Source organism: Bactrocera tryoni, chromosome 5 (genome assembly GCF_016617805.1).
Source record: "Bactrocera tryoni isolate S06 chromosome 5, CSIRO_BtryS06_freeze2, whole genome shotgun sequence".
Lineage (NCBI taxonomy): Eukaryota > Metazoa > Arthropoda > Insecta > Diptera > Tephritidae > Bactrocera > Bactrocera tryoni.
The window spans coordinates 38,408,231-38,552,409 of NC_052503.1; the positions used below are offsets into that span (position 1 = coordinate 38,408,231).

The window sequence follows — 144,179 nt, forward strand, 5'->3', positions numbered from 1 at the left end:
ATTTTTTAAAAAACACCATTTCGAGATATTCGCACGTGACGCGGGCCGCTCGGGTTTGGTGCCGCGACGAGGCGCGCGGTTAGAAGTGCTGTAACTTCTACTGCTTGAATTTCTATGAAAATTTGAGAACATGTTCTCCAGGAGTTGTTCTTTAAGATAAAGCAATAAAAAATTTTCGATTTTTTGAAATTAAAAAAGGTATATAACCCCTTAACTGCGGCTATGGAAAATGTAGGATACAACAAAATAGCCCAGGAAACTCTTAAAAACTTTTTATACTCCATGCCGTTAAGAGTAATGGCCGTCATAAAAGCTAGAGGAGGTATTACATCGTGGTTATATGGGTATATCCAATATTATTCGTTCAGTTAATTTTGACGAAAGTGCGAAAATATTATATTAGCTAAATAGATGATAGAATTGGCATGATTTTACCTATTTTTTCCGATACTTTACGGAGTTAAGAGGCCAAAGTCTAATATATTGTTCCCAATAACCAATCACATGAAGTAACGTCAGCCGTATATTATACTCTGTTTGTCATATGGAGGCTACGTCAAGTTTTCGCCCAATTTCCATTATAAACATGAAGTTATATTGCTATGAGTAAAATACGCCCTCTAATTTTTATTCAGTTAACTCAAATATTGGCCGATATATGTATTATAAAGTCCTAGCCTAGAATTTCGAAAATCGTTGAATTATGTACATATATGGGAGATAAGGGAAGTACTGACCCGATTCAACCCATTTTTGACACACAGACATACTTCTATCATTGCGGCTTCAGTTCTTGCACAAACTGTCTTTTCAGCGCTTTCAATTTTAAATCTCACCGTAAAATAAAAAGTGTATGTTTGTAAGAATAAAAAATTCTAACAAAATATTTAATTTTCTATACGACAAAAAAATTGCTTCTTTTACCCGAGGAAAACCCTATAACTCCTTAATCGCATTTCATACTTCCATAATTTCATTTCATGTCACTCAGTATATTTTATGCGCGTATTTGTTGCAATAATTTGCCGACCAAAAACATTTTATTTTTATCCATCTAATTTTCTGCAAGCGGTCTTCCTGTTTGCCTTTTTCCGTTTGGTCACAATTTAATTACATACACACTCACTTCGTAGAGTGTGCTGCCGGTTGGCAGATTTATGTCTGTATATGTATATAGTACATTTATTTTTAATATACCGCTTACATAAATATCCAACTTCTAACAAACATTCAGATACATATATATAATTCATATGTACACACAGCCTTATAAATGTGTGCCATAAGTGTGTGTGGATTGAAGAATGGAAGTTGCTGTATGTTTCATCACTGTTGCTGGTGTTGGCGTGGGTCATAAATTTTGTAGTATCATTTCATAACTGCGAATATTCGTCGATAATTAAATATTTATGAGAGATTGGACAGGAAATTGATAAATCGCCCGAATATTCCAAAAATTGCTCATCTTCGCTGAAGAAGACCCACAGGGGTTGGAATACATAAAAATAAAAACAAATTTATAACGCGTTTAACAGAAAATTAATCACAGGTTGAATGAGACGATGAGTTCGCTCAAGAAGGCAGATGGGAAGTTTGCTTTTTGGGTATTCATAACATAATGTTGCAAATAAGTACGAGTAAATATTTTATATGAAATTTATGAACAGAGAAGAGTGTGAGTATTTGAAAATTTTTATGACTCAGAGAATGTGTCAAATATAACATATAAGCAATTTTATATGATTGTCTGACTTTAAATAAAAAGCGAACAAAAGTCATTAACTTCGGTTGCACCGAAGCTATAAAAACTTGTTTTTGTTCGTTCAGTTTGTATGCCATCTATATGCTATAGTGGTCCAATATGAACAAATTTTTCAAAGATCGCATCATTGTCTTAGGAAAATGCCAAATTTCTTAAAGATAACAAGCATTAAAAGATATCCCGTGAAATGAAAAAGCTTTCTACACAAGCACTTTATCCTGTGAAGCAGACTTCTTCTGTAAGTGTCTCTGTCTGTCAAAAGTTCCTCAAAGCAACTTATTCTTAAGTCTTCCACTACAGAAAAAAATATGATAAATCCTTTACACAGCTGATTCTGATGAAATATCTTCCAGCGTGACCAATCTTCCACTTCAAAAAGGATATTGTAAGGCTGGTTGGTCTGGAGAGATTACTAAAAGCAGCCGTTTGTGGTTGGTTGTATTTCCAGTAGCCAAACAATGCATTTTATGAATCATATGCATGAAATATGATACTGCCTCTCCATCATGATTCCCAAAGAAAAACAACTCTCAGTATCAAAACAAATCAAACTAATAGAAATAGTACAAAAGTATGGAAAAGTTTTTATATTTGTAGTTTTGTTAGATACATTTTCAGCAGCATTTCTTGCATGCACACCATCGACAAGTCGTGGACTAACAGCGAAGCTTCTTTTTCATTTATAACAAGGACTAAATGAGTCACGTTTCCTGTTTACGGAGCACCATTGAATTATTCGCCAACTAAGTAGCCAAGCAATGCTTCATTGTGGCAGAATAATGGCTAATTTATGAGGAACGTGGTGCAACGAATATTCCGATTTCAAGCTTACTTGCATGATTCTTAGTCTACACACATAAGCACTTAAATATACGAAAGGAAATATGTTATAAATACATACATATTTATACTCGTATATGTATATATTTAACACAAATTTCCGTACCTTAGAGCATTTGTTTGCTCAAGAAGCTGCATTGTTAACAATTATCATTGCCAGAGGTATACAAATTTAAGCATTCAAAAAAGCGCATAGAAATCTGATAGTACATATTGTTATTGTATTGCTTACGTTCATGAATTCAAATGCTTACGTAAGAGAAATTTAATGAGGCAGAAATGTAAATGTTTGTCTACATGCAGTCCTCCATGTCCATAATTTAAAATCAGTACACTTCAAACATACCTGGCTGTCTTTAGATCGAAAAGCCACCAACAAGATCTAAAATGTTGCGATAGACGGAAAGATGCAGCCAAGATATGCACCCGCCTCTGTGCAGTAAAAACCACACTCAATAAACACAGGGAAGGTTTGACGTCGAGAAGCTGCAATCACAATAGACAGCCGAATGATTTTCTACTCGACTAGAACTCTTGCTATCTTAGAGCACTCATAAGCAACTCGGTATAAAGGAGTAGCTTTAAGCTCCTTACGTACAGCTGCAAACGAAACCATTGGTTTTCGAAAAATGCAAAAGAACAGCTAGTATGATGAGGAGTGCCTACCTCGCAACGCGGAATGTGATAGCTACCGAGAGTTAAAGAGTGAAGCGAGGCGTATTTGCAGACAAAAAGAGAGAGGCCGGAATGCGTGCGTATGAAGGGCTTGACAAGCTGTCCGACATTTTCGCTGCTCGAAAATTCTACGATAAGATGCGGCGACTAATAGAAGGTTTCAAGACCGGGCCATACTCTTGTAGAAACACCAAAGGTGATCTAGTGACTGATGCCCAGAACATTAACAAATTATGTAGAGAACACTTTTCCAGCCTGTTGAATGGCAGTGAAGGCATAACCAAGGATGGTAAACCTGATTCGCTAATCGATGAAGATGAAACAGACGTTCCATTGACCGAACATGAAGAAGTTCGAATAGCAATTACCGGTCTGAAGAACAAAAAAGCGACGGGGCCCGATGGATTGTCGGCCGAGTTATTCAAATACGGCGGCGCAGAACTGATTTAGAGAATGCATCAGCTTCGCTGTAGAATATGGTCGAGCAAAAGCATGCCCGACGATTGAAATTAAATTTGTTCTGTCCAATCCACGCTACAATCTACGCCAACTACCATGGGATTAGCACCGTATATTAGGTCATATCGAGCTTGTTATGTGAAAGATTGAGACTGAATTCAATCGTTAACAAACTGATTGGACACCAAAAGCTGCGTAGGGATCGGGAAGGAGCTCTCTAAGACGTTCGATACCAAATGATATTTCACACAAGGCGACTCCTTAGGGTGCGACTTTTTCAATCTACTGCTGGAAAATATACTACGAGCTGCAGCGCTTAATCGAGAAAGTACATTCTTCTACCAAATTCTACAAATCACTCATCATTGCGGCCTTGATCTATGGTGCAGAGACTTGGACGATTACAACATCTGATGAATCGACGATACGAGTTTTCGAGAGAAATTTTTTGCAGAAGGTTTATGGTCCTTTGCGCATTGGTAACGGCGAATATCGCAGTCGATGGAACGATGAGCTGTACAACATATAAGGCGACATTGACATAGTTCAGCGAATTAGGAGACAGCAGCTACGCTGAAAACACTTCATCTATAAGAGTACCTGCCTGAGGTTAAAAACCTCCACAGCGTTGGAAAGACTAGGTGGAGAAGAACTTGGCTACACTTGGAAGTTCCAAGTGGCACTTAATAACGAAAACATGGAACGACTAGCGCGCTGCTGTAAACTCGACTAAAGCCATTTAAATAGTGTCTACGCCCATAAAGAAGAAAAAGATGAAATTTGGCTTCTCCATTTCTTGACCATTTACAAATTCGTAATATTCTGCCTCTTGACTAAGGTCACCCTAACGGGTGTTTGTTTTTATTTTGAGCTTGTGGTATCCAATGTAGTTAATATTTTTGCCTGCTGTTACTTTAATTATACTCATTTTTCTTACTCGTCACTTAATGAGCCGACTTACTCAAAAACAACAGAGTCTGAAATGCGAGCATTTATGTACTCTATTGAATAATTGCATCCATATTGCACACCGAAGACGCTATTACTGCTATGGAGCATTATAGCGCAGAAGAACCGAACCAATTCGTCCACCATCGTGCGTAACAATTGCTGCAGTTAGAGAGCATCATTGGTCATAATGCAATAGGCAATGTGGAAGGCTATACAGCTATGTTTGATGACTTTTAGGAATGGCGTTGATTCTATGCAGCTATGATTTTTCTCTGAATGTAAATATTTTTTTGTTCACATTTAAAATGAATTAATCACATCAAAAGCTTTACATTCTTATGTCATTTGCAGTCAAGTATTATTGACAAATTCTTCTTCAAATTAATAACTAAAATTCTAATGAAAGAAATTTTGGTTTCTCGTTAAAAGTGTTCATAACCGCAAATATGTTTCAGTAACCACAAGTGTGATACAGAACTATTTAATTATAATTTAATTTCTTCAGTTTATACACAAATAAATATATGCTTGGTATATGCATATAACAACTGTTAGTCTTCACAACTACATTTCTCACTGATTAACGTTAATATCTTCTTTTGAATTTCACTGAGAGGGATATTGTGAGAGGGGATATTGTGATTTGCATTTAATTATGGTTTATCGGTCAATGAATTAACTTTTGCCAGAATTCAAAAGTTGAATAAGAACTAACAGAAGCTCAAATTTATTTGACTTTCCAGAAATTAAAAGTTTTTTTATTCTCGGATGATTTGATGGACAATTTGGCATACATATTTATGCCGTGTGATAAAGGCCGAAGATTTAATCACAAGAACTATTGCAACTACTAGATACGGTGGTAGGTAAAACTAAAATTTTAGATGTAAGTACCAGTGATATACAAAAAAGTAGCATGAAGTTTTAAATAAAACGCAAAATATTGATTTATTTATTTATCAATATTTATTTTAGTGCCTTCAAAGTAATTTCCACCAGATTTGATGCACTTATGACAACGATATTTTCAGTCCTCGAAACATTTTTCATAAGCACTTTTTGGGATTGCCTTTAGCTACTTCAGCGAATTTTGTTTTATCTTTTCGATCGAATGAAAACGGATTCCACTGAGAAGCAACTTCAGTTTGTGTAACAAGAAAAAATCACACGGAGCCAAGTCTGGTGATTACGGTGGTTGATCGATGGTATTTAGTGCGTTTTTATACTCTCGCAACAAAGTTGCTAAGGAGAGTATTATAGTTTTGTTCACATAACGGTTGTTTGTAAGTCCTAAAACTAAAAGAGTCAGACATAGGGTTATATATATCAAAGTGATCAGGGTGATGAGTAGAGTTAAAATCCGGATGTCTGTCTGTCCGCCCGTCCGTTTGTTCGTCCGTCCGTCCGTGCAAGCTGTAACTTGAGTAAAAATTGAGATATCATGATGAAACTTGGTACACGTATTTCTTGGCTCAATAAAAAGGTTAAGTTCGAAGATGGGCAAAATCGTCCTACTGCCACGCCCCCAAAATGACGAAAACGGAAAACATATAAAGTGTCATAACTAAGCCATAAATAAAGATATTAAAGTAAAATTTGGCACAAAGGATCGCACTAGAGAAGGGCATATTTGGACGTATTTTTTTTGGAAAAGTGGGCGTGGCCCCGCCGCCTACTAAGTTTTTTGTACATATCTCGGAAACTGCTATAGCTATGTCAATTAAACTCTATAGAGTCGTTTCCTTCAGGCATTTCCATATACAGTTCAAAAATGGAAGAAATCGGATAATAACCACGCCCACCTCCCATACATAGGTTATGTTGAAAATCACTAAAAGTGCGTTAACCGACTAACAAAAAACATCAGAAACACTAAATTTTACGGAAGAAATGGCAGAAGCAAGCTGCACCCAGGCTTTTTTTAAAAATTGAAAATGGGCGTGGCGTCGCCCACTTATGGACCAAAAACCATATCTCAGGAACTACTCAACCGATTTCAATGAAATTCGGTATATAATATTTTCTTAACACCCTGATGACATGTACGAAATATGGGTGAAATCGGTTCACAACCACGCCTTCTTCCAATATTACGCTATTTTGAATTCCATCTGAGCCTCTGTATAATATATACATTAGGAACCAATGATGATAGCGGAATAAAACTTTACAAAAATACGGTATTTGAAAAAGATGTAAATGACGGATAATGAAATCTCGATTATTAATTTGTCGTGCGAGAGTATAAAATGTTCGGTGACACACGAACTTAGCCCTTCCTTACTTGTTGGCTTTAAATTCGGTCAAAATCGAGACTCGATTCGATGGTGTAATATCATCGTGTAAAGTGCATAAATTGTTCTTCCATAATTCCGGCCGTTTTCGACGGATGTTCTCCGGCAAACGACTCAATACGGCCAAATAGGATTCCTTGTTGACCGTCTGTCTCTCGGGAACAAACTTATAATGGACCAAAACACGATTGTTGAGTAGCTTTGGCGTTTTTTTTTGCTTCGGTTTTTTTTTTCCATCCTTTCCGACGATTGTTGACTTGTGTGCATGTCAAAGACATAAACACCCATGCTTCATGGGCAGTTACTTATAATGCTTTCCATGTCTAGGTTAATATAATTTATAAATGCTGAGTATGAAGAGACGAGTAGACATTAGCTTCAAGAGCCGTTTATCGCTACTTTTAGAAGATTTGAACTGGTTAACTTGGTTCAAAGAGGTAAATGAAGATGTAGGTTAAAGCCATAACTTCGAAATCAGTAAGATGAGCTTTATTTTATAGACGAGGTTCGGAAAGATGGTATGGGACAGTTGAAACGGGTTTCATTTCGCTCAAGAAGAAAAGTGATAACGAGAAAGAGATCATGGTGATTTTAATTGTGGTACAGGATGTGGTTTCGATACCATTCAGCATTCTGAGGGCCTAAAACCGGGCGGCGAGAGTATTTCAGGTGAACTTCTACAAAGGTAAGATTGCCTCCAGCGAGGCAATACGCAGTTATAGATAAAAATACAACTGACTTATTGATATGTTGCTCATACCACATGTTGTACTATATGAATATAGTACATTTGATGCATAAATTTAACTTCCTATAACTTTTAAATCTTAAGGGACATTTGCCTTGGGAAATAAGGAAGATGCATTAGAGGCCAGCTCCGCGGCTTTCGCAATAGCAACAGCTTGTGTGGTCCAGGCAACTTAAAAGGCTGTCTTATGCCTAACTCTGTACAGTATATCCCATCACCATCATTAATTTTCGAGCCATTCGTATAAATGCAGCTGCGCACCAAATCTTCGAACCCTTTCCATTGGCTTCCGGTAGGTGAATTTCTGTACGGCTGTCGATCATACTAGTACTACTGCACCGTAGAGCAGAATTGGTTTTACAATAGCTGTGTAGCACCAGTGCATGAGAGAGCCCCCAGGTTGTGTCGAGCATCTGTCTACATAAGGCATTGCTGGCTTTCCTCACTCTTTCTTCCACATTGTGTTTTCACAACAGTTTGACAGTTTGCTGTTCATGACTACCCCAAGTTACTTGGAGCGGTCCTTCAGAGAGAGTTGTGTCGGAATTATGGAAGGGAATCTCCTTAGAGAAATTTTGTGCTTTCTTGTGAACACAAGCAGATACGTTTTTTCCGGGTTTGACCCCAGACTTGCTGCGCTGAACAATTCTGGATTGTATTGAGAGTGATGGTCATAATACTGGTAATGGGCTGTAGAAAACTTTCGTATTTGCAAGCTGCGCTTTGTATAAGCTTCTAGAAGGCGCTGGGGCCTTAATGTGCACGTCCAAAATTGTCTCTAGCGTTATCAGCAGGATTATAGATCTAAACTCTTACGAGTTGGTTGGGTTGCTTATACCTTCCTTCGGTAAAACAACTACCCTTGGTTTGCTCCATGAGTGTGGCTCATATCTGCATCTCCTATCTTAATATTAATAAAACTTTTAACGTGCAAATTTCTCAATAAAGATTAGTTTGCAGTTTTCTGACGACCTTCGACCTCGTCAACTGGTTAAAATATTAAAAAAGTGAAGGGTATGGTGGTTAAAAATCGTCAGACAAATGTCCGTTCGAATGACTTTTGTGGATATTTTTTGTATGAAATGCTCGAGAGCTTTCGATAAAGCTGAATTTTTTCAAAAAGAGTACCACAGTATTCACTAGATTTGGCTCTGTGTGATTTTTTCTTCACCACCGAATTGAAGTTGTCGCTCCTTGAAACTTATTTTCAGTAGATAGAAGAGATAAAACAAAAATCTCTGAAGAAGCTGAAGGTTCCTCATGAAAAGTGTTTCGTGGACTGGAAGAATCGTTGCCTCTCAGAGTGTATAACATCTGGTAGGGATTACTTTGAAGGCGACAAAATTAATATTAATGAATAATTAAATATTTTGCGCTTTACTTACAATTTCTGGGTACTTTTTTCACAATGTATGCCAACAAGGCTTTCACCTATCACTTCTTCGAATTTTACTTTAAATGAAACTAGTACAGTAAATTTCAATGTTTTATATAGTTCGATTTTATTTAAAGTTTCAAGTACTTAAAAATAGTAATACTTCTCGTTTACAACTTAAGCTGTTGAATTCAATGGATTTATACATGTACACAATTTTATTTATTATTTAACTTGCTGCCAATAACTGTTTGAAGTTATCAAAATTTCTACTAGTGATTTAATAAACGCTTATGCAAGTTTGCTGATGTAATTCAACAACATTATTTAATCACATGCAATCACAATAGCATACAGTTCGCTTAAGCTGTAGTCAAATGTTTGTTGCAACAAATAAATGCAGACTATGAAAATGCTTTAAACCTATTAAAAATTTATAATACTATTATTATAATTAATATCAAATATACATATATATTACAATATAATAGTAGTAACAACAAAGTTTTATATAATATAAATAAAATATATCCTTAACGCTATTAATATTTTCTTAATCGCTGTTATAATTCAAAGAGATCGTGCTTACATTATTTTCGAAAAATAGCAAAATTTTGTATATTTAACAAATACAACGCCTACAAGGAGTTGCAAGCTACTTGAATTAAAAAAAAATAAGTTTTTTTCTAAATAATTTTGTTTATAAATAATGGAAATAAGTCTTGTTAAATAACCCTTGTGTTTACACGGCGTATACGTAACATGCACTCACTGCGCACGATTGCTGGGCTGACAGTTGGCCAAGCAACGCTAAACTCAAAGTAGCCCGTGTGTATATTTTTTTAGTTTTCAAATTGACAATTATAATATTTATATTCTAATCAACAACTGCTCCAATTAAAATTTTTGAGAAAAACGAGTCTTGTACGCGGCGTATACGCAACATTCCGCATTCAATCCTAACAAATTCATCTCATAACATTTTTGCCATGCGTTCACGTTAAATCTACAATTTTCTATATACTTATTTACAGTTATATGTTGCTTAAAATGTAGGAGTACACTATAACAAATAGTTGCCTTGCCAAGGCTTGCCAAGCGCTTTTGCACGAAGTGTGTTGACAACAAGTTTCCTATTTACATTTTTTTTATCAGAAAATTTTTAAAATATATTAGCAAGCGTACTGTATTCCGCAAATTTTATCTTCTTGTCGTTTATATACAAAATATTGACAATAGTTCTCGAGAATTTTTGCAATATCCTCCTTACATAAATACGCTTACAATGAAACCGGTTCGATGCGTTTAGCTTGTGCTCATTAGTGTGTATATATGCATTTATTTATACCTACACACATATATTACATATAACTACGCACAGAGACGTGTAAATTCGTTTAAGGTTAAGTTAATTTAAAGCTGCTGGTTAAAAATCGATCTATGTACATAGTATATACATACGTATGTATTATACATATATGCTCTTGAGTAAAAGTATAAATAAACGGTGCCAAACCTTTTTTGCTATTAACTCGAGTATACGATACAGAGTATATTTTACATGGTTCCATAATAATACAAGATCTTCATGACTTTATAATATATAACTATAAACATATACACACGCATATATGCATTTATAGCTCACAGAAAGATGGTTTTATAACTATATTTAGAAGAAAGTGCAACAAATATTTATGCGTTTAGTCCATAACAGTAAATAATACGTCAGCCAAAAATGCGCTAATATTCAATAAGCTTATTTAACATACAATTTTGAAGATTATTTACAGCGCTTAAAGAATCTTGATCAAGATGTTCCAAGTGCGAACTTTATAAAATAAGACTAAAGGTGGCAAACGGGCTTAATGGCACAACAGATATTCGTGCAAATTGCAAGAACGTAAAAAGAGGGTTATATGTAGAGATTTCGTAGAAGCAATTAAGATAAATTTCAACTTATTGTGTTTCTATAGCTATACGTATTCGTACGGTTTGGCAAGAGATGGCGTAACATGATTATTGTACCATTGTTTCAATATTCCGAACATGCGTTGACAAGCCACCGACCCTTCGTGTTTACATGGACTTCAGCTTCTCCGGTTCGTCCACCAATTGCCCGGGTGAATGCAGTCGATATCAGGTATGTTGTGCAAGTCAAATATCTGGTGCTGGTCAGGTGTGAAAGGATTTTTTTTACTAAAGGAGCGCATGCCGCCGGTCTTGGGTATAGTACGACGCATTTTGCGGAGTTATTAGGCCTCGGACGTTGTGCTAATCGCACAATATATTGTGGCTTGTATGTGGCTTTACCACTTATAGAACTGCGATAAGATTGAAAACAGCGATGACGGTCTCGGGCCGCCAAAAACTTCCTCGATGCAACGTTGTATCATGCTTGCATGTTCGCCTGTATGTTGCACTGCTTCGACGGGTCTATGCAGGATGCGAGAATAGTCCTAACGATTCTGTTACAGTCTGTCTTTTTTGTGCAAGGACCTCTAAATGCATTTTTGCCTCAGGGGCACCTACCTGATAGTTCGGGGTGTTTGTGTGGGGTACAGCCTGAAGATCCCGATTTACGCAGACATTAGGTATCTTGGGGGTACGGGGATCAGCTGAACTGACGGACACTTAGATATTAGCGGTGTTATCCCCACTAGTGGGAATGCCGAACTGTTAGGGTCGTATGAGCGTGAATTGTTTAGGCGGCGAAATACTTTAACTGGGAATTAAGGTAAGTTTTTGTGTGAATGGTGTGTGTATGTGATGTGTGTATAGGATCCAATCCCTGGTCATTAGCCCAGAGCAGTATGTAGACTCAACTGGTAGTAGTTCCGGCTACGAAAGCTGACCGCAGACTTAATTCTGATACCATGGGAAGCAGGAGAACACAAAATTCGCTACAACCTACTCATGCGGACTGGCCCCTCGAGGAGTATCATTGTGGTTTTGATTAAAACTCAAATATGGGTAGAACTGACACTTTGTCAGTTGAATGTGGAGTTGTATTGCAACCGGGTGTTGGGCCCAAAACACGGCAGGGGTTTTAGAATGGCCTCGAACCCTTCCAAGGTGGTTAGTGTGCACATTCCACACGAAAAATTGGCACTGAAAATTGCTGGGCATTTTCAGGGCGCTGATCAGCGCATTGATTTCATCCGTTGTGCTTTTAAGCACCGTGGGGTAAGGCTGTCAACAGGAGGTACCTACGTAAACTACACAAAATGTTGTTGTCCGTCAATGCTCCTTTTTAGTATACGAATATGTCAGTCACTTGAAGCTTAAGTAACAATAATTTCCGAAAGTCATTGTTTTCGGGTGGAAGTTCTAGGTGAATCTACGCTAATAGACCGAACCTGCTAAAATTCGTTTGCACGATTTAAATTCGGAGGAGTTTTTGGTTTGGTAGGCGAAGATCATTCTGAACGACAAAAAAAGGTTGAAGATAAGGAACGCAGCATAATCATACTATGCAAACTGTTGTCAAACACGAGCTGCAAGCCCGTATCTTTGGGGTTACTTAAGCAGCCATTTTAAAATCTTTAAAAGCAACCGGATACATAGAAAAGCAAGAAAATCGGCATCATATGTATGTATTGATGCCAAAAATTTTGAAAGACAATTTTGCTCATCAGCATTGCTGCTTGAATGAAAGTTATTATGAGCATCTAAAACCGGGTGATACCGCGGAATAAGGAAGGTTACTGACAGCAAATCATCAAATTGAATCGAGCGGTTGCCGAAAAGCACCTGGAATTTGTGACTAGACTCGAGGTAATATTTTTTCAACGTGAGAATGATCGACCTCGTGTTTAAGTTTGGTTGAAAACTGTTTGGAAAACAGCAGCTAAGAAGATGCGTCTCACTTCTCTGATAGCCCAGAACTTCTGACTCCAATTTGGTTTGATCGATACAGAGCACCCTCACTGACTACGCCGACAAGTTCAGCCGATTTAACCATGTTCCTCTGTCTGTCAGTGTATTCGCGAACTAGACCCTGAGTTTTTGAGTTCTTTTATGGATTTTTGTTGTTGCTGTTGTTGTTGTTGTTATAGCAAGTACCTAGTCCCCGTTACGATGGTAAGGATTAGCTAAATTGTCGAGGAGTGGGCGAGGTCGGACCAAATGGAGAGGGGTGTCAGATGAGTGCGGGGGTGGGGCATGCAATGAGGTGGACAATATCATGCGAAGACTCCTTGCACGCAGGACATACATATATTGGATATGTTGGGTTCTATTCTTGATATGTATTAGTTTAACCTGCTACAGTATCCAGAACGAAGCTGCGCAAAGATCACCTTCGTTTCTTTTTGGCTGTATTGGGTGGTGGTTTGACTCTGAGTACGCCATTCACTGGAAGGAAGTCGGTGAAGGTGTTGATGGCTTCAATGCGAATGGTGGACACTGCTCGTCGGAAGTTTCTTGCGTAGTTGAGGAAAAACCTCTTGATGCTCTTAGGAGGTGGTTCTGCTCCAAGCAGGTGACTGCAAGGGTGATTTCTGCAAAAGCCTGAACAGGCGGTTATTATGCTCCTCAACTGGGAGCATACGGGCCTCACTAGCGACTTGAGGATTTTATTGCGGTTCTGTACTTCCGCAATAATCGCGGTCGTATGGGGAGTGAAGGAACACAGACTGTCAAAAGTCACACCCAAAACTTTAGAATTATTGACAGTCGGAATCTTGACGTCATCGACTGCAATGTTATGGTCGAATTTGTGTACTCTTTTGTTCAGTTTGTAAATATGATTGCTGTGGATTTATTAGGGGGAGTGTTCAGTTCCGTGCAGAGAGCAAGCGAGAAAGGTCGGAGAGATATCCGTTTACATTTGAACTTATATAATGCCACGGAATATCAGCGCATTTATGACGCTAAGTGTTGTGGTGGTACTGTGTACTTTTCGGAAGCCATGCTGCTGGTGGAGTTTTTCGTATCTGTTAAGGGTATTACAGCTTCGGTTGAACCGAAATTAAAAGTTCATCATGTTTAAAGCTTGAATAAACACGCACGAATATAGTCATAGACAGAATAATTTGCAAAAAAATTACCTTAAATAAAATTTGAGGTTATGATAAATTTTATAGTTACGTATATTACTATTCAGGGGATAGGATACTACAATGTATTAATACTACTTGTATTATAAAAACAACACTGTTGTAAAAGCAAAAATAAGAGTTTCTTGGTGAGTTCTCAAACATGAGATTTTGGGTTGGAGTTGGTGTCAGTAAACAAATCAGAATTATCTATAAACGTTCGCGTTTACTTCTCTTTATCAAGAGTACACATTTCGTCATAAACTTTCGCATGACTTGGGAATATTCTTTTGTAGCAACCTTAGCACTTAAATATTGCACAATATTTCATTGCACTTAATGGCGGAAAGCTCAAATATTTGTGCTCAACAAGAGTGCAAAGAAAATTATTTCATAACTCAAAAAAAAATAAATAAATTATTTCACATTGATTACAAATACAAATTTATATATTTTCTTTTATTAATTACATCGCACTCTGACTTCCACACGCGGGGTGTGGGTTTGTTGGCACCGCAAAAATTGCATCAACTATTTACTAACTTATGAACGAATAAACTAATTGCATGCTTTGCGGCTGAGGCGAATATAAATAAATTTCTTAAATTCGTTGCCAATATACACTGACAGTAGCTATTATCAAATTTCTTACATATAGACAAATATCTTCACAGTGTTTGTTTACACTCAGTACTCGTTGCATAAACTAACTAATTGTAACTCATAAATAGTGGAAAAACTGTTATTCCTTTTAGTATAATAACAAATGTGATATATACAAAATATATATACATACATACACACACATATTGACTTAGTTTGTAATGCCCATTCACAGCGCCAAAGCATTGGTTTGTGAGTGTGCATTTGGTTTTGGCTTAAACTCGCTGTCCTGCAAACGCACTTCACACTACCACATACGTATCTACATGCAACTCAAACCACTCGATCGCTTATTTTATGTTAGCTGCCTCCTTGTTGCATCCACCAGCTGTCTTTATATACATGTCTCGTTATTCTTGCTCATCAATGTTGCCTCGGCTTCGTTTTCTGTGAAAACTTTGGGTCGCCCATTGATGCCGCCATTGTCCACAACAACTACAACGTTCGTGCTATACTTTAGCTTGCTGTCCAGCGTATCCTACAATAGTAAGAAAAAAATAGAGAAAAGTTATTGAAAACCAGCAAGAAAAAAGGCAAAGAAAACGCTTCGAACACTAGTAAGTGCAAACAAATTGCTTCTGTTGTTGTTGTTGAGTCGAAATGAAATCCTTCTGTTGGCTATGCAGACACATTATGTGAATAAGTATTATACAAATGGATAATGCAAAAAAGCGACAGCTCATTGAACATTTGCGTGAGAAATAACTTATTTCCTTCGTTTAGGCTCATTCTTGCCTTCTCTTGCCTTCCTACACTGCATTCCAGCAGGCAAAGTTATGAAGCGAAAAGTTTGTTTTGCAAATTTTATTAAATGAACATGACACAAGAAGAATTTCGCTTTCTCTCCGCGCTGGTATGTATATAAATGTTTACAAAGTTAGCGACCCAAATTTAAAGTAAATAAACTGTTCGTTGCTGGCCTAAGTTATAAGCGAAAGAAGAGTAAATTAATTAATCAAATTACACGCCGGAAGCTAGAGGGCGCGAGTTGAGTTGCAGCTAATTTGCAGTTTGAAATATTATATAGTGCTATTATGAGTATAAATTAATAATGAGAATGGGGTTATTGAGATCCTTGGTTCAGCGCATATATCACGTTTTCAATTGCCTTTAAGTAAACAATAGTGCTAAAACGAGAAACCTGACTACCTATTGAGCTGTTGCCCACCAAAATGAAACGCTTATAAATAGAGCAGCTACAAAATATATGCGATGTTGGAGAGTCTAAAGTTTAACCCATGAATGTCGATAACTGCCGATATATTAACCTTAATTTAAATATTAATGTGGCTTTGATATTAATTTGTGCATGCCCTGATGATCAAAAGCGACCAGTTAAAATATTGCCGTTATCTCAAAGCTTTTTTCATCTCAAATTTTGAAGGTTTACGTATGCTTTCCGAAAGGTCGAATTTAAGAAAGTTATTTCTTTGGATTATTGTTTTGGTTGGTTGGTTGAAAAGGGAGGTGTATGAGCACCAGACTACAAGGTTGGTTGGTTGAAAAGGGAGGTGTATGAGCACCAGACTACAAGCAGCCGTACTAACACCATCATTATGCCCATTGTGCACCCGGCTGGTACCCAAATCGCTTAGCAACTCGGCAGATTTGGTAAAAGCCAGATTTTCTCTTAAGTTGAAGCATTGGAAACCGTGGAAAATACCCCGTTTTATCCGGCTGAAAGCTTGCCATTTGTATAGATAATACTCCATTCTCTGTCTACCGTGGAATATACTTTTCCAATTTTCTGAAGGTAAAATCTTAAGGGTATGTACCCTGTGATGATCTCTACAATATTACTAAATTCCCTTTTGCCGATAAATATAAGCTTCTTGGTCAGTGCAATATCAAAACATTTCTAAAGTGAGTTTGTGGTATATTCTGTTTTGCTTGTGTTCCAAGACCTGATGTGTTTTTCTAGGGTCCTTTGCTTCAAACAACTGAAGAAGCTGAATGGTCTGGGGCTGCTTAAGTGAATTGTGTTTTAGCTGCCTGGAGCGGGCAAACTCGTCTGTCTTTTCGATTCCTTCTGTTGCTATATGACTGGGTATCCAAATTATATTATTCGAGTTACCTACTGAGAGTGTAGTGATTGCTTGCTTGCAAAATCATCTAACACTATGAAACTTACAATTGGCCCATCGATGGTCTGCTATGGTCACGATTCCGTCACAAACAAACTGAATTGTGGTCATTTGTTTTGAACCAACCTGACTTTTGTAGGTTCTCTCTTGAAATACATTCTTCCCATGCTTATTCGATTAACAGAATTGAGTAAATTCAAAACGGTGTTTTAGAGATTTGCATATCGTTCTATTTGCTTACCATAAATAAGCCCAAAATTAAGGTATGGAACTAATTTGACACATAGAATCGCACTAGCAAGAAGCACCTGTGGTCTACAAATTTTAAAAAGTGGGCGTGGCCAGTCGTTTCTCCAAACCAAACCAAACCAAACTATAAGAACCCCAGCTTAAACTAAATTCGCCAGAAACATTAAATTTTACCCCCCGAGATTGTATGGGAAGGCTTTATTTCGGGATCAAAATTAGACGATGAGCGTTGCACCGCCCTCTTTTAGCTGAAATGACATTCAGAGTTTGTCCGGAAAGTAGTAGTACTGAGTCAATTTAAAAAATTTATTGAACCAATCATTATAATTCTTTAAACACTTTCAAAATAAGCTCCTTCCGCGCCGATCTAGCGCTGCCAACACGATTTCCAAGCACTGAAGGGGTCACGGAAGGCATTCTCCGGAATAGGCATGAGAGCCGAGGTGCATGCTGCTTCGATCCCCTCTATCATCCAAAAATGCTTGCCTTTCATCGACCTTTTAAGGCAAGGATACAAAAAAAAAATATTCCGTGATGGTGGCCATAAAATTGGAGTTCACTTTCATACATGTTCAAATTTTGTTGGCACACTTCCACTCGCCGCAATTTCTGGTCGTCAGTGACCACTTTTGGGACCATCTTCGCGCGCACCTTGCCGTCGTGCCTCCGTCATAAAGTCATGAAGCGCAGATTATGATAAATTTAACATGTGGGCAATTAAGCGAATACTTAGTCGACGATCTGAGTTCAATACTTTGCGCACACGAGTTACATTGTCGGTGTTTGTCGAAGTCGCAGGTCTCCCAGCATGGTCTCCATCAGCGACCTCTTCCCGGCCCTCCAAACAGGCCTGGTGCCACCGAAACACATTACTTCTAGCTAAAGCAACATCTGGGAGAGCCTGCTTGATCATATAAAACGTCTCTGTTGCAGATTTCCCGAGTTTCACACAGAATTTAATTGCGTACCTCTGCCCTAACGAACGCTGCTTTTTAGGCTTGCACCACTCACAGAAACAGATCGTGTGAAAATGTTTTCATACTGAATTACATATAAAGCTATAACGGCAGTGCATTTGGAAGAATTCCACCTTCTTATGTTTAGGTATAAAGTCGATATTCTTGAATATACACATTTAGCAATCGATATTGAGTTTCTTGTTTTTTTGCCAACAAAAGACAACCGAAATTAGGTAAAACTTAAGTAGCTACTTTCCAAGAAACTACTTCAGTTAAGATTTCTAATGCGCTATTATGAATGTTTGTTCATATAAATATGAGTGTAATTCACAGAAAGTGCTAAGGGAGTTGGATTTCTAAACCGTTTTAGGTTATGCCAACAAAGCGTTGGTTTTGATCTTGACTGATAATGTGTTAAGTTATTGAGTTTGGATCTTACTGGCCTATATACTTTATGGTTTCGCGAAAGCAAAGGTTTTAAAGTCTGCTGAAAAAAGCTTTGTTGAGCTTGTTATAGCGAGTGAGTTAAGGGGCGCCAGTTGCTAGTAGAACAGCAGACGTTGGAGCAGAGTTTTCACGAAGTGAATCATAGCCTCCTTGCTACCTTGGATCTCGACGAAGAGTAAAAGGTGATTTAGGTTTAAAAATAAAAATATTTTAAAACAAGTAAGGAAGGACTAAGTTCAAATGCAACAAAACAATTTTTACTCTTGCAACTTGCAAGAATCCTAAGAAAATACCTTACGTGCGAAACGTCAACCAGACTACCACAATCTCTTATGTCTTTAAGAACATTGCCGCTTACTGATATCACTATTACATAGCATTGTAATTAAAACTCCTCTCATAGCAACACTCGTCTCTTTTGGCAATAACTGGAACAATCAATTTTCATACGCTTCTCCTGAGACGCATTTTTTCCAAGCAGATATATTTGCCATGGTCAAAAGCAGTTAGAAATTCCTTGAAGCAGAGTCAAAATTATAAAGTGGATACAGAAAATTATACCAATGAAGCTCCCAAAGCTTCTGGTGAGCCCCTATTGGTGTGTGTGAACTGTTCACTTCTGGACGATTGTTTACTTCAAATGGTCCAGTTGTTCACAGTACAATTAAGAGTTTAAAGGTGCTGAATTAAGAGCTTGGCTGTAGGGCTGCAGTTCACACTAGATTATTTCCTGACAACCCCTCCAAATACAAAGCAAAACTATTGTTTCAGCTTGAAATTATAGTAAGTGACATATTTTTCATTACGGGTAACCGGCCATTTCAGAAATAAATCGATTTTGTTGCGCTTTGCCAGCGATTCGCAGCTAGAAAGTCGAACCATGAGGTTTTTTGCGTTAACTCGTGCGGCGCACATACATCGAGCTTCTCTTACATGCAGCCTAACATATATGCTTTTAAACGGTATTTTTGGCAATGGGCTAGATGATTCCTTGCTTTCATTCTTATTTTCGTCAAAAGCTATTCTAAGCTTCTCTGCGAAAATAATCGACATAGTCAAAATTGCGCATGATTGACTACGATAGTATAAGAGCCCTAAAGGCTATTCACATTTTCCGGCACAGGGTTTGTGTTTTCTGCTTATCTGACCGAAGAAAAACTGCATAATATGCCGCATTTTCTCTTTGCTGGTCTCCATTTTTGACGGGTGGCCCAGCAATAGTGAGCCAAGCAATCACAAATTTTTCTGAAAAAATTTGTTTAGTATGACATCTTATCTTTCTAACACCGTATAAACAATACGATCGCACTTATATAACGAAAGATGTAGACTCCTAAAACTAGCTATTGGAAAAATAATGGAGTTCTTTTTACTTTACATAATACTTTATTGAAAACAGTTTACATGGATTTCTACTGGTGTAAGACCGAATTGCTGGAATATGGGGTCTCGTGTAGCTAAATTATATAAATGCTAGGTACATGGGCAGATAGTAAAACAAGAGATCGTATGGGTATATGAAAACCCTTGAGAGTATAAAACGAAATTTTTGCAGTACAATGTACATCGTCACCTAAAATGGAAAAAAGGTAACATCACTTTTCATAAGTTGGCCAGGCGAAGGAACACTATATAACAGAAACCACTAATATTGATATAAAATTTTTGGTTTTGGTTATAAAATTAATATATATTGGTTATGTATGATAGTGGACGCTTTTCAAAATGTATAAAATAAGATTTAGTAAATCGTAAGCAATAAAAAGGTCAATTTTGAATTTTTTGATGATAAGTAGTGTTGCATTTTAGGTGACGATATGTATAGTATATATCGGTCACGTCTTTGTTTATTGTACATAATAACTGCAAGGCTGTGTTCATACTGGAAATATGGACCTACTTGCATTAACTATATAGAGTACATTAAGGCGTATATTGATTATCATATTTAACCAGGTATAATCCAGCAGCTAATCCGAGTAGGCTCCATCTATTATGTGAAGAGGAGAGACCTTGCTATATATAGTATGACCGGCTGATCAGCTCGAGTGGTTGAATCAAATAAGAGCCCACTCACAGTAGAAATTATCACATTTGCATAAATGAGCTATATTCAACATATCTTTTAGTGAACTGTTTCTAAGAAAAAGGAATAAGAATATAAAAACAAAAATGTTGACTAGGTGGTGTAAAAGCAGAAGACTCTCCCTTTCAAACACAAACTTAGAATATTTGCAACAAATTATAATGCGTGTAAACAGTATTTTTTTCTTCAGAATCAGATATTTCAGTCGGCAGTCTGCAACTATACATATATTTATAAATATACAACGAAGCACTGGAACTAGAGCTACATATTGTAAGGCGAGAAAGCGAAGAATACAAGGCCAAGGCAAATAAATTCAAATTACATGTTGGAATTCTTTAAAGCGGCAAGGCAACAACAACACGGGCAAATAATTTCCCATTTCCTTCAACCCTTACAGGAAACAGTGAGACACTGCAAAAATGTATAATGGCATGGAAAATTTTGCCTTTGTGAAAGTTTGCAATAAACAAGAAAAAATGGAAATGTCATCAACACGTGGGATGCCACAATAGATGCTGCAAGCCATTGCTGGGGAGAAGCAACTCGAGCAATTCGAATAAGAATCAGAAGTAGTATTCACCCGTCTGCTGCGAATCACATTATTGTAAATACCGATAGCTCACACATATTCTTTAGGGTGAGCCAAAACAGAAAACAAAACTATACAGAGAAATAGATATGACTGCAAGGCAGTATTTCTAGAACAATTTCAATAACAGGTAAAAAAAATTGTTTACCCTAAACAGGGTGTAAGTTTGCCATGAGGTTTGTAACGCCCAGAAGGAAACTTCGGAGACCCTATAAAAGGTATATAAATATTAATGATCCGTGTGAGGAGCTGAGGCAATTTAGTCATGTCCGCCCATCTGTCTGTATATATGTATGTGTACTGGCTCCTCAGTTTTGAAGATATCTATATGAAATTTTGCAATTCCCTCCAAGAATATGCCGATTTGTCGAGCTGCCGATATCGCAGAACTATAGCATATAGCTTTCATACAAACTCAACGATCAAACATATGCCTTTGTATGGAAAACATTTTCATTTAGCGAGATATCTTCATGAAGTTAGGAGTGGGTTATTGTTTAAAGCACTTATTCGGAACGGATTACTTCTTTTGCCGAATATCTTCACATGTTCGGCGAACATTCGAATATCCAAAAAAAAAATTCTCAGATCGAAATCAAGAACTTATAACGTCCTCTTGTTTTTGTGGTGAACCGAAGCTATACGGTGCAATCGAAGTTAATGGTTCTTATTGTTTTTACTCTTTTCGAAGCTTTTAGATATACGATATATTTTATGAAGAGCTCACCCTATTCATGTATTGGATTTTCATACCTTTTATTACTGTGATCTCACTTGTGGGAAGCTGTGGAATTTTAATGACGTAGTACAAGTTAATACACTCGTGTTGCTGCGTGTTTGGTATGCCGTAGAAAACGTATGTGCAGACATGTGGCAATGTCATGAGAAATGTACGTAATCACAGTTGTGATTATAATATATGCAACGTTCAGGTATTTCGTGACAAACAGGCCTACAGGAGTAATGTTTGGAAATTCTACGAAAAGATGGGGTGACCCACAGAAAGCTTCAATACCGGAGAATGCTCTTCTAACACTTCTCAAGATTGCTGAATAGCAGTGAAAGCATAACGCCAGGAGAAGGCAAACCCGATTCCCCCAATCGATGACGATGGAGCAAACGTTCCATTGCCCGACCATGAAGAAGTTCGAATAGCAATTACCCGTCTGAAGAACAACAAAGCTGCGGGGGCCGATGGACTGTCGACGGAGCTATTCAAATACCGCGGCAAAGAACTGTAAAGGACCATGCCTCAGCTTCTTTATAGTACATGGTCGGACGAAAGTATGCGTGACGATTGGAATTTAAGTGTGCTCTGCCCAATTTACAAATAAAAGCGAGATCCTACAATCTGCCTCAACCACTGTGGGGTAAGCCTCCTCGACATCGCTTATTAGGTTCTATCGAGCGTATTGTGTAAAAGATTAAAGCCCACCGTCAACAAACTGATAAGACCTTATCAGTGTGGCTTTAGGCCTGGAGAATAAACCACTTACCAGATATGCACCACGCACCGAACCTTAGAAAATATACGTGAAAAGAGGGTCGACACACACCACCTCTTCGTCGATTTTGAAGCTGCTTTTGAAAGCACGAAAAGGAGCTGCCTTTATCCCGCGATGTTTGAATTTGGTATTCCCGCAAAACGGCTATTTAAACTGACGTTGAGCAATACCAAAAGCCCCATCAGTATCGGAAAGAACCTCTCTGAACCGTTCGATACCAAATGCGGTTTCAGAAAAGGCGACTTCTTATCGAGCGACTTCTTCAATCTTCTGCTGGAGAAGATTAATCGAACTGAATAGAGGAGATACCATCTTCTAAAAGAGTGTACACCTGCTGGGTTATTGATATGTAAAGTCCTCTCTCGACGAACAAAGACGAATTCTATCATCTCCTGTTATACTGTATGGTCCTGTATAGCGCAGAGACATGACCGATTACAACATCTGATGAATCGGCCTTACGAGTTTTCGGGCGGAAGGTTCTGCGGAAGATTTATGATTATTTGCGCATTGGCAACGGCGAATCTTATCGCTTAACTAAATAAGATGTTTTCCGATGAGTGGGAACCTTTGGCCAGTGACGGTCCAGATTAAGTTATGCGTATAGTTGCGGCATCGTTGCAGGCCATTATAGCTTCGATGCAACCGAAGTTTATGTGTTTTCTTTGTTTTTAAATTGTTTTTGTAGTCTTACCTTTTTAAGCGGCACGGTGTAGTCTATATCCTTTGTCCATAGCACATTTTTTGTCTTGATAGAGTTGCGGTCTCTATAGTTACTGGCGTGCCGCATTGAACGCACTCTTACCTGAAATTCAGAAGAATTGCAGAAAATTGAGATTATTAAAATAAGATAAGAATTTAGAGGAATAGTTAAAGCAAAGATAAGATAGAGGCGATCATTTGCTATGTGGATGTTAAAAAATTACTTGTATGATATGAAATGTTTTGAAAAAATGACAGTTATGTGTAGGCTAAATATGGCTTTGAAATTAGTCAGGGATAAGTTGGATTAGGTTAAGTTGACTTTTTGACTCGTCCTCACGACAACGGTCGCGAGAGTCTACTTCGCCTAGTTCACTACAACATTCGATATTTTCAAAAATATTTTGCGAATTCTCTTTTTTAACTTCACAAACTTTAATACAAACAATAACAATAGCAAGAATTAAAATAGTAAATATAAATTCGAACATGGAAGCATATTTTTTATATTATTATTATTTTTTAATTTTTGTAAAAAGATCTTTACTATATATTTTACTTTCTCTGCTCCTGCAAAATTATTTATTGAATCAGAGCTTTCCTGTAAACGATATTTGATGTTCATTTATTTATTTATAATTTATATTGATTCTCAGGACCGCCGGCCTGCGACAAACATACAGTTGGAAATGAGTAAAATATTCTTTTCGTTGGTCAATCCCTACTAATTCGAAAGTCTTGTACTTGTTTATAATTAGAGCGAAAGATGTTATCACAGGAAATTGAAGCCGTTTAAATGGGATTGGCAGATCACTTGGGATCATCGGATTCCTCGGTATATGAGCTAGTTAACTAGCTACTTGGTCGGTGATAATGGTTGCTACAATTAAATTGTCCTTCAATTCCTTAATAAGCAGCCTCGTCTGGTTGCACGTGCTTGAAGGACTTAAATTTCTCAAAAGTATAATTGGAATTTCAATTTTTAAAACCAATTCATGTGGTGGCCGTTCAGAAGAGTTTATTGAATTTAAAAACTCCTGGGGATAATAGACTGCGTCTTCGACATTAGTCACTGCGTCTATTGATTTGTATTTTTTTATTTTTTCGGCAAATTTTTGAATAATTAGATCGTTTATTTCGTTGACACTATCACTCCTGGCTGACACTATTGCTCTAGAATACAAACAATGAAAATCCTTTTAGTGCAAATTATCGATGTCAGGTTATACTACATCTATTAAAATTTCTAAACAATGGACTATTTGGCCCGGAGAATTGGAAAAATTTCTTTCCCATTAAGCAGTTGCTGTGGAAAATCACTATCAGGGATTCCATGAAGATGAGCTCTTCTATACGTCCGTAATTTCATATTTTCAATTGAAATTCCTCCGTTAATCACAGGAAGAGGCTGTCGGCAATCTCCAGCAAATACGAAAGTTATCCCGCTCATGAGAGCAAAGGAGTTTCTAAGGTCTTTAAATGTTCTGTCCATGGCCTCTATATGTGCTTTATGACTCACGGTGCATTCATTCCACATAATCAATGAGGCGTCTTGCAATAGTTAACCAAGAGGTCCATTATTGCGGATAGAAATTGACTGTTGTTCAAGATTTATTGATAACGGAAGTTTAAAGATGAATGAGCAGTTTTTTCCATCCTCTAAAAGAGCTGCAGCAATTCCTGACGAGGTAACTGCCATCGCTATCTTCCCTGATTGTCCTATTTAAGCAAGTATTCAATTTGCAAGAAACGTCCTGCCAGTGCCCTTGCGCATCCAAAAAATGTTGTTTTTGTTATTATTCATGCTATAACACCCGCGCTTATCGGTGTGTTGTAGCTTAGCTAAATGTTAAATAACATTCTTTGTCACATCTTCATTGGATTACCTTCAAAGTGGTTCAAGCCATTTTTCATTTCATGCAACGATTTAGTCAGCTATAGCGAACAGACTAAAACCTAACTTATTTATATATATAAAATTTGGGTTCGCCATTATGTTGTAAAAGGGACCTTGTGCAAGGAACTGATGCGGTTGCCTCGAATAAGCTCCAGACGTAAGACCTACTTTTCGATCACTTTTTACAAGAGTTGTGGCCATATATCGCCGATTATTCTCTCCCAAGGCGTCAAGTGTCTTGGGATTATTAGACAAGCGTGGGTTTGAGGATTATAATCACTCAAAATGTGAAAATTTTGTTTATTAAATTTCGCTTCATCGGTGAATAAAATTTCTTGCGAATATCGCGAACGGTGACCATCTCGTTTTGGTTCTTTTGCATCAGTATTAAACAGACCTCAATTTGTGTTAAAATTAAAAAAATTACAAAAACATCTCGCTGTCAGAAGCGTCTATGAAAAAAAATCACCACAAGTTATAATTCCTTTTTATTCTTTTCAAACGCTCAATACAACGCTTCATTTCACTTCGCGCATTGCAGAAAAAGTTCGTGTTTAGTTGGAAAGGCATTATGGGTGCGCCGTTTTAAAAACTTTTAGAAACAAAAATAAAATTGATAAGGGTTGAGAATTCAAAGAGCTCGTGTTGTGGTTAGATACAAACAAAAAACAACAAACATTACTTCAATCGGTGTATGAATGTAGGTATTCACATTTTGTACAGTTCTACAAACTTTTTAGACTCATTGCAACGAGTTCCAAGGGAGAGGTGTAGGGAGAAATGTTTCGCATATATAACATGTATTTATATATACATAGAAACATAAAGTAGGTACATATGTATGTTTCAGAAACTCGTAGAAAAAATCAAAACGTATTCAAGCGAAGCTAAAGAAAACTTTACGCGTTTTAATAAATTTAAGTTAAGTGAACAAAAGCGAAACTTTTTTTATACTCCAGCAACCTGTTTCCACAGAGTATAATAGTTTTGTTCACCTAATGTCTGTACATATCGCCTAAAACTAATCGGTTTAAATATAGGGTTATATATACATGTATAAATGATTATAGGAGAGTTTAAATCTGAGTGACTATAATTCTGTCTGTCCGTCCGTGCAAGCTGTAACTTGAATAAAAATTAAGACATTTTGATGAAGCTCGGTACATATGTTCCTTGGCATAAAGCTAAGGCGGAGTTCATAGATGGGCACAATCGGACCTCTTCCACGCCAAAAACACTATTACTTATAAAGTACCATAGCTAAACAGGAATATAAGATGTTAAACTACAAGGGGCACTTGTGGGCTAAAATCTTTGAAAAAGTGGGGGTGGACGCGACCTCGAATAGGGTTAATGTGAGAATGGGTGAAATTGGACTGCAACCACGCCCACTTCTCAATTAATACAATTTTAAATTCCTCATAACTCTTTCCTTTCCCGTGTACAAATCAAGAAGTAATTAATATAACAGAATTAAACTCTGCACAAATAATGCTTTTAGCGTATGCCATGTTATGATCAAAAATTGCCCAAGTCCAGCTAAAACCCTTCCAGCACCTAATGAGTCCAGATGTGGACCGCAGTATCTGTAGTTGACTTTTGACTTAAAATATCGGGCAATGTGTGAGATATGTAATGGAGGATGGAGTCATGTGTAGAAGTTTATGCAAGTGAGGAAAGTTCTCTGATCGCCATTCACTTGGGAGTGGCCAGAAACGATTCTTTTACATATGGCTCAATCAGCTCACGACTTCCGGTCTTCCTGTCACGTAAAAAAACGCACCCAATGAAAAAAATAACAACCAGCCTCGGATGATAGACCCCCTTTTTGCTGACGACCATGGCAAACGAATTAAGGATTACCATTTGAGGACATGCACCTGGAATGTCCGGTCCCTTAATTGGGAAAGTGCCGTTGCCAAGCTGGTTGATGTCCTCGTTAGAGTGAAGGCTGACATCACCGTTGTCCAAGAAATGCGATGGACGGGACAAAGACTGCGGCAAGTAGGTCCTTTTGGCATTTACTATAGTGGCCATTTTAAGGAGCACAAATATGGTGTGGGATTCGTAGTGGGAGAGAGACTCCGTCGCCGAGTACTGTCATTCACATCGGTGTATGAACCTCTAGGTCGACTTTAACGCCATGGTGGGCAAAGAAGGTATTTTGGGCACAACGGTCGGTAAATTCAGCCTCCACGATGAAACATGCTCAAATGGTTTGAGGCTGATCGACATCGCCGGAGACCGAAATATTGTTATCTGTAGTACTAGATTCCAGCACAAGAAAATACATCAAGCTACCTGGCAGTCTCCCGATCGAAAACCCACCAACCAGATCGATCATGTTGTGATAGACGGAAGACACGTCTCCAAGATTCGCACCCGCCTCTGTGCAGCAAAAAACGCACTTCAATAAACACATGGGAGGTTCGACATCGAGAAGCTGCAATCACAACAGACAGCCGAACGATTTTCTACTTGACTTGCACTCCTGCTCTCTGAGAGCACTCGTCAACAACTCGGTATAAGAGAACTGTGGGACGGCATTTCAAACTCCTTACGTACAGCTGTGCCGTGTCGTAGCGGAGAGAAAACAGACTGCCTACCTCGCAACGTTACGATCGACCACAACACGTACGGGACGGAATAGATACCGAAAGTTGAGGAGGGAAACGAGACGCATTTGCAGACAGTAAAGAAGTGCGAAATATATAATTGAAATTTAGAAAGAATTAATATAAAGTTTTTCGAACATCCTGTGATCAATTTTTAATTTATACTTCGCATGTTTTTCGAATCGGTGAATTTTATTTCTGTAAGTTGGTAGTACTATTAGTGACATCTGTGCTAAATTTCACGTCAAATTATTTATTAGTATTTGAGATACTCGTCGTTTTGTGAAGCTATAAAAGTGAATTCTTCGATTTTTACTATGTCTGAATTTATTTAACAAAGAAGTGCGATAATGCACCATACTGCATTGGTTATTCGTGATCACTTTACCATATTTTCAATTTATATCGTGCCGCAAGCACCGCATTTGCCTGATTTACCTTCGTGCCAGAAGATAGTCAGCAAATTCACATGACCACTCCGAGGACACCGTTTTGGCTCAATTGAGGATATGAAAGCTGAATCGAAGAAAGCTCTGATGGCCATCACGACGGAGGATATTTCCGAGTGCTATGATGACTGGAAAATTCGTTGGCATAAGTGTATTGCAGCGGGAGAGGATTACTTTGAAGGAGATGAAATGGACAAAATTCACCTTTCAATTTGATCACAGTAGTATATACAATTGTTTAGATTTTGATCCTCTGGTTGACGTCTTATATCTTAAGGTATTTACCTGGCTTAGATTCTTGCAAGTTGCAAAAGTATAAAATATTCGGTTGCAACCGAAATCAGCCCATCCTTACGTGTTGTGATACGATTTTTCGTTTGATTTGGATGCGGCAGCAATTCGAAGTTCACATCACGGATTTTTTCCATCGTTTTCCTTGATATGTGATGCGGTACATTATTTCCATTAAAAATTATTTTTTGGACTTTTTTGATGTTCGGCGCCCAATGCGTTTCACCTCGTCTAAACTTAACCAATCTTCGTTGGCTGATTTTCCTCGGACAGTTTTCACAAACTCGTCATTAATCCAAGCTTTTGCTTCAACAACATTTTTTTCATTCAAAATTCAATGATTTTTTAACCCGCGAAATTCCGTTTATCGATTTTTTTCACAATAACATAAGTTGCTTCACTCAAAGTGATATAATTCACAAACTAAGGATCCGACAGCAATTAAATGTATACTAGCGCCTTTTAAAGGTCAGGGCTGACTAAAAATTATATTAATTTATTTTTAGTGGGCGCCATCTATGTATAAGGCCTTTGAATTGACCTTTTAAGTATTATGACTTCTCCTGAAGTTCTGCAATAGGTGTACAACAACAATAAGTTGATATGAACATTGCGTTTGACCACAAAATATAAAACATGAGGCAACCTGTTTCAATCTCTTTGTTGTCTAAAACCAGTGTGATATCTTTATTAGATTATTATTTATTTGCTATTTTTCAAATAGTAGGTAGGAACCTTCTATCTATTTCAAGCTGTCGGACTGTTTTCGGTACTCTCTATAAACTTTCTTAAAATTCATAGTTTTAGTAGCCGCATCTAAAGTGATTTCATATTAAGAATAACAATCGTTACATAGCACAATAAAACACTCTCATTTCGAAACACCTTAACAGAGATAATTACTTTAAGTTGAACTTACTACAGGGTTTTAGTTTTAGCAAGGTAAATGAAATAATTGTGCATATTAAAATCACCGCTGTTGCCATAGTCGTACACCTCATTAACATAACCTGCAAAATATGATTACCAACGCTTGCGAACCATATGAACACGAGCTACTTGATACAATTAAATTTTCGTCTAGTTGGCTTAGATGCTCTCACTTTTACTCACATTTACATATAACCATTTAACCACATAATAACTAATTTTCTGCTGCGTCAGTGGCTTTGTTATTAAAATATTACTAAGCTGCTAAGAAGAGTAAGAGTTAAGCCGCTTGGGAAATTATTAGCTAATTAAGCGCTTGCAGTTTGCACTAGTTTGTGTTGCTGTTCTACGAATATGTGTGCTAACGTCGACTTTCAAAATCATTTGCATTTAATTGCACAGACTTAGTTGCAGACAGAAAGTGTTAGAGTGTGGCACACATGTATGACTTCAGATATATCAAGTTACTGGGAAGGATGTTATTATTATAATACTTATTTTAATGGACTTCACTTACCGAATGTACGCGATCGTATGTGCTGTTGCCACCCAAGCTGGAAGCGATCGTCTCTCGAAAGCTGGACTGGTCTCTAGCAAAGCCATTGTTATAGTACACGCTCCGCCGCTTGCCCCACAGTATATCCTTGAAGGCAACCCGGTACCGGTGCGACATCACATTATACAAAATCGGGTTGATCGTGCTGTAGTCGTAGTCGTTTTTGTGTTTAATAAGAGTAGAAGAGGGGAAGAAAAGAAAAGAAGGAAAGAGAAGAGAAGCGTTCATTAATTTCCTTGAAAATGGTTATATTTGGTTGTCAAATATCACCCTTCCGCTTTTTTGCTCTTTATTCAATGCTTTATAAAAAGTTTTACAGTGATTGGATTTAGTTCAAATATGCGCCGTTTCGTTCGATATTCTGTTTCCATCTTGACGGCAACTTCATAATACCCCCTTCGTAGAAGCCCCGTTCTTTATTTGTGAAGAACTCGGACAGCCACTTTTCACAAGACTCTTTTGAGTTCAACTTTACAGCAACAAGAGTGTTCGCCATGGACAGAAACATTTGGTAATCACTTGGCGCTATGTCGGGCTATATGGTGGATGCGATAAAACCTCCCATCCGAGCTGCCGTAGCTTCTGACGAGTCATGAACGAAGTGTGTGGTCTGGCGTTGTTCTGATGGAACACTACACCCTTACTGTTGGCCAATTCTGGACGCTTCTGGTCCATTGCCTGCTTCAATCGTTCCAGTTGTTTGCAGTAGATGGTTGAGTTAAGCGTCTGGCCATATGGTAGTATGGGAGCAGCTCATAGTGGATAATTCCCTTCCAATCCCTCCAAACACACAGCAAAACCTTCCTGGCCGTCAATCCCGGCTTAGCCACAGTTTGGGACGATTCACCAACCTTCGACCACGACCGTTTTCGCTTAATATTGTCGTATGTGATCCATTTTTCGTCGCCAGTCACCATCCGCTTCAAAAATGGATCGAGTTCGTTCCGTTTCAGCAGCATATCGCAGACGTTGATTCGGTCGAGAAGGTTTTTTTGCGTAAAATCATGCGGCACTCAAACATCAAGCTTTTTTGTGTATCCAGCCTTATGCAGATGGTTTGAAATGGTTTGGTGACTAATTCCCATCTTCTGGGCGATGTCACGAGATGCCACATGCCGGTCTAACTCGTTGTTTTCCATGATTTCATCGGTATTCGTCGTTACAGGTCTTCCGCCGGCTGGCTTATCCTGGTGTCGTTTTCCCCCTCTCTGAATCGTCGAAACCATTCCTCTGCAGTTCGAAGTGATAGAGTACCCCAAATCTCACGGAACGTTTCTCTAGCGGATTTGCTTTAAAGGAAGGAAAACTTTAAAATAGCGCGAATTTCGGCGTTAATAAAGAACGCAATATCCAAACTAATCATGCATAGCGTCGTTCTGTAGGACGTCAAGACCTTTCAAAGATGTGCAAATATAGTATTGCCAGATAAGAGCTCTGAAGCGCTTTATACATAGCCGTGAAATTCAATAGACAAAAAGGCGGAAGGGATATATTTGACAACCTAATATAAGATATTACAATACATATTGAAAATGAGAAAAAACTGCAACTTCGAATGCACGGAAGCTATATTAAACAATAATATACATAAAATGTACAACAAAATGATTTTGATCGCTTAGTTTGTATGACCGTTTTATGCTATGGTGATGCGATCTCTACAAAATCTTCGGACGTTGCACCATTACATTGGAAAATAATCCATGTAAAATTTTTTGTAAAAGTTTTCCCTACATGCACTTGATTCCGATCGTACAACTATATACTAAGTTGGTCCGATATCGACGGTTCCGGCAAATGAGCAGCTTCCTGGAGTAAAAATGACGTGTTCACATAAAAATGCGGGAGCCTGGTTTATATATACGGTATACTTGAAGAGGTATATTAAAATTGCCGCGAAGAAATACCCTCATTTTTTAGATGTTTATCTGAACTTTTAAACGCGTAGTTTTTCCACAATAAGCTCTTCATTTGATTTGGTGATACCGTACTACAATAGCATACTAACTGAACGATGAAACTTCAATCCCTATTTGGAAACCTTTGCTTCGGCAAGGTATCTTCTCGAAATTTGGCGTGGATCAATGTTTCCGAAACATATTGTTCAGATCGGACCACAAAGCATTTGGCTGTCATACTAACTGAACGATCAACTTCAAGGTTTTGTTAAGAAATATTGACCGTACGAAGAGTATTATAGATTCGGTGAAGCCTTCGCTTTATGTTACGTATTTTTCATTATTATTTTATTTTTACAGGGTTTCAATTGAATATAGAGATCAGAAATCTTGGTTACGTTGATGTTAGGATAAAACAGATACCATAACGTATAAATGAAATATCATAAATTTATTTTAGCCTTCTGGTTAAGTAAAATTCGATCGGAACAAAACTATTTACTGAATGCAAATATTGGGTAGTCAAAAAAGTCTTTTCGTATTTTGTTAATAGATGTAGTTGCAGTGGTATATCTCCAGTACTAGCTTGCCATGTACCATAGTGTTAGAAAGGTGAGATTTTAAGCTTTATTTAACCAATAAAAAATAAATTTGGGAGTGTTGAAAAAAAGGTACAGATGTTAAAAAATGAGTGAAAATAATGAAGAAATTCGATATATTTTGAAATTTTTGTATAAAAAAGAGTAGAATGTCATGCTGCATCAGTTCGTGTAGCTCAACAATGGTTCACTCGCTTTCATTCTGGAAATTTCGATGCTAAAGATGCGACTCGCTCTGATCGACCTATCGTTGAAAATGTCGATGAAATTATGAAAAAGACTGACCAAGACCGTCACATAAGCAGCCATTACACCGCTAATGCACTTAGCATTCATCTTCAAATTGTTGTGAACCATTTAAAAAAGGCTGGCTACAAAAAGAAGCTCGATGTTTGGGTACCACATGAATTGTCTGTGAAAAATTTAATGGACCAAATTAACATCTGCGATTCTTTGCTGAAACGAAATAAAATCGAACCATTTCTGAAGCGAATGGTAACAGGAGACGAAAAGTGGATCAAATACGACAATAATGTGCGAAAAAGATCATGGTCCAAGCGTGGTGAAGCTCAACAAATGACGCCCCGAAAGGTTATGCTGAATGTTTGGTGGAATTGGAAAGGAATCATCTACTATGAGCTGCTCCAGCCTGGTCAAACGATTGATTTTACATTTTACTGTCAACAATTGATAAGATTGAAGCAAGCAATCGGAAAAAACGGCCATAACTAATCAACAGAAAGGGTTTCGTCTTCCATCAGGACAACGCTAGACCACACACATTTTTGATGACTGGGCAAAAACTGAGACAGCTTGGCTGGGAAGTTTTGATGCATCTACCATATAGCCCTGACCTTGCACCATCGGACTACCATTTCTTTCGGTCAATTCAGAACTCTCTTAATGGAGTAAAGTTGGCTTCAAGAGAAGCCTTTGAAAATTACTTGTCGCAGTTTCTTGCCATGAAACCAGAAAAGTTTTACACTGATGGAATAATGTCTCTAGTGGAAAAATGGAAACAAGTGGTCGACCAAAATAATAAATATTTGGTTTATTAAAGTTCATTATAAATATAAAAGAGAAATAAGGTGAAGTTTGATTAGAGATACGAAAAGAATTTTCCGACTATTCTATATATATATTCTTGAAGCAATGCCTCGGTGTAATGATAGCCGAGCTCCTAATATCTAATCGCAGAGCTGTTCGATTTTGCTAGCATTTTTTTAGCTTCGCATTTTAGTGGATGAACGCATTTTTGGGCACATTTTTCTTAACTTAAAAGCAGAGTTTTTTTTTTTTTTTCATTTTCTTCATCGGAAGTTTGGCCCACACCCACATACTGCTGATGACGTAAACACTGCTTTTAGGTCTAGCTTTCTCGGTCGGGGCATGATGCACAGGGCAGAGTAGATCCAACCATTAGTATACTACGCTCACAAGTCAGCGATATTCCGACTTATTTATGTACTAAACTAAGGGTTGGTGGAAAGCGTCATAGATCATGTCTTTTGTCGTATTTGAATCTTAAAAATATAAGGGTCGTATAAGTATGTACATATATTAGACAAACAGAGAAACAGACGCTCAGATGTCCCTACATGGTTTTTTAACCGCATTCTTATCGTCGTGATATACATATTCGGCCCCTATAAACTTTTATGACTTCGACAAATATTACAAGCAGTTTTTCAGTTAAAATTAAATTCTGCCATTCCATTTGCATTTCTTAACAGTTTTTAATACCACGTTTTACTCCAAAGCTCTTCTGCCCTCCTCCTAAAATCATGTGTTCTCTTATACTCTATTCTCCTTTACTCCTAACATAGTGGCTCCCTTTGTACTACAGTTACTAGGTCATCCAACAGAGCACGAAAATATTTTTTTTCGCAAGTCCAATGTTTTTTGCAGTAGATTTCTTTATTTCCCTGCCAACTATATTATTTTGTGCATACTTAATCGCTTTTTATACTATTATATGAAAATTAAAAGCATTTTACTACTTTTGCCAATTCCTAAATTGATATTAAGTACATACAGGTGTCTTCCGATTTACGACAACCAAACAGCTGCGTCTGTCGTGGGCATTTATCACTCTTTGCCGGTATTATCAGTAACTCTTTAATCTTCTTACAAACTTAACCATTAGCATCTGTTTGAATATGCGTCCGTGATAAATAGCTGTCTGGGTCCCAACTGATGAAGAAATGAATTTGCACAACTAAGCTTCTCTAATATTTACCACAAATTATTTACACAGTTTTGTTTTCATCTGCTCCCTAATTGCTACTGCAGTACATTGTTTCTCTTTGCAGATAAAGAGACTTAAACGGTTTTATCAGAGCAAACATGACAAAAACTATTTACAAACACAGCCACTCTTTCTGCTGCTCCCCGCTCACTAGAGATGCATTACTTAATATGAAGTGTAAACGTCCATTCGGAACCAAAACGTACCATATAGAGATATAAATTATATATGTATATACAGATACATTATTATATATGTAAATATATGTGCATGTGCACATAAATAAAAGAATAAGTCAGTCATAAAATAAAATGTTTGAAAATTTGGAAATTTATCGGAGTACTTACCACGACACATAGTACGTGAAACCGGCGATGGAGAACATCCACTCGTTTATCTCTTGGAAATTGTTTTGTTCTTTGGCATAGAGGAACCATAAGCGCTGCATGTGGAATGGCAGCCAGCAAATGAAAAAGGTCACTACAACGGCGGCTGCAAGAGACAGGAGGAGAACAAAGGACAATATTGTTAAAGGACTTTACATGCATATATTTATATATATGTATGTACTTATATGTATGTGCATATTGTTAGTACTTCGAATTTATTGCGTTAACATGCATACAATAACAAAATATGGCTTTATTTCGTCCCAGAAAATTTAAGGACATGTAAGGAAAGTATCGACATTTTAATTTAGTGGCGCAAGTTTATGTTGGCAACAAAACCCCTAAAACCGTTTCGGATTAGCTCGCTGAAGCAAAACATGAAATTTGGAAAGTAGCCCAAAAATTAAAAATGTTCTGTAGTCACATAAAAGATAAACGAAATTTACGCTTCGAAGTCAGGGCTAGAAATGCAAATGAAATCTATTGTTAGGTGAAGGATGGAATACAAGGTGCGTTCCAAAGTCAACAGGACATAAAAAAAAAGATATAACACATATATAATGGTTTTTTCGGCAAAATCAATTTATTTTATTCAAAATAGTCTCCTTCTGCTTCAATACAGCTTTTTGCACGGTCCAAAAGCGTGTCGAACGAGTTTTAGTTTTAGCTCGTTGGCCGATATGGCCGCCAGTATGCCGGTGCTTTTCTTTTATAGGCAAATGCATTTTTCCGAAAAGGAAGAAGTCGCACGGTGCCACATCAGGTGAATGCGAGGAGTGGCTAATGATTAAAATGTGTTTCTTGGTCAAATAATCGGTCACAAATGTGGATCGAATGTTGGATTCTGAGCAATTTTTGGTCGTCAGTCAATTTGTGCAGAACAAACTGTGCACACACCTTTCGTAAACCCAAATGTTGGGTCAAGTATCGATAAGTTGATGTCTTGGAGATGTTCAATTCCATTTCCATGAATTTCAATGACAATTCGGCTGATTTTTGATGAATTCAAGCACAGTTTCGATGGAATTTCCGGTGATCACGGATTTTGATTGGCCCAAATGTTGATCGTTATTTATGTCCTCACGACCACTTTGAAAACGTTGAAACCACTCGTGCCCTCTGCTATGGGATAGCCAATCATCGCCATAAACTTGTTTCATCTATTGAAACGTTTCGGTAAAAGTTTTATTAATTTTGAGAACAAACTTCAATGTTGGCTCTTTTTTCGAAGCTCATTTTCGCACCGAAAACACAAACATACCTACACTTAAAACGCAATAACTTCACTTCCAAACTATAAAATTCTAACGCACTAATCGACATATTGATGTTGCCACCAGGGGGCGTTAGATTCAAAAAGTCTTGTTTACTTTGGAACGCACCTTGTATGTGTCTTCAGTGGGTACATAGTGCCGGAAACTAAATCAACTTCAGATGGGTTGAGTACTAATTCGTAATGAAATACTTTTAACTGATTAGTCGCATCACAAGATCATCGTAGGGGGAAAATTATTTCTTACTTTAGAAAACCAGCTGGTAAATCCTACGGCTGCAAGCCAAAGAATTTCAGGTGGTTGTATACCATGATCATCCGACCAATTATCACATATGGAGCGGTGCCTTGAGCTTCAAAAGTAACGTAAGCTTCGGCAGAACTTCAACTAACGAAGCTGTAAAGACTCGCCTGCACACTGCGTACATGTCCGACGGCGACACTTGAAGTGATGCTGAAACTCATACCGCTTCACCTAGTAATCGATCATGTAGCCAAACACAAAGGTAAGGCAATCTCTTCCCAGCACATGAAAAATCAAGTGGCGAAATACCTCTGGCTTCTCTCCCAAAGGATAGTATTACTGAAAGTGTAAACTTCATTAAGAAGTTTAAGTTTAGCCCTACCAGTAAGACTAAATGATTCTGATTCGCTCCCGAGCTACTGCTAAGGTACACCGAGAGTTCAAAAATATCGGAGGAGATTGGCGCAGGACCTGCAGGACCACACGCCAAACTTCCTATATCTATGGGTAGTTTCCGAGCATATTCCAAATAGAGTTCTTTGATATAAAGCTTTGCGTAGAGATAAATATCCAACGCAACTATCGCAACGAACGTATAGTAACACTCAGCGACAGTTAAGCGGAACTTAAAGCGATCTCTGCGTCCGAAATCAAATCGATATTGGTGCAGGAGTGAATTAAACGGCTAAACAGTTTATCAGCTCGCAAGCAACCAAAACCTTCTCTGGGTGCCCGGTACAGCTGGAAATGAACTGGCTGATGAGCTCGTCCACTCCACAGTATGCACCAAAATAGTTGGATCCGAACCTTTCAATGCTGTTGGTCCTCATACCATAAAGAAGCTACTTCGCAAGGATGAAAGAGTGTGTATGGTGGTGTATCGGAAACTACTCCAAGTCATGCGCCATGGCAAGTTGCTAATGGGTGGTTACAACCGTAAAAGGTTTAAATATGTAACCAACCACCTAAAGAAAAAATCAGGCTACTTGTCGCCTTCTAAATATACTGGCCATTGTATGCTCAATAAGCATTTATATTATTATTATATCATAAGTTCGAATACATATATTATATGCATTTAAATGAAACGCCTTTTATGAGATTTTCGTTTATTACTTCTTATGTGGCTCTTTTTAAGGATCAGCAATAATTTGGCATAATGGAACGACCCTATCAACCTTCTTAACTCTCCTCCATCTTAGACCGCTCTCATTGTTCTTAACTACATCCCTCAGTTTTTAAGATATCGTTTTGAAATTTTGCAAACGTCATTTTCTCTACAAGAAGCTGCTCATTTGTCGGAACTGCCGATATCGGACCACTATAACATATAGCTGCCATCCAAACTGAACGATCGGAATCTAGTTCTTGTATGGAAAACTTTTGCATTTGACAAGATACATATATTCACTAAATTGGTATAGATTATTTTCTAAGGCAACAATATAATCTCCGATTTCCGAGAAATTGTTCAGATCGGTTAACTATAGCATATAGCTGCCATACAAACTGAATGATCGAAATCAAATGCTTGCATGGTAAACTGCCTCATTTGACGAGGTATCTTCACGAAATTTGATTATTAATTACTGCTTAAGGTAATAATATAATCTCCGAAAAAATTGTTCAGATCGAATTACTATAGCATCCGTATAAACTAAACATATATGTAGTTACTAAAAAGAAATGCACCTCTGAAGGGTATATTAGTTTCGGTGGAGCCGAAGTTAACGATTTTTCTTGTTTATACCAAGCAACGGAAATTTTCTATAAATGTTATTAAAAAAAATATTTACACGTCCAAAGCTTTCACAAATTGTTTACGTATTAAATCACTAAGTTCATTTTGAGAAAAAAATTTTGGCGTAGATGTTTCACTCTCCCTTTCACTTCCACTTGTATCCAGCTACCCATTGTCAAGTGTAATATTTTGCGAAATTTTCAGTTATTTTTTCGGCAAGCCTAACTCACGTGTCCTTTCACAAAAAATTTACGCTCTTAAATACAGCTCAACAAAGGCATTTTCGCATGCATTCCGTTCAATCCAAATACAATAATATGTAATCAAAACTCTGACTGCTAAGTTACTTTGTAAGTGTGTAAGGAATTTCAATTTCGCAAACCTAATTGCTCGCTTCGTAACTTAACGCTCGCTAAATTACTAAGAGATTTTCACAGTAGAAATTTATTTATTGAAAATTTGAAACGGCGTGTTTCTCAAGATGAAATTCGAAGTCGCAGCTTGCACCTCCAACTGCCTGACACTTTAGCTGCTAATAGCTGTTGTTTTCCTACAACGTTTGCCCGTTAAGTTCGCACAGCAGCTGCGCTCTATCTTGTTTGTAATTAGTAGAGTTTATGGTTTTGTTAAGTATAACCTATCCGGGTTGGTTGAATTTATGAAGGTATATTGGCGCACTTAAATGCATTTAAAAAGCCAAAGTTCGGTTGTGAAATTTATTCATACATGTAAATATTGTTATTTTTATTTTTATTTTATAATCATTTATACAATAAAATATTTATTATATAAATACATGAAATCGCAGCACTGGCTACTAGGCCTTCAGCCGCCTTATTAATAGCTTAGGTACTATTATTGTGTTAGTTAGTTGTTAGTGTGTTAGATGTATTTTAGTAACTTTCTATCTTTTAAAAATTTATATGTAATCATTACGTTTTTATCTGAGGGATTTTTTAATGCTTGTGCTAAGTCAATGTTGTCTGAGTAGTGTGTTGTTGAGTGGATTACTGGGCAGTCTGCTAGTATGTGTTGAATTGATACGGAGTTGCCACAAAAAGGGCAATTGGAACGGGATTTTCCCATAAGTATATGTAAGTGAGTTAGGATGGTGTGTCCGATCCTGAGGCGAGTGTATGCTTTGATGGCGCTTATTTTCGTGGTGGGCCCGTACAAGGTTGGTATTCTATCTGGGTTGATCTTGGCGTAACTATGGGTGTGTAGTTTCCAAGCATTTAAGTTTTCTTCGAGCCTTTTGTGTTTGATGAAGTTGCGTATATCTTGTTTCGAAAGGTAGTTGTAAGTAAGAGCCGGTATGTTTTTGACACTTTAGGCAGCGGCGTCAGCGAGGTGATTGCCAGTTATTCCCACGTGGCCCGGAATCCACATTATTTTGATTTTTCTCGGAGCGCTGATCACGGCGTCTCTGATTTTGCTTATTATCGGGTTGTAATTTGATAACGACTTAATGGCTGAGATGCAAGTCTTGCTGTCGGTGCAAATGAGGTATTTACCATTGTGTTTTTTTTGCATGCTCGACCGCCTTCAATATAGCAGATGCCTCTGCTGAGAAAACCGAACACATATGAGGAAGAAGCCAGTTGCAGATTGTATTACCTGTGTTCGTGACCACGGAAAAGGAAGTGTATTCGGATGACTTAGATCCGTCTGTGAAGATCAACTTTCAGCCATTTTTTTCGTATTTATGCTCCATTTCAAAAAACGTATTTTTGAAAACATGGTTTGGTGTGTTCTGTTTGGGCAGCTTGGATAGTTTGTTGGGGAGTGATTCACACGGGATTAGCCATGTAAATAGTAATTTGTACTTGTGCACGATTCATAGCTTCTCACTGCAGCTTTTGCAACTATTGTGTCCGAAGCATTACACAAATTCTATGCTAGTCATTATAGTCGAAGAAACTGATACCTTCTCCTATTAGAGCACACCCAGCAACGGTTTCTTGAGGATAAAACGGCGTCTGAATATTAGCTTGTTGACTATCATCACTCCAAATACGTTAATTTAGTTTAATAATTTAAGGCGGCCAACTCGTTTTGACCCATACACCGAACTTGCGACGCACTTGATAATCGTTCGCTCCAATTGTTGAAAACCAAGATCCTTCCGTAAATCTTCCATAAAGTGTTTGGGCACCAATTGTGGCGCGCGTTGGTGGATGAATTCATTCGGATCTTCTTTCATACTGCTAAACAATTGCAACAGGGTCTTCGTTGTACACTAACCTTCTTGGTAGGGTCGAGGCCCATCTAAAACCTCTGTCTTGCCTTAGGTCCGGAACCCGGTTGCAATGCAACTCCATATTGAGTGTTCAAAGCACTCTGCTCTCATTCGGGCATTAAACCACAACCACCACCATACTCCCTGAGGGGTCAGACAAGAATTTAAACCCGATTTTCAGCTAATTGCCTTCGCTGTCTAAACAATTCAGGCGCAAACGACCCTACCTGTTCCCCATTCCGCCTAGTGAAGATAAGACCGCTAAAATCTAAATGCCCATCAGTCCAGCTAATTCTCATAACACCCAGATTCTTAATAACCAAGTACATCGAGCATTCTGCAATAACATGCACCCAATCCTCGACCTGTGCCCTACTCAAACACCTCGAAGGAATGCATGCAGACCAAAAAACACAATCCCAGACAGAATCCTAAGTTTGTGTCTCCTTATACATACAAACCTGACGTCCCGAATGTCCTCGTATGTTACCCGTTAGGGCTATTGTCCAAGGGTTTTGCTAACTACTCCCAACCCTCTTCACATCAAAATCGGAAATCCAATCATTCTGACATGACATACTCAAGCGCCTTCTTGATCTGTATGCTAAAGTGCGTTGTTTGACAATCAGGTCAAATGAGAGTGCGCCTAACAAAATCTGCATAACATCCATCGAAACGGTGCGACATACAGACAAACATGCAAGCATCATACAGCGTTGCATCGAGAGAAGTTTTCGGCGGTATTGAGGCTCCATAAATGGCACAACCTACGATATATGGTGCGAACTGCACGACTTCCGAAGCCCTGATCATTCCGTGAGACTCCTCTAACCTTTCCGATAGTATATTGGCAGAACGAGCAAACCTCAAAATTCATGTTGATATACTATACATCCTACCCTTTCAAAACCTCTAAAAATGAGAAATAAGACCTCAGTATAACTCAGTTTTATCGATGGCATAAAAAAAAATCGGTAAATTCGTGGGAGAACTTAATGAAATTTATGTGCTAATTTATGGATTTTCATATCAACTCTCTGGTGTCCTGGTTGGTGAGCTGCTTAAACTTGTGATCGCCTTCTTACAGTGCCGCTCAAATATTACCCATATAAAGTGGCGTGGAAACTAAATAATGCAAAAGTGGCCTTTCTACATCGAGAGAAACGTTTGAAGGAAACTATTTGAGTGTGATGCGCCAGTTACGGCAAAACATTGAGTTTCTGTTTATAGCCGAAATTTCTATCGTGAGATACTTTGCACGATCGAGTCTCGCTTGCGCCAACTGAAGAGACCGGACGCTTGTTTTGGTGATAAAAATGTTGTATTCTTTGGTGATATAATGCAGTTACCACCTGTCCGAGGACATCAAGTATTTCAACAGCCAGAATATATGATGCTCGCCACACATCTGAGGCGACAATTCCGCCTGAATTCTCTTTTGCGAAAGCTTTAAGAATTTACCCAACTAATGACCAAGTTGTTAGTCTTAATAAAAAAGTTCTACAGAGTTTTCAAGACAAAAGTACTGTTATTTATTTCATTAAAGCACAATACCAATTCTTTGATGTTACATGAAATTTACCTAATAAGGATTTACATACTATAATACCTATGATATCAATAAAACTAGGGGTCTTCCTAATGAATTTGAAAATATTTGTTGGTTTGTTTGAGCAAATGTGATGTTAAAGTCGACGTCTCTAAAGGTTTAGTGAATGGTAACACAGGCTTCGTTACAGAAATTATCACTTAATTAAGCTAACATCGATACAATTTCCAGCAAAATACAGCTATGGTATTGCTGAAAGACGAATGTTGCCAATAATAATGAGTTAGGCGTCGACCGTTCATAAGAAGCAAGGTTGCATAGTTGAATATGCAGTAATTTATCTGGTCTCTCGATTGTTTGCTGCTGGGCAAGTGTATGTAACACTTCTTCGTTGTAGATCTTTGGGTGGTATTCGAATTGAAGAACTTGACTGCTCAAAGTTGACATATAAAATCCCATGTAACAGGGAAGCCTTGGAAAAAATTATTCGATTAGGAAGAAAGCATTCAAAAAAAGTCGTCAATAGAACTTGGTCGCAAATAATAAAACAATTAGTCAATGAAAGGTTCAGAGTAACTTCTGCCAAATTATATTGTAGATTTACTTTCACAATACAACATGTCATAGTTAATATTTTAACTTGATTGGGAGTTTCTCACTTTAAACTAACAAGTGGAAATTAAATATAGTTTTAAAAATGAAAAACCACACTTTTAAAGCGCATCAAATTGAAAAGTGAAAAATAATTCTTAGTATAAACTAACAATAATAATGAACCAAAAATTCGTGTATTATTGTGAGAAAAGCGTGGGGTGCTTTGTAACATATTTTTCAAATACCGACTAAGCTTCTTCATTATCATACGAAATTGAATTCGTACCATTTTTATTTTTAGTTATTTTAATACTGAATGCATTAATTTAGTCTTCCAAGGGGGTTGTGATGTTTATTTTTATTTGGTACTTCAGCGTTTTCATTTATTCTCACAGAATTCGTTTGAAGATTATGTCTTCCAGAGAAGGATTTTCGATTTTGTCTGTCTCCGTGTTATATTCCGGCGATTTACACAAACAAATGTGCGGCTTATGAGCCATGCTTGTAGATAAACAAAAAGCGCTTCCATGATACTTCGAAAAACATATTGTTGAGCTGGCTATTTATATGAGCAAATCCATATATTGAATGTGAAATAGACAGACGAAGTAAATTGATTTGAGATTAAAGAAATTGCTGCGAACATAAGCAGTTAAGCATATACTGGTATGTATATATATTTGTGTAAGGATACTTGTACACATGCATAATTCAATGGGTCTTTATATTGGGCATTCGAAGAGAAGTATTACAAAAGCATGTTTTCGTCGAATTGGAATGTGTTCGCAGAAGAGAGAGGAATTCGAAAGCAGCGCGATGGATGAGAATACAGGAATAACTTCGCGTGGATTTCAATGCCAGAGGCTTGCAAATAAGTTTCTTACAGTGCATAAATTAATAATAATTTGGATTAGATTTGATAGGATTATTTAGTTCTATTGCTGGTATTTGCGCAGGAATTTCAAAATTTGTGTTTTAGAATTCTTGGATTGCAGTTGGTAGGAAATCCACACATCGGAGACTTCTTTGCCCTAACACAAAAGTACGTTCAAAACTTTTGCATACTTAAGTCGGAAATGAAATGCCAGAAAAGCTCTAACATATGACAACATTTTAAAATTTTAACAAATTTCAACATTTGCATAATTTTATACAAATATTTGCACATAAGTACAAGCCTACTATAAAGTGCATACATATGTCCATAAGTATAGCATATATCCTTATAATACGTAGGTATACCTATGGTATATGCATGGTATATCTAAGCAAGTGTGCCTACTACACAAAGCTCTCCTCTGTCCATTAACCACAAACAGGACGGCGGTTGACAATAAAATGTTTCTGTAAGACCTTGAGACTGTTTAGTGATTGTCTGTAGTTTCAATTTGGGTCTTTTTGAACGAAAAAGAAGACAATATATAAATATGTAGTACTTATACGAGTATATACACAAGTAAGCACGCTAACATACATTCGCACGAATGAATATTTTTGCGGCATTTAAAGAAGCAAATAGAAAGTATACGCAAAGAAAAAGCATCTCGAGCAGACTTGTTAGCTATCAACGGTATCGCACATTCGCGGTGCACGGTTAAAGTCTAAAAGAAGAGAAGGTGTAAGTTCGGGATAAACGGAGTATAATAAACAATCAAATTTTCAATAGTGCCCAACTTAGATTAGGTTAGGATTTCAATTGGGCAGACATTTGTACTTTGTGTTGCACAAAAACTTTTTAAGTGAGATATCAGATCTTTTCTAAGTAAAGAAATTTACTAAGGCAGTTAATATCTGCGCCAACCAAGGGTAAGCCTCCTCAACATCGCATATGAAGTTCTATCGAGCTCGAGTGCACTGTGTAAAAGATTGAAGCCCACTGTCAACAAACTGATTGGACCTTATCAGTGTGGCTTTAGACCTGGAAAATCAAAAACTGACCAGATATTCACCATGCGCCAAATCTTGGAAAAGACCCGTGAAAAGAGAATCGATACGCACCACCTCTTTGTCGATTTCAAAGCTGCTTTCGACAACACGAAAAGGAGCTGCTTTTATGCTGCGATGTCTGAATTTGGTATCCCCGCAAAAATAATATGGCTGTGTAAACTGACAATGAGCAACATTAAAAGCTCCGTCAGAATCGGGAAGGACCTCTCCGAGCCGTACGATGTCATACAAGGTTTCAAATAAGGGAATCCCTTTCATTCGACTTCTTCAATCTGCTCTTGGAGAAAATAATTGGACCTGCAGAACTAAATAGGGAAGTACCATCTTCTATAAGAGTGTACAATTGCTGGCGTACGCCAATGACATCGATACCATTGGCCTCAGCAACCGTGCCGTTAGTTGCTTTCTCCAGAATGGATAAGGAAGCGAAGCAAATGGATCATGGCAGCTCACGATTTGGCTCCCACATCACTGTTGACAGTCATAAATTTGAGGTCGTAGATAATCGTTTATCTTGGAACCATTGTAAACACCACCAACAATGTCAGCCAACTATTTCGGATTGAGTAGGCAATTGAGTTCTCTCTCGATGAATAAAGACCAAAGTCCATAAGTCCCATTGTTACCGTCCTGTTAGATGGTGGTGAGGCATAGACGATGACAAAGACGAGATGCCAGATATGTATAATCGGGCAAAAAGTAGTTGACAAAATTAGTGTGAAGCCAAATTTAAAAAACAAAATTTCATATTGAATTCGAACATGTACCAGACTAGACTTGTGTTATGATACTAGAGTGATGGAAAAATGGCGCTCGTGTTCCAACCGTTAGAAGCATTCCACTTTTTTCTATTATAGTAAAGTTGACACTCTCTAGAAAGTTTAGGATTTCTTAATATTGCTCTGCAGAAATAAGTCCTTTAAGAAGTTTTAAACACTGTTGTTGTTCCAGTTCAAATTTCGACTTGTTCTTGACCGCTAAGCAATATCATATATGAAAGCTCATGCTCGCAACGTAAATGTATCTTGTTTTTTCCTACAACATAACTGGCGTAAAACGCCGGCACTTTGGTAAAAATAGTTCAAGGACATTTAACTTTAGTTAGAAAAACCTCCAACGAAATTAGAACACAGCTTTAATACATATGGTGTCTGATATCAAAATGTAAATAAAACTGTCTCATGCAGAAAACATTTTACGAGTTTACATACATACATACATATCTACTTGCCTACCGGTATGTGTATATTTATATGTGGAAGTGCTGTAGCAGACACACTTGTGGCACTGTGAGCTGTGCTGAAGTGCCACTCAGTCGACTTTTCCACTGCAAACATGTTCTACTGGTATTTAGGATTGCTTAGCGAAAGCCGAAACGCACTGGTGCCACATATGGAAGTATAAAAGCGTCATTGTAACGAAGACTGCACTAGGTTGAATGTATTATGTCCGTACTTGTTACAAAGGGTAAAACGTGAAAGTACAAGAATATTCTTTATATGAGGAGTGTTCAAAAATTTAGGGCTACGACCATTTAAACTTCTACTTTTCTGTTTTATTGATACAAACTGAGTCATAGAAATTAACACCTAAAATTTTGAAAGCTCACGAAAGTGAGTTTAGTCTAAGTGATACGAGCTGTTCTAAAAAGAAAACCGAGAAGATAACACTGATTAATTCCAATCTGTCTGTGTCACCACGTTAACAGCTGATAAAGAAATAAGGAACATAATGTTGGGCGCTGGTTGCTCATTACTAGGCGTATAAGCTTTTTGAGCAAAAGTAAGTTTATCGAAGTTTGGTCTCAGCTAGTATTAACTGATTTCTTTTTTTCCTTTAGGTGTTTTTTACGTAACTTGAAACCGTCCGGTGCACAACTCTGGGAAGGAATGTCTTGCCTTCAAACATTGGTTTGTAAAAAGGTCATTTCTGGCCACTCCCAAGTGAATGACAATCATAGAACTTTCCTCAGTTGCGTGAATTTCTACAAATGACTTCATCCCCAATCGACCTCCACTCCGTTGAAAAGACCAAGTGAAGAAGAATCTGGCTACACTCCGAATCTCCAATTAGCGCCAAACAGCGAAAAGGAAGAACGATTGGCATGCTGTTGTAATATCAGCTACAACCGCGTAAACGGTGTCTACGCCAATAAAGAAGAAGAAGAAGTTTTAACTGAATTGAAATGGAAATTATATATTATTGATAAAATAAATGCTCATCGCTGGAAAAACTCAATGCTACAGTATATCTTATCAAAAATAAGATAGAAATTATTATATCTGAGAAGTATTGCTTCGAAATGGCCTGCATATAAGTAAATAAACAGTTTTTGATAAATGAAAAAAAAAACCGCAAGGCCTTATGTGCTCCCCTAGTAAACGCTATGCATAGATTGTAATTATTATATGTTTGTTCGCTAATGGTTATTTATGATATCATTAAATATTCGAGTTACTTAATTTATAGCAGACTGTTCAGGACAAAGGAGCAAATTGATTAAGTCATCTCTGAGGAACTCTCTGTCTTTGCACCTGCTACTACACAAAAATATATATGTATATATTTTTCTTTTTCTTTTAAAAGTATCTGCAGTACATATGATAGCACTGTCAACGAGCTATTAGGTAGAGGAGCGGTTCTTATCGAATGGTGTGTGCGAGAATCAAAGAGACAAAAGACTCATAACGTGGAGAGCGGCAAGTACTAGACATTTAATATTGGATTTTGGATAACTATAGCGTTATAATTTATGCTTATGAGGGTATTCTTGTCGACAAACTTGAAAATAAACGCAAGATTTTTTCGATAGTTTAGAAATTCAGAAATATCTTCTTTAAAGGATTTCTCAAAATTTAAATTATTTTCGAAGTTATATCAATTCTAGTGTCTTGGCTGTGAACGAAACTTACTATAAAACTATAATATAAAACGCGTTTTTCTCGAAATTACTTTTTTGATGCTTTTAATACAATATATCTCATAATCTTTCAATCTCTCTCTATCACATGAAGCAACCAAAAATGAAAAATTAAAATTTGGAATATTTTTTAAAATTTGGGCCAAGTTAAAACCTTTATTTTTAAGTAGCCGTCCTTTTATCAAAAAAATTGTTTTTTTTTTCAGTTAAGCCGTAAAGTCGTACTAGTCAAGGGTCCATCAATGTCTTATTTTTCAGATGACCACAATGGTTTAAATAATCCTTGAAGTAGAGGGGTATATTGCAAGGACGCATACATTCAATCTTTTTTATACTCTTGCAATCAGTTGCTAAACATTATGATGGTTTTGTTCATCTAACAGTTGTACGTATTGACTAAACCTAAGCGAGATAGATATAAGATAGATATAAGGTTTTATATATATAAATGATCAGGATGACGAGGAAAGCTGAAATCCGGTAGACTGTCCGTCTGTCTGTCCGTCTGTGCAAGCTAGTAAAAATAGAGAGTACAAAAAAATTATGAGTTCTTAGAAGGGCGTGATTGGACCATTGCCTCGCCCACAAATCGACATTAACCGAAAAGCGCCATACCTATGCGCTGAATGAAGATATCATAAAAATTCTTACTGAGCGTGTGAAAATGAATGAAATCGGAAGGTAACCCCGCAAACTTCCCATCTAATGGCCCGAAAACTCAATAACTAAATGCGCCAGAAACTTAAAAAGCATCCGACGATGGGCGTGGTACCGATTTTAGGGGGTTAACTTGGACTTCCATGATATGAGACTCTGTGTTACATATAGGTACTATGGAAAAATATATACAAAGTTTCACGTTTCTATATTTCTAAACTGAATTTCTTCCCTGAAAAAAAGTATCTACAAACTATATATAGTATATATATGTAATGAGAAAAAAGAAACCAAAAATTGTAAATAAAATCCACGGGTAAATTATATGACAAAAAACGTATTTTGCTAAGTTGGTAAGACTGTCCTTAATTAATATAACTAATATGAGCGCGATCTGTCAACAAGTTTGCTTGCAGCACCTGCTTAAGTCGGTACACCTCAGTAGTGCATTGTGATTTTTACAATCTATAAAGATCGTTGAAGACATGCCTCGTTCTGAACAACCTTCGACCTTTTCAGCTGATGAAGAGCTTGACAGCTTTCGCGAACCCATTAAAATGATTTTGGTGGATATTTTGGGTATAAAACACGTTCTTGCTCGACTCGTCCCAATAAATCTGATTTTTTTCACAAATAGTACTGTTAAAAGGTCTTTTTGAACATGCTTGAACGTGCGATGGGAAATGGGTTAATGAGTTTCGCATACAAACAAGTCAACAATCATCGGAGTGGAAGGAAAAACTGAGACGAAACCAAAAAAACCAAGCCAAAGCCGCTTAAAAATTAAGGTTGTTCTTTTCAATACTCGTGGTTTGGTGCATCATGAATTTTTTTCGGAGGAACAGATATTGAGGCGTTTATCCCATAAGTTTTTCACAAAAAATTATTTCTTATAATTATTCTTTTCACAATTAACTGAAAATTTAAAACAAGAAGCAGCTGTTACTTAAGCACTGTTTAAGTTTCCCATTTTCAGTACTTAAGCATAACTTAAGTATGGACTGTGAAATCGAGCATTAAAGAAATAAATCAATCTAACATTTTGTTTAATGATGATTGTTCTACATTACTATTTTTCTATTTTACATAGCAGGCAGCGAAGTTATATAATCGCTTTACTTCCGAACGCTTTTTACAGCGTCATGAGTCTTCGCCATTTCATCTTCATTTTGATTAAAGGTTTGTTTCCTTAATTGTTACCCTCTGGGTAAATTGTGAAAATGATGTAGCAAAGGAATTTGACTTACCCAACATGCGTATTACAGCTTTGCGTGACTGCTGATGTCGAGATTCCCGGTGCATGGAGCCCTGTTGAACGCCTAGAGAAAAGAAAGAAATGAAAACATGGGTGAGTTTATCGTTAAGGTGCTTCTAAAGTGGGAGATGATTTGATACTGTTCTCTTCACACAATTTAGTGCCCCTAAGCAAATCTAGTTTGCGCAATGATAGAGTTGTGCCACTCACTGGGTATAATAAGGTAATGTAAGGATAAGTTCTGGTGGCTACTTTGCTACCCACGATTACCCTAGTACAACATTTTGTTTACATGCTCGTCAACTAAGCTTTCCTTACACTGTAACGCGCATACAGACTTCAAGTCTATCAAATTAAAATACTGTAGCTTTTCAACTTTTACTCACCCAACTGCAGCGTCGTGCTGAAACGTATCTGTGCTCCCATCTTGCCATACAAGATGATTATCAGCAGCATCGGTATGACAAAGAAGAAGCAAAACGAGATCTCAAACAGTGGAAACTCTTCAGGGTAATGCGACATGCTGCAGAACGCGGACTCCGGTATTGTCGTGTCAGCTGCTCGAAGCGGAAAGAAGAAAGATTTAGTTATAATTATGTTGATTGAATTGAAATTCTTCATTTAACCAGAAAAGCGGCTTAATATAAAGTGGCACAAATATTTATGAATTGCTGTGACTGTCAGCGTTGTGTAAATTTTTAACAATTCATACTGTGAGTCTCAGTGTTGTGTAAATTTTCAACATTTTTCACGAACAAATAAATTATATGCTTACTTAAGGGATAATTCAAGTATTGAATGTCCGTGAGCAGACCGAATGGTATGGCGCCCAACAAGCTGAGAATCCAAAGCGCGGCTATAATGCGAACTGCGCGCTTAAAGCCGCTCATCGCGGTCAAATGCAGCGGGTGGCAAATGGCGAGGAAGCGCTCCATGGAGAAGGCGACGATTGTGAGTACGGAGACGTACGTCGAGCTGTCGATTGAAATGGAAAATTACAATAATAATAGTAATGATGGTGAGTTTATTATACAAAGGCAATGAAACGAATGGAATGGTAATATTTTTAATATCTTTAGCAATAATTGATATGCGGAATAGAATGCCGCAGGCCGACATTTAACACTCATTGGCAATAATGTTTCACTGATAATACCAAAGGCGCAAAGACAGCTACTTACGCTTCTGAGATGAACGCGCGTATCTTGCAGAAGGGTAGTCCAAATAGGTAGGGATATTGGTGCCAGTAGAGGAATATTTCCGCGGGCAAGCCTGGAAGCAAACACAAATTTAAAGTTTTCTGTAACAGTTTCTGTTATGAAACTTATAATATTTAGAAATTATTAAAGCTCGATAAATGTATAAATCCAACCAAAGTGCTCCCAAGTGAGCTTTTGTGGACTTTAAATTTAAATAATACCTAATATTTTCTAACTTTAGCTGTTTTGACTCTCGCACAAGTATGTATCTGCACGTAACATTCGTTCATTTTGGAAAGTTTTCACATAAATTATGTTCAGTTTGGGGTTGCCAATAAAATTCAATAAACTAAATCAATAAAAAATTTTCTTCTTCGCCGGCCCAAGGAAGGTCAGTGCTGTAAGCTCGTAAATCACGCGCTAAGAAATTGACAAACAGCGCTTAAAATTTATGCGGAAAATACTTTCAGGAAAAATAATAAGTCCCAGGCGGCTCCAGACAACTAAGCGTAGTGCTAGAGATTCAAGGTATAAATTCTGTCCAATAAATGTCACGTAAAAAATTTTTGTAGTTCTGAAATGTAAATTTCGTGGTTTTTGAATATTTTTATTGCAATATTTTGTTTGAATTTAAGGTTAAAAGAGTAGCGCAAAGATATTCGACATGTCGAAGTTCCTAGAAGAAATACCATACCATTCATTTTTTATTCGCAGCTCAGATTAGTCAAGTAGAAGTACTTTTTCCAAAGCGTGTTTTTGACAGATCACGCGTGAGTCGTGTCAAGCTGTCATGTTATTTTTCATCAGTATTATTTGGCATTTCATCAATGAAAGACTTATGCCTGAACAACCTTTACAAATTGTTCAACTTTATAACGTTCTGCAAAGAATGGGTTTCACGTCCTTCGCTCAACTTATGGTCCACATAATCGACCTACTGAGCGTACTATTCGCGACACCACCACCCATCTTGCGACCCAGCATTAATTTTACAACCCAAAAGATCACGTCCTGTACGAAATAAAAAAATGTAGCAGCCGTATGTTGCATTTTGCGACGAGATCTTAAATTGAAAGCGTACAAAATACAGCTTCGCTCTACGGGCTCCTGAAAAGTTACAAGAAGATCCGACGTGTCCGAGCCAAATTTTGTTCAGCGATGAGGCCAATTTGTGTTCAATGGGTATGTAAATAAGAACAATTGCCCCAACCGGAAGATACTCAAGAGCTTCCATTTCTTTCAGAAAAAACAATACTTAGGTTGGTGTGGTTTATGGATCGGTGAAGTCATCAGTCCGTATTTCTTCAAAAAAGAAGCTGGTGAGAACATAAGACTCAATGGCGCCCGTTATCGCACCATGATAACCGACTATTTAATGTGAGAAATTGAACCTCGTGCTTTCGGCGACATTTGGATTTAACAAGCCGACTATTACTGTGGTGAGCAGATAATTTCACGTTTTGGTTTGGTCAATTGGCCACCAAGATCGTGTGATATCACACCGTTAGACCTTTTCCTTTGGGTATATGTAATGTCTAAAGTCTATGTGGACAATTCCGCTTCGATTCAATTCAAAGGGCTAATTCGGATCGTACCCGAGAGCATAATAGTCCGAAATGCAGCCGCTTGTGGTCTGTCATTTCTGCCTCCTCTTTTTAACTAGCCAACCAATGAAACTCTAGTTGTCGAGTTTATTGCGTTAATTTAGAAGCAGTTGTAAAACAAATTTTACTTTTGACTTTGCCATATTGCCAACAAATTATGAGCTCAAAGTTTCTGTAATCTGTGCTCGACTCTTAGAGCTATTGAATTTACCCATATTACTTGGTCATTGAAAAACACGAGGCTTAATGATCTTAATAAAATTTCTAAATATATTGTACTCAATAAGCAGCCTATAAATTTTGTCTAGATATCTGTCAAATAAAAAAGCTTTCCATAGATCCATCTGTTTCTATGACAGCTATAGTGGTCCGATATTGGCAGTTCTAACAAAGGTGCAGCATCTCTTGATGCGAGGTGTGCAAATTTTCAGTTTGATAGCTCACAAATTACAAACTTTGTGGGAAACTTAGCATACCCTCTTCATTGCATAACTATTCACAGTAGCTGCCAGCTTGCCGTTTTATTTAAGGTGCCACAACCTTAAAGTTTAATTCTGTTAACATATTTTCACATTCGAATTTAAGTAAACCTCTTTCTGTGCAAAAGTTTTGAAAGAGAGCAAAATCGCTCAAAGTAAAGTAAAGACAGCCTCTCAAACCCTGGCGCATGCCGAATATACAGTTGGAGGTGCATGAAACTGAAAGCCGCGCCGGTTTGCAAAACTTGCGGTAAAAGTCTACGTACTTGTACTCATTTCTGTGTATGTAGATGTGACTATATTCTACTTTTACGAGTATTATACATAGGTTATGTGAGTGTACTTTACAGGAGCAAGTTCCAGCTTTTATAGTCTACTTTGAACATTTTTATTCTTCACCTTGTGGCATTATTTGCAAGCAGTTGCTTTGATGACTACTCTTTCAGTTACTTTTAATGGTGCGCATGGGTATATAGTATATATATATTATATATACGAGTATATATATGTATATATACTATATACCCTTCCCACAAGTATGAACAGCTAGTTCGACTAATCAGCTGATTGCAAAGGTCAACAAAGAATTTTAATTTGCTTTTAATGCACAGAAATTCGATATTTTAGGTCATTAGACGAAAAACGTACATGATATAAGAAGTTTGCTTTCTTCCAATATTTGGAATATGAGATCACATTACCGCTGGTTTTATAAAAAAATAATAATTTTGAAGTTGCGATAGGCCCCTTTTGAAACAATTTCAAAATTAATATGTTTAAACATACAATTGTATTACATCACTGACCAGTTTTTGTGCGACCAGTTTCTTCTCTTACTGCTTTGATGTTTATCAAAGAATAATTTTAGACGTCGTGGCTTTCAAGCGAGATTACGCCAGCCACTTTACAACAACACCGTATTCATATGTACCTTTTTAAGGTAATCACTTTCTTATGGTACATGTCATGTTTACCCATATGTCCTATATGTGAGCACTGAAGTTCATTCGTGTGCAGTGTGAATATTATTTGCGAAAGTTTTAAAACTCGAAAACGTTTTATTTTTTGGATCAGCTCTAGTATGATTTTCTTCGATGCACTCATGTTTGTGCCATTGATGTCAGTGCCATCTGCTCATCGTCTTAAAAATATTGTGTTTTTTATTTGATTTCTGCGTATTCCTTTTGTTGAAACTTCCAAGAATGGGAAAACTTTTTTACTATACGAGCATATAAATGAGTTATTTTTGAAAAACTTAGAAAGCCTAAGCAATTTGGGCAATTGGCTGGTAACTGGCCCTATTTACCACACTTTCTATTATACTTTGCCTTTATCTCGCACTCCTTATGGTATTAATTTAATATTCTTTATTTGGTGTGTTGAGTTATGCAGCCGTAGCATTAATTTCGATTCGCATTATGTAAAAAGTCAAAAGGGCTGGTGAGAATCAAAATCACCGCTTTCTGGCAGCCACTACATCTGTTGCCGTACTGTTTCTGAGGTCATTATCTGACACAATGCGATGTGAGATTATGGTTATTAGCTATCTCAGTCGCTTTCCTAACCGTACCGACTTCTGCCTAGAAGATACTGTAGTATTCCGGTAGCTTGAAGGATTTGCTGAGATCTAGCACCGCGCAATAGATACCGGTGCCCGCTTCCTTAGCGATTTTAGACCCGCGTAGATGTTGTAAGTACCGTTTGTAAGTCGCGAGCCGCGGTATTCGCTCCAACGGTTTCGAGCATGAGGTTTTGCTGGAAGCGGTTCACCACACCAAAGCACCGAAAAAACAAGATTGGTATGACTTGGCTTGGGTGTTCTTTCTTCAAAATTTCTTTAAAATTGTTTTTGCTACAAATGACCACTGTAGAGGCGAGAGTACATCGCCCTGAGGAGTTCGAGTTTGCGCCAATTTAAGCAATCTGGATATATTCCACTCGGCATTAATCTTGCTGCAGCTCAGTAGAGCTTTTGTCCATGTTATGAAGGCGGGTTTCTTCCCGACTATTAACGCGTGCGTCTTTGGGACATTATGAAATGCTCTGTTTATGTTAATAAAAGCGCCCTAGAGCTCTCTCCACATTGGAGGTTAGTAAGTGAGGTGTAATCTCTATGAATATACCTATCGTAAGGCGTACTGTGCTATCGATATGCCAGCCAATGGAATCCTATTCCCAACATAGGCATCTAACTTAACTGTGGCAAATATTAGTAAATCGGCGAAATATTATTATTAAAAGCGATACAAAAATTTTTCTTAATTTACTATTACACCCAAGAAATAGAAAAGAAAATGCCTGAAACCATCTAATCCCTTTTTCCATACTCTTTCATTACTACATTTTACGTCCTCAAACTATTCCATTTTCACTCTGCGTGTAAGAAAATAGCCTCACACTTCTGCATTCACGACAATTTCTTGCTCCTGCATTCGAAAAAAAAATCTGTTTAATTTCTTGGAAAAACAGTTAAAGCGTAATGGCTTCTTACGGAGGTAATAAGTACAAAAGCGTGCAAGAGCTAGTGCCTTATTGAAATTTATTACCTGGGCAAAGTGTCAGTCATCTTGAACTACCTTCTCGGAATCAGGCAATCACTGTGCTAATTTACATTTCACAAGTTTAAGCCCCGTATCGGCACCTCTGTGAGGTTGTTAATTATAATTTATCTAAAGGGTTGTAAGGGAACACTTAAATTATATGGCAAGAGTTACGACCGAAGTATAGCGACTTCCATGTGTGGATTTGAACTTTGAAAACAGTAGCTTACAGCCATTTTGCGATTGTGAGGGTTGAGGTTGCTTCTTACCATAAGAAATAAAAAATTTCCTCAAAAATAATTAAACTTCAACCGTTAATATCCTTTTAAACGGTTGGGTTTACGAAAAAATCGTACAGACCTTTTTTGTAGAGCATTCAATTTCCTACAAAATCTAAGGAACAAGATATTTTTTCAAGTAGTTGGAAGCGAGATATACTATAAATTTTTCTATCTGATAATAAGAAAAAATAGAAAACTGTATGTAGGAGGATTTTCCCGTTACAATTAAGAACTCATGCTTGGAGAGGCTTTCTTAGAGGTGTCTAGGAACCTATTTTTCCGAGTACCAAACGAAAAAAAAAAAAATTTTTTTTGAATCACCCTAATGTATATCGTATACTCATATCATGTATATAAATGGCCAGCTTGACGAACAGAGTCGATTCAGCTATGTCGGCCACTCAGTCTGTCTGTATATACGTGAACTGGTCCCTCAGTATTTGAGATATCGATCTCAAATTTTGCACACATCTTTTTCTCCTCATGAAGGTGCTTACTTGTCGGAACCGCCGATACCTGATCCCTATAGCATATAAGTAGCTGTCATACAAACTGAATGTTTGAAATGAAATTCTTGTGAGCAAGTTTTTTTTTAAGTGATTAAGTTATACAGGGTTTACCAAAGATTAAATAATTTGATAATAAAAAACACTAAATGTAAAGAAACACGTTTTTGAATATAACATCATTCATATCATCTCCACGTCATATGACTTATCATTTGATTAACTCGATTTTCGAGTACTTTTCCACTAAATCAAGTCGTATGCCATGAATAGCACGTTAAATATTAACTTCGAAAGCTTGAAGAGAGTCTGGTTATTGCTTAAGGCCAATGACTTCAAATAACCCCACAAGAACTAGTTTAATGATGTAATATCGCAACTTCTTGGAGTCCATTAAATTATACAATTTCGTGAGCTAAGGAAATCGCCAAATATTTTTCGCATTATGTTGTTGCACGTGGTTTTGTACAACGTAGGCCCATTTTGTTCGAACCAGATGTTGTCAAAATCTACTTCTTCCAATTGCGAGTATACAAAGTTGGTTATCATCGATCTATACCGCTCTCCATTAATAATAACGCTGTCGCCAGCTGCATTTCGAAAGAAATACGGAGCGATGATTCCACCAAACCAAAAACAACACCAAACAGTCAATTTCGGTGAACGTAATGGTTCTTCATGATTAAATTGTGAACTTATTTCGCACCAGAATCGACAGTTTTGTTTATTTACCGTACTATTTTAAAAAGGCGACTCTCTATATTGCGACGTCTTCAATCTCGGTGAAAATAATTCGAACTGCAGATCTGTGCATCATTGATATCATTGGCCTCAACAACCCCGCCGTTAGTTCCGCTTTTTCCATACTGGATAAAAAACCGAGACAAATGGGTCTGGAATTAAATGAGTGCAACAGGACTTGGCTCTAACGTCACTGTTGACAGACATAACTTCGAAGTTGTAGACAACGTCATCTATTTTCGAACCAGCATTAACACCAAAAACAACATCAGTCTCAAAATCCATCGCAGAATAATTCTTGGCAACAGGTGCTATTACGGACTAAGTAGGCAATTGAGAAATAAAACTCTCTCTTGACGAACAAAGCCCGAACTCTACAAGTCACTCATCATCCCTGTCCTGCTATATGGTGCAGAGGCATGGACGTTGACCAGATCCGAGTCAGTCTTAGGAGTTTTCGAGAGAAAGGTACTGTGAAAGATTTGTGGGCATTTGTGCATTGGCAATTGCGAATATCGATTCGATGTAAGGATGAGCTTTATGAGATATACGACGGCATTAACATAGTTTAGCGAATTAAGAGACAGCGGCTGCGCTGACTAGGTCTTGCCGTGCGTATGGACGAAAACACTCTAGCTCTGAAACTATCCTATCTATACCTCCGGGGAAAGCAAAGGAAGACCTTGACTCCATTGAAAGACCAGGTGACGAAGGACCTGGCTACACGTGGAGTCTCTAATATAACCGCGTAAGAGGTGTGTATGCCAACAAAGAAGAAAAAGAAGAATGTCTAAACGTTGCTCTTGTGTATATCTTTCCATTACAGATCATGCCATATTGAAAATGGCCGAAAGGACACTCAGTAATCATCTCATCCCTGAAGGAAAACCCAATATAATCAGTACAACCGTAGTAAAAGTTTTTTCTTATTTTCATCCCGCCGGTGTAATTGTATGTACAGCAATTCCTCTCAACACATGTCCCAGTAATTGTAAGTACTTAGACAATCGCGGGTTTGTCGGAAAATTGTGGTGAGTCTACATAATTATTTGGCTCTTAGACGAAATTAATGGGATCTGTGTGTGTGAGCCGAATATGTGAAGTGTCGTGTATATGAAGGTGTTTTGGGCGTGTTTTTGCTGTCTCCGAAGGGCCCAATTCGTGGCAACAACGCCTATTATTATGTTATGCTAATTTTATTATTTCGCCGCTGTGTTGTCGCATTGTCGTGCATTTGTTTATTTTGTCAGTTGACATAAATTACATAAATTGTCTAAATGTAAGCGTATCTAAAATTTAAATTCAAATAATCCTTATTGCAGACATTTTTAATCAGTCAGATTTGCATAGCTGTTGATGTTTTTGTGTTCAGCTATGCTTTATCTTGATTTAACTGGTCTCCATGTCTCTGGCTTCCCTCATTTAAAAAAGCTTCAACTAAATTCTGTATTGAAAGCATTATACGGGGTCTAGATGAAGTTAAAGATTTGTTTCTTATACTGGTATTGAGCTGCACTAAAATGGCGATTCAATAAGTTTCTAACCTCGGCCGGTTATTCGGCGCACGTTGAATTTTAATTGGGGGTGATGCGCGGTATTATAGAGGCAGTAAATAAATCAAAAAACCCCGCTGTCCTCTTCTTGTCAGAAATATTGTCCAAAAAATTTGGCCTATTTAAGCTGGAAACTGCTGATATTATCGCCACTATGGAGCTTTACTTTCAACTATCCAAGAAAACGTATTTTCCGACTGGCGAGCTAAATGCAGAATATTGTGTGAGAACAATATACAATTAAAAAAAATTGCATTTTCTTTTGAGCTATATGTTGGGTTTACTTATTTATTTCACACAAACTCAGGTATGTCTACACTCGTTTCATATTAACAAAAAGAAATCGTTATGAAACGCCACAAATAAGGAGCAGTCAAACTGAAAGTTTTGAGTTGTTTCCACCTCATATTCTTATATATAGCTTCCGCAGATGGCGTCTAGGTAGGATTCCCAGACTTACTGCGTGGACGCTAATAGGGCAAAGGGTCTGTTAAAAGCCCCACAACTAGGGAGACCTTACTGAGGGCAAATCAATTACTAGATGTTTTGCGATCAACCTTCAGCCAAATAGCTTTTCCCACAGCGCATGTACCAGTGGTTGCCCAGCGCTGGCCAAGTTTCCGCGACTCCAAGGTGTCTAGTAGTAGAGGATGCTGCAGCATTGACACGAACCTATTCTAACGATAGCGCTTCTGGTGTGCCTTTTCTTGCTAGCGTATCAGCTTTACAATTTCCGGATTTAACCTCTTCACCACCCTTCCTCCCCAAGCTTTGACCCAGCCGTAAAGAAACTCACTGCTCCTCTCCTTCAACGGCTTCTTCGCACCCACAACTCCCTCGCCAGTATAAGGGCAGAGAAGGAGCCTGATCCGGTATGTGGTCGATGTGTGTGAAGATTTTCGAGTGCTCAGACACATGTTATTTTAGGAACACAAAATCTCTGAGTTTTTTCATGATAGCGGTTCTTCTTTAATTAAATGTGCTGATAAAATCTCTAACCTTATCGTCACAAATTCGAAAGGTTGTATTGCTTTTTATTCGATTCAAACAAAAATAATAATCTTTTGGCTCGGTCCAAATCATTGATATAACAAAATGGTATTAGTCTGGGTTCTTGATTAGCTCAACTTATTAGCAGTCGCTCGCACCTTATACAACATTTGTGAAACTCAGCATTCATCTTGATTCCTCAGAAGAAATCTAAATCGTTACCACACTTCGTGGGATTTTTACAATATAACGATTGTCTAAATAAAGTAAGTTAGTTAGACAGATAGCAGACAGACGCATAAATTAAGTTATTACAAAAGAAACAAATGCGAGGTCAGAAATAAAAAGGAAGTTGTCATAAAGAAAGTGCATGTGATTGAAAGAAAATCGTTAGTTATTATTAATGACAATACTCCAACATAAACAAAAATCATCGCAAGGTTCGACAAACGCAGTATTATCAACAAAACCTCAATATTTCTATATTATGTTCAACTGTTTGAGTTTTAGCTGTCTATAATTATTATGAAAATAAAGAAAACAATTAATTTTCAGGCCTTCAACAGTTTAGCTTTAGTAACATGGCGGACTTAATGATTTATTGTACTCCTATATCCTTCTGTCTTTCTACATTAACTCTGCTGAACGCTCGTTTAGAAACTTGAATCACACTAATCACAAATTAATTTCCGCGATACCGCGTTTGAGTGAATTGATAATCAGCTATTTGGAGAAAGTCTATCTATAACCAAAGGCCGAACTATACCAAAGGTAATTAATAATAGGACGACGCGGCGTATGATTAACAATGCCTCATATCAACTATTGTAGTTTGGATTATATAGTATGTAATATAGGTAAATTAAACATTATTAATTATGGTTTAGTTATGTGTTTGAGGCCCTATGTTCCACCTAGGAACTACGGGAAATATATATATATACTATATATAGTTAAACCTAAAGGGTTTTTGTGTAAATTAAGTTGCAAATCACCTTTAGCATATCCACTTACCAAAGAGCAGGTAGATTAAATCCGAGACTGCCAGGCTGAATAAGTAGTAGTTCGTTGCCGTGTGCATTGTTGGATGGCGTATAATAACAACACACACCAGAATATTGCCCAGCATGCCGGTTATGAATATTCCACCGAAAATTATTGTAATCTGAAAGAAGTATAGAGAAAACAAAAGGGCGCAACAATTATTATCATGCTACTATATGACTATATATTTACTTATACATAAGGGCAATCGTAAGTCATTATTATTATTTCGGTGCTACAAAGAATTGAAAGAATTCACGGGCATGTGAGTAGACTGAAAATCACTGCAATATATATGAAGCGTTTGGAGAATATGTATATATTAGGGTGTCATTTATTTTCCAAGTTGTTTCCTTTTTTTGCAATGCTCCTGAAGATTTAGTTTTTTCAGTTGCAAAGTAAAAAATTCTGATTTTGCAATTTACAGTGTGCTTTAAAAAATTTACTTTTCCCATATGCATAACCTGAGAATTTCTGATATTTTGCATTATATAACTAAATCTGCATCCTTAAAAATGTGATATTTTAATTCAATACTTTCCGCACCATAAAAAAGTTTCGGATGATTTTTTCCTAAAAATATTCCTTTAAAAGTTATACGTAGTCAAAGTTGTACATCAAATGACCGGACATTCCTACAAGTGCTTTACCATATACTTATGTACATTCCGTGTTGCTCATACGACATGTTGTCCTATATTTCATGTACAACTTAAGACGCTTGTAGCTTTTAAAAAAAAATTTGTATATTGCAGTTTGTTTTGGATTTGAAGAACTTGTAATATAACGAACACCCTAATGTACACATACATTTGCATATATGTATGCATATACCGTACAAGTACATTTGCCTTAAAGTATCAAAAGCTAAGCATTACATAAGTACAATATAGCGATTTAGAGGATTCAATAGCAAAAATATGTTGTTTTCCCGCCTCCTCCCTACCATTAGTCTGTCATGGTAGACATAATAATGACTCCCAGTAGGTTTGAAAGATAAAGCACATAGAAAAGAAAGACCAGGAAGCAATTTCTAGCAAGCAAGAACATTTAAAACATGTAATAAGGCATTCAAAAGGATATATTATGGTTTTGTAAGTAGACAATTATTTCAATTCGCCCACTCATGCCTGCATGTAATAATACTCATTATCATCAAGGCAAGCAAAAAAAATTGGAATTAGTTATGAGAAAAAAGAAAAATAAAACACAGTGCAGGTAAACAGCCTTGCAAGCTTATGTAACATACATACACCAGTCACCCAGAAGTTCGAAAATCTTTATATAAGGTATAAAGGGGCTAAGGAAAGTATTGACTTTATTCAACCCATTTGTGTCACACAGACGTAATGCTATAATAAAAGGGTTCTGTGCGTATTTTAATTATATATCTTACATAATGACCGATATTTTCGGTATAAAGTCAACTATAGGTACTGGGTTTTTAATCGATTTCGTCAATTTTTAGTTATAAGACATGACATACTTCAAAATCACTTTTAGTACAAAGTTTTATCTCGTTATATTAATTGCTTTTTGATTAATATACTAGAAAGTAAAAAAATCAAGTGAAATTTAAAATTGTGTTATATGGGAAGTAGGCGTGGTCAAGATAATATTGTGTACTAAATATGAACGATATCGGTCTCGTAGTTCCTGAGATATGGGTTTTCACAAAAATGTGCACGATGCACCAATATTGACCTAGGCTCGTAGAAAGTATTTGTGACAGCATGTTGCAAAAGTATAAGAATATTAACTTTGGTTTCACTGAAGCTTTAATAACCTCTTTGAACAATCCATTCATTAACTTGATTTCGATCTTTCCCAGTGGCGGATTCAGGGGGGGGGGTCACCTAGCGTCAGTTGACACCACGAACGACAAAAAACATATGGACATGATGCGGCTTGCGCCTATCGAATGCCCCATAGTACAATTGGTACTATTGAGTACAAAAACACTCGACGCCTGGTGACGTTTCATTTAAATCCGTTTATCTCGCCAAAAACGCCTCAACTTGACTGTCCAATAGAATCAAGCTATGCCCAGCAGAGCGGAATCATCTATATAGTAACTACAAGTTGCCCAAGTTACCCATTTCATTTTCGTCAATTTCTGTGAAGTTATACCTTATTCTGGAAAATAAAGTGCCCAATTTTGAATATCTAAAATGGTAAGTATCGATGTTGTTTCGATTTTACTGTTCACTTTTGTGCGTGGTGAAATTTCACTGACATTCAAACGAGTGTTTACATAAAAATTGAGGTTAGGTTTGTTTACTCAACAATATTAGTAGCCAATTTTGCATATAGAACCCGTGTTTTAATTTGCCCTCGTCCTCGGAACCCGGCGATTCCGGACGATAACAGCTGGTCCGGAAACGCCTGGAAATCAGGCACGGAAATTTTCCCGGCTCTGTCGCGAAATGTTCCCGATTTTTATTCACATTTTGTAAAAAAAAAAAATATTTGGCCGAATATGCTGTTACGACTCTCGCACAAACTCAACAACAGTATTTCAAAGTCAGTGAAAGTACGATTAATCGAAAACGTTGCCAGTGCCATACGAGAAGTCGACAAATTCTTCAAAAACTCATTTCCAAAACGTGTGACTTTATTAGCAAAGATACTTGGTGAAAAAATTGTCCAGTTGTGTGAAACAAGATGGGTAGAGAGGCACAATGCTGTCCTTCAATTTGTTGCGAAGTTACCGTTGACCATCGAAGCTCTGTCAAAAATCAGTGAGTGGAAGAACAGAGAAACAGCAGGCAAAGCAACAATTCTCATATCGGCTTTGCTCTTCTGTCTCAGCGACATTCTATCGCTCACCCATTCGCTCAGCGTAGTTCTTCAAAAGGAAGCAATTGATTTGGCGAAGGCATCAAAAATAATTGGGACGTTGCTTGCCACGTTGGAAAAAAAGAGGGAAAAAGTTGTTAAAATATTCCGATTGATTTATTCAGAAGCCAAGAAAATGGCGGAAAAACTCGATGTTGACGAAGCGAAACTGAGAACATGTGGTCGACAAACGAAACGCGAAAATTACGACGTGTTAACTTGCAAAGATTACTACAGGGTCTCTGTCTACATACCTCTGCTGGATACCATCAAAGAAGATTTGGAAGCTCGTTTTTCAGAAGAAGTTTTGGATGGTTACCAATTGAGTGTGTTGCTCCCAGAAAAAGCAAGTCTTTTAAAAGAAAACGAAATCGATGATCTAATTGGATGCTTGTTAGAAAGATTCGGGAATCTTCTGGATGATCAAAAAAGCGTACAAAAGTTGAAATTCAAAGGTGAATTAAGCGACTGGCAATGTCACTGGCAGCAGAAACAAAAAATTTAAGGCAGCGAAATTCCAACTTCTGCACTGGAAACATTAAGAAAATGTGAAGTCGACATATTCCCAACAATCCACACCTATCTCCAAGTATTCTGTACACTTCCCGTAGCAAACGCGAGCTCTTAACGTTCTTTCTCTTATCTTCGCCGCATCAAAACATGGCTTGGGACGACCATGCTTCAAGAAAGACTAGTTGGATTAGCGTTGCTTCATATGCATCATGACATCGAAATCACCGCCGAAGAAGTCATCGAAAGATTATTATTAACCACTTTGTTTATCGAACCGTCTTTGAATCCGCCACTGGCTTTCCATTTGTAAATTAGCTACACGCAATAGTGGTTCGATATCGGTGGTCGCAACAGATGAGTAGCTTCTTTGGAACAAAAATCACTCTGTTATATTTCTGATCCATATCTCCAAAACTAAGGAACGGACAACTTTTATATACATATTTTAAAGAGCCTCTGTCTTTTCCTTCTATGTTGGCATTACCAACTTCGGGGAAAACTTACCCTGTGCAGAGTAAAAGAAATTTTATTGTCTTCTGAGATTATAAATAATAATAATTTCCAAATTGAGCTGGGACATCAATATCGGTCAATAACCTACTCTTAGATTTCCGAAATAGTTTGTATATTCCGCCAGATTTCTTTACAGCCTGTGTTATAATAACGCCTTTCACCTTTCGATCAATAATTTATAAGTACATTTTTCATCCATAAATTCCTTTAGCGAGTATGCCTTTAAATCGATTTCTTCAAAACATATTCACGTTTTTCTGTCCTTGGCTTTGATTGGTAACTTATACAATGCCTTGGCGCACACACAGAAAACGGCTTTCTGGAGCAGATTCGTACAACTCGAGAACAATCGAATATATTTCTACATTTCACGCCATTAAAGTGGTGTTTCCATGTATTTGCACTTCAACGTTTTGAGAACTGGCAAATGCTATGCACTTAGTGTACAACAACAAGCTTACTTATGCACAAATTATACTTGTAGATATAGTCTGTATGTATGTAAGCAGTTAAAAGTAAAAGCAAAGCATCACAAATATGTATGTTCGTGCATATGCCTGTCTATAAACAGCAGCCGTTGAGCACAATCAGAATTTCGAAATATTAAAATATTTCAACGCTACAAGGCCAAACGAAAATTGACATAAATCGCACCCCTTGTCGGTTAAGAGCTGAAACAAAATGCAAACAGTATTAACCTAGAAAACAAGCACATATTTATATACTTGTTCATCGTATGTTTTAGGGTTAAGTATAAGTTTTTGCTCTTTTTTGGTACCTTATATTGTATATAAGGATTTATAAGAATGCGCTTCAAATTGAAAATAAAGAGCTTGTTAAGGCTCGAACAAGGTATCGAATAGGGGATACGGAATATTTGACTCGAGTTAATGGGTATTGCAACATATTATTACCAGAAATAGATGTCCTTAAATTGTAATATGAAACTTTACAAATTGTCCTATATATAAGATATATAGCCAGGCGGCTGCTTGAAAATATGTATATTAGACCCTGATTGCCTTCCTTTTTGGCAGGGAGTTACAATGTTACTGGTGGGAGATAAAATAAAGGAGAAAGGCTAGGATTGCACTGCGACCTTAGGCCTACTATGCCCTATCCTGAATCACAAAGACTCACATAGCCCCAGCAAATTGATAAAGTCCAATATACTGATAGTGAGGCGATGTGATTCCTATTTGGAAACATGGATCCAAGGGCCTTTGACTGCGCCTACAGACTACTGTGCAGTCGATTACAGGTCTCCTGAATGTCGCAGAATCGGAAATTTGCGCAAGAAGCTAGAACCATTTTGTATAAGTGCTTCTTCAATTTGTAGTGACCGGTGTAGACTGCGATAAGTAGCCTGAATTTATCCATAGGGAGGTTGATTACGTATTTAAACCTGCTTCGGTTTGCTTTGGAATTGTTGTCAATAAATTTCTTTGCCTACCCCTTCTTTCAGGCAGAGCAGCTCCTTTATGGTATGAGGATCCACCGCGATGAAGAGTTCAGGTCCTATCATGCTAATGGATGCTGCGGAGCGAGTAAGCTCATCAGCCAGTTCATTCCGGCTATACCTTTGTGACCAAGCACTCTGATGAGGTGCACTCAATTACGTTCCGCTAGGCTATTCAGCCATTCTCTACATTCCTGTTACAATTTTATCTAATAGACAGAGATTGCTTTGAGTGCCGCTTGACTAACGCCAAGTATGGACGTATACGTTCATTGCGTTGGAGGTTTGTCTCTATGCACCGACTTATGGCAAAAGTTTCTGACTGAAAAATGCTCGGAAAATCCCCCATAGGTATGGATAGTTTAATGCGTGGAACTACGACTTCTGCATCAATTCCCTCTAACGTTTTCGAACCGTGGGTGTACCACTTGATTGTACTATCACTAAGCAGTAACACGAAAGTACAATCATTCTATTAAGCCTTGTTGCTAATGGTAACCTTGAAGTTCTTGGTGAAGTTTACCCTTTAGGTAATGCTGTGATTAAACAAGAAAACGTTTACTTCGGCTGCACCGAAGCTAATATACCCTTCACAGGTGCATTTCTTTTAGTAACTATGTGCTTAAGTAAATCTAAAGACGTAGCCGGCCAGTGCTTTTCATCCAAAGGAAAACATTTTATTAGTTCTTCTTAGCCAAGTATAACATTTAGGTTATTTCATAAAGAAAATGTATCTTTTAGACATTTATAGTTATTTAAAATTTAAAGCAAATTTATTATTAACATAAACTTAATGGAAAAAAATTATAATATTTATATATTATTACAAATATATCACATATATACAAATAGCGTACCAAAGTAAACAGGACTTTTTGAATCTAGCGCCCCCTGGTGGCGACAGAATTTTCTATCTTTATCCATTATCCAGTGAGAATTTCATGACATTTTATTGATTGGAAGTGAAGTTATTGCCTTTTAAGTGTCAGTATCTTTGTGTTATCGGTGCGAAAATGAGCTTCGAACAAAGAGCCAACATTAAATTATGTTTTAAAATTGAAAAAACTTTAACCGAAACGTTTCAATTGATTAAACAAGTTTATGGCGATGATTGCCTATCCCGTAGCAGAGTGCACGAGTGGTTTCAACGTTTCCAAAGTGGTCGTGAGGACATAAATGACGATCAACATGTGGGCTAATCAATATCCGTGATCACCGGAAATTCCATTGAAATTGTGCGTGAATTCATCAAAAATCTGCCGAAATCATCATTGAAATTCATGGAAATGGAATTGAAAATCAACAAAACAACGATTTATCGAACTTTGACCGAACATTCGGGCTTACGAAAGGTGTATGCAAGGTTTGTTCAGCACAAATTGATTGAGAACCAAAAATTGCTCAGAATCCAACATTCAAAGGACATCATTAAAGAGGTCAAAAAGAACAAAAATTTCCTTTACAATACAATGTGACTGGTGACGAAACGTGGTGTTTCCAATATGATCCCGAAACGAAACGCCAGAGGGCTGAATGGAAGGCACCGGACGAGTCAAAACCCAAAAAATCGCGCATGGAGAAGTCAAAAGTGAAGCCAATGCTGATTTGTTTCTGTGATTCCAAGGGTATTGTCCACAAAGAATTTGTTCCACTCGGCCAAAACGTTAATGCGGTATTCTACCTTGGAGTTTTGAAGCGTTTGGTACGCCGAATTCGACGTGTTTGGCCCGAATATCGCGAAGATGAAAGTTGGCGTTTCATCGATCCATGCTTGTGATTGAATACTCCCGGTATTCAAAAGATATGGCATATATGCATTTGCCCATGAAAGGACATCGTTACGCAGACGTAGGGGCCATTCCAAAGGCTTGCACCGGCATACTGGCGGCCATACGGGCCAACGAGCTAAAACACTCGTTCGACATGCTTTTGGACCGTGCAAAAAGCTGTATTGAAGCAGAAGGAAACTATTTTGAATAAAATAAATTGATTTTGCCGAAAAAACCATTTGGTCTGTTTTTTTTTAATGTCCTGTTTACTTTGGAATGCTCCTTGTATTTGCAGTTTGCTTTATAAAAACAGAGAGCAGAGGAGCTACATAATTTCTATGATCAACAGCTCATACTGAAATTCGTCAAGATATATCATCAAATGAGAAAGTTTCCCATGCAAGCATTTGATTTCGATCATAAAGTTTGTATGGAAGCTACATACATGCTATAGTAATCCGACCTGAACAATTTCTTCGTATATTACATTATTATGTTAGAAAATAACCTGTGCCAACTTTTGTGAAGATACATTGTCAAATATGAAAGTTTTCCATACAAGAACTTGATTCCGATCGTTCAGTTTGTATGGCAGCTATATGTTATAGTGGTCCGATAGTGGAAGTTCCGACAAATAAGCTGCTTCTTGAAGAGAAAATGACGTTTGCAAAATTTCAAAACCATGTCCTAAAAACTCAGGGACTAATCCGTGTATATACAGACAGACGGGCATGGCTAAATCGACTCAACTCAACATACTGTTAATTTAAATATATACTTTATGGGGACCCCGACGCTCCCTCTTGGGTGTTACAAACTTCGTGGCAAAGTTAAAATACTCTGTTCAGGGTATAAAAATAAGGTGAACTTTTTTTTTATAAAATATGAATTATTTTCAATTTCAACTCATTCAAAGTAATGTCCGATAAACGTACTTTTGAAAACACTTTATCCAGTTCTTGAAACAGACGGAATATTTTATTGCTGATATAGCCTTCCAGAAAATTTGTCAAAACGTCATCCCCTTTTAGGCCATTTATGTTTGCTGAAAAAGCAGAACTTGCACGTTGTCATATCGGGCGAATTCGGTAGTTGCGGAATGATATGAATTGAGCTTTGAAAGTCGCGAAGAACCAATACAATATGCCAGTGTGTATTATCGTGATAAAAAACCTCATGGAGAGTTGACGTGTTTGACCCAGGATACATTCTCAAAATGGTTTGGGCGGCGCCAATAGATGATCCAAAACTATCAAGGCCTTTAGTGGTCAATCGACGATTTTCATGCACCAAATTTTTAACGGGCGTCGTCGGTAGAGGAATGATGGTCGTCCAGAGCGCGGTTTATCTTTTAAGCGTTCTTGGTACGCTTTGAACGTGTTATACTACTTATAAATATTGTAAGTATACCGTCTTACCAACCTAGAAAAACCATCCTGTTGTCCGAGAGTTTTGAATTACCATTTCACCTTACTTTTTGACCACCGTAGTATATGAGTGTATTAGCTAAGATAAGTACTGACCCGATTTTATAAGGATTTCAAACTTTCGGTTGCCGTTATATACAAAATTGTGCTTATAATATTGAATTTATGGCTTAAATTGGTCATCGGCTTACCACAGCTAACATAAGCATAGTTTACATGTAGAAAAGTTTTTGTAACAAAACCAAATCAATACAACATTTCTCCGAAACGGCGACGGCTCAAAATTGTTTTTAACTGTGCGTAGTTTTGAGTACATTTCACTGAGTTCGAAAACAAAAACTATAAATGAAAGCAAACCACTGAAAGAACGCTACTGAAGCTATAACAAACAACTTCGGGAAAGTAATTTCGATTATGTTGTGGCATAAAAGCATGCCATTAAGATTTTACAGAAGGGCAATGGTGTGCTTTAAATTGTTTGGCGGTCGCTCTTACATAAATATGCATACATACATACCTATTACATATATTCAAACACATTTATATAATATATATCTGCAGAAGAAAACTTTAAGCTACTTGTGTGCAATAAAGCAAATGCGTTGCTGTCGTAAGGAAATTCGCGCAATTAAATTCGCCACATTTGCGAAAGTTTCGCTTTTATTTGCCATACGCTTAATATGAACGACTTGAATGGGCAATCATGTTGAAGTGTTTTTTATGCAAATGCGTGTGTACAATGCTGGCCACATATCTTAAATAAATCATTTATACTTGTATAGCTTATCTGTTTTGAACATTGCCGAAAACTTATAAATTATTTGCATGTTCTTGCTCGCATTATATGTACTTAAATTATTTTTTGTTGTGGTTATTATTATTTCATTTATTACCATCTGATAAAATTTGACCCGAAATAAAAAAAAAAGAAATAAGAAACAAAAAGAAAAAATAAATTTAATACCCATACCCATTATTACTATTCTAGACTCCTCTTGAGTTATTATCAGTAATTATTCCAATTTTCTAGACACTTATTATAAGCCTTGGCTGGGAGTGTCTTCAGCAAATTTTTCAGGTTCAGCTCAATTTTGGAGCGCCTTTCTCTAGTTTGTGGGACATTGTTGGATTGTTTAGACGTGATATTAATTAAGCTACGTCTCGTCAACAGTAGTGATGTATTTGATGTCAGTAGCGTTTCCAGCTACGATGTCAAGCATCTCTACTCGACGTCGGCTTTGCAAAAAATTCTGGTTTAGGATAGATAATAAGCAAGTCAGAGAGAAGTTATTGTGTAACTCAGAGGGAATTAGTGGCGTTGGTAAAGTAAAAAAGTCAAATATTATAAGTACCTTTATGTCAAACAATTTCGGGTAAGGAAGATCAAGATAAATGCTTGACAAGCTGAGAGCTTATACAAGCCTGGAACGCAAAAGGATAAATGGCACTGATTGAGAGACCCCAAACTTACGATTCCTCCATAGAACCTCGAAAAGGTAGTAGTCATGGAAATAAGAATGCAATATCCCGCCATCCCTGTAATTGCCTGAATAACATCAGACTGAGAACCGAAGGAACTGTCAGCAAGAATATCCATATTTGGGATGTGTAATATATGGAGTGGGGATGAACAAATGTCCAACGGGAGAAAATTGGCTGTAGAAAGACCAACCAAAAATTTTTGAAGTTCTCAACGAGTTGCACAACGCGTACATGTGAATCACTGAAACATTGGAGTAATCAAAACAAAGATTATATTGGCTTAGTTGTTGTCAATTAGTTAAGGAGTGGATCGCCGAGTGCATTGTAGTTAAAGAACCGAGGTTCAGGAGTCATAGTTAGAAGATGCAGGACGAAATATCGATTATTTTCTACCAGTAACTTAGAAAATAAATATGTTTTGGTAATCATGGACTACGTATTTCAGCAAATGGCGAAACGTATGTTCAATTTCTTAACCATGAGACTGAACCAATTAAGTAGTTATGAAGCAGCTCTTATCCTGGAGCTGTGCCAGAAATTTGATATCCGGAAACCGGAAAACGATTCAATCGAACTTTGGAAGATAATTTCAGGAAAGTAATGAACAAGTATCAAACAGATACGGATACCCACACATCTTTGTTCTTGATGGCTCAGCGGCTTGCTATACATGATACATCAAAATCGACAGCAGAAAATGTAACTTTTTTTGATCTTCAGTTACCGATTGATTTCAAATTTGGAATTAACGTCAACAGAGGACGCTATGAAATGGAAGCAAAATACGACAAGACAATGATTTGTGAAAAATTTATTGAAGAATATTCGGTAATGTTATAAACGGTGAAACCATTTTGAGATTCCTACTTTTTTAAAGAAAAAACAAAAAAACTTTAAATTTAATAGGGAATGTTTATTATCACTCGAAAACCACTCTTCGGCTTTTATTTTTGAAAGATTATCCCTTTCAAATGTGGCCGCGGCTACGTCTCAGATGGTCCATCTGTTGATTTTTCGATGATTCGAGCATTTCGATCGCTAATTAGCGAATGACACGCGTGCTGTCGTGCTGTCCAAGGCCTGAAGTGGGATTGTCCGCATAGACTTTAGACTTTACATAACCCCCTAGGAAAAAGTCTAACGGGGTGATATCGCACGATCTTGGTGTCTAACCGAACGGCCCAAATACTTGAAGTTTTCTCTTCACCGAAGTGTTCTATCAGTAAATCTATTGACTGATGCGATATGTGAGAAGGCGTCGTATTGTTGAAACCAAATGTCGTCGAGATTGACGGTTACGTTCCCATTGGCATCATTTTTAAAGAGAGATGGGCCGTTGATTAGACCAGCCTACAAACTGCTCCGAACCGTTGTTTTATCTGTATGAAATGGCTGCTGTTGAACCTCTTCATATTGCTCTTCGTCCCACATCTGACAATTTTGCTTATTTACATACACATTGAACTAGAAATTGGCGGTTTCAGTTCTTGCACAAGTTGTAGTCCGTAGGCTTTCAATTTGTTGCTGCGAACGGCACCGAATCGACTCTTCTCGGTCTTCGAGTATACAAATTATGGCTGCTCTATTTTCTATACCGCGTGCTGGGTGTGGTATATTCGGTCGAATATTATCCAGTAATGAATGCTGGGTCACAAGATTGGTCAAAATCTACTTGGTTCATATGTGGTATAAGCCACAACGGAGAAAGGGGTTGTCTTCTTAAATACAGTATAGTTGAAAAGGACCTTAGCAGGTTAATATTGGGATACCTAAGAATAAAACAAATGTAGCTCATCTTGAAGGGCTTGTAGCGTTTGGTGTTGCAAATATGTCCAATCGGGACGATCAGATTAATATAGAGGGCGGTGTGGTGAACACAAATGATAGACCAAAATAGAATAGAAGAAAAATTTTCAAAATTAGCCATACATACACACAGAGCATTTGAGTGTTAACGTTTTATTAGCTATAACTAACTAAGGCTACTTAAAGTAGATGAAATTGAACTGCCCAAACCCCAGAAATTCAGTGCCCAAATTGTACATATGCAAGAGAGCAAGCATTACAGCGCATGCACTAACGATGCAATCAAAAAGCCCTTCAAGCTACTGTGTTGCTTGTTTCGAACTAAAATCCAAATAAATTGAAAACTATTTAAAGAAGTGTACAAAAATCCATTACTAACACAACAGCGATTCTTCAGGGCTGCAATGCTGAAGAGTAACTAAATAAAACAAATTTTAGCACATTAAATAACTGCCAAAAGTTTTTAACTCTCTGGAAACCAAAAGTCAGAAAGAGTAAATTTGCACACGCGTCTACATATAAGTATACCAGCCTACCTGCATATATGTGGTATTTATGTGTAAAGGGTGCTCTAAACGCTGCATTGAAAATATATATAATAAATCTGGCATTTGGGTAGATTTTGTACAGATTCGCAACTGCCCAATTTAAAAGAGTAAAGAGGAAAAACATCTTCGTTTTCGGCTCACCCTTTATAAAAAAATATTATCATGAAAATATATAAGAACCCTGAGCTATCAGCAAATTTCCAAAGCAATTAAAAGTTTCGCTCGTTGGAACAAAAGCGAACAAAATTTGTGGTTAGAGTTGAATAATACATATTTTGGATCATATTAGAAACATTTTAATTAAAGATAGGTTTGTTCGTTAGCAGCTATTCGCCAGCTATTTTAAATAGCGACCAGCAAGACAGCAAAACCCTTCGTAAATGAGAGATCAAACGAAGAAGGCTTTAATATCACAGTGTAATTGTTACTTTTAATAAGAAAACAAAAAAAAAAACGTTAACTTCGGCCTCACCGAAGCTAATATACCCTTCACGGGTACATTTCTTTTAGTAACTATGTGTTCGGTTTGTATGGAAGCTATATGCTATAGTAAACCGATCTGAAAAATTTTTTCGGAGATTAAATTATTATCTTAAGCAGTAATCCATGCCAAATTTCGTGAAGTTACCACGTCAAATGCGAAAGTTTGTCATATCCTTGATTCCGATCGTTCGGTTTGTATGGCAGCTATATGCTACAGTTAACTGATCTGAACAATTTCTTTGGAGATTACATTGTTGCCTTAGAAAATAATCTATAACAAATTTAGTGAATATATCTTGTTAAATGCAAAAGTTTTCCATACAAGAACTTGAATCCGATCGTTCAGTTTGTATGGCAGCTATATGTTATAGTGATCCGATATCGGCAGTTCCGACAAATGAGCAACTTCTTGAAGAGAAAATGACGTTTGCAAAATTTCAAAACGATATCTGAAGGACTAGTTCGTATATATACAGACGGACAGACAGACGGCCAGATAGACGATCAGACAGACAAACGGACATGGCTAAATCGACTCAGCTCAATACACTAATCATTTATATATATACTTTATAGGGTCTCCGCCGTTTCCTTCTGGGTGTTAAAAACTTCGTGGCTAACTTAATATACCCTGTTCAAAGTATAAAAATTCTAGACTGCCAAGAACGTAAAGGAGGTTAAAACTGGAGCTTTAGAAACTTTTTTTAAAATCAATAAATATTTTAATGACAAGTATTAAGAATTACAAGGTCTGTCGTAAAAGAAACATAACATAAAAATAACTGTTTCTGATGACGCCACCTATTGATGGCTATATGAAATCAAAAGTCTGATCTCTTGTTGACATGTCGTAAAAATTTTAAGACAATTGGGTAACTACAATCGATGTTATCGATCAAAAAGTGACAGCAGCTTTTGGTCATCGGTCGTAAAATGCAAAGAGCAAACATTAAGTTTTGTTTTAAACTTGGGAAAGCTTTAACTGAAACATTTCAAATGATGAAAAAAGTTTATGGTGATCAGTGCCTATCCCGTATTAATGTGCATGAGTGGTTTAAGCGATTCCAAGAAGGTCGTGAGGACCTCTGTGACGATCAGAAGTCGGGCCGGCCAAAATCAGTAATTACCCAAAACAATATTGAAAAAGTGCAGGAATTTATTAAGAATGAGCCGAAATCTTCTTTGCGTTACTTGAAAATGGAGTTAAATATCACCAAAGACTCCATTCATCGCATTTTGATAGATAAATTTGGTCTACGGGAGGTGTGCTCCACCACAATACCGTGAGGCAGGGTCTTGGCGCCTGTTGCACGATAATGCGCCGTGTCATCGGTCGACGCTTGCCACTGATTTTTTGACAAAAAATTCCATATTAACCATTAATCAGTCACCCTACTCACCTGATCTGGCACCCTGTGATTTTTACCTATTTGGAAAACTTCATTTGCCCATGAAAGGACACTGGTTTCTGAACATTTCAGCTATCCAAAAGGTGGCGACCGATATTCTCAAGAGCATTCCGAAAAATGACCTTAAACTCAGTCAGCATCTTCGAAGCGGAAGGCACCAAACCTTGAATGGTTATCCACAAAGCGAATAAGGTATAAACGTTAGTTTCATTGAGAACATCAAATGGCTTGTGCGCTGCGAAGAAACCACTTGTAAGAGAGAGAGATTGATAATTTAAAAATTGCTTGCGAAATTCTCTCAAAAATGAGAAGACTCTAAGCATTTTGAAGTAGGGCCAACACTTTGATAAAGGTGTGCCGATAAATAAACCATTTTCCAAGCAATTTCAATGAATCGCTTCTCGTATAATATACATATGTACATGTAAGTATTTACACAGTCATATTTGAACACTATATATAATATATAAAGATTTAAAAAGCAGTGAAGGAGATTTCGATTTACTACCATTCAGCGTCCGCAATTAACAAATACAAAAATATTTATCATATTTTATTGAAGCAAAAGTTTGTCTGCAAGGTAGGAGCGCCAACTAAATTTGTATTCATAAAATTCAGTTCACACCGTCGCTTGTACAATCAAATATGTAGATACATGTCTTATGTGCATAAATATGCATATATGAATACGTATATATGTATGCATGCAGTTATCTATAGCAGAGTGCCTAAACCTGCCTTAACTTTCGCCCGCGAAAAATGTAAACAGAAGGTGCTGACAGTTTGGCTAATGTGCCATAATCAATTTCAAATTAAACCTGAATACGAACAGAAATGCGTTACAATCTCAATATATTTCGTGACATTTTCTCCCTTTCTCTCTTATTCCCTTTTCGATGCTTTTTCTTTTATGTAGAATCTAAATGTTTTGTTTCTCAAAGTATATGAGGTTGTTTGTAGTCGTTAAAAGTAAAACCGATATACTTGTATGTATATTTTGATATATATTTCTTATTGGTCCAGATGATGAAACGAATTGAGTACCGGATGTCTTTCTGTCTGTTCAGCTGTCCGTGCAAGAAGACAACTTGAGTAAGAATTGAGATATCTTGAAGAAACTTAATACACATTTTCCTTGAAAATCTGAGAATGTTTGTATTGCAAACGAATGAAATTGGATCATTGCAACGTCTTCAAAGTTCCACTAATAAAAATACATTAGGGATTTGGCGTCTGTGAAAAAAATGTGTTAAGAATTTCGCTTGGTCATGTCCACTTATACATTTGAAGTTCATGCATATATCACAAACAGTTCAAGCTAAATCAACCAAACTCGTTGAGATCAAGTCTTTCCAGCACTCTCTCACAAAAATAGCGCAAAAATAGATGAAATCGGTTGATAACTACGCCTACCTTTCAAATATTGGTTTTCTTAAAAGCTTGAGCAGTCTTTAATGAAAGATACCAGAAGTACATACTCAATTTCAAGGTAAAGATATTTCACAAGTGTCAGATATACCATTGGAGTGCACCCGTCCACTTTTGGGTAAAATCTATTACCAACTATTTAACCAATTTCACATGTAAATTATAATATTATTATCCTGATATCTTATCGTTGCAGTATGAAAGCGGCTGAAATGAGACTACAACGTCGCCTTCTGCCGACATTACACAATTTAAAATTCTATCATATTTTCACCTTATAATAAATCATAATGAAGAGTAAAAAATTGCACAAGTATTGAATTCGACGTGTGTGACATGTCTCATCTGCAAAAGGTCAAAATCAGTCTAAAACTTTTCACGAATAAGGTCAGTACCCCATTATCTTCATTGTCTTCTTCGTCATCTGGCAGTTGGTTATTGATTTACATCAGCTCTGAGCTATTTGTTCAAAATGCCTATAAAGCTCTCTTTTGATCGTTCACAGTGAATTTAGTTCTCACAGTTCTCGTTTGATCAACGCCAGCTTGCAAGGCATTAACTTTGCCCCGGACCCGGAAAAAATCTTATGCCGTGGAACCTCATTTATGGATAAGTGGAATTGTCCTGCCAGTGAGCTTAAAGATTTCCTACAATTGTTGACTACTAATTTGTGGCGACACCAATACACAATACCGTCTGACTATCTTTGTATATGGGGTTTTTTGTATTCTTCTGTAGTTCTTTAGTACTTTCGCTTGGAATTTGTTGGCTGGGTTTGATAGCCAAGTGACTTCAGAGATTTATGTATAGTGTGCTCTGGTATCCGATACAATAAAAAATTAAGCTATTCTCTAAAAAAATTTATTGCTGCTCTTTTTACACTTATTTCTTATTTCTAAATTACAAGTATTTACACAAATCCCATTTCTGGGCCAACATAAGATGTGAGAGATTCAAGGCGGAGAGGGTGTCGAATATATCCATTTGTAAATTAATATGCTCAAATTGTTGCAGACACTTTTATGAGTGCCAATAAAATTTTATGAATTTTAAGTGCAACAAAAAAGAACACTTCTGCAATTTAATCCATTCATTTATTCAGTGGCAAGCCAGTTACTCGTGTGGTCCTAGTTAATGATGTCTGCGTTTCTATTTTTAAATCAACAAAAGTTTTACCAAAACTGCAAAATATGCATACAAAACTAACACAGCTAATAATTTTCCGCCACCTAATACTATCAAGCCAATTTGTATAACACCCACGCTGTGTTCGGTGAAAAAGACAAACGGATGTAAGGTGTCGCTTACTTCAGCCAATCCTTTTCCATTTCAAAAATAAATTTTACAAAAATATTCGTAAATTTAATTTTGCAGGATTGCAAGTATATCCCTTTTCACTAATACATATTCGACTGGGCGTGCTAGGCACGTGGGTCAAAATCAACAAAATGTCGATGTCAAAGTAGTATACGGGGAAAGGCGAAATCAACAGATAAATATTTGCCCAACAGCGCAGGATGGCATTGCTTCGTTAGTTTAGCTGGCGTCGTGGGCGTTTATGGGGCAAGCGCTAACACCAAACTCATTTGCATGCCAAGTAGAATAACTTTTAAAAACTTCAGAGGTTTGGATGCACAGCTTTCTTGATAAGGCAGAGGCGTTTAAGATATCATTGTGCTATTGAACAGACACATGTCATATGTATATGAAACGAGCATGGGCGACGAGCTTCTTAAGCTACTTGCCTTAAATTGAATTTTACATATTTCTAATAAACGAATTTACTTTTACAGAAATTGAAATTTCAAACAATCGCTCTCGCATCTAAAAACCTTTGATAGTATCCTTTTTATTGCAGTAATTCGCCAGTAAGTAGGCTGTGAGTAGTTTTGAAAAGCACTACGTGTCTCATGGCAACTTTCTGTGCTGTCGGGGGAAAACCAGTTGTGGGAAATCTATTTATTGCCATCGATGCTAGAGTATACCCACCGTATTCACCGGATTTCGACTGTAGCGAATGTTTCCTCCTATTCAGCCTCGAAAAGTGGCCTGCTCGCAACCAAAGAGAACAAAATAGAAATAAATGTTAATTTGGAAGCCTCCCTTTCATGGTGGAAAAAATCATTATCGGGAGTTAACACAAATATATTACCTACCATAGATGGATTAAAATAAAGCCACATTTTCACCAACCTATAATTGTTACGAAAAAGACTTTATATATTTTGGTTTATGAACAAGTTTTTCGAAGTAAAATTACTACAACTGAAAATATTCGACGGATATTCGAATTATTCGAAGAATATTTAAATTATCTATCATAAAGTGAATTCGACTAACGGAAATCACTGAATTTAACTAATCGGTGCTAAGAGGAAATGTTAGTCGACTTGATCCGGTATCTCTCATTAGAACAAATATACATATCCGGTATCAAACGAAACAATATATTCAATAATGCATATGAGATCCATGGTAAAGAATGGGTAATTACGCAATGAAGAAAATATAACAGCTTTAGTTGAAAGTGCACCCGAAGGCCATTGAAAGTCGATTCGGCACACTTTGCAACAACTCAGACTGACGTTTGCGACTACTTGTTGCGTTTTACGTCGAGATGTTAAATTGAAAGCGTTCAAAATATACTGAAGACGCTCGACCTTCACAAGCAATATCGCTTCGCTCTATGGGCTCTTAATAAGTTCCAAGAAGATCCGACGTTCTCGAGCCAAATTTTAATCAGCAAAGATGCCCAAGAGAAGAGCAACCTGAAGGAATTCAAGATTTGCTATTTCTTACTGAAAAAAAGGTTTGGTGTAGTTTGTGGGCCGGTGGAATTTAAAAAATGATGGCGGTGAGAACTGCTTTTTGTAGTAGTATTTGTGCTCTGAATTAGATATCTAACCTAACCCCGACTTAACTTAAGGAAGACTGACGTACCCATATTCCGAAATAATTCAGTTCCCTTTGGTCTGTGCTCTTTTTACTTACAAGCCTTCAGATCTCTCTATTTTTTGCAAGTTACAAATAGGTAAAACGAAAATAGAATATTTATACAACATCTTGGGAAAGTCTGTAACAATAGATTTAGTAATCTTATTTAAATGTTTAACTTGAGTTTGTTACTAAGAAAGGTGTGTAATCTTAGCTATGCTGGCGGAATATGGACGAAAATTAAAATCAAATTCCGATCCTAGCCAATCGCCGCCAATCAGACGAACCAGACTATTTTAATCATCCAATTTCTGGATGATGATTTGTTGTATTCCGTACTCAAACTGCGCATTTTGCGATCCTGTAGCAAATATTTTTAAGTAGAGTTCTCTCCCGCCAATATGCATATAAAAAGGCTAAGGCTGTCTATGCATAGTATATTACTAGCTATTTCCTATGGCAAATTTGTTAAGATGATTTTACTAGTTTATATAAATATTCAGCGAATTCTAAAAATTTCATGTCGGAAACAGAGCATGCTATAAACAATAAATTGTTTGCAAATTGTGTGTTTACTCACCAGTAACGCTTTATAGAGCGGCAGCGTTTGCGGTCCGAGCAGGAATTTCACAAAGTCAGTCTGTGTGCAGTTGAATTTCGAATTGTTTGGATGGCACGGGTCTAATTCTTCGTCGTCGTAGTTGCTGTAAATATTCTGTGTATTTGTCACCCAACTATCAGCATCAGTGCTCGTATTCCTCGCATTCCCTCTAGCCGTAGCTGTAGCGAAATCGAGCACGCCGCCTTCTCTCCGCATCCCTTCATCGATGGTGGTGAGTGTCGTTGAATTTGTGGCGTTATGCCACCAGTTATTCAGCGATGATGACACACTGTGGTAGCCCACACTATTATTATTGGCAGCACCGGCAGCACTAGCCCGCATCGTGGCTGCCGACACCGCTGCTGACGGTGGGATGGGTGTTGTGTAGACGGCGGGTGTTGTAGCATCGGCATTTGCATCGATTACTGTGCTTACTAATTGTTTGCCAAAGTCGTATGCAATTGTGCTTATGTTGGCGATTAACTCGTTGAAAGCACTCTCACTGCCGTTATTCACGAAGCCATCGAAAAAGCCAACGTCTGTACCGTTAGCGTAATGTTCATCAAGGAACGCATTGCTGTTGTTGGAGCTTTCAGCGATTAAATTATTGGCGAAAGCATAGCTGCTAGCATTTATGTGGAGGGCGGGGAGTTCGGTGGTTAAGTTGAAAGCGGGCGCTAGTAAATTCATTTCGGCCGTTATTTAGGTTATCATTTGTTTAGCAATTTGTACTACGGTTGGCATTTTCACTGTATAAATTTTAACACTATTATCCTTTAGTCGAATAGAAAACACTTTGCATTAATAAATGGTTTTATTAACATTAAATTAGCTTGAAATTAGTTTTCATTCACAAATGATTTTAATATATTTCAATTGGTCTTTGGTTGGTTTGAGCTTTGGCATTTTTTCTAGAAAAAATATTAAGTTTATTAGATTTAATTTTTTATTGTAAATATGTAAATTATTTCCTCGATTCCATCAGTATTTGCGAAAACTTTACATGCATTTCTATTTTTTTGAATTAAATTCAAATTACTGTCATACAATCTTGGATGTGTAGGTCAAGTGTGGAAATTGGTTGGGTCAAAGCCAAGTTTTAAATAATTATTACTTCAGTTTCGTTTTCTTTTCTCGATGAAAATATTGTCTCATAACAGGCAACATCTAGGTATAACACTTGGATAAATGTTCCATTTTTATAAACTGATCAGAATACATACATAGTATAGCCTCCAGAAACAAACTTCGGATACCCTATAAAGTATATACATAGTATAGGTATAAATGATCAGCCCGTCTGTTTGTATATACAAGAACAAGGATACAAATATTGAACAAGTAGTTTGTGTGAAATTTTGTGTTCCAAACGAAATTTCTTTGTCAAAGCGTTGGAAATGTTGAAAAAAACATTTGATGATTCGAATAACAAATTGTTCAAAGTGGAACGAGAAGAAGTGGACGATTTCCCACGTTCAGGACGGCCTTCAACTGAAGAAAACGTTGTCAAAATAAAGGAAATGCTGCTCGTCATTATAGTTTGCGAGAGATAGCCAAAGTAATGGACATGTCTCATGAGAAAGCTCGTCACATTTTGGTTGATGTTTTGGGTATGCAAAAAGTCGCAGCGTCGCAAAAGACCCGATTTGTGGCGGAACAACATTTGAATTTTGCACCACGATAATGCACCAGCGCACAAAGCGATCATTGTGAACGAGTTTTTGAACAAAAATTCAACAAATATCATCGAACAACCACCGTACGCTCCAGATATGGCCCCGTGTGACTTTTTCCTGTTTCCAAAACTAAAATTACCACTTCGTGGAATCTGTTTTGAGATCATTGACGACATCAAAACTAATTCGCAACGAGAACTGAAGGCCATCCCGAAATATACATAGCTTGAAAAAGTGTCTCGATGATTGGATTGTTCTTTGGCAGAAGTGTATTGCCTCAGAAGGGGCCTATTTTGAAGGGCATATAATAAATTTAGATGATTGATAAGATGTTTGTGTTTTATTTAAAATTTTCGGGTATTTATTTGACAGAATGTATGTATTATATGGCAGTTAGGGTAGTATCCAATAGATTTTTTCAATTTTTCCCAATACCACATACTATTAACATGTCACTTGCTAAAAACACTGATCATATAGAGTAAAGTCAGCCGGATGTTCGAAAATCCTGATATTAGTTATTTGGGAGTAAGTCCAGTTTTCGCTTATATTTATCTATTTTAGGCACAAATGTACAGTGTTATGAGCAAAACACACTTTGTAATTTATATTGGATAACTCACATATTGGCTTAATTCAAGCCATTTTTAACATACAGACATTTTGTCAGAGAAGTACTATCCCTGGATTTCAATTATATATCTCACATAATGACCAATATTTTCCATCAAAAGTCAAGTATATATTTATTTATTTTTTATTACATACCATTGACCTCGGATCTTCATTGCAGCAAATAAAATTTCCTAAAATTGTTCATTTTTTCTAGAGCTCTTACCATTTACGAGATATATACCAAAAAATGGGAATTTCGTGGAAAAATCAGGCTTAGAACCCCGTACTACCTCGCCGGTGTGAGTTTCGAGTTTGTCGCAATGAGCACTTTTATAGAGTTTTCAATTCTGAGGAATATGTGTCTAAAGTCAAAGCGATGCCATAAAATGCCTCTGACCTATAGAAATTTAAAGATAAAAAATCACGATTCCCGAGTATTTTCAATGGAATTTTTTTACATGCCTTCGTCCAGTCCTTAATATTAATATTAAGGGCTCAAATTTTCAGGGAATTTTTTTAGGGTATTTCCAAGGAAATTTCATGATGGGGCTGAAAAAATAAATAGTTAAAAAAAAACACCCCAATATGCATATATATAACCGATTATCTATCTCAAATAGTTTTAGGTGGTGCGTTCAACTGTTAAGTGAACAAAACTATAATATTCTGTAGCAACTGATTGTAATGGAATAAAAAACGATAAATAAACAACAAGATTCGCTGAGTTCGCTCCCTCATTTTGAGAAGAGCTTGAACAAAATAAATGCAGATTTTTTGTGCGAAATAAAAGCGATATAAGGTATTATAACACATACAAAGTTCAATACCATTTAGGGTCGATTGCAGTTATCTGAGTTTTGATTCCTCATCACGATCTATGCCATTGGTATAATCTCCGTAGAAAATTGTTTGATCGGATCACTATACCATTTCCTGTCATACAAACTGAACGGTTGGAACAAGTTCTTCCAAGGAACCCTTTATTATTGTTTCAGATCAAAGTTAAAGCTACTAGCTAAATAATGGTTTTTGATGCATGCTTCGCCATTAACGAACTACTTAAGAAACTCAAGAAATGAGGCTGTCGGGTGATAGCTTACGCTGACGACGTTATTCAAAGGTATCTTAACCGTCAACCTAAGTAAATTTGAAATGGTTTTATTTACCAATCCCGAACGTACTTCTCCCCTCTTCCGGAGCTTCACGTCTTCAGCCTGTAAATAAGGTGAAATACCTGTGGGTAATTCTTCAGAGAAAGCTTTCATGGAGAGCAAATATTAAGGAAAGAGTAAGGAAGGTATCGTTTGACATGCTGTAGAGGGCTATGGGGAAAAGTTTAAATCTCTCGCAAAAGGTGGTGTCTTGGATGTACAAAACCGTAGTCAAGCAAAATAATGTTCTATGGTGCATTCGACTGGTGGAGGGCTCTCAAAAAAGTTAAACTTGCTAAGAAGCTTGAATGTGCCCAAAGAGCAGCTCTCATCAGCATATCCGGTGCATTGCCGACTAAACTAATAATAGCATTTAATGCCATTTAAGTATAGAACCCTTGAATATCACTCGGATTAGTGAGTCGCATAGGCTAATTGTGGCATTTTTTTTTCTCTGCTTACATACCCATGAAGAATATGTGGATGGGGAGAATTCGCTGAGAAGAGGGGCAGTGAGCTTTTTCACTAATGTATGGGCCAAGCTGGGAGGGAAGTTTAGAGAGGCAAATTTCTATAAGGAGTTCTCCGTCAATCTTTTCTTTAGGCTTCCCGACAGCAGAGTGGTAATACTAGCACAGAGCTCGTAAACGGTACGTTCAAAGCTGGTCGAGGAATTTTTTTCTCACTCGAAATAGTATCCAGCTAACATACTTCATTATCAGACTCGTTTGGGTGCCTGGTCAACTGTAAAGCCGATGAACTAGCCAGCGGAATTACTTTTGCTCCACTCACATCGGAATGGGTCAAAGTTGGATCGCCATAGGTGTGCATTTAGAAAGCGCTGTTTAACGACCAGTTCCTCTTTTGGTCTATAGTAGAATGCAGAATATCTAGTAAACCACCGTCCTTAGTTTATCTGGCCGCAATCTGATTAGTTCTTGCTGGACACTGTCAAATAGACATTCATGTGGAAAGGCTGTCGAACGCTAGTTGTCAAAGTCGTACGGAAGAGTGTGAGATGGAAACATCCAGGCACGTTTTCCTTCGCCGCCCAGCATTTGCAAAGCTGCGCCTGAAACATATTGGTTTTCTTATCTTCGGCGAACTAGAAATCATGGCCGAAACTTACATTAACAGTCTCAACAAAATTGTGCTACGCCCAAAGCGTTTATGTACTCGCCTACATTTGCTAAGGAAGTCTTATGATCCACAGCTGGAGAAAGTGGAACACAATTAGATACTATCAAAAAGTGCGATAAGATAAAAAAACAAACTCGGCGATGATAAATTGCTTATCACAGTTAAAGTAAACGTTTCGTTTTTGTTTTGCACCTTTGAATAGTCATAAAAACATTCCTAAAATAGCGTACGCTCACAATGTAAATATTAAAATGTAAGTAAACTGTCAGCACAGCGAGTTTTCCCATGTGATAAGAGAATGGACGAAACTGCGTAAACTAGTACATTGTCAAGCCCATAATTAGGGGTTTCCAAAATTGAAAATAGTCACAAACTGTTTATCTTATGTAACTAAAATAAGAAAATACGTTAACTTCGTGTGCACCGAAGCTAGTATACCCTTCACAGGTTTATTTCTTTTAGTAACTATGTGTCCAGTTTGTATGGAAGCTATATGCTATAGTAATCCGATCTAAATAATTTTTTCGGAGATTATGTTATTACCTTAAGCAATAATCCATGTCAAATTCCGTGACGATACCACGTCAAATGTAAAAATTTTCCGTACAAAAACTCGATTCCGATCGTTCTGTTTGTATGGCAGCTACATATATGTTATAGTGGTCCGATATCGGCAGTTACGACAAATGAGCAGCTACTTGAAGAGGAAATGACGTTTGCAAAATTTCGAAACGATATCTTCAAAACTGAGTGACTAGTTCGTATATATACAGACAGACGGACGGACGGACAGACGGACAGATGGACAGGCAGATAGACAGATAGACGGACATGGCTAAATCGACTCAGCTCAACCTTACCTGCGATCTTTTATACATATACATATACTTTATATATGCGCCACACGACCTTTCCTTCTGGGTGTTACAAACTTCAAATTGCCAAACATAATATACCCTGTTCAGGGGTATAAATATGACGTATTATATGTTTCTTCACGAGAGCTATACCACATGTGTATAGTGTTCTTCATATAAATATAATATGTTAAGTGTTAACTTAGGTAGGTAGGAGTGCAGCCCTATCCGGGCTCAATTACACACTTGATGTGCCATTTTGTTACACTATTCGTAGAACCTCCTGTATCTGCTATTACGTTTCACCTTCTCTCTCAAACCATTTTGAGGTTTCGATGAAACTACTTATGTCCGATATGCTTTTGGTGGAAATCCATTCAAGGTTTGGTGCTTGGTGGATTCCGAGTGTTTTGTGTCGGATCTGTGCTAGAGCTGGGCATTCGCAGAGGAAGTGGAAGATTGTTTCCTTGTTCCCTGCTACTCCGCAGCCACGGCAGATGTCGTTGTAGGGCAATCCCATTTTGGACGCATGTTCCCCAAATGGCCAGTGCCCTGTTGTGGTAGCTGTTATTCTGTAAATACTTTTTCTTGACCTATTTAATAAGTCATTGGTTCTTTTCCTGTCACATGTCGGCCATAATTGTTTAGTTATGACGCATTTTGTAATGTTTTTCCACCTGTTGTTTGCAATTTGCTGAAATTGTCTATTGATCTCTCCTTTTATCGATCCTAGCGGGCTTGGTATTAGCTCCGCCTTGGATTCATTGAGGAAAGCTCCTGCCTTTGCCAACTCGTCTGCTTTTTCGTTACCGAAAATGTTCCTGTGGCCGGGAACCCAGATCAAGTTTAGCTGGAGCTTGTCTTTTATTGAGCTTAGTGCTCTCTTGCAGTTGTGAACTGTACTGGAATTTGTCATGGGTGAAGACAATGCCAGGAGGGCCGCCTGGCTGTCTGTAAATATATTTGCTTTATGTAAATTCCCGTATATAATGTTAACTTAGTCAGTGAGAAAATTATAATGGACTCAATTTAGAGATTGTTTGAAACGTCTCATAACACGTGCTACATATAAAAAATAGTAACTGTGAAGAGGTATTTTATTTTCAAAGCAGCTGAAGTTCACGTTTTTTCTTGTTTGGGATCTATTTGGGTTACAATATCCAAATAACTCGTTCAGTCAATGTATGAACTAATTTCATATTTGTTGTTGAGGATTTCTTTCGCTCATCGCAAATTACGATTCAACTTTTTCCCAACGATGTAGCTAAATTCCGATATTTTTTATAAGTCATATGTTCTGTTTGGTTTGTTACGAATGTCTGTGCGTACTCTGGCAGTAGCTATGTAAAATAATAAATTCTTAAATTTCTCCACTTGTTTAAAAAAATTGATGATTACAAAGCAAAATGTGTTTACGCTATTACAAATTATAACTTATAACTTTATGAGACTATGTATTCGTAAATCCGTATTAATTTTTATATACGATATAATACGAAATATTTTGACTTTTGCCATAAAAAGATAAAAAGTTGCCTATGTCCGTCCCGCGGTTCTGAGCCACCTCCCCGTTAGTTTTTAGACAAATCGGTTCAGCCCGTCTTAAATTATAAAAGGTGTAACCAACACGAATTTCTTTTATAAATACATGATATTTTGTCAGGCAAGTGTTAGAGATATGGCAAGAGAGCTCGACATCTCTCGCGAATAAGTTCGAAAGATTTTGGTGGATATTTTGGGTATGAAACGCGTTTTTGCGTGACTCGTCTCGATAAAGCTGAATTTTTTCAAAACGAGTACCATAAACAGGTCTCTGTGGACAGGCTTGATCGTGCAAATTCCTATTCCACATTCTTGCAGAGCTTTATAACTGTCGATGAGACATGGGTTTAAGAATTTGACACGCAAACAAGTCTATAATGTTCGGAATGATGTGAAAAACACGAGCCAATACCACAAAAAAAAAACACGCAAAAGCCACTCAAAACCAAGGTGATGTCCATTGTTTTCTTCGATATTCGTTGCTTGGTGCATAATATATTTGTTTCTGAGGGACAGATGGTCAATAAGGAATTCTAATTCACCGAATTGAGGCGTTTGTGAGAAAACAGTCGAAATTGTTAAGGAATAATTCATGGATTTTACACGATGATAATGCACCATCGCATCGAGCCACGATTGTAACAGAATTTTAAGCCAAAAATGCAATGAATACCATCCATAAACCACTGTATTTTTCTTGTTCCCCGAATTGAATTCGCCGCTAACTCGTTTTCCCAAATACAAACTTGTTAATTAATTCAAGTTGTAATCCTGGTATTATGAAAACTAGATTTTATACCCTATACAGTTTATATTAAGTTTGCCACAAAGTTTCTAACGCTCAGAAAGAAACGTTACAAATCCTATAAAAAATATATATTTGCAAAAATTATCAGCCTGACGGAGTTTATTCCGTCTATCTCTTCTCCGGCGAACTCGTCTCTCGATATTTTGAGATATCGATCTGTAATTCGGCATACATCATTTCCTTAGCAAGAACCTGCTCTCATGTTGGAATCGACGATTTCCGACTACTGTAACATATAGCTGACATACAGACTGAATCATCAGAATCAAGTGCTTTTTTCATTTGACGAAATATCTTGATAGTATTTGGCAGGAATATTTATCCTGAGCATTTATACAATCTTCAGATAAATTATTCAAATCAGAGCAATGCAAATTATAACTGTCATACACATAACTGATTAAAATCAGAAGAAAGATCTTTTTACATTGTTTCGTGTTATAAAAACTGCAGCTGTGAAGGTTATAATATCTTCGGTGCTTTATATCAATTGCAAAGTTTTTTAAAATGCTAACTGCTAAAGCAGCACCTCAAAGCTTAGAGGACCAGTAACTAGGGAAGACGAAAAAAATGCTTTAAGTTAGCGTAGTGAACCGAATAAAAAAATTCTGCTTTTAGGAATACCTAAGATCTCACTTTTAGACACACAATGTTAATAGTCATTCAACTATCACTTTCCCAGCCAAATCTACATATGTTTTTGCATAGCTGCTCCTGGCAAGCATAACTCAGTGTTTATTCCGTCACTATCAACACACACGTGTTTTATAGAACGCCAACGCACCGTGTTATTAAATTTCTTTGACGTAAATGAAATTTACTTTATGCCACATATTGTCCCTTGCCACCGTTTTGCTGACGTGATTCCATCCCACGATCCGCCCGGCCGGATTATTGCGATCCGTGTGTGCTTAGACGCGTGTGTGTATCACAAGTACTCATTTGTTTGCGTTTTTTTGTTGCTTCTCTTTTCAAACAGCTTGAGCTATTTTTGCCTTGCCTTTGTTGGCACTATCGTCTGCAACTCCTTATCTAATCGCGCTGTCGCCGTTGTTTGAAAGTGTCGCACTATTCGACTTATCTGCCGCTGCCGCAATGAGCCATAAATTCAACAGCAGCGTGACGTGTCAACATTTCTGGAAGCTGTTTGCCGTCGACGCATTTCACTTTACATAAACACCAACCGACATACATGGTACTACTTATGTATATGCCTACTAACAACATTCCTTTGTTTGCTGTTCCCGAATAATGAATACCAAATTTTATCAGTTTCAGCTGTTCCACCTATGAACCCTTCCCTTCGTGCCATTTTTCAAATAGCATGACCTCGCTCTGTATGAGAAAAGTATGTGACATATTATTTGTAAAAAATTTTGAATGACAGTCACATAAATACCCTGTTGCGCTATGACGTGACTCCTAATTGCCATTGGCCAGCATTTTCTATTCATAATCTAGCGATTGTCATATTAGTGACTAAGTTCTTAATTGCATACTCTTCAGAAATTTTCGGGACCTTCAGAACCTTTTGGGGAAAAGTTCTTAATGTACATATATTTATTTCATAAAAGACGTACTTGCTTAATACTAAAAAATTCTAGGATAAGATGCTGCGACTAACAGATGGTTTCGAAATAGGAGCATAATCTTGTAGAATCTCCAGAAGTGATCTTATGACTGATGCTCAGTCATACTGAAGTTATGGAGGAAACACTTCACCAGCCTGCTGAATGGCAGTGAAAGCATAACATTAGGATATGGCGAACTTCCTGTATGCCAATTTGTCTGAATCCCCTTGGTATCAGGATCGGGAAGGACCTCTCCGAACCGTTTGATACCAAACGAGGTTGCAGGCAAGGCAACTCGCTTTCGTGTGACTTCTTCAATATACTTCTGGAGAAAATAATTCGAGCTGCAGAGCTGAATAGCGAGAAGAAGGTTCTGCGCCAGATTTATAATCCTTTACGCATTGGCGACGGCGAATACCGAAGTCGATGGACCGATGAGCTGTACGAGATATACATCGACATTGACATAATTCAGCGAATCAAAAGTAAGCGGCTACGCAGGATAGACCATGTAGCCCGAATGAATTAAAACAATCCAGTTCTGAGAGTATTCGACGCTGGAGCCACCGGGCTAAGCAGGGGAAGAAGGAAACCTCTACTCTGTTGTAAAGATAAGGTGAAGAAGGACTATAATTGGAATCTCCAATTGGAGCAAAACAGCGAAAACGAAGAACGACTTGCGCTCTTGTAAACTCGGCTATAACCGCCTAAGCGGTGTCGACGCCAATGAAAAAAAGAAGACATACTTACTCATACGTATGCATAGTACTTTTCTTAGTTTCGAGAATATAACAATCTATTAGGACGCCATTGATCCCTGATTATTACAATATATTTATATAAAGAACCTCTGGCGACTAGTAACTCAGCGTTTCTTATATCATTTATGTTATATGAAGGCTTTATAAGCCAAACATGTTAGAAATGGTTTTCTTTAACACCTCTATATAGCGTTGCCTTACATAATATTTTATGCCGAATTTGCGTAGATATCTTGTTCGATACTATCTTTACGAGACTTTTATTATTTCAGTGAGTTTCGGGTGTACTTTGAAATAAGCTGAATTTCTTTTTGGTATTATATTCAAGACTTTTTGTCCTGAACTGGCTTGGTAATATTTAACTAAGCCTCTATTTAAATAAGTTTCCCTATTGAAAGTGCGCTATCTTGTCTCCAAAATTATTTTGGTAGTGGAATAATTTCCCTACTGTTCTAGATCTTGATAGTGAATTACCTACTTAAAGAACTCGAAGTATGAGACTTCTGAAGACAGCTTATGCTCACGACGTTTCTCTTATGTTAAACGAAGATTTTCCAATTACTCCACGAGTTGCTAAGCTCTAGTATCCAGCGTGGTATGGCTCAGCCGACAACTCATGTAAAGAAAAATAAATCCGCAAACGCTGCTTTCCTAAGTCCTTCCTCCTGTTAATAAAGTGAAATAACTGTGGCTTATCCTTAATAAAAAGTTTTCCTAGAAGCCAAATATTGTAAAGAGAGTAAAGAAGGCATCAGTTGTATTATACTACTGAAGATGAAGTAAAGAAAGAAAGGTCTTCTGAACTACTCGCCCTTAGCAACAGGGTTCACGAAGTTAAAAGCTCTGCAGGGGGATCACCGTATCCAGTGCAATAGGATGACTGTTGATTGGACTTCCGAGTGAAATGATGGCACTATGTCTCATCCATTGTCACATATCGTCGCAAAAACTGAGGTTTATTACGCTTGTGAGTTTGTGCGTCACACATTTTCTCATACCCGAAGTTAACTATTGACCTTATTTATAGTGTTGAGATGAATCCTAATTTCAGCCATGCTCCGTGTTTTTAACCTGCACACGGGCATCTTTGGAATAAATAGAAGTAAAAAAGTGGGCAGCGGTTGGATAATTCACGCCAAAATAATCATAATCCAAAACAACGCGGCGTAGGCTGGGCACTGCCAACTACACTAAAGTGTGTACTAACTGGGCAATAAAAGCTGAATATTGCACAGGCGTTAGCTATTTGTTCCAATTGACGCGCCTTAAAGTCGTGCGCACATAATTTAATTAAACCAGCAGAGCGCCAAAACCGTCATGGCTTTTGTGTGTAAATAAATAATTCCTCAGTTATGAAAGGCCTCATTAAAAACAGCAAACGCGACTTGCCTTTTCTTGCTTGCACACACGCATGCACAAATATCTGAGCATATTTGATGTAAGACAATGTGGGACATGACGTATGAGTATCTTTGGGCATTTGCCTAACAGCTTCTTGCTTATTATTATTGCGGCATTTTATTTAAGCGACAATAAGTTCGAAACAAAAAAGGCTGAAAACGCTTCTTGCTGTAAATGATTACAGCTTATTTTTTATGTTGATATAAAAGTTGGTGAGGAAGCCTTTATTATATTTTCAAATGATAGTCGGCATTATTTATTAAGTGGAAGATAAGTAAGCAGTTAATTTCTATGTAAAAAATGTGTTGGGCTTTTCTTTTATAATGATGATCTTACTGTCGAAGCATATTTATGAAGCTGTTAATTTTAGTTTATCATAATGAAGTTTTCAATAAAGACGTTACATAAGTGGACCGATAGGGACAGTTAACGACGTCATATTTTTTCCAGCTCTTTTGAATATTGAGCTCTTTGTGACGTCGTTGTGACAAATTTTGCGAAAATATCTTAGCTTACATCCTTACAATATTGAATTGACAACAGACCTGATCACCAGAATCGTCGTATGTTGGTGAATTGGGCTGAGCAAATACTTAAAAATTATCCAGAATCCCCTCGAAAAATCATATTCAGCGATGAGGCTCATTTCTGGCTGAATGGCTTCATCAATAAACAAAATATGCAAAATATTACTGGTTAGGTAAAAATCCACACGTACTCCAACAGTCACCATTGCATTGCATCCCGAAAAAATTATATTTATAGGCCGGCGGCGTCATTGGGCCGTACTACTTCCGTGATGATCAAGACCGTCACGTTACTGTGACTGGGAATCGCTACCGCTAAATCATAACCGACTATTTTTGACCCAAATTGGATGATATGGACTTGGACAATATGTGATTTCAACAGGAAGTCGGCACAAGCTACGCAGCGGATGTCACAATCGATTTTTTGGATAGCAAGTTTGGTGAACATGTTGTCTCAAGAAATGACTCAGTCGATTTGAGGCCATTCGATTATTTCCTGTGTGACTACGTCAAGTCTTTGGACCATGCTAGAAAGCCAGCGACGATTGATGAACCTCGTACGAATATCGAAGGTGAAATTACAGCGGTATCAGCCGATTTGTGCTTGAAAACGGTCGAAAATTGGGTTCAGCGTCTTGACTTCTCCAAGCGTGCCCATGGTGACCATGCAAAAGAAATCGAGATCCGTACGTGATGCTATAAAATGTACTTTCACAGGAATAAGTAATTTATTTGTTATCCGAACCGTATTTGTTTGATTTAAAAAACATTTGTAGCGGTCTTATTGAAAAACTCTTTATATTAATACTGAACTTAATGCCTCAATTAGCAAGCTGTTTTCTCTAGATAATCAACATGAAGTCTTTAAACAGGTTTGAGTACAAATCTTGTGCAAAACTTTTGGGCGAAAACAAGTGTGGACGAAACTCAGCGTAATCTCTATAAAGTTAAATATGAGTTATGTAACGGGTTCGGGTCTATATTTTAAACAAATTCATAGCTCGTCAGCCAGTGGCGCAACTTGCTACTGAGTTTAATTTACAAATGATCTCGAAAATTTCTAAATCTTATTGTGATCCCTTCGCAGGCCTTTATTTGATAATTTTATGCAAGTGACGACACTTGCTGCATACATATGCAAAACTGTGGCAATTCCACCCACACCCGCATACAAGCGCAATGTTACGGTTGAAAGTTTATCCGTTACTGTTAGCTCGTCTGAGCTGTGCTCGGTGTGGGAAGCTTATTGAATTGTAGAATGGTTGTGTGCGTGTTAATAACTTCGATATTCAATTTGCTGTCGTAACATATTTTAGCCTTGCTTACTATGGTTATGACTATAAATGACTACGCTGCATACAGCATACTGCCAAGCGGCCATGGATGGCGAGAATTATTGTAATTGGTTTTCGAAAATAATATTGTATTGCACTGGCAAAACTAACCGATAAAACTGATTAACTACGGAAGACTGTTTCGTTGTTGTAAGGTTGCGAAGTTTACCGGACGCCAGCTACAATAGCAAGAAATAGTATGAAAGAAAACGAGGTGGAATTATCTCAGCACTTCCTTCTTGACTGTTCAACAGTTGCGAAATAAGGACTTTGCAGGCTTATAAGTTCGAATACAGTAGTTCAATTTTTATGGCTTCACAAAGTACTACATATTGTTGGACTACTATATATATGTAATCTCCGGATCAGCCATCAAATTAATCTAACCTAACCTCACGGTCCCCATTTAGTTCGAAACGTTTGATCTAGCAATGCTTCACCATTAGAAGAGAAGTTTGTCATTCACCAAATGGAGCCGTTTATTTGCAATGTCGAATCGATCTAATAACTCCTGTATCCTAATTCAACTTATGAATCCCACCATCGGTGACCATCACCTCTCCGTCCGACTAAACAATCTTTCGATTGAGGCGAAGCATGTTCGCTGGCTTAAGACTATTATTCCCGTATTTTTGTACTGTCTTCAGACATAAAATAACGCAGAAATTCTTCGGATTCATTTAAGCAGCTCAAACGCTGGCGTGAATTGGTCTCACGATTAATAAACCGAACTGACTAAACGCGATAGTCAACAGACCTTCGTGGTACCCATTATCAATTTAAAAGCAGTCATGCGATTGCCCGATACTAAGAGATCCATCTACTTACATAAAAAAGAAAAATTCATTGATATTTAAATTAAGAACAGGTTTTATTCGATTTATATCCAGTAAAGTCCAAAAATTATTTCAGAAAATTTCGTCTAATACGATACGATGTTAGATTACATTGTTAGAACAGATAATTAGCTGCCAGTAGCAAATGCGTTTTACACTCTGTGCTACTGCTCAATAATTTAGTTTGATGAGTTTATGGTGAAATACTTGCTAATAATAAAGTGGCAAGACACCAGTAGATTCATTTCAACAGCAAGAACGAAGGAAAAGAAGAAACATTAAATTGACTGAGTTCTTGCTGGCAACGAGCCAGTAGAAGAAATGCAATGCGAGCACTATGACAATGACTTCAACGCATTTAATTTCTTTCGGCCTCTGATTCAGCATTGATTCCACTTCGTTAAGCGAGAACAAACGATATAATGTCTGCACAGTCGGATAATCTAAAATGCCTACAGTTTCTTTTTGCACTCCTTTTTTAAAAGGTCAGAAAGCCGCCAAAGTGAATACCTTAAGTTTTTTACGAACGATTTCTGTCAATATCAATGATATAAAGTGTGATTTTTTAGAGATGTGGGTTTCTAGAAGAAATAAAGGACATTTAACTTATTGTTATGATCAATAATTTAGCTTTACTTTAGAACGAGCATTTTCCATTTTATTTTAAAATTGATTTGGAGTTATTTTTTTTTTGACAGCATTAACCCGCCGAATATTATTTTCCAAGGCGTAAATCGTCTCGCACGATCTTGCAGGCCACAACGCAAGATAATACGCTTATTAAAATAAATAATTTTTTTCATTAGATTTATGACAAGTAGCTCTATTTTAATGGAACCAAAGGTCCTTCACATCAATATCCTCCAATTATGGCTCGAACTATTCATTAGTCATGAATCTCTTGCGTTTCCTATTCAGTGTAATGTTATATCATTTTTAAAGAAATATGGACCAATGATTCCCTTTGCCCATAGAGCATACCAAACAGTGACTTTTTGAGGATGAAGGAAGACGGATCAACGATGACTTGTGGATTATCATCACTCCAAATGCGACAGGTTCATTTATGCCTGTGTATGTAGCTATTGAATCAAAAGTGAACTTCATCGCTGAATAGAATTTTATAGAGAAAATTGGGATCGCTGACTGTCTCATTTTGTGCCCATTCAGCAAACATGCGATGCGCTTGATGGTCGTACTGCTTTAATTTTTTCACTTGTTTTCTTTTCGATGCCTCAAACCAAGATCCAATTGTTGCGCGTGATGGCGGATGGACTCATTTGGGTTGTATTCGATAATTTGCTACACAGCAGCAATAGCTTTTTCGGTGTGCATTGAACAGCATCTCTGAGAATACTCACTATCCTCTAGAGTAAACGTGGAGCGTAATCAATCCTTGATTGTTCGAACTGCCGACTATACTAGACGATTATTTTGACCGTATATGGGACGCAGATGGTGTTGCGTCCCACGAACCGTACTTCCTTCAAAACCACGCGTCTAAAAAGCATCCGTTAATTGTGGTGTCTGGTAGTTTGACAAACATAGATCGATATTGCTTACTGGGTTGCCACTTTTATTCAAAATGCGCCGAAATCGAAAACATTGCCAATGCTTCCACTGCAGCTGTCATTGCATTAGACGCAAGGGAAACCGCGAATTAATCAGCTGTAAGTCGACAGATTTGTCGGAATGAAATGCATTTCGAAAGAGAGACTGAAGATTCATGTTTATTTTAGGTCAGAAATATATAATATTACTCAGTGAATACAGCTCAAGCAGTGAATGGACCATCCAGTCCTCAATACGCACAAGCAGCCACGTTTTACAAAAACACATCTAGTATTTCTACCGAAATTTCCTTTCAGCTCATTACTTGTACTGTATACAAACTTTGCTCGAATAGTACCGCGAGGAAGTAAAATAATGAATATATGGCTTGCGCACGTGTCGCTGCGAAGAACGTGACCAGGCAGTTGGCAAGTTAACTCAGCGGTCATCTAACGCTGCATGGTTTGCTACAGCTATAAATGCAAGAAGAGACGCTGTAAATTTGAAAATGTTCATCATTCATGTATTCCAATTTTTAAGGCGTGCGCCCAAATTAGTTGTCTTTTAAATGATGAAATAATGGCCGTATTATTTAGTTAAGACAACAAAAACTTCAAAAAGAGCCATCAAAGGAAATAACTGATGAATATGTTTTATGGATGCTCATCGCTGATATGATGAATTCAATCGAGGTCGTAGATCACCCTTTGACGAATTTCGTGAAGATCGTATAAAATCAGTTTTTGCTTCGAAAACTATTGAAGATGTGCGCAAACTGATATTGCAGGATCGTAGCCTATGGTGAGATTGAAAAAACTATAGGCTATAGTGGAACCAGCCTACATATAATATTTTATGAACGACTTATTGTAAAAAATGGACTCGCGTCGAATAGTCAAGGGGAATGAAAAGAAAAGTAAGGTAGGGCTAAGTTGGGGCATAACCGATAAATCATATTTTTGCAATTTGTAAGGCAAAAAGCTAAGAGAAGAACTCGTAAAAGATCTGTCGACCTCTTCAACCAATGAAAATATTAAAAAAGATAAGGATATGGTGCTTGAAAGCACCGTCAAGCAAGTGTCAGAAAGAAGGCAAGATAGACATCTCTCACGAGCCCTTTCGATGCGAATGCGTTCTTGTTCCACTCATTCTGATAAAGCTGATTTTTTTTCAAAAAGAGTACCGTAAACAGGTCTATTTGGACAAGGTTGATTATGCGAATTCTGATTCCACATTTATGGAAGTCAAAAATCATCGGAATGGAGGGAAAAACGAGCAGAAATTAAAAAACCACTACAAAGTCGCTTAAAAATCAAGGGTATGCTCATTGTTTTTTCCATATTCGTGATTTTCTGCATCATGACTTTGTTCCGGAGGAACAAACGTACAATAAGGAGTTCTATTGGTCGTATTGAGACGTTTGTGTGAGAACATCCTTCGAAAAAGGCCGGAATTGTGGAAGGACAACTCATTGATTCTACATCGAGCCACGATTGTCACTGAATTTAAAGTCAAAAACGCATCAATCAATCGCCGTATTAAACAGATTTGGCTTAGTAGGATTTCTGCGTGTTCCCAAAACTGGACGTGAACGTAGAATCCGTTTTCAGTCGATTGAAAAGATAAAACAAAATTGGTGAAATTAGTCGGAAGACGACAAAATAATTAAATATTTATTTACAATTCTCGGGTATTTTTTTGTCACAATGTATATAGGGGAACAAAACCACTGAAGAATTTTGTTATTATTCAAGGCATCTCTACAATCTCCATTAAAACTCACCGATCGAAACAAAGCAAAATGTCTTTTTGTACACTTTCTTAAACCAAAAAAGTAGCTGCAAAGAATAGCATAGCTAATTGTTACAACAAAAAGAAAACTCACCTGAAAACGAGTGATGTAGGGGTAAACACTTTTAAAAACACAAATATAAACTTCAAGTGACATCGAAACTTGGAACATGTACACCAACAGTAAGATAAATACCAATAGCATGAATTACGTGAGTGTTTGCCAAATTCACTTCAAGACAACTTATAACAGTAAATAAATATAGCAATGCCAGTTTGTGTTGTTTGGAGTAAATAATTGGAAAACTAAGAGCTTGGGAGCAGTCACAAAGTTTTGATAGTAAGCGTCTAATTTGACAAATTGAAAGCTGTTCAATTAACAGCCGAAATCTTGGATAACAAATATTCACTTATTATTCTGCCCTTGAGTGGCAAGGTAATAAATTTTTTTGTAAATTGGAATTATTAAAAATGGATTGGTAAGTAAATGTGGGCTTATAACAACACTGAGACTTCTAGTAGCTCTTAATTCTAGACTTCAATCCCATTCACTAAACATTCCGCAATTCTCTCCACTTCCTATTCACCTATTCCTATTTGCCGATTTCAGAGCATTTAAACAAAATATTGCTCCAAAGACAAATACCTTTGCCTGAATGATCATACTGAAAAGCAAATATGACATATTCAAAGTAAATATTTGTACTAGCTACAATATAATCAAAAGAAAACAATAAATTCACTTGCATCTATGCTAGAATGCCCTCCACAAACTAAGAAGTTGTCATAGAAGCACTTAATTCTATGACAACTGATTCGTTCAGTTTGTATGGCAGCTATATGCTATAGTTGTTCAATAATGGCGGTTTCGACTCATGAACAGCTTCTTGGAGAGAAAAGCACGTGTGCGAAGTTTCAGAGCTACATCTCAAAGACTGACGGTACATGTATGCATGACTTAGCTGGTCAGGGTATAAATACCATCTGAACACTAGTAGAAGGTGTGAAGGCACGACACAAAATGCCAGCTCCGTCTAACTTTAATACAAAGCCATATGGCTGTACATAATAATACAAATGTACCAATCCCTAAAAAGCAAAGCAAACAATTTGCTCATATACACATACATAAGCTCGTGAGAAACATTATTTCGGACGCCTTCACAGTTGTTTGTTATTCTTTATCGTTTCTTGCGTGTTAGCTAACGACTATCGTGCAACGGTTGTCTGCTTTTAGGCGCAAGCCAATCATGCCTTTTAACCACTGTCATAAATTTGAGAGAAAATATTGATTTCACTGCGTAGTAATGAGTGTGAAAATCTTTTTATAGCATCTAAATCATTTATATGTATGTTGGCATACACAAACACACCAACACATACTATATGTGTAAGACAGACATTAATGATGAAAGTCTGTGCCGAAGGACTTAGTGTTCTTTTATTGCCGATATTCGATGGGCACATAGTGCCAAATATTGTGAGTATATTCTGCTACATATAAGCACATTTGTGGGTGCATGCAATGGAAATAGGTATTCATGGAAATCGGTAGAGTAGTTCTCGAGAAATTTTGCTAATCGACTTTATAAACTTAGCTAGCCTCGACCGCACAAGTTCTCAAGGCTGTATCTCGGAAAATATTACTCGGCTCAATTCTTCAATATCGGACAATATTCTAGAGTTGCTATAGAATTTAATAAAGCAACAAAACAATTCAATTTTTTGGAAAGGTTTGTTAAAACGAAAATCATTATACGTAGTACATGGGAGCTGGCGGTAGTACCACCCGATTTTATCTGATACTCCATACCATCACCCATTATATGAAGAGAAGCCACCGGATATAATATGTTTGTTATATAGGAATTAGGTCAAGTTTTCGCCTAATTTTATCCATTTTAGACACAAAGATTCACTATATTTGAAACACGCTCCCCATTTTCCTTGAGATAACTTACATATTGGCCGATGCATGCGGTATAAAGTCTCCTGGAAATTTGAATATCGTTGTTTAGCTATATGGGAGCTAAAGGAAGTATTGACAGAAATTATCCCAAAAAATTTTTTTTTTATTTATGCCACTCCAAAAACGTGCTGATTTTCAAAATCGAAATCATGTCACTTTTAAATGGAGCAAGCTCATCAGCGGGAATACCAAAACTAACCTCAAAATTGGTGCCACTGACTTCTTGCAATATTAAATACCTTCTCCAGCCGAGAATCAGCTCATTTGTAGTAACATCTGATATCGAACAACTACCATATGCTATACCTGTCATACTGTTTATATTTGTGAAAGGAGAAAAAACTAACGTTTTTGCTTGTTATTTTATAAAACAAAGTTTCATATCAATTTCAATATTGCAAGAGCGTTTTATAGAATACCGCCCAAATTCCATTTTCGTATTACAAAATTCACTTTTCATATTTTCTTGCACTTGCAAGTATTTAAAAAGTTAGTACACACGCCCAGTTAAAGGGTGAAGTATGTAGTTATAAATATAAAATCTTTACAACACCCATAACTTGTTATCTCTGTCAGCGTCCATCAAAAGAATGTTGCCAGATGCCGCTCTTTTATGGCTGTGTGATGCCGCTGGCTATAACAAATTGAAGACACGTTCTATAGAGTCTGCTTGAATGAGATAATATTGTTTAAACTTTTATGAGACAATCTAAAATATAAACCCCTTGAATCTGCTGCCCCGTGTCATATATAAGTATGTATATGCAAATAATAAATGTACGCTGGCATCAGTACATTTCGGTTTGTAAACACAAATCATTCAAGTTTAACGGCGACCTTGCAACTGTCAAATTCTTTAATTGTAAAGTTACTCGCAGCGTTGCACTTGTTGTGGAAAGCAAACATTTACGACCGAAGTACATAAATGCAACACACAACACACAAGCATGCACTTTAGGATATATGTTATTAAAAAACTGTTTTTTTTTTTCAAACTCCCCATGAAGTTTCAGTTTTTGGGCTAAAAAATGAATTCAATGGAAACACCCTGTTAATTTCTTTTTTCAGGTATTTAACAAGAGATTTTTGGATATTTTGGATTGAAAATTTCGAACTTTGAGAAAGTGATTTTCAAACACAAAATTTTCAGCTCTATTAAAAGTCCTGAGTTATGTTTTTCCTAAATATATTCCGCTAAATGTTATACTCAGTCAGAGTAGTACATCAAAGGACCATTTACATTATGTTTTGCTCATACGACAAGGTGTATTCTATGAGTTTACCTACATATTATGCATAACTTTAATTTATTTTAACTTTTATAATAAGCTTTGTATGTTGGAGATTTTTTTTTGAATTTCGAGAGGTTGGAATGTAACGAACACCCTAATGTACTCAAACATTTGCATATATAGTATATATGTATATAGCGCACAACTGCAACTGCAAATTCCCGCCTCCTCCCTACCATTAGTCTGTCATGGTAGCCATAATAATTGCCCCCAGTGGGTTTGAAAGATAAAACATACAGAAAAGAAAGACCAGAAAGAAATTTCTATCAAGCAAGAGCATTTAAAACATATAAAAAGGCATTCAAAAGGATTCGTTATGGTTTTGCAAGTATACAATTATTTCAATTCCTGTATGTAATAATGCAACCAGCATCATCAAGGCGAGGAAAAAACTTGGTATAAGTTTTGAGGCAACGTTGACCTGTATGTTAAAAGTGTCTAAATTATCTTCTTTCCTTAAGATATTCCTTCAAAAATTATAGACAGCCAAAGTAGTACCCCAAATGATCTAAGCATTCATACAAGTGCATATTATTTGTACACTTAGTGTTGCTCATACGACGTGGTGCATTATATCATCAGGTTTCATGCATTTAACTTTTAAAAGAGCGTTTTTATGAAAATATTATTAAGATTTTTTATGGTGCGGAAAATTTCGTATTCGTATTTTAATATTTCATAGTTGTAGGTTTAATTTCCTTTAAAATAAACCAACAGGTTGTGTAGCAGCTATATACTCTATACGATCTGAATAGTTTTTTCAGAGAAAACACCGTTGGCATTGAAAATAATTCACGTAATATTTCAGGAAGATTTCTTATCAAATAAATAGGGTTTTCATACAATACCTTGATTTTGATAGCTGTAGTAGTTCGATATCGGCGATGATAACAAATAAAAAGTCTCTTGTGAACGCAAGGATGTGAGTAAAATTTTATATGGAATTTATGAAATAACGGACAGCTTAATGCCCCTTACAGCCGTCTCTGCGGGTAGGGGGGTATAGAATATACTCATGGTAAAGCATGCCTGTCATAAGAGGCGACTAAAATCCACATGCTCTATGTCTGACATTTATCTGGTCTTCTTTCGAATATCAGCATGATCAAAAGTCAGAGTAGGTGCTATAATATTCAGCTTGAAGTCACATTCTAAGCTTCATATTATTTCGCAATATAATATAAAGCATTTGCGACAGCGACAAATGCAGCCAGTCATCAAGCCTTTGGGGACTCAGCTGGCGGTAGCAATAGCTACAAAGTCACACCAAAGACTTAAACCTGGTACCACGGGGAGCAGTTAGCCCTTGGAGGTAACTCCAATATTCTCATTAGGTTTGGCGCTTTGTGGAGAATTGTGGTGGCTGTGGTTTAATGCTAAATGCAGGCAGGGCATTTGTCCGGTGTGGAGTCGCATTGCGGCCGGGTGCCGGACCCATAGTACGGCAGAGGTTTTATTTCGGCCTCGAACCCGGCCAAGGCGGCTAGGGTGTTTCCTTCCACCCGAACCAATTGGAACCAAGGTATAAGTGCAGAATGCATTCATAATTTGGTTCTCCAAGGTATGAGTGCAGAATGCACTTATGCTTTGGGGCATTGATCAACGCATTGTATCGATCTACGTGCTTCTAGCAATAAAACACACCGTGACGGTAAGCCTTCGCAGGCAGGTATTCACGTAAAACCACAACGAACTCTGCCCCTTACAGCGGCTGTGTGATAAATTGCAGATTTGGTCACAAGAATTTGCAGCGCTCATGTGCAGGCGCATGTGTGCGTGTGTGTATATATATATTATATGAGAATGTGTACGCGCAGCAGCTTATTGCACTCGAAAGGTCAAAATGAGAAAACTTACAAATTTAGGTGGCCAATGTAACTAAGATGCTACACGGGACAGGGCAGAAAGTGCAATATTGAAGCTAAAGCCAAATACTAACGTATTTAACCATACCTACAAGTATATGCATACAAATGTACGGATATGTATGTACATGCTTTTAAATAATTTCACTTTGCCCGCGTATAAGCGCTACTTTTCCGAGCAACAGCAGTGAGCTGAGTAAATATTTTGTGCACCGGAATTGATGTCAATGCTGGACCACATGTGTTCTCGGCTAAATGAAAATCCGCCATTGCTTACACAAATCAGCATACACACACATGCAAATGGAAAGATTTAACGTACAAATGTGTGTGCTCATCTAAAATGAAACAAACCGCTTTTAAATGTTCCACTCGAACAATATTGAAAATTGCATGTCGATGGAAAATTATTTCGATTTGTCTATAGCAGTAACAGATAAGAGTCGAAAGCTGGAGAGAAACGTTCAAAAATGTAATTGTCTATTTTACCTGTTTTTTTTTGTTTTTGGTAGTTATAGAATGAGCGGAATATGCTAACGAAAATATTCCCCAAATATAACTTATATAGTACATAGTAGATTTAGAAATGCGTGCATATATAATACATCAATTTGTTTTTAATAGCTTTTCCAAGAAAATATTTTCTATTTTCTTCGAATAAAATTTAATTCTTTCGACACACCCTAGTGTAATTTACACATGCTTTATGCAAATAGTGAAGTACGATAACTGATATATTAAATTAGAACTTCTAAAAACACTTCAATTTTCAAATAGACAGTTAATAAAATTTAATTTCATGCCACTAAAAGTTGCATTGTTATTCAGCAGAATATGTGAAGAATTTTTAATAAATATCCAATTTTATATTACCATATAAATGGTTGCCTAGGTATGTAGGAAAGGAGTATGATGTATTAAGAGCAAAGTGGGGTGGCACAAACACCACTACAGTAAAGGTGGACATAAACGTTGAAATCAACCTCACACGGTATAGAGTGGTTGAGGCACAAGGTATGAGATAAATTAATGACTCATAAGAGTTTGTTAAGAGGGTTTATGGGTTTCAATAAATGGAATTTCTTATCGCCTTCTTAAATTCTGCAAAACTTTTAGAATATTGTCCGTATTTTTCAAGCTGGTTCGAGTAATAGTTTCGGAGATATAGTCGTGAGAACTTGTGCGGTCGAGGCTAGCTAGGCTAAGTGCGCAATCTTTAAATGCGTTTTTCTTGAAACCGTGTTTTTGAATCGATCTTCATGAAACTTTACACAGGTCTTTGAGATACAATCCTTAAAGACTTGGATGAAGAATTTTTTTTGATAACAATTATTAGAAAAAAAGATATTGTAGCGAAATTTTCATACTTTGGAAAAAGTCTGCCAAATATACATACAATTCTAAGCTCTTTTCTTTCGTCCAAGTTAAGCTTGAGCTAAAACACGTATTTTTTTCACTTTAGATGATCTTGTAAGGAGCTATCCTGGCAACGCGGGTGCATCTTTTTCCCGAGGGGTCACCGAAAATGGCGTCACAAAGGTCAAGTGCTACGGAACCCAGTTCGTTAGTTGTCTTTCAAAAAATCTGGAAAACCAACGTCCGAGGATGGATCACTCTTTCACATTGACTGAAGCAACTTAGTTTTGGAGCACTGAAAACATCGTTTTGATGAGCCGCCCGCCATATATCGTATGCATGACTTGCCAGCGAATTCTTTTTATTCCCATATGAATAAAAACAAACCTAGAGGTCTTCGTTTTTCGACACTTGAAAAAGCGGTTGGTGCAATCGGAATGAATATTATGAAGATACCTCAATCAGAACGGCAAACATGTTTTGACAATTGTTTCAAAAGCGTGCAAAAGAACGCTCCTTTAAGTAAGTATTGAGCAACTTAGAACTATTGCGATTTCCTTTAAATATCTGAAGCGAATCATTTAACAGCCAGTATTTGGTATCTATGTATAAAAAATTATGAATTTATAATTTATAATAAATAGTCAAGGATAATGGATGGAAAATTAAAACAATAATCGTGTCTTGCACCTCACTCCACTTCCGTCAGATATAACTTTGTATACTTGGTAACAAGTCTTAGTATTCAACGATTCTACAGGCAAAAATTCATTTTCATAAAATGTTGCTATGAACTACGTCGAAATTAAGAGACACAGTTCCTTCAGGAGAAATGTGGGATAGCAAATGCAAAACATTTATAAAAATCTCAGGTAAAAACACCGGGAATGTAAGTGATCTCAACCACCATTTCTTAATATTTTATAGAGTTGCAACTCCAGGTTTGCATATAAAAACTATAGATTTTTGAGTTGTATTTGTAGAAGTCGTCATTTTTCCCATTCATATACTACACTTGTCATCAGACATACTTAAAGTTCACCTTGAGCATGATACCAACTAGAGTTATTAGAGGAAAATCCTTCTACGTCCCCGCTGGCATAATTCAGTGGTGAACATATTAGGATTTCAGACAGCTCTTGCATAACTGCATTACGATTGCGAATTGTGTTAAATTCCAGTTCGCTTGCCAAACGAATTTTGTAATTCGAAAAACAAACAGACTATCTGCTCGACTGTCTGTCTGTGAAGGGTATTCTAGCTTGCAACCGAAGTTAACGTTATTCTCCTAGATAACACTCAAAAATTAAGAAAAATTCAATGTGAGATTATTAACTGTTTCTGTCTACGAGCATACCATCTCGAAGCATTTATATTAATATTCAAGCCTAGCTAATGAAGCTGACCAAGCATCAAAGGTAGTCCAGTGAAATTTCATAAAAAATTTCAAAGCCTGTAAGCAAATTTATGTGAGGAAAAAATGTTGTTGACGTGGCCACTACAAAGCATTTATGGATAAACTGAGCTTGGACTCGCAGAAGCTCACAGGCACTGTCAAGCAGCTCAGATGTCCGCGTAGAAACGTGTCCACGCAATTCATGCAGGTTTTTTGCCGCTTACCAAGATATTTTTTATGGGATTTCACAATGTGCGTGCGGGCTTACTTTACACAGTTTAGTAGATGGATTACGAGAACAATGCAGTTAAGTCAGTATGTGAAAAGATGGTCACACTGCGCAAAAACGAGAACACGTACGCGCTCATATTGGCGTACCGACCCCACCATATTGCCCATCCACAAACGGTGGCCTACATGATGCTCGCATAGGTACCTATGAATATCCTTATATGAAATGAATATGCATTGCAGCGAGCGTTTTAACTGAATAAGAACGAGAACTAATTTTGCATTTTAAATATTGCGACGATGCGGGAATTTATTATTCAATCGGGCAAGAAGACGACAAAGTACAATTTCCACAACACTTTCGACCTAAAAAAACAAGTCGATGACATTTAGACGAACTAGAGTATTAAATTTTGCGGAAGAAAGAGCTACGGCATTTCTGCGGGCGCATTGCCCGCCGACGAACACTAGCCATCTTGTTTATATTGAGTAGTCGCAAGACAATAGTTTACTGCGGACTCAATCAAGTAGGCTATAGCTTCGTTCGCGAAACTCAAGCCTCCTAAGGTGGACGAAGTCCTTCAGGCCAATTCGCCAATTGCCTAACTCCTTTTTCCCAAAGAGTACGGGAAAGACTGTAGATTACGAAATTAGGTAGAAGGCGCTGAAAACTGCACGCCTATATACGAACCAGCATACTTACAGAGCTGGCGGATAAACTAACATAAATTTCCCACTGTGTCGTGCTGTTTACGAGACGCAGGTACCTGACCGTGCTCAGGAATCTAACCCTTGGGTGCAGAGCGATAGAGATGACTAATATGGTCAAATATCTTGATCGCATACTGGATTCCACTTTGCGGTGGAAGTAGCATGTTGACCTGAACATGGTCAAAGCTACTAAAGCAGTTGTGCAATCAACTGTCTGCTAAATCCTGGAGTGACAGTACCAAGTCAGCTGGTTGTACACAATGATTGTGCGACTGATTGGAATTTATGATCAAATCATCATTTACTTATAGGTCATCTCTCTATGTAGCCCTAATAAATATAAAATTTTTCAGTCTTTCGAGTGACTTTGTACCGCATGCATCAACCAAAATTTGAGTTATCTTAATAAAATTGAGAGAACGTGTTTTTCTTATAAAGCATCTGTGCGGTTAGAATGAACAAATCGGGGAAAAACAAACCTTAAGTACTTGATGGTACTTCTATGACTCCAATCCTAGGAAGTAGCAAGATAATGTAATTTTCGATTACACAGTAACTTAGCTCTTCCTTACTTGCTGTTGCAATATATCTACCCGATTTTATTTAAGTGGGACATTTTGTAGCCGCTCATTTTCAGCTCTAAAACAATATTGCTATTGACGAATAACTACGGTTGGCACCAGGGACATATACAAACATAGTTATACAAGTAATTATCGACGGGCTTATGAGTTTCTAACATCAACGTAAGAACAGCTAAGGAGAACGGAAATAAACGTTTTAATATATACTGTCATAGTCAGTGGTTTCACCGTGGCGAATTGTAAAGTTGCGAAATAACGAATTCACAAAGCCAGTAGAAAATAAATTTCTGGTATTGCCGCGCGAAAAACGACATTAGCTTCGTTTACTTGTCAAAAAATGCATTTTTTTATTAAGGTGGAACGAAGTCTTTATTTCGAGCCAATATCGTTATTTAATTATATTTAACAAAACATACTTCTGCCTAACGTACAACAACAGCAAAAATTGGTTTGCGTTAATGGAAAAATAATCCGGACGTCGCCAGAGGAATGGGGAACTTTTACCAATGGGAAATATTTCGCTGGTAGTGGTCCACCATTGCAGAAAACAGCGCGAGTGGAATAAAATGAAAATTGTAAGAAGTTACTTAAGCATTTAAGTTTTGCTTGGATTATACAGAAACTAAAAAAAAATAGCGACAAACCGCGCGAAACTGTTGCCGCCACAGGAGGAGGACCTTATACAGAGCTCTCCAGCTAGGGACCAAAGTGTGGATGAGCTTCTTCACTAGGCGGCTCTCCCAGTGTGCGGTCCTAAGAAATAGAAGTGCGGTAGAGATTGTACAGAAATTCAGCCATAAGAGCGCACGACCGAGGAAACACAACGAGCCATGGACGTCCTCAAGCAACCCGATCCTAAATGACGAGTAGAGGAACGTGAAAATGTAATTCCGGATGAAAGCTTGGAAAAGCAGAAGCCGAAGTGCAGACAATAGCAAAGAATGGAAAAAAATACTTCACAAATGAAGAAAAATCTTATAAAAGGATGGAACATAATTGAGTTCACTTTGAGGACATAGAGAAAAAGCATGCTTGTAAATAGACCTGAAGTTAGTTTATAGTTTATTTCACTAAGAATGTGATGATTTTTATTAGCAACCAATTGTTTTACTAAATCCCGGTGAAAGTGACGGAATTGAATCTCAGGCCAGTTTTTAATTTAATTTAAAAGCTATGTAGTTTTTATGAAATTTTTATATATTTATTATCTATATAATATTGAACATTGATTAAAAATAAAAAAGATACCAATATAATATTACTCATTGGAGTCAGGATAGTTTCATTTTACATCAAAGCATCATTATTTGTCTTGTGCGGCGCTCTCTGGTGAACCATTGCCATTTTTCTCTATGCATCAAAAGAAGTTTCAACCTCAATCAATTCTAAATTTTTTTTTTTATATGTTGTACCAAGGCTGCAGCATATATTAATAACGGATGTTACTTTAGAAGGATCGTAGCGATTTTCTATTCAGAAGACATCCGCATTTCAAAACTCAATCGTATCAACCTTTTTTATTAAAAAGTGGCTCCCTAAGATTCTGCATGACATAAAGGAAGCTTGGAGTGTATCCTCAAATAATGTTTTCAAATTGTAGAGATTAAACAGTAGTCAAATATTGTTACCTAAATAAATAGAGTTCTGATCTCCGTTTTGATGCGCTGCCTCTAAACATGCCTTTAGAGAACTATTGTTCCATACGAACGAATCGTGTGTAGAACCAGCATATCTAGCATCCACAAAACGGATATTCATATCATGATCACAAGCCTGTAATAAAAATACAATAAAATTTTTATACCAATTTTACTGTATTAAATTCATAAAAACTCACAATCATTGCATTTATGCTAAAAAATCCTTTTCTGTTTAGATAGAGGTGTTTGTTTGTGGTAGGAGCATAAATCGCAATATGGGTTCCATCGATGCAGCCTATTACATTTGGTATTCCCGATCTTGAATAAAATTTTGCTTCTTATATGCTGCTTTCTTCTTCACTCATATCTGCTTTGACAAAATTTCATTTTCCAAAATGGGTATGATCTCTTTTAAAATATGTAGTCCCAACTGAATTTATTTAAGCTTGTTGGTAACATTTTGCAAAAATCTGAGAGCGCGGCACACAATTTTTCATCGGCTGACAATGAAATTTGTCGCACATACATAAAACAACAAATTACAAATACGTGCATTGAACAAAAACTTCTTATTATTTGTTATAGGAGGGGAACTGGATACATACGTATAATTATCTAATAAAGGGCGCTCGCGTTTTCCATCGTAATTATCCTCAAAATACAGATCAGCGTTAATAAACATATTTTCGAATTTCCAGTTGATATAATAATAAATGCAAATGTCAAAAACGCTACTTGTTTTAATATATAATATTATCGCATTAGAGTATCAAAAAGATTTGAATTGTAGTACATTTCTTATGCTTTGTAATTCTTCACTCTCTATTCAAATACGGTGATCCAATCGGCGGAAATAAATAAACTGCTCGCAGCCAAATACAACTAGCAATTCACAAAATAAAGCATTTGACATTCTGTTCTCAGTTAAGTTCGTACAAGCAGTTTGTAATGGAATGCTATAAAACCGTAAATAATTTTGCACCCAATTTGTTTTGCTTCCGCATGAGGCGAAAGCTGCTAAATTGCATTTTTATATTTCTTCATGTGAAAGTTCTTGTGCTTATGAGATTTTCATGAGTTTGCATAGCCTGAGGGAAAATGCATTCTCCGGTTCATAACAAAAGTAGTTGTTCTTGCAAGGGTTTAAAGTATTTACCCGCTCATATACACTGCGCTGCACTTGCACGATCCTTGAACTGAAAGGCCGAAATGCTGGAACCCAAAGAATATAGAGCGGGAAATTTTTAAGGAAATTTAAAGAAATTCTTTAGCATGCTCGCTGAATGGCTCTTCTACCAGATTCAGATATTTTTATGGTCAGCCTTCTCATATGATTTCTATAAGGCTTGTGGAAGTATGGTTGTCAGATCAAAAGATTTTTATTTGAAATTGTTTGCCATTTTTTAAGACTTTACCAAGACTTATTATTATTAAAATTCATAGAAAAATATCTGAATTGGACGAATCATATATTTATTTATATATTCCGACCATTTTCGCCGCAGGATAAATTGTACTGAAAAGTAAATATACCATTTGATTAAAAGCAAAATGCACTAGAAACTCCTACAAAGTCTGAACAGAAAGATATAACGAATTTTACCGCTACATTCACCTTCTAAGGATCTCCAATTTCATTTCAAAACAAGTCGTACGGAAGCCAAAAACAACACCGTAATAAGATGCTTAAGAAAAATAAAATAATATGAGCAGGTAAGCTAATACAAGCAAGAATGCAAGTTGTGCTATGCTATTGAATCGCAGCGTATGTCTACGGAAGTGTATCGCTTATGTTCGCATATGTCATGAAAAATTTATATGCGTACTATGTACTTATTTCTGTACAGTATGTAAGCGGGAGTCTGTTCCTGCCACAGGCAATTTGGCAACAGAAATCCATTTAACATTTTATATAAATATAAAGATGGCGCGAAAATGGAAAACGGAGTTGGTGCGGAGAATATATTGCTTAAAGTTAGGCATAAGGCAGCCTTTTAAGCTGTCAGACCACTGCAAGCAGAAGTTTTGGTTTCTAGGAGCGGAGCTAGATTCTGATCCAACAGCTGGCAATTCCTGAGTTAGCATCTACGTGGAAGGTAAAGTAGCAATCAGTAGAATAACCTCGTTTCGCATATCAGCCAGAATTGTCTTGAGAAGCAAGGCAGGAAAATAATACAGAAAGAAACGACTTCACTTTTACTGAGCGCCAGATCACAAACCGCAATCTTAACAAGAGCCTGGTAAGGAAGATCAAAACGCGATGGCACGATCTACCTGGGCATCTCTTACTGACACCCGACTAAAGGGACATGATTGGAATACACACTAGTCGCAATCTTATGGTGGCACACACCTAATGAATGGGGCTAATTGAACGACAGGATAGCAGGAAATGTCAAGAGCAAGGCGCTAGGGAAGGAATGTAGCATCTCTTGTGCGCTTGTTGCGCATTGGCAAGGCAACACATCAAGTATTTGGAGGTCTCTCGGTATGAAGTACTAGAAGAAGTCTGAGACTGAGGGCACAGAGGCTGTTGAAACTCTGGTCACGCGAATTCTAAAATACATATGACAAATTTTCATGGGCTACATAACAGTACTCCATCTGTTATCGCTAAGAGTCAAACAGAACGTCACCCATTAGTCTACCAGACCTAACCTAACATATGAGTTAGATACTCAATTAAAGGGTTAAATCTAGTGTATAAGGAATATGAGCTTTAGTCCACGATCTAGATCAATTTTTAATAAAACTTGCCTACTTAATTTCATTAAAATTGAACTCGTCTACAGTTAAATAGAAATTCTGAAATCACTCCATCTATTATAACTTACGTAGCCAGAGAAAAATCACCTGATGTTAACTAATTTATTGTTGGTTTTAGGTGCTACAAGCAATTGTATAGTGCAAAAAACTATACAAACTACTTGACTAAAATGGTCGAGCAAAACTTTAAGTTCACAAAATATTGAATTGAAATAAATGAAGAAATATTGTGGTTGTAGAAAAAATATAGATGGATCCAAAATGTATGTGGATTTAAGTCAAAATCAAGTAATTTGAATTGAAATCTGGCAATGAGAAATATATAAACACGAAATTATTTTTTTTTTTATCCAAACAAAAAAAGGTTGAACAGAAATTGCTTTGCATCATTATTCTTCTTATATTATATTGAGTAATATAAAACATCATGTATGCAAATATGTCGGGATGCATGATAATTATATATGCATATATTCATTACTATTACTTTCATATAAAAACAGTAATGTTTTATTAGAAATTTTGTAATGTCAAACATAAACTATTAACAAAGAAACTCTGAAATTTTAGAAAAAAAAATTTTAACTCGGCCATTGCGACGCCATTTCCCGTGGCCTCTCAGAAAAAAGATGCATCCGCGTTGGTAGGACAACTCCCTACAGGATCATCTAAAAAAAAAAAAATACGTGCTTTGGTTAAAACTTTAACTTAAGACTTTGGCGAAGAAAAAAACTGAAAATTATTTTTTTGGCAAACATTTTTTAAAAAATTAAAATTTCTCGACTTTTTTTTCTAATAGGTGTAATTGAAAAAAAAATCCTTCGTCCAAGTCGTTTAGAATTTTACCTGTGTAAACTTTCAGGAAGATCGGTTGAATAGTTCTCATGAAATCTTGCCAACCGACTACATAGTTTCGAAAAAAACGCATTTAGAGGCGCCCACTTAGCCTAGCTATCCTCGAGCGCACACGTTGTCAATGCTGTATATCCGAAATTATAATTCGGATTAACTTCAAAAATTCGGACAATATCTGAAAGTATTTTAGAATTTCAGACAATTAAAGGAATCGAGTTTCCGAAACCCGCAAACCCATAGAACCCCTTAATTGAACAATTCCTACCTAAAATATATATATTTAAGACCATTATTGCTAGTTTGTTTGCAAAACTCAGCCCATATAAACTGCGCCAACAGTTCGCTTGAATGAAAGCCCTTCGTATATGCAGTTTTTATTACCGCTATATATGTTTGTTTTAAAAAGTGTAACTGAATTTGCAACAATTCAATGATTCGCCAGCGATTTAATGAATTTTCGCACTTAATGACATTATTAAACATCAATAAACTCGGATCATATAAACGCAAATATCTCTGTACTGCCTGTTTGTTATTAAAAAAAAACTGTGTGTATCTAATAGATGAGTAATTAGTCAGTTCAAATAGTTATGGTGTTCGTGATTTAATTAGCCTTTATTATTCATACTTAATATTTATACACCTTTCACAATTGCATTAACATACAGAATATTGCCAATAAATAAGTACACATAAGCTTTATTTCAAATATGGCTGATTGACAACAAGCAATTAAATAAGATATTTAATCTAGTTATATTAATATTATTATAATGTTTTTTCGAAATTATAGTGATGATAAGAGTGATGATAAGAGTGATGAAAGGCATCGACCACTTGATTAGGTTAATAGTATGATATGACGGCTATTGTGCAGCTGTGCGTATGAGCGACCTTGTACATGTTGCGCATTACTAAAGCAGCAAACGAAAAAAAATGTTTTTTGTGAGTGTATATGTAAATACTGCTTGCGTGGTTAAAGCTTGACGGTTATGATAACCTCCACTTACAGAGAAAGTATAGAACCATTTCCTGACTCCCTTCCTGGACCTAAAAAATCAGTTTTTAGTTTTTGTCCTACCCAAAATTGGCCATATTTGTTTTACCATCCTTCATTTGGTTGTCAACTTTTCTGAGGAATTTGTTCAAGAGAGGCTGTTGACTTGTCTAATTCTGCTAACTCGCTGCTGTTTCTTTGCCAAAAATGTTCTTGTGATCGAAAAGACAAATTATGAACGAGTGGACTTGATCTGCCAGTGAGCTTACAGCATTCCTATATATGTTTACTAAGCTGGAGTTGATTTTTGGGGGCGAAAAAACTAGTACTAGCTTTGGGTAACCTCCCGTGGCTATTCAGTGGAATTGCATAAGCCTACTTCATGTCTATTTTTCTACTTGGCACTTCTTATAAGCAGGCTGATTTGGGTAGAAGAAAAATTCGGGAAATATAAAAACCCCTCTCCCCACCGCAGTTTTTTTTTAATAGATTTAGGTAATATCCTCCACCACTACTAAACCTCTTTTCCATTCACGTCTAGAGGGCAACATAACTGTAGTGAGTTCAGATTTTAATTCAAACAAGGATTTTCAGTAAAAATCGATGAAAAAAACAGGAACTAGTGTAGCTAAGAATATAGTGGTTCTATTTAGCGGTGAGCAATGGATCGCCACTTAAGGAACAATTACCTGATGAAAATATATTCACGAAGATCACCAATTATTTTAGAATCAGTGGACTACTTGGAAGGCTCAACAGAACTATTTATAAGCTAAACAGCTAAACCCTTTTCTAATGAACTTTTTAAATCTTAGCAGTGCGGATTTAGAAATCTAATTCAACAAACGAAAGAACAGATCGCAACCGCCGATTTGTAAACGTCCAAATCACTGAAATATTTAAGAGTTGGTCAGGCCCGTTTCGTCTCAGTTTATTAAATTTTCAAGATGAAAAGAATTTGAGATTGTCATATAATCTTACCACTCTTGCCAACAAATGCTAAGTTGGAGTAAAGAAGTAAAATATTCTACCGATGTGCTAAGCAACAGACCACAGGGCGTAGCATATGAAAAGCATAGACAATGAAAATATTCCTGGTGTGAAGCCACAAAAGACTGAAAAGCTAACTATATGACGTCTAAACGAAATAGAATAAAAATCACCGACTATCCAGTAATTCAAATGTTTCTTAGATCTTAAGCTGAGATAGTATTCAACGTGGTATTAGCTGGAAGTGGAAAAGGGAAAGAGGGATTAAAACAAAGTTTAGAAACGAAAGTAGTTTCTTGCAAAATTATTCCGGAAAAGCTCAAATACAAAAATGTATGTATAAAGACATGCAGTGAGGCAGCACTGTCATGGCAATTTAACTAGCGAGCGCAAACATCCCCTCGAATTTGGTACTTGATTAGATCGCGCCAAATAGCAAACACATATGCAAATTGGATAATAGTAAAACTTAACGGAAATATTTCAATTCATGAAATGGTATTTTCAGTAAATATTTATTTTTATTTTTGTAAAAGCACATAAGAAATGTCGCAACTGGGAAGTTTTTATTGGTATGCATAAAGAGTGGTACACAGAGGGAGAGACCCCACAATCTGCGCCAATTACCGTTGAATAAGTCCCCTAAACATCGCATATAAGGTTCTATTGAGCGTATTGTGTAATAGATAAAAGCTAACCGTCAACAAACTGATTGGATCTTATCAATGTGGGTTTAGATTTGGAAAATCAACAACCGACCAGATATTCACCATGCACCAAATCTTGAAAAAGACTCGTAAAAAGAGAGTTTACACACACCACCTCTGCGTCGATTTCAAAGCTGCACGAAAAGAAGCTGCCCTTATGCCGCGATGTCTGAATTTGGTAGTGAACGGACAAGACAAAATATCCCTGCCATCAAACAAACAGTCGTAGCACTCGTCACTAGGCACCCATGTCACTATTGACAGTCATAAGTCGTAGATATTTTCGTCTTTCTTGGAACCATTATCAACACCAACAATAATGTCAGCCTCGAAATCCCACGCAGAATAACAGATGCTACTTCGGACTAAGTTGCCAATAGAGAAGTGAAGTGCTCTCTGAACGAACAAAAACCAAACTCTATAAGTCACTCATTATTCCCGTTCTGCTGTATGGTGCAGAGGCATGGACGTTACGAGTTTTTGAGGGAAGGATTCTGTGGAAGATTTATGGTCCATTCGATGGAAAGATGAGCTGTATGAGATATATGACGACATTGAGATAGTTTAGCGAATTAAAGGAAAGCGGCTGCGCTGGCCAGGTCATGTTGTCCGGATGGATGAAAACACTCCAGCTCTGAAAGTATTCGACGCAATACCCGCCGGGGGAAGCAAAGGAAGAGGAAGACCTCCCCCCCGTTGGAAGGACCAAGTGGAGAAGGACCTGGCTTCTCTTGGAATATCCAATTGGCGCCACGTAGCGAAAAGAAGAAACGACTGGCGCGCTGCTGTTAACTCGGATATATCTGCGTAAGCGGTGTCTACTGCAGTAAAGAAGGAGAAAGAGTGGTACTTGGTTTGGGCTATCTTAAACTAAATTTAAGTACTAAAAACTTTGCCGGTTTTCTCTAACCTTAGCGAGGTAACGCCAATTGCATATCCCATGTGCAGACAAATTGCTGTGTATTTGGTCCTTCCATTAGTTGAGTGCCGTTGCTTCCATTGTACTTCAAAGAATCTCGAATCTAAGGAGCTTTTCGCTGGACTTTCCAAGCGAACGATATTGCTTATCCAGCGCATTCGACCGATTTGTATACTCTTGACTATATCATGTGGTCGTAGAACTCATATACGTAGAACGGTCCCATCTACTTCGGTGGTCATCGCTTACGTGGAGACTTTTTCATCTCGACAAGCAGTGAGCTGTAGACAGTGCCACTGCGGTTCAGATTAACAGCGGATGTCAGTTGTTCCTGCATAAAAGTGAAGAAGAAGTTTCGAAAGGATACTAAATTAACACAATACTATTTGAAGAACCTTATATTCTCTTCAAATTTCGAATGTATCAATGCATACTATAAGAATGCATACTTTTAATCATTTTAGTATGCAAAAAAAATGAAGAAGAAGAGAAAAGGGATGGTGGGATATGCGCCAAAGGAATGCAAAACTAATCATTATTAGTCTGCAACGGATATAAGAGCAACAGCAGTTGCTTAATCTTTATGCTCATATGACTTTAATTATAAGATGTCATTAATTTCCATAACGCTTGAGTGGCATTTTAAATCTGAAGTTCTGGTCGCCGTTACAAACTGCGTCGTAGAAGAAGCAAAATTAAATCCTTTCATCTTATTATAAATAGGTTCTTTGGCACTTAAGGCGTTTCATATAATACTTCTTTCCGCTTTAATCTGTGGTAAACTTAATAATAAGCGTTCAAATTTATTTTCAAGTTTCTCAGTAGATGTTGTTGCAGTCGTATTCTCCAGTGCTACCAATCACATTATATCAAGGTTGAAAAGTTGAAAAAAGCTACAGCTATTCAAAAACGAGTGAAAAATAAAAAAAACGTTAACTTCGGCTGCACCGAAGCTAATATATCCTTAATAGGTGAATTTCTTTTAGTAACTAAGTGTCCAGTTTATATGGAAGCTATATGCTATAGTAATCCGATCTGAACATTTTTTTCGGAGATTATATTATTACCTTAAGCAGTAATCCATGTCAAATTTCGTGAAGATACCACGTCAAATACGAAAGTTTTCCACACAAGAACTTGATTCCGATTGTTCAGTTTGTATTGGTTCAAGGTATAAAAATAAAGAAAAGAATGCCATGCAAGCCACCAATGAAATTTGTGAAATTTACGACGACGATGCTGTATCAGTTCGTGTAGCACAACAATGGTTCGCTCGCTCCCGTTCTGAAACTTTCGAAATTTTGATTTACGCGGATGGAATAATGTCTCCAGCGGAAAATGGCAAAAAGTGGTTGACCAAAATGGTATATATTTGTTTACTTATTTAATAGTATAAATCTAAAAAAATAGCTTGAAGTTCGATTACAAATACGAAAAGACTCTTTCGACTACCCAATATATTGTTTCTCCGAAGAAATCGCAGCTACATTCGAAATAAACATGATTGCCAAAGTGCCTCCTTCTCTTCCTCTTATCCTTCGTTATCTGAACATATGTGAATGAGTGGCCTTCGCTGAGGCGTCACAAAGCACAACAAAGTCAATCAAAGTAAATAGATATCTCTCCGATATTTTTCGCTTCTTCCCTATAACAAACTTCATACTCTCGCCTCTCTTAATATCACAGTCGATGGCGTAAAAGCGAATGATTACAAGTTGTCTCTTGATGTCTCCTATTGGACACTGACCGCCATTCACAGAGGAGCCATTAACACCTTCACAGACCTCATGCAGGCGAAAAGCTCGAGTTGCGCAGCTTCGTTCCAGCCACTAACACACAGAACTCGTTATACCGATAAAGTAAAAATTAAGGCGAATTACTTAAAAGTCCACTCATCTGTTGATATATACATTTTATATTATAACTGGCACTTTGGCTACTGGTAGAAAACATAGTGAATGTCACACTGCAATTCTTAAGAGCTCCATGGTTTCGCCTTTCAGCAATCATATTCATTTTAAAATTTTTTAAGTACTCTTGTTCGAGTTGCTTATATCATATATACTCGAGAGCGGTTATGGAAGATATAACGGTGTTGCCAGGTTTGTCTACACACACACTCATAAAAGCATGAACGATTGCAACTTGCCTTCATCTTTTTCCCGGTTGTTGAGCAATTCTGAAAACTCAATTAAATATGCACACGCTTTCGCTGAGTTTCGCAGCAAAATTTACAAATTGCTTTTCATTTACTGATGCCGAAAATGAGAGCGTAAAATCCACGTGTAATAAGTGAATTTGAAAATTTTTCATCAAATTTTATCCGTTTAAAATACGTGATTATGCTGTCCATATGAAAATTTATTTTAATCTCTTGAATTAGGCGAATTAGCAGCTAAGTGCTAAAGGCGCTGTATTAAGTTATATGAAAATATATTAAATGGTAATTAAATACGCAATAAACAGGAAAATATTGCTTAATAAGCGTCTAATAGTACTTAAATATGCATACTCAATTATATGGTATATAGAAATAATTCATATCAATCTAAGAAAATATTTTATACCAGCGAGGAAGAGAAAATGTGCTCTCGTCTCATAAATGAAAGTCTTAGTTGAAAAGACGTAACTAGCACATCTTTCAAGGGATAATATTACCAAAAAGGTAAACTTATCAAAGCAATTTAATGTCACTCTCGGTATTAAGGCTGATTGGAGTATGAGCATGAGCAACTACAAGGGATATCACTATTAAGTGAAACACTGGCAGTTCGGAAGGCATTGCTGGACCGCTCTACCCATAGGAGGGTCCTCGATCATACTTAAACAGAGATCTTTGCTATAAGTCCCCCAAGTTTAGAAATAAATCTTCAACGCAACTATTTCAATGCACGTGTTTCTATACTCAGCGGTAGGGCACTCAAAGGGGTTTTAGCTTTCGAGATTAGATCGCAGTTAGTATAAGAGTTTATAGAACGGCAGAATAAAATATCAGTCTCTAATTGATTACAGTTACCTGGGTGACAGTTCATAAAGGGGTAGCCGAGAAGGAATTGGTTGTAATAAGTGTTCCGTTCTGCGTTTTGCTTTAAGGATAATGGGTCGTCATATTATAAAAAAGCTGCGCAGCATGATATAAATATGCAGTATTTCAGAGGCATGCGCCAGAAAAGCTACTAAGGGCGGTACAACCTCACAAGATATAAAAGCATCATTAAGTTCCCCAAAGACATATTCATTTTACACTGAGTATTGTAGGTTTAGAAAGCAACTTTCCATAGTGAATCCAGCCTAATGTGCAAACTGCTTGTGAACTTGTTACAGAGAGGAGAGCACAATGTACCATAATACTATTTTATTCTATGCCAAATTTTGAGCAATTACTTTAACAAATCAATTAAGTTTTTCATAAAAGAACTTGAGTTTGATCAATCAATTTAATAGTAGCCATATTCTATATATGAACCAAGCTCGGTGAAATCGTTGCGTTTCGTTATTCCCTGCTTCAATATGAAAATTGAACAATTTCACCAAAAAAAAACTCTCAACTCGCATGCAACGGTAATGTTGAAATAATTAAAAATGTGATAAACAACAAATTAGTTAATTCCCAAAAAACTTATACGGATGTATAAACTGACGTCGAAAAATATATATAATTAGAGCAGATTCATTCTTCTGCAAGAGTCTACAACTGCTGGCGTACGCCATTGGATGAAGAAGCGAAGAAAACGGGTCGTTCGAGGCCTGTGTCCGGCACCCAGTTGCAATGCAACTCCACATTCAACTGGCAAAGTGTCAGTTCTTCCCGGATTTTGGTTTTAACCACAACCATCACGAAACTCCCCGAGAGGCAAGTCTGCATGAGCACGTTTGAGCAAACTCCTAGGGCTCCTGCTCCCCATGGTACCAGAACTAAGTCTCCGGTCAGACCCCGTAACCAATACTACTACCATTTGAACTTCCATACAGGACTGAACTAGTGATCAGGGCTTTGATCCCATACACACATAATATAAACACAAAATAACTCTTTGAATAACTCGCACGGCAATCGATCGGATCGTGCCGCCTTGTGCCGGGTTCGCCATCTCCCTATGTTACACTTTCATGGCCGTTCAGCAGGAAGGAAAAGTGTTCGTTCTACCACTTCAGCTCTGAACATCAGCTACTCTACCACCACGAGTATATGCCGGTCCGGGTTTCAAGTGCATGCTGTGGTCGTCATCAAAAGTAAGGTCTTCCATTCGGTGCTTTTGTTTATTTTTCATCAGGAGTGCTTCCTGCGCGGCGGGTCGCAAATCCACACAACCTCGATGGGCGAGTAATATAGAGTAATATTTATATGTATAGCGAGCCGCTTGTTCAAGATCGACGCCCGTTCGCAGCCGCACCTCTGGTGAGTAGACGCTACAGTTAGACTTCTTGTCTTACATATTGGTCATACTGTATAAATTTCAACTGAAGATCGAAAATTATTGTATTAAGTAGATGGGAGCTTCGGAAAGTACTGACCACCTTTTTTTTATTTTTGATGCAAGACATATTACTGTCAGAAGGGATTCCAACTGAAGGCTAATATATATTTCACAAAATGACCGATATTTTCAATAAAAAGTCAGCCATAAGCACAGAGTGCCACGGTATCTGGAAACGAGAGATTGAAAACAAGTTCCCGGTAAATGAATGAAACTAATTTTTAAAGGTATTTGGCTTACACCTATATTCATTGCAATCATGTTTTGAATTTAGTTTCTAGTTAATTTCGAAAAACAATTTGTAGAAATATTGATGCAAAAGAGTTAGCGGGAAATAAAGTCTCATATCTCGCCTTAAGTTACCGTTTTTAGACGGATAATTAAAACAGCGCATACTACCTTATTGCAGTGTTAAATGTTCGGGGAAAATAACAAAATCCAATTTATATTTAGGTTGATGATGCTGGGGTTTCTGATTAGTGCACTATTTGGCCAACGCAACCCAGAAATTATTACGAAATAATAATAGATACCAAACGCCTTCGGTTTGCGCATATCTAATTGCAGTTTTAATTAGATTAGGATTTCTGCAAACTGCAGTAACAACAAATGCCTATCCATGCACACTAGGGTGTGTCATTCTGATGCAACCTTTTTTTTTTCAACTGAAAAACAGGCTATAAACTTTCGAAAATGTGAAAAAAGTCACTCAAAAGATGAGCTCTTAATATTAATATTAAGAGGTGCCTGTTTCAAATTTGAAATTTTCCATATAAATTACATGGAAAAAAAAAAAACATTTTTTGTGGTGATTATTGTGCGGAGGTTATTATATGTGCACGCGATGGCTGCCAGTTGGGATGGTAAACTCGATTCCGATTCTACTCGAGAATCGAGTTTTCTCGTAAAATAATCGGTTTCTCAGAATGACACCCTAATGCACACTCATAACTGGCTTACATGTACATAACTGACACCAAATACATCTACACGTGCACACAATTTCCTTTGTATACATATATGAAAGTATGGTATAGTATTAATACAGAAATAAATTGCATACAAGTTACAATACAGCAGGAAAATTAATAAACAAAATTATTTGTTCAACAGAATTTGGACGCTCATTTAATGGGTTTATCTCTGATAATGATTCTGTAAATGTGCAATCCCTTTTAGTTTCCTATAATTTAATTCAGTTTTGCATGACTTAGACCCACGCGCTGACCTTTAAAATATAGCAGGAAGGCAAAAGGAGAGCTGGAGGCTAAAATATTCTAAAAAGTGAGCCTGTTAAAGAGCTTACTGTGCATATCTAATTATTATTAATTATTTACTAAAGAATGATCCAATGATAACCGACTAAGTATTTGATGCCGGAATTTGAAACTTGTGATCTCGACGACATTTGGTTTCAACAAGACGGCGCCACTTCCCTTGCATCGCACCAATCTATAGTTTTATTGGGAGAACACTTCGGTGATCAGATAATTTCACGTTTTGGGCCGATCGACTGGTCACCAAGAACGTGTGATATCACAGCGTTAGACTTTTTCCTGTGGGGATACGTACAGTCTAAAGTCTTTCGACAATCCCGTTTGAAATGCTCGAACGAGTCATCGATAATTTTACTCAACAGATAGACCAACTGAGGTGTACCCGCGCCCAACATTTGAATGAGATAATCCTCAAAAAATAAATACTAAAGAATAATTTCTCGAATGATAATAAATATTCTCCATTAAAGTTTCTGTGTTTTGTTTTAAGTAGGGAACCCCGAAATTGATCACCCTTTATATATTAAAATTATTAGAATAATCACGCCTATACTCATACAACGGTTATGCTTAAAACTACTAAAAGTACAATAACTCTTTAACTATAAATCATCAAAAAAGTACCAAAACTATTCAAGTCCCAAAATAGCGATTACGATGAACTGACTGCCTTTGTACCAATACTTGACAAATCTGTGTCATAAATTACTGATATTATAAGCTAATATTTTTGTGATAATAGTATGCTTATCTATCACAATTCGGTTAAATCAGGTCAATACTTTCCCCAACCCCTTATTTACTTAATATAAAGAGCTTAGAATTTCCAGTTGACTTTATACCGCATATATCGATTAATATATTCATTGTCCTGATGAAGTTCAGATAGCTTCTCGTTCTAATAACAGGCTGTTATTTTGTCAAGAATGGATAAATCGGGGAAATGCTTCCCCTAGCTTACATATACAGAATAAATTTATATTAAAAGTTTAAAGATATGATATTTTGCAAAAATCAGGTGAACAAGTTTTGTTAAAATTAATATGGTTAAGCGAAAATATTAATGAAATTGATCTCATAATTATTTTTTGATGTTTTCTTCGTATAACCAGTATACAAAATTAGCAGTTTTGGCTGAGTTTAGATCACATATGTGTATACATGTTGTATATATATCACTTATGGATATCGCATTTGAGATTTGAGTAAAAAAATATAATATATAATGAAAGTCAGCAGCAAGTCGATGACCCATATAGTAAGATACATAAGTTAATAAAACACAATTTATGATTAAAATCCATTCACAATGCCATCGAATAATTGATCCTTAGTTTTTCGCAACAGTTTTAATATGAAGTTTTGCCACCGCCTGAAGGAATTTCTCGGGCTTTTAGATTCTTGTAAGTTGCAGAAATATACAATGTTCGGTTACACCCCAACTCAGTCCTCCCTTACTTGTTACTAAAGATATTACTTGCTTGTATAGACAGACATCAAGCATCCGGCCCGTCATCCAGATAATTTTCGTATTTAAGGTGTTATTTATAAACAACTTATAGCTGTACAAAATTTGTATACTCCATTGAAAATACACGAAAATCGTGATTACTTATCTTTAAATGTCTATAGCTCAGAGGCATTTTATGGCATCGATTTGACTGTAGACACATATTTCTCAGAATTTGTTGGTTTGAGTTATATCTAGTATTTTTTATTTTTTAACGTTTAGTTCTTTACTTTCACTGATTTTATTGTGAGGAAAGTTTTATTTATTGATCTTTTCGTGACCACAAACACATTTCGCACGATTTTTTCCTGACTTGTTTTTATGTAAACGTTGGTCTTTTAAATGGCCTTCATTAGCCATATATTTATATTTATACATACATAAACAAATATTGATATAGGAAAAATAGTTAGCAAGAGTTTTGAAGTTTGTGCTTCGTTGACTTTTTTCCATTGTTCATTGTAATTTTTATTTCGTAATTAACTCATTGAAATATTTTTAGTCACGCATATAATACTTGTTCACGTTAAATCAAATAGATAGTTAAGCACTACATAGTATGCAACTTAAAGTACTCAATTGGACACCATCCACTTTTATTATTTGAGGTCGAATCTTTACCTGCTTTCATATGTTGTAGAGAGTAGACTAGTATTATTTAACTACCGTAAAACTAATCAAAATAGATTTTATCATAAAAGATATCAAGATGGCAAGACGATTTGATTCCCGGATATTTTTATATCCTCCTGCCAGCCCGTTGTTAGTGAATGCAATGGAAGCATTGCCACGCCCATGCACATGCAAATGAAAAATGCCCCAAATAAGTTGCATTAAAGCATTAGTGCACAAAATAGCTACGAGACACAAAAACCTCAGAACCTAGGTGGCCGTACTTAGACTATCATTAAGCGCATTTTCCTTCCGGATGGTAAACAAATTAAACCTTAAGAGCAACTAAGTGAACTTGGTAGAATTCTTCATTTTTTTCCACCCCTGCTGTTCAATGTCTCTTCCTCACATGTTCTGCATTCCGCCGAATTAATTTTACCAATTCTCTTAAACTTAAGAGTGTTAAAGGGGTAGGTGCCCTGTGTTGATAATCACAATGTTATTAAATTTCTTCTTATAAATAAACTTCAACTTCTTGGTCTGACTACCATCAATACAACTCCAAAGGAACTTTGTGATATAGCCTGTATTGCTTGTGTTCCAAGACCTGCGGTATTCCTCTAGGGTCCATTATTTCAAACAACCCTTGAAGGATCTGAATGACGAAATTCTGAATGCGGGAATGTTTATTATCATTCGAAAGAACATTCTCTGGTGACGCTCCATAGCATTTATTTCAAAGTTGGCCACGGCTGCGTTTCAGACGGTTCATCCGTTGGATCCAATTTTCGATGACTTGTTCGAGCATTTCGCCTGGTAACTGGCGAATGACACGCGTGATGTGTTGCTGCAAGGCCTAAATCGAAGCGGGTTTATCCACATTAACTTTAGACTTAACATATCCCGATAGAAATAAGTCTAACGGTGTGATATCGCACGACCGGACCAAAACGTGAAATTATCTCCTCACCGAAGTGCTCTCTCAATATATCCATTCATTGATGCGATATGGGGGAAGTGAAACCGTATTGTTGAAACCAAATGTCGCCGAGATCGCGAACTTCAATCTAGGGCATCAAATAGTCGGTTATCACTGCTATCATTTTTGAAGAAATATCGACCAATAATTCCACCGGTCCATAAACCACACTAAATCATTGTCTTTTCTATATGAAATAACAGCTCCTGAATGTCTGCAGGTTTCGTACCAAATGCGGAAATTTTGCCTTCTACATACCACATGACATAGTGAGACTTAGTATTGGCTCTCTCCGGATAATTTTAAGTGCCGTTTGGCGTCTTCTATTATGCCAAAAACTTCGGCCTATAAAAAGGAATTGTAGTCATTTAATTTTAAGCTGCCTTCTGCAATTTCGTATTAAGCCGTCATTATTTAATTTTTTTATCTGTCGGTGAATATATTGATTTTGCCATTGGAATTGACGATTGCAGAACCATTGGTAAATTTTTCTCTGCTGAGGAATGAATACGTTTTATATAATTCCTCATTGGTCTCTTTTCTTAGTCGCTTTGCCGATTTATTTCGAGTTCATTAATTATGTTTTTTACATTTTTAAAAATATGGTAACTGTCTAAGGAAAAACGTCAGAAGTATAAAATTTAACCGTAAAGGTAATAAAACAATTAAATTGGCGTGACGCTGATACTATCCACTTTTAGTTGTAATCTCATACATCAGCAAAAACTTGATATCCTCTTAACCCGCTCACATTGGGGAAGTATAGCTTAGAACTTCCAAGGTCGTGCTATAATATCGGATGAAAATTTTCAGATCTGTTCAATAAAATCAGTATGAGCGGAAAAGTTTCCAAAATTGAAAAGCAATCGTTTCCATATACGAATAACTCATGCGTTGAAATAAACTCGGTCAGAATGCGGCCTAATCACAAACTCTTTACAATGGATAACTTAAACTATAAATGCCACAATTAAAATATTACTTTACGAGTAGTTTTATTTTATTAATATAAAATATATTTTATTAAGGCAAATATTTTTCAAATAGCGAAAAGGAATAACTATTTTTGTCAACAAGTTAAAAATAAACTTCAATAGTTTACTGCTTCACTTCACATTCGAATTAATTTTCACCTTCATAAAAATTCAACATTTTTAACTTTAAGTTCCACAATCATTTTATATATTTTCCGCATAATTTTGTTATCTTGCATTTTTTTCTTTCTTAACTCTAAATAATTTCAAAATATACATTCTTTGCTTCTTTATGCCTCAGAACGCTGTTAATTATTGCGCTTTAATATAATTGCTGTAACAGCGATGTATTTTGAATTTATTTCGGTTTAAAAGTAAAATTTTTCAAGCGCCGTTCACACGAAAAACACTTGCGCACTACTTGCATTGGCGTGGCAAACTAAAGTGCTTAAACGCGCCGCTTAACAGTGAAATTTTCGAAATTTGCAATAAACGCTTTATGATTAAAGTGGCGATCTGTGAGGACACGTCTGGCCGAACTGTAACTCGTTGGACTGTTGCGGCGCTACTATCAACCAACCAAGCTTCAACATTCCATGATTACTGACTCGAGAATTTCTCGTCTCAGATTTCACAACTATCTTGGCTGGCATTCAGTCACGAAAAGCTTTTCAAGGGGATACTTTTCGTAGTATACATTCAGGCGTATAACAGTTTGGCAGCAATAGCTGTTTATTGTCTCGGCGGCGGTGCTTGTGGAACGCTTTCGCTGCGGTAATGCTTGCTTTTAGGAAATGGATACCACCACGTGCCCGGCAGATTCTGTAGACAACATTGAGTCCACACATGCACAAGAATTCCTCTCTTTCATTGCATATGTGTGCGACGGTTCGCCAACTGCGACACTGTGTGTGTATATTCCCGTGACCGTGACTTACTTGCTGTGCCGCGCCAGTTGCCGACCGTTCTCTAAATATAAACAATATTTTTTATTCGCTGCATTTTAGGCACTACATAAATTCAATTAGGTATGTGTTGGTTTTATGGCTTAGAACGTCGGTTTTAGTGAAGGCAAATATATTTAGGGCTTTTATAAGCACTTGCGGCTTGGATGGTCAGTCAAGGGGTTAAAGTGCATACAACCATGAACATATTTTATATTCCAGTTTGTGTTTGAATAGTTTGTGCTGTGCTCGTTGGTTGGTTAGTAATGTGCCTGCCGAAACCGTAAGAAGCGTAAGGTGTGTGTAGAAAGCGGGTGGTGACGGCTGAATGTATGTCCACGTTGTAGGTCGAACACTTTTTGACAAACGCTGTTAAAACAATGAAATTTACTGTCACACATTCCGATTTGTGTGACCGGAGCTGCTGAGACATGCAGCCGTTAATGTATCAAATGCCGATATGATTAATATTGGGTTTCATGATGTTTACTCCATAAAGCTTACTGAGTGTTTGTCACGAAATCACGCACTTTCTTGTTGACCATGTGATTTTACGATTTAGTAGCTTTGAAGCATCATAAAAGCTGTCATTGGAATATTCAATGTGTTTCCATAAAGAGCAGCGGTATGCGGGTGGAATCTTCTCAATTCTAAACAAAGAGGGAATGAGACGTTAAATAAACATTGTTAAAACTTTTTTATGAATAAAATATGTTCTCTAATTTGCATTGAGTTACCTCAAATATTGGTCGATATATCCACCATGAAGTTCAAAAATCTGTATATGAGGATTATGGGGGTTAAGGGAAATATTGATCCGAGCCATCCCATTTTTAATACATTGAAATACTATTGTCATGAAAGGATTCTGTCGGAATCTCAATTGCTAATCTCACACATTGAGCTATATTTTCGATTGAAAGTCAACTAAAGGTACTGGGGTCCACTTATTTGGTAAGTAGGAGCTTGAACAGTTCCCACTTACAATTACATCTTTTAGCTGATTCCGTCGGTAGGGCAACAATCTAGAATACTAGATGTACTATACACCAAGACTTTTTCTTCTGCAAAATAGGAAAAAAATTAACTTAATGATAGCTCTCTAGTACTTTTGCAGTTTCGAGTACATAGCAATTCATAATAGGAAGCTGATGATACATCAGTCTATGTCTAGAGGATTTTTCCGATTAATGGCTACTGTAATAGCTGAAATGAACCTCGGCATACGGCAAATGGTACGAATAGTCTAAATCATTGTCAACCAAAAGCTGAGCTGTTTGAGTTAAGTAGAATATTTTGCACATGAATGTATGCATGTAGTCTGTAGCAAGACTCCCTTTAATATAAAACAAGTCAATGTAGCAGGACTTCTAAAACGAGCAAACACAGAAACAATAGCTCAAGCGAATTTCGTCAAACAGTTAACAAGCTGGTGCTAAGCTGTTTAAACATAATCATGTATCTTTAACCTTAATCCCGTTACCATTTTGGGTAATGCGTGTTATTGGTTAACTTCAAATTCAGCAAATTATAGTGCAGACATTGTGTGCCTTGATCTATGATATATCTTTCAGCTGGGCCCAAAACCAGAGAACGCGGGTAAATAGAAGGAGTTACGACTGCGAGTACAACGTGACTAAACACTTGAGTGCCACTAATGTTACGAGTATTTCCATGCCATAGAACTTTACGACCAACACCAAGCAAATTGAATTGTTTCAGCGGCAAATTAGGCAATAAACTATAAACTAACAGCTAAACTCGTTTTCTAAGGCCACTCACGTAATGCCCCACATTCACTGTGACACACTATATATTATTTACAGAAACGAATGCACATATATAAAAGTTTCTGTAAATAATTTTATACACCAAAGTGAAACTACAAATCAGTGAACAATAAGATCACTAGGGGTACCGAAGAGGATATAGTATCTTGTGACATAAAAAAGTTTCTTAAACAAAGACTTGATTTTGACCGATCCGTTCGTGTGAGAGTTTTATGCCGCAGTAGGTTCTTTTGAAGGAGAAACGTATGGTACTTAAGAAGACGTACTTTCGCAATTTCATGGCTAAATTGATTCAGCCCATCACGCTGATCATTTATATACAAGTATACACTTCTCTTCGACGTTTATTTTTGATTTTACTTATTTCTTGGCAAACTTAACATAACCTGTTCGGGGTATCAAGTGAGAATCGACTAGTTGTCCTTTGGTTCTAACTAGTCGTGCCGTAAGTGCTTACATTTAGTTGCCGAATACATGCATACAATATGCATAGGAATATAGCTGTGTACGCTAACTAAAGACCGAGTATAAAGCTTTGGTATATTCGCTAAAGCAGAGCAGAGAAAAATTTGAATTTATTTCGCGGAAATAGCTAAGAACGCGAAAATAAATCAAGTATTTTCAATTTCCGCTATTTGCAATTTATTAGTACTGATTTATGGCCCTCATTAAAGTAGCTGCTTAATATTAAAGCGCAGTGAGCTTATTGAAATACAGTGAAAAGATTTCCTATTGCCATTTTCAATATATATATTTTTTTCTACAATCAAAAGAGCTGTTGTACGAAGCGTATCGACATTCCAGAAGAACATTCTGTTCTTCGGTGGTTATAAAACGCCTTAAAATGCCCGCAGCTCAAAAGACAAAAATGAAAATAACCTTTTTGTTTTCCTACCACAAGAATTGCAGCAGGGTACCCTCAGCAAGGCTGGTGACAAAAGTAAACAAATTATCTTTTTTGTGGAATGGGTGGCATCACTTGAGAAGCAATAAGGCTTCTAGAGCCAACACCTGTCTGTCAGCAAGCCGATCGTTCATGTTGAACCTGACTGGGCTGGCGCAAAACTTTTGTTGATTTAAATGCCCGAGGCAATGTCGTTCACTTAGCAGCTATGACTAAACGGTGACGTTTATCGCAATGCTGTTGTAGATGTGCACTGTTACTTGTACATGGTTACCTGTGAATGTGTGAGGCAGTTAATATCTGCTACTGAGTTTCATTACGTTTTCCCAAGCCGACGAAATTTGCGTTAAATCACCTGCCTTGCGAAGAGCTAGCAGTCCAATAGTTTTTTTACGTCCCACGCTGGCTCAGAAGACTTACGCTTTCTAGAGTCCGAACGCATGGAGACAAGGGACTGATGGCATTTAGATAATGGTATCTTTTCTTGCGAGCACACTGGCATTACAATTTCCGACTATTGCGCTGTGGCCAGGCACCCAAGTAAGTTTATACTATCAGAGTGTATACGTACCTCCCTAAAAAAGCCTCATTTCCAAGAAGTACATCTACTGCTACCTTGATTGCTGCCACTTCTACTTGAAAGACCCTACCTTGGTCTGACTCTCTGCAATAAGGGTTGATTGAGAGTTCCCGTCAGAAGACTTCGCTCAACTTTCCCTTTGAGCTCTGATACGCCCGTGAAAAGGTATATAAGCGTCAACACAACAACGCAGTGAAGTCCTCATGGCTTCATTGTAAATTTATGATCTTGGGACATAACCACGTTCCGATGTCTACTGATATCAGATGGAGAGATTTTTAGTAAACTGCATTTGAGCGACCGCCAAAAAGATTTCAACTTCTAAATCAAACCTCGAATGACGATTACATAAGTAAAACCCTTCAGCATCTTGAGACATTCCAAATTGTCAAAAAAAAAAAAAATTGAATGACCAAAATGAAAAAACCGTATGTTCCAAAAAATTTTACACAATGATTTCTCTCAAAATATAAATGATAAATCACAGAAAATTCTATCCTTAAAATCGAACGAGACTCGCAATTTTTATCCTAAATTGGAAGATTTTCTCAAGCAACAATATTTTACAGAAATCTGCGGGACATTTTGAGAGCAAACGTAGTAAACAGAAAGTAAAACAACTACAAAAATTTCCAAAGGACAACAACTTTCATATAGAGTCCACAGCCAACACATCATTAATAAAGTCGACCGGAAGCAAAAAGCCACAACAATATGAATTACTGTAATCGGAATAACCGCACATGACGAGCCTTTGACAACATTTTCAAGTTGCGGCGTGTCGTTTTTCCAGAGCAATTTGGTTTTGTTACCCCTTGGCAAAGGCATGTGCTGGTCGAAATATTGCAATATGGGGTTTCATGCCTCACAGCTGCAAATTGTGGCCCATACATCAACTGCCGTGTTTTCTACTCAGAACGCTTCGTTTAGCTAAGGGAAATACTAAATGCCAAAGGCTCAGGCACGTATGTAGATAAATACTTAGCAGTATTACTCCAATACATGCCTTCACATTTTGGCTTCATACAACCGCAACATAACTAAAATTAATAAATACAAACTTCCTATGTGTATTAACTATTCCCATAGTGGCATACTGCGACCAATATATGTGTGGTAAGTATGCAGGTACGTGCGAATGGAAATATGTATGTGATTTGGTACTTTTAAGTTATTGCTTTGCTGTTACCACCAACACATGATTTCATTTTGACATACATATGTAAGGTGTAAAGTCAAAGACAATATTAAGCTGGGACTATAAAGTAAGGTAAACTGGAACAAAAATGCAGTTTGATGGTAAAAAATATAATATATATATAAAAAAATACTCATGTAGTTAGGGATATTTTGAAGTGTTCTTACCTAGCAAAATGAGATCACTTAATGTTATTGAAATATCGTATTTATTTACCAACGTAAACGCTTCAATGTAATATGGAAAGTCAAAATGGATGGAAATCACTAGACACTCTGACTAAAATTACTCGGAAATTGTAATCCCCACTAAATGTAATACACTTATGCCAACAATATTTTCAGTCCTCGAAACACTTTTATAAGCACTTTTTGGGGTGGCCTTCAGCTCTTTCAGCAAATTTTGCTTTCTTTTCTTCTTCTCTTCTCTTCGAGAGACTGAAAACGGATGCCATGAGCGACAATTTCAGTCAAAACTTCTTATTGCCCATCTGACCTTCCGAAATAAATTCATGATGGACCAAACCGCGAAATTCGGAAAAAAAAAACAATAAGCATCACCTTGATTTTTGAGCGGTTTTAGCGTGTTTTTTTTGATTTCGTCAATTTTTCCCTCCATTCCGATTAGGATTGACTTGTTACATGCCCATGTCCCATCGGCAGTTATAATGCTTTCGATGGATGTGGAACCGGAATTTGGACGATCAAGCATGACTTGTTTGCGGTACTCTTTTTAGAAAAAAATTCAGACAATCAGAAACGTATTTCATACCCAATATATATTGACCAAAATCATTCGAACGGGCTCGCGAGAGATGTCCCGCTCTCTTGGCAACTCTCTAACACTTGCCTGACGAATTCCAAGCTTTGGTCTTTTGATATTTTCATCAGTTGAATAGGTCGAAAGTCGTCCAGAACGAGGCATGTCTTCAACGACCTCTCGGCCGTTATTGAAGGCTTTGTAACATTCGTAAGCTTTTGTTTTTTGATAAAATGCTCTCCGTAAGCCTCTTGCAACATTCGCAACGATTTCGCATTTGTAATTTGGTTTAAAATATAAAATTTACACTACAAAGAGTAACGACTTAAGCAGCTGCTGTAAACAAACTGGTTGACGGATCGCGCTCATATTTGATGGAGACATTAAGGACAGGCCTTAAAATTTACTAAAATATACGTTTTTGAAATATCATTTACCCAATTACAATTTCCAGCTGCTTTTATGCCATATGTATTGCCTATATTAGGCTTGGGATTAGTCTGTGCCGATTGCATTAACGTTTAGCATTAATGCTATACTAACTTCACACTTTTCCGGCATAAAACGGGCGTTCTCAATACCGAATATTGCGAAGAATAAGTTGTGTAACCGACTTTTTGTTGAGATACTACAAAGTATGAAGGTGATTATGTTCACGCTGAACCGAAACGGTTGAGCAGAAGTTAATACAATACGTTTTTCATATAAGCATGAAAGAGCAAAAAATTCTAATTGATACTTAGTATTAACTTAAAGTTATTAATTTATTGCAAATTCTTATTAACAATTATTTTATTTTTTTTTTGTAATAATATTTTTTAGAGAAATTTCTTGGTATTTCGAGATTTGAAAGGATTTTGGTTGGAGGTTTAGGGAGAAATATTTTTGACAGTTGGGAACACTGATTTCAAACGAGTTTGAATTTTAATCTTATTTTTTTAGCGTAACATCATATCTCGCAAACTATTCAGTCGTTCTTAGTTTTTTAGTTTGAAAATTTTGATCAAAGCCTTCTTTAGTCCCTTTCAAATTTTCCTAATTCTTTAATATCAATACTTATGACCACTTGTATTAAGGTACTTTCAAAGGCAACCAATACAAAAGCTCATTGTTTTCGAAGCGACAGTTATCTTCCTTTTTCTCTTACTCTTCTCTTACTTTCATTTTTCTTATGTCATATTTGCAACCTTTCATCATCTAACTACATCCTCTCAAAGTTTTTACGTTTTGAATGTATCCAAATATAGTTTAAAAATTATTAAACATCTTCCCGACTAATGCATTTGGACTGTGCTCTTTAAGGCTTTAATATAGATATCCACACAAAAGGCACAAATATCAAATATTTTCCGACTGCAAATATGTAAATGTTTTTGATTTATATGCTCCGCTACTTAAGCTTAAAAGTCAACATGCCAATTCAACATATGCAAAGTACACAAGAACTGATTTGAAAAAACAACAACAAATGCGGATGCTTGGGTATATGAAGAAGTTGGGGCATCAAGGCAAATACTTACTTGCAAATTTGTTGTAACGAGAAAAGCAAATATTTATCTCTGATACCTTATTTATTTCTGAATATACAGGGTTAGGTTAGGTTAAGTTGCCATATAAATTAAGAAATCCTGTGTTCGAACTATAAAGGGGTGTTTCCAAGTTTTCGAAAAAATGTATATAGTCCACAGAGTTTAATAGATCTTTTCTATCAAAACTAAAGATTAAGAAAAAGGTATAGTGTTATATACTACATATAGTATATCGAACTTGTCTGTGCGACAATTCGAGTAGAGCTTATTTATACATATTTCTATGGTAAATTTTCTTAACGCAAAACACTTCTCCGCTTCACAAGATTATTAGGTGCTTATCGTTTTTAAATACATGAAATGTCAAGTTAAAGGGGATTGAATATTGAAGAGCAAATTGACCAACTACTACCGAATCACTGGGTGCAATCGATGGCGACCTCTGACCCTATCGATTAATTTGTTAAAATAGATAGATAGAAAATTGAGGCTGCGATTGAAAAATTCCAGGAGCTTACTGGGCGCGGTTGAGGTGATGTGATCCCTGTCCATGTAGATGGAACCTAGAGCCTTGAGCCTACTTCTGCAAACTGCTGGGCAATCTAGAATCAGGTGTTCTGGAGTTTTATATTCAATGTCGCAGAACCGGCAGTTTGTTTAAGAGACTATGCCCATGTTGGACAAATGCTTCCTGAGCCTGCAGTATCCTGTATAGAGCGCGACAAGGAGGCAAAATTCGTAGCGTGGGAGGTGGATCATTTCCTTAATCTTTGCAAAGTTGTACACTCCCAGAAGTAGCTTGGCACGGTGCATTTCTGCTGCCTGCTGCGAATGCTGTTCTCTACCCACTCTGTCTCTCTTGTGCGAAGGAACTTCCCACCGAAATCCATGGTTCTGGCTCCATTATCCTTGAGATGCAGACAGTTCGTCGGCCAGCTGAAAGGCGGTTCAGCCTTCATATACACTCCTCCACTAAAGGCGATTTGACTTCATACGCTGAGATCGCCTTTAGTGCCGCTTAACTATCGCTAAGTATAGGGATACGGTGGTTGCAATAGCTGCGGTTGTGATTGATTTATGGGCACTGACTTATAACAAAGACTTCTTGCCGCCATGTGTAGCATGATATGGTTTACTACCTGTTTGATCACTAGATGCAGCGGTGTAAGCTCCAGCATGACTACAGGTTCTGCGATTAGACAAAAGCTCATAGCCTCTGAAGCGCAGACGCAAACAAGCCTTTGCAGTTTCGATAGTTGAAGGCCTATCCTATCCTAGGCCTATAGATGCACTCTCCTTTAGTGGCAATAGGCCTTACGATCATAGTATTCAGCCATCTTATGACACCTGGCCTGCAGTTTCAGGCAGATCCTGGCAAGGCTTCTGCATATCATAAATGCTTTGGTTTAGTCTAAAATGAGGCCAAGGAATTTGACCTCTTTAGGCACCTCCAAATCCCAACCACCGAGTGTTAGGGGCCTCAAGCTGGAACGAGATTTTCGCTTTGTAAAGACACAACGGTTGTTTTTGACGGGTTGATATTTAACACTACCTCAATCGATTAATTTGTTTTAAACTTAAATATGATTGGTCGAGTTAGTATTCAATATGTCGGCCGTAGATGTTAAAAGTCCCAAGCTATTCGAAGGGTCTACGACATGTGTCACAACACGAATCGTTCATTCGCCTGTGAAAAATATTCCATAAGTAATGGATTGATATGCTGTCGTGAGCTTCGCGTTTCTCTTTCGTTTCGTAGCACCTTGATAACAAATATCCTTATGCTATATATACTGATTTCTAAATGATTTAACTCGCTTTCAAGAACTCTAAAACGGGAAATGCGAAATGCGAAACGCGAAACGGAAGTCTTTAAAATATTAAAGTTTAAAGATAAAATAATAGAATATAGCGTTAAGTGGCCTTAAGTGGTGCTAAAAGAAAGTCATATTGAAAGCAAAAATATGCTCAACTTATCCCAACAGCAACAGTGTTAGAGCTGTATTTTGCGCACTCTGCGTCTATCTATTGGTAAACATATGTATGTAGGTATCCATATACATACATATGTATTTATGCACGCATTCGTTAACAAGCTTCTTTCTTCCCTTTTGCACGTGCATTTCAATCTCCACTCATTTGCCACCTTCTTCCCATTTCTTTTTCACAGAGTTGTTGTAGGTGCGCATTGCTTTGTGTTATTATGTATATTAGGGTGCCCGTTAGTACCACAGTTGAGTTTTATTTTTTGCAACGCAAACTGAAGTTCCAGTTTTTGGTCTTAAAAATCCTGTTTATTTTCTACTTAAACAGTCTGTAAATCATTTAATTCTTTCCATATATATTTATATGTGATTCTTTGATCCTTTGCAATAAATTTTTTATCTTTAAAACAAGTAAACTTACAATTTTGAAAAAATAATACTACAATTTTATGAAAATTTGCTGTCTCTACAAAATATGTTTGGGAAAAACATTCCTTTAAGGGTAATAGGCGGTTGAACTTAAGCGTGAAATGTACCCTATTCGCATAGTACACCATGGTATATGAGCAACACAGTGTCATAGAGCACCATGTCGCATGAGAAACACAGTGTGTACAAATTACTTATATGAATGTTCCGAACATTTGATGTACCACTTTAACTGCATATAACTTTTAAAGGAATGTGATTATGGAAAAAATAATTTGGAAATTTTATGTAGAGCCGAAAATTTATTGAAGTATAGCTTTTTCGAAGTTGTAGATTTACTGTTAAATAGCAAAGAAGTCCATTTTTATATGTATATATGAAAAAAATATGGCACGATTTAAATCCAATATAAATTTCTTGGTTATATTGGATACTTTTTTTTTTTTGATAAACCTACTGAAAATCGGGAGACCTTTGCAGCAACACAACCAACTTGCTAAACATTACACACCCTAAACATATAGAATTGCCCATGCAGTTGTATTATCTCTGGCTGTGTATGAGACCAGACGGAGAAAACTTATTAGCTTACTTTCATTTAATTCAATTACTTCAATAGCACTTCACTTTATTATTCCAACCACATGGTAGCATAGATACTAAGATATCGTACATATCTATGTATGTTATATTGAATAATAAGTAAGTAATACTTTTATGCATCTTGAAGCTTGAAGTGAATTTAATATTTGTAATGAAAGTTTTTGCAGGCTAGATATTGAAGATGAACTTGACTTATGAAGGTCTCCTGCAAATATAATCAAATGTATGTTTTCTTAAGCCTATTCAACTTATTTCCTAAGTGTATTGTACTTATAGTACTTTTTTATTACAACGAATTACTAATTGTATCAGTGGCAACCTTTTTAAAAAGTATCTATGACAGGAACCCTTCACAACAAATAAGAGAGAGTCTATCTAATTGCTAAATCTTATATAAAATATATAAAATCTGAAGTATTGGTATTAAATTGAATGTGGTTAACTTAAGTGAGATATACTATGTGATAAATGCCCTCCCACAGGGGCTAAATTTAAAGACTGGGTATATGAGGCAAAAATCACTCAGTGAAACCGAAATGGTTATAAAAGGGATAGAAGGTCTACAACGATTTCTTTCATGGATATTTCCTAGAAAGTCCTATTTCATTATGTTCTATTTTATATACTCAAGTATTTTTGGCAAAATATTTCCCAGCAATTTTCCGAAAATAATATACACATCAGTCGGATATAAAATCTGCTAGAATAACGAAAATCATTATAATTAATAATTCATAAAAATATGAATATGAAAATATTGTTGTCATAACATTGTATTATGTACGAGAAGAAAGAAATTTCAATTTATACAAAAATCCGGGTTACTGTCTGTCCGTCCATCCGTCTGCCCATGAAGGAGATAAGAAGTGTGATTGTCCCCACAGATTTTTGACTTTACATATCCCCACAGGAAAAAATTTTGTGTGGTGTTTGCCATCTTGGTGGCCCATCGACTGGCCTAAACCTTAAGTTTAACTGCTCACTAAAGTGTTTTCTCAATAAATCAATTGAAACCAAATGTCACCGAGATTACGATCTTCAATTCCAGGCATGAATAAGTCATTTATCATGGTGTGATAATGGTCGCCATTGACGGTTACGTTCTAGCCGGTACCATTTTTGAAAAAATATGGACCGATTAATGGATGGCCTCATCGCTAAACAAAATTTGGGTCAGAAACGTCTGAACTTCTTGGAACTTTTTAATAGCCTATAGAGCGAAACAATGTCGCTTGGAAAGGTTATCACAATCTGTATTTTGTACGCTTTCAATTCAAGAATCGACGTAAAATATTTTTAATAAGTTTTAAAACATGTTTTAGAAAATATTTGAGTAATTTGATGAAATAAAAGAAGTATTACAGCGTTATCAATATATGAAAGGTTCATGAGACATCTTTGATATTAGAGGGTTTGAAACGGAACTGCAACACGTCTCAAAAATGTGGGAATATATGTACTTCAAATAAAGTGTTTATCAAATTTGAAATTGTAACTTTATTTTGAGTTTTCGATGAGTAAAATATGAACCCAAAATATAAAAGCTAAAAACATTGAATCCGTTGTTGGATTCCCATTGTTTGGATCACACCTACTTAAAGTGAAAATACATTCAGGTATCTTATGCTTCGAAAGTCAACAGCTAACGTATTCCATAATTTGCCATTTCACTACTTCGTAAATTGGCATTTATTTCAAAGTTTATAATAAAAATCAATCAGACTGATCTCTCATATGCTTAACATACTTTAAGGCGCTTAGTCACTGATGCCACAACAGCTGCATAATGATAGATAGACGTATTTAAAAGTCAAAATGAAACGCGAGTCTCTTTTATATTCAACTAGAAACACTCGTATTTTATAAAATCCACGATTAGGCACACACATAGCTGGCGTGTGGAAGTTATGCGTGCTGCTGTGCGTGTGTCTATTAATGGCTATGCAAATACATACAGCAAGCAAGCGTAGTAAGTGTGGTTGTGATCTATGGCTTAACGCTAACTCCACCATTTCATTTTGATGTTCAAAATTCATCCACACACGCAAAAGCGGGTGAATAAAATACCCTTTACAAGACTGTTAATAAATTAAAGATGTCTGAGTTTATTAAAACATTATTTTATACATTTTTTTTTTTTTGCTAAGTAATGGTTATACCGGAATTAAGTGACACTCTTACATTTTTAAGAGCTCTGTGATATATTTAATATTTTGGTATGAACTATTTGTGATCATATATTGACATGAAATAAGGTCAGTGTTTTTTTGTGCTCACAGAGGCTGTTTCATTATCTTCAAGCGCATCTTTTCCTGAAACCGAAAAATAGTTCGGATCGTTAGTCAACACTTCCGGCAAATTTAAGTAATTTTTTTTGTATTTTTAAATACTCGTCACCATTAGTATTTAGTATTCTAGCATTTCCGATCATTTAGAAGAACAGGTATATGTGATAATCTCCTTTAGGAGTAGCCAAGCAACGAGATCTGGCCACATTGGTTTCTGAATCCTGTGCGCCAATCTTGCTAATTTTATTTCAGTTATTGGATTTCTACACACATAGCATAGAGATATACACCCTTTCACCAATCTTACTTCTCTCGGAGGTATGCGAGTGTATAGATACCTCTCAATACGCCGCATGTCGTTGCAAGTTGAGAGCGTAAATCACTTACTCAACTGCACTCTAAGCTCGGCTGTATTGAATATGAATTCATTACGGCTGTGAAGCGGATATAACTTCTTTCGTGAAGATATTTTCATTACTTCACGTCTCAATCTTCGGCAATTCTGACTAATATTTCTGCTTTTTTCATGACTCCTTGACATTGTGACAAAAGCAGCTATTATTAGGTTAATAATAGGAAATTGAATACTATAAGACCAGAATATAGAATTGAACTGTAAAAACTGAACGCTCACGCCATAGCGTGTAGGCCATAATGCAACACATCAAAGTTCCGTTATCACGTTTATAAGACGATTTGAGTCGATGCGCGTTTTATGACTTCCTGAAAAATTTAAGGGATCAAACCTGTAAGCGCTTACCTTGTCAAGCAAATAAATACACGTACGAAAGAGTTGAGCAAAAAGCATGTTTTTCTACTTTATTGTTGTTGTTCATACCTACTAAAAATACTGCTATCATTGTGTTTTTGTGTCTTTCTTGTATTTTTCGTTTTGTGGTAATATTTCGCTGGTTTCAAAGGCTTTGTGATGTTTGAATGGTAAAGCGTGAATTGTGAGCTGAATTTTAAATTAATAAAGCTGTGGGAAATCAAAACCAAAAGCCAGGGTGAGAGAGTTGTGGGAAAAGGCGAATATACGTACGAAGCAGAGGTACATTTTTAGAGCGCAGTGAGAGATTTTTGACGACCCTGGTTAAAATGGTATGAAATATGTTTCATGCACAAAAAACAAAGGTTAGCCTTGTCTGAATCGAAACTGCAATACACTTCACAATTACAAAATATTATATCCCTAAAATTGATAAAGAACGTTTAGTTTATAAAGCACTTATGCTATATACTGCAGTTGACGGTTCCGACAAATGAGCAGCTTTTTGAGGAGAAAGGAGAGTGTTCAAAAATTCGGCTCGATATCTCAAAAACTGATGGACTAATTTGTATATATACGGATAGAAGGAGGATCAACATCGGCAGATATAATTCGTAGTCCCTTGTAAAATTTTGAAAGTAAAACTGGTAGTTTGTCAGAAATTAATTTTTATAAAAACGAAGCAAAGGAATACCCATAATCCATCTCTGCTGTAGAATGTTGATGTGTGTTAAACATAACGCTAATGAAATAACATTTTTGAAATAAAATTATATCAAGAAGTGTGTTTTATTGGGAGTACTTTTAAGTTACGTTGAAAAAGAGAGTTAGGAGACCCTGACCGCAAGCAGCCGAATTTAAGACACTATTGGGTGTATTGTGTTGTTGATTTCAGAAAATTTTAGATTTTTTTACTACTGTAACTGTCCTCAAGGCTATTGATTTAGTGTCAATTACTTTATGCCACCTTTGGAGGAGATGCGGGATCTAAGCAGCTTTCGTATTTCCAGTTGCCCTCGAGAAAGCCAAATCGTCTGCTTTTATCTCTTACTAACTGGCGATCCGCGCAGAGGTACCTCTTCAATAGCCTTTTTTAACAGATTAGCCATGAAGAGTAGAGTCAAGTTGTCATTTTACGTTTGTTCAAAATTTTTTGGCATTTCAGCATGGAAAGACTTACTCCTGAACAAGGTTTACAAAGCGTTGAACTTTAGCCATTTGATCCAGAAGAAGTAAGGTTTGGTGTGGTATATAAGCTGCTGGGATCATCGGTTTATATTTCTTCAAAAATGATACAGCCATGATAACCGATTATTTGATGCCAGAATTTCAACGAGACAGTGCCATTTGCACATACATACATCAATCAATGAATTTATTGAGAGGACATTTCAGTGAGCAGATAATTTCACGTTTTGGGCCGGTCGATAAGCCACCAAGTCGTATGATATGACATCGTAAACTTTTTCCTGTGGGGATATTTAAAGTCTCAAGCCTTTGCGGACAATCCCGCTTCGATTCAGGCTGAGGAGCAAAATATCACGCGGTTCATTAGCCAGTTACCAGTCGAAATGCTCGAACGAATCATCGAAAATTGGGCTCAAGCTCAACATTTGAAAGAGATAATCTTCAAAAAATAAATAAAATTTGGAATTTCTGTGTTATTTTTTTAAGTAAGGACCCACGAGATGGATCACCGTTCACAACTGATCAGTATGACGTACAGAAGTCCTTGCAAGAAAATTTTATTATTCGACAAGATATCTTCACAAAACTTCGCGTGTATTATTTCACAAGGCAACGCTATAATATTCAGAAAACATATTCAGTTTGGATTACTATAAATGTACGGGGTTTCTCCGAAAAGTAATTGGACTGAGTCGATTTAAAAAACATTATTGAATCAATCGTTACAATTCTTTAAAAACTTTCAAAACAGTCTCCTTTTGTGCCCATGCACCGCTGCCAGCGCGATTTCCAAGCACTGACGGTGTCACGGAAGGCATTCTCCGGAACAGCCATGAGAGAATAGTTGCATGCTGCTTGGATCCCCTCTATCGTCTCAAAATTCTTGCCTTTCATCGGTCTTTTCCGGAAAGGAATTGTGGATGATAGATGATGCTTTCGATTTGCTTATTTATCAGCGAATTTCAAATAGAATTTAATCGCGTATCTCTGATCTAACGAACGCTGCATTTTCGGCTTGCACCACTCTGAGAAATACGTCGCTCGAAAATGTTTGTCCTTACTCTCCAGGTGCTCGGAGACAACTGACCAGCCGCTCGTTCGTTAGCTAGGAACGCCCTCTACCGAATCCAGTCGGTGCGCGAGTTAAGGAACGTATTCTTTATAATAGTAACAAACATTAAAGCAACCTTTTGTTTCAGTAAACAGAATGCGTCAAAACAACCTTAAGTTCAAACAATTGAAATGCACTATCACTACAACAAACAATCCTAAACAAACAAGTATCAAAACAACATTAAGTTTGAATACCACAACAACCTTACTTAAAACAAAGCAAATGTATCTAAGCAAACAATATATATGTAAAAAAACCTAAAAAAATAATACAATCTGTATTTAGACAAACTATCAACTAGTAATAAGTAAACATACTAGTTAGAAGTAAGAAACATGTAATTAGTTAGACTTAAGAGTATAAATAAAGAGTACACATTTCGGTGCAGCTCAAAATATATTCGGTTGACTCACTTTTATTTAACGTAAAAATTATCTCGCGCATGCTCCGATGTACAGTCGCGGCGGGCTCTAAAATCCGTCCTATTACTTTCCGGACAAACCTTGTATGCAGAAAATTGAATGACGAAAATAAAGTTTTTGCATGGAAAAAATTTTTATTTCACAGAATATCTTCACGAAGCTCGGATTATGGTATTACTGTATGTGACAATATTTGAAGACATTGGTCATATCGGACTAGTATAGCATATAACTGCCACACAAAAAATAACTAAAGTTAACGTGTTTTCTTGTTTTGCCCAGTTTTGGAAGAAACTAAACAAAACCAAACCGATTTTTAGCGATTTAAATGATCTAACCCTCTTAAGGTGAACGAAACTACTTGCTGATATAGTATACAAATTTCCTCAAGATATTTATTGAGAATTGATGAATGCCACATGGAAATCAAATTTTACAAATTTTAGTAATATTGAAACATTTAAAATCTCTTCTTTCATTCAATATGATTTATTCACCAACCACCATGATTTATTCACCAACCCGCCAATTATCATCAAAGGTCAAAGATATTGTCTAATATATTCACTATCATCATTTAGACATTAATATTACAACTTTGTGTACTTTTGTATATCCAATTTCAATGAGCATGACATCTTTCTAATTAAGTAAATTATAGTAAGGCACATACAGCTTCAAATCAGTGTTAAATAGATAACCTTAAACCTCATTGAGCTTTTTAAGCATCAACCATACTATATAATGAATTTTATGTTCGAGTGTTGAATTATGACTCCCTTACATACCAAATACACACACATAGACATAAACACAAGCAAAATAATTAATACCTGTGCGTTGAAGATATATATTAATGAGAAAAATATTGCCAAGAAAATGGAATAAACATCATTTACCAAGAGTTTATTACTGTGACCTTGAGAATGTGTGTGTGTTTGCGAGCGATGGGAGAATGAAAGATTATTTGGGCGTCGTGCTGTATTATCGAAAATAAATGTCACCAACAGAGCGAATTTATATTTTATCCTCATCATCATAAAAGTCTCTGCCCCTCATAAAGCTGTGATAACTGAAGAGGATACAATTAATGGCAAGAACTTGAAGAAAGAAAAACGGATTCCAACTGCCAAGCAAATATACTGATGCTGATTAACCCGTGATAATTCCTTAACTCAATAATTAAGTTTGCATGAAAGCAATTCATCATCTGTAAAATAGATAAGAATTGTATAATATTTAAGGTATATGGGTATGAACGAAACTGTGCAAAAACTTTGGTAGCACCGCAGCTATAATACCCTTCACAAATGCAAGAGATTTCTTACAAGAAGATTTTGATCAATCAGCTTGTATGACAGCTATATGCTATAGTGACTTAATCTGAACAATTTCCTCGGAGATTGTGTCATTTTCTTAGACATTAATATTTGCCAAATTTCGTGATGATAACTTGTCCTACCTACACTCTGACATAAAAGGCTCAAATACATACATATATATGAATACATTTCTACAAACAAATTAATATTGGAAAATCTGCCACGCTCCATTGCGTCTCATAAATGCCACCGGCACGCCGCGGCGGCAGAAAATTGCTCAAAAGCCCTGTCAAGCATAAGTTTTAGCAAAAACATATTGTAAATTATACCTTATGTACATACCTGTGTAAGCGTTGATATGTTCACGTGAATGTTGTGCCGTGTTCGTTGACCATGGCAAAGTGCTTATGTGCAGTCTCCGCATTTATTAACCTTTCCGTTATTCATACGCATATTAATGAAAATTTACAAGCCTCAAGGATTACAAAACTCAAACACAGCCTCTCAGCTTTCTAATCATGAAGTCAACAAACGCCATTCTCCGCTCGGTAGCAGCTTTTGGTGAGCTAATAAGCTCATTGTTGTCCCAAAACAACTGACCGGTTGACTATATTTTTGTGTAAATATCCCTTCTCTTGGGCGCTTGTAATCCATTAAATCTGTTCATATGCCCTTGTTCTCTTAAAATATGTGTATTTGGCGGCAATATAAAGTCGAAAATGATATTTTTGAGAAAAACAAAGCGATTTAGGAACAATGAGATACTTACGACTAATCTGCAATTCAACCAAGTTTATATAAGAATTTATTCAACA

The 144,179-nt window shown here is 36.9% G+C and overlaps 1 protein-coding gene across 1 annotated transcript; it reads right to left on the minus strand.

Moving 5' to 3' along the window:
- Positions 1–14,586: 14,586 nt before the first annotated feature.
- Positions 14,587–80,558, minus strand: LOC120778081 (neuropeptides capa receptor-like). The gene is made up of 10 exons (XM_040109778.1): positions 79,848–80,558; positions 60,629–60,779; positions 50,903–50,993; positions 50,497–50,696; positions 50,108–50,278; positions 49,714–49,785; positions 35,261–35,405; positions 30,130–30,313; positions 23,423–23,533; positions 14,587–15,284 (listed from the first exon to the last, which is right to left on the minus strand). Exons 1-10 carry the CDS (start codon positions 80,556–80,558, stop codon positions 15,141–15,143), a joined length of 1,980 nt encoding a protein of 659 aa, XP_039965712.1. The 3' UTR covers positions 14,587–15,140.
- Positions 80,559–144,179: the final 63,621 nt, after the last annotated feature.

Bases quoted from the DNA above. Each gene is read 5' to 3' on its own strand.
- LOC120778081 (XM_040109778.1), bottom strand. From the start codon at position 80,558: ATGAATTTACTAGCGCCCGCTTTCAACTTAACCACCGAACTCCCCGCC. The intron at 60,780-79,847 runs GTGAGTAAACAC...TACTTCTTTCAG, and splicing joins CGCTCTATAAAGCGTTACTG to ATTACAATAATTTTCGGTGG. The intron at 23,534-30,129 runs GTAAGTGAAGTC...TCTGAATTTCAG, and splicing joins CATACGATCGCGTACATTCG to GTAAGAGTGCGTTCAATGCG.